The sequence below is a fragment of the Erigeron canadensis genome, chromosome 4 (assembly GCF_010389155.1).
Source record: "Erigeron canadensis isolate Cc75 chromosome 4, C_canadensis_v1, whole genome shotgun sequence".
NCBI lineage: Eukaryota > Viridiplantae > Streptophyta > Magnoliopsida > Asterales > Asteraceae > Erigeron > Erigeron canadensis.
Genome location: NC_057764.1, coordinates 35,730,104 through 35,832,356, shown reverse-complemented (window position 1 = coordinate 35,832,356; position 102,253 = coordinate 35,730,104). Strand labels below are relative to the sequence as shown.

The following is a 102,253-nucleotide window of genomic DNA, read 5'->3' as shown; positions in this document are numbered from 1 at the left end:
TATGTATATGTAAGTTAGTGTTTTTATTACTTTTCTATATGTGTCATGTCTACAACTATTTGGGTCCTTTTAGGATCCTTTGTTTCCAACTATCATACGTGATGCATACTACTCTGTCTTTCCTAGAGAGTGTATTATTAACTACTTTTTGAAGATTTTGCTAACCAACCATAGTTCTACATGTAAAAGTCTTGTTAGCATACGTTTATCATCTTTATGTGTATCATAACTCTATTATTGTTAATTAGCAAATATCTTGTTTTATCTATTAATATTTAGTAATTTAGAGTGATGCGTAAAAATGTTAGTTAAGTATTAGGATTTGTATGATATATTACTGTTGTATAACGAGAAATGCACCTACAATACTACTCTATAAGACTGTATGGTATGAATATGTTAATTATAGATTGTAGAGCGAAAAAGTTCAACCAAGGTAAAAGGTTGTTTGGCCGGTTTCGATAGACATACCGAGGAAGAAAAGAGGGTTACGATGGTAGTTGTAACAGACGAAAGGATAAACTATAAGCAAACTCTAGTAAGTAATAAGCATTAAAAAAAATTGATTTAATGTCAAATAGTTACGTTAGGCGTGTTACCTTTGAGTTAGCCGATGAGTATCATTGATTTACTGAAGCCATTGGGTCTTGGTGAAAAAGTGACGCTAAATTGTGTTGGAAATTAATAAAGTATATAATAGGAAGGGTGTTTTGGAAGGTTTAATGTCAAATAGTTACGTTAGACGTGTTACTTTTGAATTAACCTACAATGAAACTGTCTATTCAAAATTTTCAAAGGATAAATTGTAAGCAAACTCTAATAAGTAATAAGCAAAAAAAAACACCTAGGTTACGTTTGGTAAATCAGAATGGAAACCAGAATGGAATCATGTATTCAATTGGAATGAAGAAAAAGTGTTTGTTTAACATTTTGTAATGGAATGGTCCATTACTTAAGGAATTCCATTCCTTCAAAATATTCAATTTTTGATTCTGCCACTTGACTTGTTTTTTTTCTATTCCATTCCAACTTCAAAATTAATTTACCCACTATGCCCATTTATCCCTAAATAATCTCAACTACTCAGGAAGTTAATTGGCTATAAATTCTCAGATATACATCACGTATTATACTTCTTCTGCATTTTCAACAATCAATTTCAATTACAGATATACTTTATTCTCCATTTATATTTCTATATATCAAACCATCAAGGTTGATGAGCATATATTAATTGTAATATGTTATATACATTTGAGTGGCTATAATTTATTTGTACACATTAGTCATGCTTCGTTATATACGTATTCATGCAAATAGCTATAAGATCTTTATCACTCTATGTAACATATTATATAACACAATTAAAACCCATTCATTATATATATTTGTTTCGATGTGCCAAGACATCCAACAACTACATCTATTTTATTTCAGATGATTTTCAATGTTGTTACAGTTATATACATAATCCTATGTTAAAAAATTACTAATAATTAATAAATTAAAATATGTGTATAGTTATCTATATTGTACATCAGTTACAACCATCTTTTAAAATACTATGTTATGTTATCGGCAATTCTTCTTATTATGAGGGTATTTTTGTTATTGTATACATATTTCATTCCATTGATCCCTCTATCTTTATTATACAAAACAACTTCCATTAATAATTCATTCCATTCCAATATGTCTACCAAATGCGCCAATAGAATAGTAATAACTCATTCAATTACTATGTTCATTTCATTACTTCGTTCATTCCATTCCATCGTTATTTCATTGAGTCCAACCAAACGTACTCTAATAAGCATAGGATTACAAGATGCCACCAGCCCACCATCGGTAAGCCTAAATTTGAATACGCCAAATGTGAGTTTCAACTAATTAGTCTGAAACTAAAAAAACGTAAATAGATACTTAAGATTTCAATTACATAAGAACCAATTTTTGAAGCTTGTTTTAGGCCCTCAACCGCCTAAGAGTTGACACGTCCCTGGAAGAAATATAAGAGTGTGTTTGATGTAGAGAAATGAGTTTGAAGAAATAAAATGAATTCAAATACCTTGCTTAGTAAGTCAGAGAACTCAAGAATTCTTATCTTAGTTGTTTTGATTTTCTCTCAATTAGAGGAGAATTTACATTTATTCGCACAAATGTTTAAGCTATAAAAAGGAGGTTTATATGGGGTTGTCACGTACAAGTCACAAGATAGTAAAAGATGAGATTTGACACACACCACAAATGGCTTCGATCTTTATTTTTAATAAAACCCTATATTTATTTTTGGAAAAAAAATACATTTTTAGTCCTTTGTGTAGCACCAATCGTTAAAAAAAAGCATTTTCAGAAATCTTCGCCTAACGACATTAAACAATGTGGAAGTAAACTTTTAAAAACATTAAACAATCCATAATGAATTGTTGTTTATATTAAAGGTTTTACAAAAGTATATTATGCCAAATAATTGAAATGGAAATTCAAATGGTTATTAAACACTAAACAATCAGAATAACATCATAAATATGTCATAACATCTGCAGAAATAATAAATGTCTAAATAAAGAGGCACCTATTGGGTGAGCTAAAGGCATCTTCATAAATTGTCCCTTAAGTTGGTATGTGTAACACCAATCGTTAAAAAAAGCATTTTCAAAAAGCTTCACCTAACGACATTAAACAATGCGGAAGTAAACTTTTAAAAACATTAAACAATCCATAACGAATTGTTGTTTACATTAAAGGTTTTACAAAAGCATGTTATCCCAAATAATTGAAATGGAAATCCAAATGGTTGTCAAACATTAAACAATCAGAATAACATCATAAATATGTCATAACATTTGCAGAAATAATAAATGTCTAAATAAAGAGGCACCTATGGGGTGAGCTAAAGGCGTCTCCATAAATTGTCTACCCAATGCCTCACATCTCATAACATCTACCTACTCAATCTTGCTCGACCTGATGGTACAACATATTTTAAAAGAGCAAGTGTTAATTAATTAAAGCTAACATAAGTTTCACAACATTTGTGCATTTTAATTATTAATAAAAGGCTTCTTATACATCTTTTAGGCACACATCATCACACAATTACATATTCATATCATCACACATCATAGGATATTTAATCCTAATTGCGCCTAACTACGTCGCACATATCACATCATACACATTACACATCTTGTCCCGCATATCATTCCCATGTTTAGTGCAACGTAAATCATTTATCACATCAAAGGTGAGTGGTTATGTGTAGGCAGTTATAAGAGCTGACAGGGAACCTCATACCCGACATGATTGTTAAAACTTTCAGTGGTCCATCATTATCTTGAGAAAGGTAGAGCCGATCCAGGATTAACCTCTATGTTCATAGGCATTAGTGGGTAGTTAGGCCACCCAATGATATCATAAATTTTTAACATTTGGCCCTTACACGTGCACATGACAAGCCAACTTATAAGTCTAATGAATTAGATGTACAAGTCACATTTTCAATCACATTTCATCAATACATTTATACTCATATATTTGTCTTTTGTTTAATTTACATCAAATAAACATTTTTTACTCTCTCTTTGTATCAAAGACAAACCCTAAATCTCAAAAACCATATCCAATTACAAGAAGCCAACAACACATACATATGTAATCTCGAAGTGGTGGTAGGCGGAGAGGAATGGTAACCGAAAGTGGTATATCGTGGTGTGTAAATATTACCTTTTAGTCGAAAGTGATGGTTGGGTGAGATGGGTGGTGGCGAACGAGAGGGTGTTAGATGGAAGTGGTAGTTGCATGGTGGGTTTGAGATGTGGTGGTGGCTAATGGTGTCTCAGGGTCGGTTTCTTTTCACATAAAGGTTAAAAAAGTTTGTTAAAAGTTCATTTGTTTTGTAGTGATTTCGTCACTAGTTATCTATTAATTTCTATGCGGTGTATATGCAAAACATCCTTTTTTCTTTCATATTAATCATTTACAACCATTAAAAGTTTGTTTCCTTTCATAAATATTAAAAACAATGAGGTTCCGGCTAGTCGACCGGTTCAATTCACTACGTTTTTTTAAGATAACCGCCAAATAAAAAACCATCGGTTTTAATGGTAAAACTGGTTGAACCGGATATTTAAGCCAATGGTTCACTTGAAACTTTTTTAAAAAATTGATTCTTGAAAGTAAGAAATTAAGAACATGGAATGGTAGATTTAGATTTGGGGTTAAATGCAAAATTCGTCCCTGTGGTTTTTTGAAAAATGGCTTTTCATCCCTCCGTTAATTTTTGAGTTTTTTTCATCCCCGTGGTCTTAGTTCTGTTAAAAACCATTCATCCCTGTCGTTAAATTTTACCACGTAGGGGGTATTTTTGTCTTTTTACCACCCGGAGCCTTTGTTCATGTTCAACATATGTTGTTCCTTAAACCCCGTATTCTCAAACAAAACAAACCCAAAAACAAAAAAAAAGACTAACATTTAATCATTTCGTCTTTCATCACAACTCTTTTATCAAATAAAACAAACCCATCACAAAAGAAGATATGCTATACATTATCTCAACTCTTTCATCACATCTCTTTCATAATACTTTTCCAGCCATTTCAACGGATGAATCATCCCATAATTTCCATAAACAAATTTAACCTAAATTTTCCTTAGCAATTCGTAAATACTCATAGATCCATCACAAGATTTAATTACTCACATATCATGTGCTAATAACTATTATTCATGTAGTAATAGATATAACAATAATAATATGTGGTAATAACAATTCATGTTTTGATTTTTGGGTTTGTTAATTAATTTTTATAAAGATAAACGGAGTGATGAAATATTGCAGGGAAAAGAGCTTAAAATTAAATGATATCTATGACAAGTTAGAATTTATGTCAAGCACCAACACAGCCGGATCTTCCCATTGCATCGCATATTTATATCATTGCAGGGAAAAGAGCTTAAAATTAACTGATATAGTGATATCTATCAACTTACATATTTATAATTACCGAATCTCCACATCGCAACCACTTCCAGGCCTGCCACCACTTCCAACTCGATTTCATGGCCGGATCTAGTAATATCTCAGTTTGAATTTAATTAATATGTCGATGAAAAAGATTTGAACTTGATTAATATTTTCTTTGGATGTATATATGGATATGCATGTCTGTTAGGATTTTAAGAAGGAAGAGAAAGGGTTTATTGATTTTGGGTTGCATATCATGGATTGTATGATCTTTTATTTGGATGAATAATGGATGTGTGTTTATTTGGATTTATTTGTAATGAATTAATCTTCAAAGTTTTGTGGATGAAGAACAAAGGGCTAATGGGTTTGGGTCCTAGGAAGCATAAGCATGTCAAAATGACGAAAATGTCCCTCACGTGACTTGCACGTGGGGGCGAGTTAACGGAGACAGGGACGAAGTCCCACCACAGGGATGAAAAAGCCTCAAAAACTAATATAGGGATGAAAGGGTCATTTTTTAAATAACCACAGGGACGAAATTTGCATTTAACGCTTAGATCTGAGACAAAAAAAGACTCTCGGCCACCAATAGCCACAACTATAGCACCACCAACCCACCCCACAACCATCACTTTTGGGCGACGCCCTCTCCTTGACCACCGCTCCTTCTAGCCTAACCACCACTCCTGACTACAAAGGCAATAATTACAGCACCACGATCCTTCATTTCTGACCACCACTTCTCTCTCTTTCTCTCTCTCTGGTCTTCACCACTATCATATATGGATTAATAAGTGTTAGAATCAATTATTGAAAACTATGACACCTTTTTATCAATGAATACATCAACAATAACACTACTAACACTCTCAAAAACAACCCTTTCAATTTAGAAAAATTCTCTATCTACATCTACCACTTGAACCGGTGATGGACATGCCTGATAAAAAGTGGGGATTCACTCAAGTTAAAATAATTTGATGGGAGTTTGAATCTTGACCCTTAATTTACAAAGTTAACTTATATGATAGAAATTATGGTCTTTTAAGAGCAAAATTTGTAATATAGAATTGTCGTCAAAGAAATATATTTACTAATTCCAATTAAACCAATTTTTAAATATTGTACATTGTGCATTGAGAGCTGTAAATAACATTAAATCTTAATACTCCGTAATTTCCAGCTTGACTAGTCAATAAAATGACACCGTTGCAAGAAAAAATTTGACTCAAATTCAATTTTTAAAACATTGGCTCTGATATCAAACACCCACAAACAAATTAAAAATGTTGTAATTTTTTCAAAGATTAATCTATACTGTATTATAAAACAAAAAATCTATAGATTTTCAACAACTTAAATTATTTAATATTGATTTTAAGTATTTCCTCAAAATGTTTCTTCTATTTATTCTATATTTACCTAAAATAACTATAATACGCTTTCACTCTCCTCAAATTTCAACCAATCATTTTTTTTCTCTCCTCTATACATTATTTATTTCTCCAATTCATTCAAAATCTTTTATATCAAAAAACGTATATCGATAAATTATAAAAATTATATGGGTATTCTTAAAATTTAATGTTTTTTCATTAGAGATATCATTTGTATGGCTAAGACATTTGACTGTCATAGTCACATATCAACTCCTACGACTTAGCTATCACTCTCAGCGCAATACGCAGTTACTTACCCCGGTTAAATATTAAGAAAGAAAATTGATAAGCACGGGGTATCGCAACATGTTATTTTTGTAACCAAATATATAAACATCACGTTATTCAGCCTATACGTATAAAAATGAAAGTTAATAAATAAATGTATGTATGTAGCGATTTGTTCGAGGCCTTATTCAAAATCAAGAGATTTGATAGGCACGGAGAATCGCAGGATATTGTTTTGTTTTTGCCAACCTTCAATGCAAGTTTCGTCATTTTTTTTAGCGTCCTTGCTCTGCAAATTGGCTTATTTTTTCTTTTTAATATCAAATCAAATCATATATATACAAATATTATTGTATTAAAAATAGAAAAATAAAATAAAATTAACAATGAATTGAATTTCAAATAATAAAATGTAAACGGAAAGGGGAAGGGGAGGAGCCGAGTGAATTTTGTCGAGGTTGAGAATTGTGAACATATATATAAGGCTAGTGACTTAAACCCTAACCCTAAATTTGAGGCCTAGGCCCAATAGTCTAATGAATCATGGGCCTTGTTGGGTTCGACAGTATACTTTAATCTATACAAAGAAGACACTAGTTTTAGACCCGTGTGGAAACACGGTCAATTGATAGTCATTGATATAAAATTTTGTTGACGTTATATATTTATCTAACGACGTCCAAAGTAAATTTCATTAGTTACATGTATTGGTTATATTCATGATTTGTTATAAAAAAATAAATTTTTAAAATGTTTTACCATTAAGACAAATTAAAAGTTATAAATTATAGAATAATGAACAAAAATAAAATGGAAGAAATGATAAGGTAAGTTATAACTTAAAATGTAACACAAATTGAATATGGAAACGTATAAAACCAATTTTGTCGATTATATGTGAGTTTACGTTAAAGGTTATATTAATCATTAAATTTGATAAACATAGATATATTTTTGTATTTTTTGTAATTCCATTTGATAAGTTTCAATTTTTGCAACAAGCAATGAGTTGTGAAAGAGAATCACCCAAAAGAATTTGTAATATAATATATAGTAATTGTACTAAAGGATATAAGCAGATGAGTTTCTAATCCATACTTTAACACTACTATTTAGTCAGCTTTTCAATCTGAGCTGTATTGTGTTAGATTTCTTTGGAAACACGGATAATACCTAGACCTTATATAAATTTTTTTTGACACTACAAAGTTGTAAACCTTATATAAAGTTTATAAACCCGTGTAAAAACACGGACTATCGATAAACATTTTATAAAATTTAAAACACAAAGTCATGCATGGGTTATCTTTCTGTTTTCGTTACTACTTCACAAGTTATTAAGTTAATGATCGAACACTCTATATAGTTATTTTAATATTAATAAACACTAATAACCGTTAGTTACATAGTTGTTGACCCTTGTGTACACGAATTCTCAATAGGCATTTTAAATGCTATGTTTTATTAACTGATAATTTATTATGATAAATCATTAAAGAAATTTAGTAAATATAGTGTATCAAATGATAAAGTACTATAAGTAATATATTAGTTTGAAGTGGTTTGTGATAAAAAAAAATATTACCAACCGATTGTTATAGATAGAAATAAGTTATTTACAATATTAAGATCCATCGATTTATAAAATCAAACATGCAAAACTCCGGCTATTCCGTCAATATTAAAATCTATTACGAGTATAAATTTTGTAGTAATCACTGACCAAAACCATAATACCACATGCCATTGCCTAAAATCACATTCTGCAACCCATTCAGACGCAATTGACTTAAAAACGCCAAGACTGTAACCTTGCCTATTTTTAAATTTAGACCCATCCCAAACTCTTATGCTAAATACATTCCAGGGGATCCAATTTATCCAATGTTGCCCCAATATAAAAATTTCTCCAATCAAGTGAACACTTTGATTTAGACAACCATCTTTGCATTTACACGTCTCATTATTAACAACCAGGTTTGCATCCACCCACAAAATCTTCAAATCTGTAGAATACAAATACAAAGTTACAAACGTATGCTTCATTTAAGCTTTTCCTTGAGGTTCCTAACATGTATACGTTTAACCAGAAGTTTGAGTATATGTAAAACAATTGACCACAAAACCAAGTAACAACATATGCAAAAGAATTCCAATATCCACTACCAATAAAGTATTATATCATCTCACACCCCATTGTTAGCAAGACATTTTCAAGCATGTTAGACAGCATATATAAACCCCACTGAGTATTACTGAATACATCAATCTCTATTATCAATGCATTTACTCTTTTTTTTTATGTATATGTGAGAGAGATGACCATGACAAAGCTGATTAATGAGATAGTTATCGTGACGGTTCACTAAAAAAACTATGAACGATCTCATATTCCACTAAGATATTTTAACATGCTTGAAGTTGAATCAAGTCTACATCACAGATTCTACAATCTATCAAGGAATCATTTACAAAAATAAAGTCATTCAATAAGACTTCTAATTCCCATAAGCCCGAACCCAACCGGTGAGACATTGAAGCTATGTATAAGTCTTCTTAGCCTCTTAAGAACCACGACTAAAATGTATATGTCAACCATGTGCTTACTAACAATCCTTACATACCTAATATAACGCTAAAAATTCAGCTATGCTGCACTTTTCAAATACCCCAAACAACAACAGAAAGAACAAAAGGCTGTAGATACCTTTGATTTGAGTCTACATGATCATCCGAAGGTAAATTTTCATACTCGCCTTCAGAAAAAGTCATCTTCTTCTTCAAAAACTTGTTCCTTCTCATCATCAAATGAGTCGTGTATCTTCTTTCTTGCTTCTCAGTCCATAGCAATCCCAAATGACCCAAGTTATGGTGCACCCTTTTAACCCAAGTTATAGCTATCAAGACTGATAACTTACTCAGATGCTTTATACGTAAAACCAAGCGTTACTACTGCCTTCCCAATTAGGCCATTCACATAGAATATACAAGCAAACCAAAACCTGATAATGTCCTCCCAATTAGCACTGTACAACAAAAATTCCATAACAACTATAAAAGATATAAACAAATAATTCAAAATGTATACACCAGTCCTTGCAGCTACCTACAAGTGAACTCCCTATTATGCAGCTTCTGTAAATTAAAACAAAAAAATTTACTCTATTAAAATCGTACAATACCACTGGGAGGTACACACTCGGTTCTGGAAAACAAAGGGAAGTCAGGAACCTCCAATAGGTATTGCTGCATAAAAAAACAATTATACAATAGTCGGTTTCCAAGATTGTTCAGTTTGTGCACAAAACGCAGCACCCCATATTCATTTGAAGAAAACAAATACACATCAAAAATCTCTAAAAAAACGCAAATGGATTTTGACACACTTATGTAAAAAAGTGAGGATCGAAAATCGAGGAAAGAAATTTTATCTGGGTCAACCCAACTAAGTCATGTTAGATTGGTCTTGTAATCTATGACAAGTTCGAACATAAAATTATTCCATAGATAGCCAAGACTTAATACACTAAAAACCATCATTATAGTGGCATAATCTAATCAAAACTTAGTAAAAACACCCAACTTGTAATCCAATACTAAACTTGCAGCCACAACCCGACCTTATAAATGAAAATAATCAACCAATTTTGCAAATAAATCCTTCACGCCCATATACTCAAACAACACGACCAACTTTTCAAAATAAAACAATTTAGCTTTATATTTTTATGAAATTTCACAAGAATATAAAATAAGCATAGAACATGTGGATATATCACCTTTGGCGACGCTCAGCACCGAAGTTGAGGTTGATGGTGAAACCCAACTGTTATTGAAGCTTTTTGGTGAAAAATCTCTATCTCCATTTCCTACCCAACATCATCGTCATAAAAAACCTTCTCATATTTCACTTCACCAACATTATTAACACCCGCTATTAAAGTTAAAACAATGTTATTGATGTATATTACATACCTCTCAAACAATTTACTTAAAAAGCTAATGTTATTGATGTAAACTAATTTTTTGTACCTCTCCAATGTTTTATGTAATTTCAATTTAGAAAGTGTAGAAGATTACTTGTATCATAAAACTATTCCATAGATAGCCAAGACCTGACATACTATAAAACCATCATTATAGTGGCTAATCTAATCAAAACTTGGTAAAAACACCCAACTTGTAATCTGATACAAAACTTGCAGCCACAACCCTTATAAATGAAAGTAATCAACCAATTTTGCAAATAAATCCTTAACACCCATATACTCAAACAACACATCCAACTTTTCAATATAAAACGATTTAGTTATATATTTTAATGAAATTTCACAATAATATAATAATAAGTATAGAACATGTGGGCATATCACCTCTGGCAATGCTCAGCACCAAGTATTATACAGGCTAAAAAGAGTATTAAGGCAGATGCAAACAATCTGACAAAATTCGACTATTTGATCGATAATGTAAAAAAGACGCATTTTGAATTATAAGAAAATAAAGAAAGGTCTGTGGCAAGAAATATCTACGAAACAAAAAGAATATACATATCATTTCATACGGCTTAGAACTCTGTCATACCATTTCAAATGTACTTAAAACCATCTTTAACTTTCTTTGCCCTTGATTTTTAAAAACTAAATAGTTTTTGGGCGGCTGATTATTTGAGAAGCTAAAAGCCCTCATTTATTATATGTATGTTCTATGGATTACATTTTACCTTCTTGTTGTTTACATAGGAAGAATGACCCTTGCTTTATCTTGTTTAGTAAGATAAATCTTTAAATCTACATCACTTCAGTGAATTGACCTTTTTGTTGATGTACTTTGAGGTTCACTTTATTAAAATAAAGAGCCATTAATCTTTGAAGTTCTATGACTTTATCTGCACTCAAGAACAAACAACCAACACATATTTGATCTTTTATGAAGCTAAATAGTTGTTCATTTGACATTTAGAAACCAAAATTGGGAAGAATAGTAATAATTTTTGAAAAATTACATATAAACCTTAAATGGAGTAAAAAATAAGGTTGACCCACAAGAAGAGGATAATTGTCGTAAACTCAAATAAGAAAAGTTCGAATAAACATACCCATATTGCATTTTTATGTTGACTATCCGGTAAAAGTAAGTCATCCTAGTTTTAGCCATATTTTTGAAAATAATCCTATTCTTAGAATTTTTTCCTTTCATATATACTCACACTTGCACTGCATATTGAATATCGGTATATCACAAATTTACAATGAGGGAAACAAGATGTGGTTTAACTAGATTCTTGGCCGAGCATTTTTGGGATGATGGACGATATCTCTTGCAGAAAAGGGTATTTCACACGAGTATCATGAAGAGGATATACTTCAGACAAGTTTGGAGCGATAAAGCTCGTTTGTATCCTTCTGGCTCTTATGGCAAAGCTCGTGCCAAGTTTTGGGCTGCCTTTATCAACATCAACTCATCAAGGTACGTTCTTAAGGGCCGTTGATGTACAACTACGTACACAAGGCCATCAAAGTTTATTATATATACTATTATAAGTAAGTAACGCCCAATGTCGTTTTTTACGGGTTTTGGGTCCCAATACCTCGACAGTGTATGGGGTAGGTTAAGATGTAGACAACCTTACCTACCACGACAGTGTAGAGAGGCTGCTTCCAAGTTTTATCTAAAGATAAAAAATGACCTCCAACCTTGCAAAGGATGAGGATAGACCCCATGATCCTGTCTCCAGAGGCAAGGGTGTTAACCACTTTGATCCAACCTTGTTGCTTTTTATTATATATACTACTAAATATATATATATATATATATATATATATATTATTCTTTATATCTCATTTTAATTGTCATAGTTGACTTTTAAAGTCAGTTTTTTTTATTCAGACAGTAAACATTATTGTATGTATATATTTTATAATAGTTGATAAAATTTATATAATTGAAAAGTACATTAAAAATACAATCCGTTCATATATTTTATATCAAATATTATATAACACAATAAAAAAATACTACTGTCAAAGTTTAAAGAAAAATACTTTGAAAGTCAAATTAGATTACTTAAAATGAGGAGGAAATACTCCGTATAAAGGTAATGGCTTGCGAATGTAATAATCTATACACGTATAGTAATATATATGTAACCAATTGTTCGTGTTCACTTTATGTACATAACTTATTATTTTGTCCAACCGATATATCCATGTTTATGTAGTATATGGCCATGTTATCGATATTTAAGTTTTTATTGGCCGGGTATTGACAATGTTAGAAACTTAAAAGGTTAAATTCATATAATGAACACAATTATAGTTGGATAGATACTATGATTAATATAGATATATTTCAATTGTAGTTGGATACATATATACTTTTATGATTATTTGTGTGTATTTAGATACATTTTGAAACATGTCGGTACAAGTGTGTGGTAATAATGACCTAAGAAAGTGTTGACGTGTTGTTGGTCCAGTTTTGATACGCTTAATCGGGATGCTTGTAAATTTGTTATGTTTCTCAATGTTTATTTGTATTTTGTAGCGTATCCTAGGAAGAAAAAAGATGCTAATGGGCGGAAAGTTTAGCATAATAATAGATTAATAGTGACACTTTTGAAAATGTTTTGGAGTTCATCATTTGTACATTTGCTATTCTTTGATTTCATAAATAACATTTTTGATACAAAACAAATGCTAATGGGTCAAAATTATATAATTAATTAAAAGAGCCATAATTATTGGCTATATCGCCTAATCCGCGAGATTCACGATGTGTATATATACACACTTCACACTTGCACAAAATAGTGAATATCACCAAATAATAATGGAGAAAAAAGAACTGGTTCTACTTGATTATTGGGTAAGCATGTTTGGCATGAGAGTCAGGATCGCTCTTGCAGAAAAGGGTATTTCATACGAGTATCGTGAAGAGGATCTGCTCAAAACCAAAAGCCAGCTTCTTTTGGACATGAACCCGATTCACAAAAAGGTCCCGGTTCTCATCCACAACGGCAAACCCATATGTGAGTCTAGCATCATCGTCGAATATATTGATGAAGTTTGGAATGATAAACCTCCGTTGTTTCCTTCTGACTCTTATTGCAAAGCTCGTGCCAAGTTTTGGGCCGACTTTATCAACAACAAGGTAATAATTTTTACATTCCTTTTACTTTTGGTCTATCAATCAATACATAAACATATACATTTTGTTCCGTTTTAAAGGTTTTTTTTTTCAAATTTGACTGTAACTCCAGTTTAAGTCGACATTTAAAATAAGACGAAATATTATTATAAAACCTTTTGTATAAATTTTGGTACGGGAATATTGAAGCTATACCAAGCTGGGAGGAAGCTTTACACTACAAAAGGCGAAGAACATGAAGCGTCAAGGAAAGAGTTCATAGATTGCTATAAATTGTTGGAAGAAGAGCTTGGAGACAAGCCTTACTTTGGAGGTGAAAGTTTCGGGTACCTTGATTTATCTTTAATCCCGTTTTACTCGTGGTTTCAAGCTTATGAAACCTATGGGAAGATCAAAATCGAACAAGAATGCCCGAAACTGATTGTTTGGGCTAAAAGGTGCATTCAAAACAAGGAAAGTGTTTCTAACACTCTTCCTGACCATGAAAAGGTCTTTGCCATTGTTCAACAAATTAGGAAAAGATATGGACTAGATGATTAGAACTTGTGACAATAATAGAGAGATATATATGTGGTGGTATTTTCGCTTTGGGGATAAAAATTAAGTACAAACACTTGGTTGTGTTTTCTAAGTGATTATCTATATATGTTTCACTTATAATCAATAAGATTTAAGCTGTATTTAATTTTAATTGTATCTCTTGTTGTATTTCATATTTGCTTTGTTCAAATCATGAGGAATAGATTTGGAATCCATGACTAGAACTTGCGGCGTATGGTTAGAACTTAGGGTGTTTGGTAGGAGTGAATCAAAGAGAATGGAAATGTAATAAAGAATGAATATAGTGGGAAAAAGAATGAGTATTTGGAAAGACAATCGATTACGTCGTTTGGTACAAGCAGAGAATGAATATATAAAAAATACTAAATTTTAAATAATAATCGAATTTAATACATATAACATCACTAAAACAAAAACAAAAAAATTTAAAAATTTCCATTCCCATCAATTCTCTACATTTCATAGAGAATTGAGAGAATGAAATCGATTCGCTATTCTCGATTTTCTTTCCCATTCTCCATTACAACCAAACATGAGAAATGTTTCTCTTTCCATTTCCACTCTTTCCATTCCATTGTACCAAACACTCATTAGAAGATACGTAGATTTGTCTATCTGGAAATTAATTAAGATTGTTTATTTGCTTTGCTTACGATTTGACAATAATTGTCTATATTTTTCACCATTCTCATGTTTGGTGAGATTCAAAGTCATTTTCCGTCAACAACAACACATTAGTATTCATTTTCTGCCAACACCTATATAGTAGCTATTTTATTGAGTTAATCAATAAGGCTTAATTGGTGGAAATAAATACGAGTTCTCTTTCTTATATTTTACATTATTACTTAGCCTTTCCAATTAATTAACTTAATTAGTGCCGAATAAGTTAATAGTAGCCATTAGAGAAGGGCCTGGGACTCTTTCCTCTCGTACAACTGTACGAGTAGTCCTCGTACCGACAATACCAATCATGAAATTCTTCAATATATGGGAGCGATCTCGGTCTCAATCTCCACTCGTAACCACTTCCTGGAACCATTTCCCAATACTGCAGTCCCAAATCACGCGAACAAATAGAATGAAATGGGTATCAGTTATGGTCCCAAATATTTACCATTCAATACCACTTTTCAAGAAGAGGATCGACATTAAGGATTTTTTGTTCATCCCCTAGTATAGCTATATGGATGGTCTCGAAAATTAGTGTTTTTATATAACAAGTTTATAAATACTTCATGCAATCAGGTTGTTTCAATACTTAAAAAAAAAAAAAAACATATTTGTATTATTTTCTTTGTTTACTAAAAACTATAAAATTGGAGAATAATACTCGTATAAAAATAAGTTGGTCTTAAACCCACTTAACTTGAAAACATATATAGTGTTTGATCCAAACTAACTTATCGATTTATCAACGTGTTAGATGTATGTATTAATCAGGTCATAAGAATCATATATTCAGGTTACGAGATAACAAGTTTGAGTTAAACTTTTTGACGTGTAACTTTGAATAAATCAAGGTTAGAACTGAATACTTCCAGTCCGTTAATACACATTGCTTTTAGATATTTTTTTTTTGGAAATTAACTAAAAGTGCGTGTGGATCACATGATTTTTTTAAAATTAAATTTCATGAAAAAAAACCCAAAACTTTCTTTAAATCCAGAGAAAAGTATATCAAATATTGATGTTTTGTAAATTGGTATTCGATGCTGGATTTACGGCTGTAAACAAGTCGAACAAACTTTTCTTCACGTAGTAACTAACACAAATTGTGTTCAAGTTCATTCATTAAGAAACCATGATTGTTCATTTCTGTTCGTTTGTATTAATGAAGAAAACAAACGCACGCAAACAGACGATCACAAATAAACAATACTATATAATTAATAGTATTATAAATCAAATTTAGTGTTACAAAAGTAAGAGTTAGCAAACTTTAGAAATTAAAGAGTATTTACATTTTATTTATTTTTTCAAAATATAAATATATATTAAATATATTACAAATAAAATAAAATTAAATATACAACTAAACAAACATAAATAAACAAATAAGCATATATAAAAAAATATTCACGAACAAAGATCAAAATGTTAAAAAACAAAGTGAATAAACAAGATTGATATTTATTGATTTAAGTAAATAAATAAACATTTTCCAGAAACTAACTTTACCGGGAAAAAAAAGAGTAGATAAACCTTTTTTTTTCTTTTATTCATCTAACTAAGCAAGAATAAATTTGGGCAACAAACTTTCTAACGAACGAATTCATGAAATCTTTATCGAACATTCTGTTGCAATCCTATCTAATTCCGTCAATCACTGTAATATATTAAAAAGAAAGAAACTCCTCAGGTATATCTTATGCGCGTTTTAAGCTCCTAATACCTTGATGATATATGAAGAAGTTAAAATGTAGACAAATCTTACATCTACTTAAGTAGAGAGTTGTGTTCAAAGTTTACCTAAATAGTAGAAAAGACCCTCTAACCTTTGCATGGGATGACGATCAAACTTATGACTTTTGTCTTCAAAGTGAAGGGGTTTACTACTGATCCAAACCATGTTGCTTTCACTGTAATATATTAAATCCAGAAAAATGATTAATCAACCTAATTGGTCTGCTTAAAGATACACTTAAAACCTTAAGAATTTAACATGTGGATTATACTAATTCTCTTTCCTAATCTTGCCTCCTAATTTTTTGACATGTTATCCTCTTACAATTAGTCATATTTTAGATACAAATTAAGTTGATTTATCATTATTATTTAAAATCTCTTTTTACAAATTTACCAACCTACCCCACATAGTTGTACAAGATGATTCTCGATATATGTAAAACTCATCCCCACAAAAATATCGAAGAATTGCATACATATCTATCTATATAATCTCAAGTTCTAGATTCTAGACACCTCTACCCACACAAAGCACAAACACATAGTCAAATAAAACCAAGAATGGAGAAACAACAAGAAGAAGTGATTCTATTAGATTATTGGGCAAGCATGTTTGGTATGAGGGTCAGGATTGCACTTGCTGAAAAGGGTATTCCTTATGAATACAGTGAACAAGATTTAAGGAACAAAAGTCAGCTTCTTTTGGACATGAACCCTGTTCACAAGAAAATCCCCATTTTAATCCACAAAGGGAAGCCCATTTGTGAGTCTAGCATAATTGTTGAATATATTGATGAAGTTTGGAATGATAAAGCTCCTTTGTTTCCTTCTGATTCTTATGCTAAAGCTTCTGCTAGGTTTTGGGCTAACTTTATTGACACCAAGGTACCTTTGACTTTTCTTGACTTTTATGTATAAAAGTTTATTTTGTTGAATGTTTATTTTACAAATCATTTGAAAGTGTGTGTTGACTAGATTTGACTAAATTTTTAAGTCAGATTTACCAATTTGACTCATACAGTAGTACTATACATTTTGACTAGTTGTATAAATCACATGCCTTTCTCAAGACTAAAGTTACAAAAGAAAAAAATATTTTTTTATTAAATCTTTTAGTTTGGTTAGACTAAATTACAAAGTTGTTGGATCGTCAATTAGTCGGTCATCATAAAGAGTCAACATGAAAGTCTTTTTTATTTTTTTTACAAAAATGCAGGAAAGTAAATGACCATACCGAATTCTAATTGTGAGAATTTATATTATTGCCATAAACAGGGAAATGTTAGGACTTAGGACCTTAGGTTATGTAACTATGTAATTCTTTGCGTATGAAAAATGCAGTTATACCAAATTGGGAGGAATTTGTGCACGTTAAAAGGTGAAGAACACGAAGCATCTAAGAACGAATTCATAGATTGCCTTAAATTGCTTGAAGGAGAGCTTGGCGACAAGCCCTACTTTGGAGGTGACAATTTCGGGTACCTTGATGTGTCTTTAATCCCATTTTATTCATGGTTTCAAGCGTATGAAACCTATGGGAAAATCGACTTTGAACAAGAATGCCCAAAACTGATGAATTGGGCCAAAAGATGCATTAAGAACAAGGAGAGTGTGTCTAACACTCTTCCTGATATGCAGGAGATCTTGGCTTTTGTTCGGAGGATGAGGAAAATATTTGGAATCGATGACTAGAACTCACAGCGATGGAGAAATATTACTCGCATGTTTTTTTCTTAGAATAAAGATTGCTGTACTAACAATAGTAGTGTTATTTTCGTATGTAATTCTAATTTCTATGCTTAGAGTTTGACAATGTGTCTCTATTTCCACATTTTATGGTCGCATACCTGTTAGAATTTATTTTTTAACGGGAAGTTAATCTACTCTCATTCTTATTTTTACACACGTATACCTGCTATGGACTAAGGATGACAACGGGCCGGGTATGGTCCGGATTTTGCTAATCCCGGACCCGATTAAAAATCTCCGTTCCGGACCCGACGGTCCCCGTTTAGTAACTAACCGTGGGCTAACTTGTTTTCCCACGAATAAACGGGGATCCGTTATTATTATTATTTTGTAAATGATAAAATTAAATATAAGTATTTAAACTTAAACTAATACTCATCTAAACAAGGAACATCTATAAAGTAATCCAATAAGTTGATAGCCTCTCTTAAATACCATCTTAGCTGTGAAACGATTTGTATACTTATTTGTAGTGTCATAAAGGCGTACTGAAATTCGCTACTAATTAACATTACTGTATTAGATTATATAATTTAAAACACTACAGCATAAAAAAAGAGCAAAAATCTTCGATAATGAAATCAACTATATTATTTAACCTTAAGCCTTCTATTATTATTATTATTATTATTATTATTATTCGGGTCGGGTATACGGGTTTGGGGCAGGTTTCGGGTATACGGGTTTTCATCTGTCCCCAAACCCGAACCCAAATAAAATTTAAAATTATCTTAATACCCGACCCTAGACCCGCATATCCGGACCCTAACCCGGCTCAAAAAAGTCGGGTTTCGAATTTTTTCATCGAGTACGGGTTTTTTTGTCATCCCTACTTTGGACTTTTGGAAAACACCACAATATTCCTCCCCTACAAATCTAATCTATTGAATGGTATGGAATTTTTTATTTTGGTTTTGTTTTGAGTAAGGTAAAATTTTGTTAACCTTGAAAAAACATAGAAAATACGTATTGCGATTACACCAAGCCTTACATATACATCAAAGAGCTGTTCAAAGTTTCAAACATGAGTAAATGAATATGAGATAAAAAATAGCTAAAAAAAAACTCCTGTGAAACATGACCCACTATCTCTCTGAAAAGGTGGATAAATATCAAACAAATTTAAAATTTGAAAGAAAAAAATATCAAAATGTCAAATTAAGACGTTTTAAATGGAAGTAGTATACATCAAACAAACTTCACATGAACTCCACATATATAAGACACTTAGACTAAATGGTATGAGGGTTTTTTAGGATGGGGTCTTTTGACATGTAGCTCCAACTAAGTAAATGAACATTCCAATAAAAATGGTGGTATGAGGTATTTCAACATAATGGGGCATCTTTTGCCATGTGTCTTTGACCAAATGATTGATTTTTTTTATTTTATATTTTTTTTATAAACTTTTATTTATATACTTCTTACTATACTTTAAATTATATGCTTGTTACTATACTTTTAAAATAACATAAAGTAAATAAAATTCCGTAAAATCCATTACATAAACAACAAAATAACATAAACTAATAGAACACAATATTAAACTAAAGAAGAACATAATTTTAAAAAGACATAAAAACTTAGACAATTTTAAAAAACTACTAGTTGCCGCCGTAATACTTTTCCTTCGTTTCGTCGGGTCCTTTCTTTTTATGATTTCGTTTTTTTTTTGTGATGGACCGACTTGCTCTTCTTGTACTTGGGTCTCTTGTACTATTTCAATATCCCGCGAGTGTGGTGTGGGTGATGGAGTCTCGACCATTCTTTGTCGTTCTAAATGAAGGTGTAAAAAATTATATAAGTATATAAAAGTGTACAAAAAAGTATTTAAGTATATAATAAAATAAATTGTAAAAAAAATATAAGTAAATAAAAGTGTACCAAACATTTGTTGTGGACTATTATAGAATTGTGGAACGGGTTGAGTTTGCCCCAAACCGAACATATCGGGCATCGATTGGATCGGCATTTGTTGCATTTGAGTCACGTACCTTATAACCCCGGGACTATTCAAGACGTTTAGGTCGTTAACATCGGGTGGAGCTTGGGTGTTTGATCTTGGAAATCCATAGTTTAAATTGTTGGGATACATGGTTATTTTTTATAAAAATGATAAGAAAGTATAGAAAAAAGAGAAGATAAAGAAAGTGTTGTAAGAGTTGTGAGGTGAAAATGGGGTTTAAAAAGAGGTGAAAAGTAATTATTTTTAAAATATTATTTTTTTTTATTGGGAATGAGTGGTAAACGGCTAGAAAGCCTTGGGAAGGAAAAAAGGGGCTTTGATGGTCAACGGTTTTGCCTAACCGTGGAAGACATCTTTGGCATCGGAAACACCCATCAAGGCCATGTGGCCCGCGTCCTGGTCGCGTTTTGGGGGGAAAAAGGAAGGGAGGAAGCCTCATACCGTATGGTCTTACAAACTCCATATTATCATGCTGGCTAATTAACCAAAACGTGTTTAATCACCAAGTCAACAAACTCAATCAGGGACGGAACCACATAGTGCTAAAGGGTAGCCCGGACTACGGATCCGTTAAATTTATGTAGTTCAATTTTTTTGAAAAATGATGTTTTTTTTATTGATGTTACGGTTTAAATAAATATGGGATACCGGTCAATGTAACCAACTTTAAACTTTTAAAGCATTTTTCAATTAATCAAACTTATAAAAATGTATCTGTACAAGTAAATGACAAATAAAAACTATTGAAAGTGCCAAAAAAAGTTTAAAATCCATTATAAATAGCCAAAAATCATTTTAAAAAAATACTAAAAGTCGTAACAATTTAGTCGTTATCATTCTTATCGTGACTTTATGCCAACATAAAATTAATGAGAAAAAACTTGTGTTACCGGTCACTTTTTTTTTCTGGTTCAACCACTGAACTCAATAAACGTAGTTTTTTGTGCTCCAGCCAAATCTAGCCCTGTATCAAAAACCATGGCATGTGACTCGGTAACGTGTTAATGCATACCCGTGTGACTCGTTAAGCAAACAGATTTATACCTAACAATAAAGACGAAGAAAACAAAACGCTACAGCAATGTCATAACACTAGCCACGTGTACAATCATATTCAGCCCACTTGCTCATCCATGGCCCATTATCAAACCAATTCCCTCATTATGTTTTTCTTTGGTTCTCTAAGCCATTGATTCCGGTCGAAACCTCTTTTTATTACCCAACTTAATTAATACCCATTCAGAACACTCGACTTTTATGTCTCTAAAAGCTTTTTCCATGCTCTTAGTTTTATGTTGGGTTAATTACTCTAAATAGAAATTAAATATGACCAAATATTTATAATATAAATGTACTAAGGTTTTTGGATATTGTAAGTTGACAACTTAATAAATTGTCTAAATCATGTGATATGACAGTGGCAGAACCAGAATCGAATGTGATATGTAGCACAAATATATTTCATTGTCCTCATATCGACGTAAAGTTATGATAACGTTTAGACTTTTAGGATTTTTTGTGATAACATTTTTCAAAAAAGTAACTACAAAAATATAGCGGACTCATAGCTCGTGCTATTCCTCTTTACTATGTGGTTCCGTCAGTGGTAATATCAAATACGTGGTAACTCATATGAGCTGCCACGTGCAAATTTTTTACTGATCGATTTCATAATTTGAATATTTTTTTACTAAGTTGTCAACACACAACCTTTAAAATCTTAGTTGGTTTTTATTATAGACATTTATTATGATAAGTTACAGTTATCCAAAGTTATCATACGCATAAGACATTTTAAATTGCAGCCACTATACTAATACATGAATAATACATACTGTTGTAATAGTAACAACAACAATAATGCAATACTCAGACTTCGTAACATTGATTACCCCTTTGTTAAACATCTTGATGTAAGTAGATCGAATTTGTGTGCTTTTATTACTTTTAAAGTAACATGTCGCTTTGATTCCCTGTTTTAGATATGGGCTGGGGTGGAACCACATTGAAGTTAGGGGTAGCCGGGGCTACGGGTCCGTTAAATTCATGTAGTACAAATTTTTCAAAAAATGATGTATTTTTTATTGGTGCTACGGGTCAAATAAATATAGGATACCGGTCAATGTGTCCAACTTTAAACTTTTGAAACATTTTTCTATCAATAAAACTTATAAAAATGTATCTGTACAACAAAATGATAATTAAAACTACTAAAAATGCCAAAAAAAACTTAAAAATCCATTATAAATAGCCAAAAATCATTAAAAAACGCTAAAAGTTGTAACAATTTAGTCGTTACCATTATTATCGTTACTTTATGCCGATACAAAACTAGTGGGAAAAAAATTGTGCTACCGGTCATTTTTGTGTCTGGTTACGCCAGTGTATATGGGACCCAATACCGTGTTTATGGAGAAATGAATCGTAAACAACTAAACTTCTATCTTCTAAAGAAGTTGTTTCCAGGAAAACACTTTCGACATGAAAGAAGTAAAGATGAAATTGTAGACCTTTGTTTAGAGTAAAATGCTTAATTTTGCACTTGTTTATTCGCATGCTTTCATTATTTCTTCTATGAAACCAGTTAAACTCGAGTATGATGACCCCCCTTCTTGAACAGCTGATTTCGCCTTCTCTTTGAGCACCCGAGCTCGAATTCTCATATCTTCGCCTCCATCCGCCACCATTACCATCGCCAGAGCTTTCTCGATCGCGTCTCTTGTCACGCCTTCACATCTTGAAGCCGCACTCCACTCCAAATCATCACTAATCGAAACCCCAATTTTCAACACATCTGTCACTAGTTTCGCGTTATAGAATTGCTCCGCCATGACAGGCCATGCCACCATTGCCACCCCAGCACAAACACCTTCTAGCACCGAGTTCCACCCACAATGCGTCACGAACCCTCCTACGGATTCATGGTCAAGAATCAACTTTTGCGGTGCCCAACCTTTTATTACCAACCCCTTTTCTTTGGCTTTCATTCTCGCCTCAAATTCTTCGAGTATCAACGTAATTTGTTGATCCTTCTTATTTATAACCCAAATGAAATCTTGATTGCATGCTTCGAGCCCCGTAGCGATCTCGTGAAGCTGAGAGGTCGAAACTGTCACCATCGTTCCAAAACAAACGTAAACAACCGAATCACGTGTCTTTGACTTCAACCATTTCAAACATTCATGCTCATCAATATCTGCTTTCATCCCTCTTTCAAAACTAGTATAACTATTGCCACATAACGACACCGGGCCAACATGCCATGTACGTCTCTTCATGACTTGACGATAATGACGAACGTAATCGGGTTCTAGCTCGTAAAAGCTGTTCATAATCACTCCATAACTAACCACTTCTGCTTCCATAGCTTGAATCAATACCTTTAAAAATTCTCTAAAATGTTCTCCTTCTAAATGAGGTAGTTGTTTTTTTGATAGCATGATCTCATGTGGAAGGTGAGGGACTAAAAACCGTTGTTCTGAAACGGATTTGGAAGGATCGTAGTGATGATGAAGTCGAATGGAGTCGGTTACACATAACGAAAAGTATCCGCTTCCGTTGAAAACAATTCTAGGGATGTTATATTTGGCTGCGATTTTAGTAGTCCATGGATAGAACATGTCGGAAATGATACAATTTGGTTGGGATTCTTGAATGAAGTTCTCAAATGGTTGTTGAAGCATTGAAATGGATTCAAAGAAAGCTGATATGTTTTCGTTAGACACATCGGGTCCTGCAGGTTGTGAAGCATGTTCTTCCATCATGTCTTTGCAGTAGTCGATGATATGGAGAGTGATTTGGTGACGGCAGTTGATGGTTTTGTGGACAGATTTGGAGAAGCGATGAGCGGTGGATGGGGTGACGATGATGGTGGTTTGTAGGCCACGGGAGGCGAAGAGAACCGCCATGTCCGCCATAGGAATCGTGTGGCCGTAAGCTGTGAAAGGGAATAACACAATATGACAGCTTGCCATTTTAATTGTTGATGATTAGTATTTGTTTTGGGTAATGGACATGAACAAATTAATGAATGGCAAATTGGGTTGCTCTAAATATATATATAGATGATCGAGTAATGGAGTAGTAATGTCCCATCTTGCGCTAAATGTCACCATTATACGGAAAAGTTTTCTGAAGTCATATTTCGATATAAAAAAAAGCAACTCGATCTCAACTCGATGAAAAAGTCAACATACATTTAATTTGGGGGATGCTGTTGTTTAACATATAGCAGGATTACTGTCGGTATGCTACTTTTATTTATTTCTAAAAAGAAAAAATGATCGATGAACGTGATTAAATAGCAGACCCCATCAACGTTACGTGATTAAATTGACTCCATCAAGTTACGTTGGTCCCTATTGACCTCATGGTTGGTCCAGCTTTAACATCAGTTAATTAGACTCCGTCAAGTAATTACCACGTACGTAATTATCCTGGTTTTGGTGGGGTGGGAGGGGACCGAAAACTAGGCCGGAAAGATGAAATCTTAGCCGGAAAGAAAAAACCAAGCCGAAAACATTTCATCGAAAAATAAGGCCAAAACCAAAACCAAAACCAAACCCAAACCCAAACCCAAACCCAAACTTGACTAGAACCCAAAACCAACCGAAACTGTATCATTAACACTAATAATAACGAAAAATTTGTTTGGATGAGAAGATTTTTGAGTCATATGGTACTGTTTATGGGAATTTTTGTTGAAAGTTTGTAAAACTAAGAAAAATGGTATTGACAATGCCGGCTTTTCGATATTATAGAATCTAAAATTTAGCAGTAACAATAACACTAACGATACCAATATCTTAAAAATAATAATACCATAATTAACTTTAATCATCCATATATAGCCAATACTTGGATTTGATATTATAGAATCTAAAATTTAGTCTCATGGGTTTTGCTAAACGCAACCCTTAGGGCTGCATTTAAGGTGCATTAAGTAGTTGTATACTTATCATTCAATTTAGGAGGTGAGCTTTTGATATGAAATGTATACATTTTTTATTCATTCTTAGTCTCATTACCAAATTTAGAAATGATCTACAAAAATTTATCATGATTAGAAATAAAGTCTCACTAACTGTATACATTATTTGTTTACATACATATAGTACTCGTAATAGTTAAATGTAGGTAGTAATAAAAATTAAAAAAGTTAAAAGAAAAAAAAAACCCAGCATATATCAAACTAGTTAAATCACAAAGACAAAATCATAGTAACATGGGGATTTTCATACGTCCACATATGATATATCCACACACCACAACAAACAAACCATCATCAGTCATCCTCCATCAACACCTAAACAAACACACAGTGAATATGGCCAACAACAACAACCCAACAATATTGGCAAAACAAGACCAAGTGCTTCTACTGGATTACTGGACAAGTGTGTATGGTATGAGGGTCAAGATAGCTCTTGCTGAAAAGGGTATTCCTTATCAATACATAGAAGAAGATTTGAGGAACAAGAGCCAACTTCTATTGGATTCAAACCCGGTTCATAAGCAAATCCCAGTTTTAATCCACAATGACAACCCCATATGTGAGTCTAGCAATATTGTTGAATATATTGATGAAGTTTGGAATGATAAAGCTCCTTTGCTTCCTTCTGATCCCTATGCTAAAGCTAATGCTAGATTTTGGGCCGATTTTAGCACCAAAAAGGTAATTTGTCTTTCCATGGTTTTTGGTTGTATTCTTTTCTACTACAAAAAATACAGGCCTTCAGAGACTGAAAAATAACGACTGATTTTCCTATTTTTTATAGGATGGTACTTTATACGACTAAGCTGTAGTAACTGAATCAACAACGACTGATTTTTCAGTCTCTGAAGGCCTGTTTTTTTTTAGTTATATTAACATGTTAGTAATGTGACTAGTTTATATTGAATGAAAACTTTTTTCTATCTTTGTGTATGTGATATATAAGATATACCAAATAGGGAGGAATTTGTGCACGTTAAAAGGGGAAGAACATGAAGCGTCAAGAAAAGAGTTCATAGATTGCCTTAAATTGCTAGAAGGAGAGCTTGGAGAAAAACCTTACTTTGGAGGTGAAAGTTTTGGCTACCTTGATGTATCTTTGATCCCATTTTATTCATGGTTTCAAGCTTTTGAACACTATGGAAAGTTCAACTTTGAACAAGAATGCCCGAAATTTATGGCTTGGGCTAAGAGATGCATTCAGAACAAAGAGAGCGTGTCCAACACTCTTCCCGAACTGTCAAAGATCTTTGGCTTTGTTCAATACATGAGAAAGAAATTTGGAATTGAAGACTAGAACTTACAACAACATATGAACCGAAAATACTTGATTGTAATAAAGACTGTTGCACTAAGAATTCACAATTCTAAGTTGTATTTCCAGATGCATTGTTTGCTGCGCGCTCACATTAAAAAACATGTATTTTTTTTTTTTACATTCATTGGGACAATATATATGGTGTATCTGTATGTCATGAATTTACCATGCATGTTGATAAAATGACTTTTTACTGTTTCATCAATATAATGCTCACAATTCACAAGTCATTTCGATGTTTTAGATGTTCATAATATGACAGAAAACATGACTTGTTATTACAGAGCGAGATTCACAGATCTCTATATTATGAGAGTGAATTTACGTTGGTAACTTTGTTGAGTACAAGAAGCAACACAAAGGTGATCACTATATGAAGTAGCATTAGGCCCAAAGAACAAACGGGCCGGGTGAACAGAGGTGGTTTTCTGAATGTATGCAGCTTAACCCGTGGTTGTTTCCAACCTTTTCTTTAACCAGTGCTTGTTTTCCAACCTTTTCTCAGCCACCTCCACATTGTTTGTATCCACGAGATTTGAACTTGAAATCTCTTGTAAAGATATTACGATGCTATTCACTATACTGCCTTGGAGATGGTTATTAGGCCAAAGGAATATGGGATGTTGATCTCTTTTTATGACATTCATTAAAATAAACACTAAAAAGAATAGAGATAAATTAACATTTATGCATTTGTGATATGAGAAAATAACTTGAATTTTATTACGATTATACCAGATTAGCCAAGTTTATTTTTATTTTCATAAAATAGCCAACAAAATCATAATAAACTGACAAAATCGCCATAAGAACATCAAAATCGCAATAAGATTAATGAAAACGTAATGAAATTATGAAGAAATGTAACGAGATTCTTAGAACCGCAATGCGATTCTTCTGCAAAATCTCTATGAGATTCCTGCAGAATCTCATTGCGATTTTGAAGTTCTCATTGCGATTTTGTAGATCTCATTACGATTTTGTCAGTTTATTGCGATTTTGTTGGTTATTTTATGAAAATTTTATAAAATTTGACTAGTTTGATATAATCCTAATGAAATTTGGGACAAAAGCACTAACCCTATCAAATATAAAATACGGAATACCATGTTACGAAATGATTAAATTTCCCAAAAATATATATAAAAAAAAATCTATTAATATAATTAAAAGAGGGGGTTGAGGGTACATTTGACACTTCTAATCTACCTCTTTGAGTCTAATCCTCCCTTCTTATTAATCTTCTAATTTTTTAATATTAATCTAAATTAATTTACACTTTTTGGTTTTCCATCACCAATTTACACTTTAACCCCTTTAAAACAATTAATTTATACTTTTTGGTTTCCCATCACCAAGTTACACTTTAACCCAATTTAAAATAATTAACTTATACTTTTTGATTTTTCATCACCAATTTACACTTTAACCCAATTTAAAAATAATTAATTATACTTTTATATAGTTTACACTTTTAGAATATAAGAAACTGTAAATTTTTTATTTAACTAAAGTTGAAAAAAATGAGATAAACTAGAATCAATATTTATATGGAGTTAATTTTCATATGTTTCTTCTTTAGGCGGATAAGTTTTGGAGTATTTTGACCGATGAGGTGGCTATTCAGCTAGCAAATTTTCAAGTTGATTTTGGTATATCTATTTAATATATTTGAATTCTAATTTTTTAGCTTTAATTAAAAATTTTGAGACTACCATCTATTGGACGGGTCTGAACAATGGAGAAAATAAACACATTAGTGACTTCCAGCACATAATAGTCAATTCCTCTGACACTCTATATACATACACAAACACATCACCAAAATACCAAAAGAGAGAATGACAGGACAAGAGGTGATCCTACTAGACTTCTGGCCAAGCCTGTATGGTCAGAGGGCCAGGATAGCTCTAGCTGAAAAGGGTGTTCCTTATGAATACAGAGACGAGAATTTACGGAACAAAAGTCAGCTTCTTTTGGACATGAATCCTGTTAACAAGAAAATCCCAGTTTTGATCCACAAAGGCAAGCCCATTTGTGAGTCTAGAATCATTGTTGAATATATTGATGAAGTTTGGAATGATAAAGCTCCTCTGCTTCCTTCTGATCCTTATGCTAGAGCTACTGCAAGATTTTGGGTTGACTTTATTGACAACAAGGTAAACTTTGACTTTTCTTGATCTTTCAAGATTTTGAATTTGAGATATTTGGGATTTGACTGAAAGTGTGTTTTGACTAATTTATGAGTCAGGTAATCGGATCTGTGCCCTAATTTATGTAAACTAGTATGGGAAATCTATATTGATTTTTTTCTATTTTGGCTGAATGATGTTCTCTCGTAATGAATTTCTGTATCAAGTTTCTTTAAATCAAAGAAATTGAAGCCGCAAATGGGTGTCCCTTTAGAGTTTAATTTCTATATCAAGTTTCTTTCTTTTGAGGTTTTCCCCATTCAGGTTAAACGAGAAAGACGAGTAGTTGACTCATATGTACAGGGCCTAAGATGATTACCAAGTGTTTTTTGAACTTGATACCTCTTTGTGAGGACACCTAGCAAGAAGTCTTGTGCTCTGTTGTTGTATTTTCTTCGGGGAAATCGATCATTTGGTTATGATGTATGCAGTTTAATTAGTATCCTAGTGCACTTTTCTAGACTTTTTTACTTGCCATTCCAAGATGTTTACCTAGTGAGGTTCAGACCCGGGTCTCTTTTGAGACCTTCATGATCCCTTACTGCTAGGCCATCTTGGCGACGTTCTGTCAAACAAGTCATGTTTTTACAAATATTGTATTTACAGCTTCTTGAAGTCACATGATCAAGGATGAATATTTTGGATTCTAAATGTGAGATATATCCATTAATCTTTTGTATAACTTTGCGTATGCTAATGCAGCTATACCCAACTGGGAGGAAAGTCTACACCACAAAAGGGGAAGAACAGGAGGCATCCAGGAAAGAGTTCATAGATTTCCTGAAGCTGCTCGAGGGAGAGCTTGGAGACAAACCTTACTTTGGAGGTGACAGTTTCGGCTACGTTGATGTATCTTTCATCCCATTTTATTCATGGTCTCAAGCCTATGAAACCTATGGGAACTTCAGCTTTGAACAAGAGTGCCCAAAGTTGTTTGCTTGGGCTAAAAGATGCATCCAGAATAAAGAGAGTGTGTCTAAGACTCTTCCCGAGTTGCCAAAGGTCGTTGACTTTGTTAAGTACTTGAGACAGAGATTTGGATTTGATGATTAAAACTTAAAGCATACAATAAACACTTAAATGTGTCTTTCTGAGTTGCCTTTAAATAAAGATTGTCGTACTTAGAATCATAATGACTTGTATTTTGTTGTATTTTCAACCATTTCTTGCTATGCTTTACACTTCACAATATGCATCTCTTTTGACACTGAATGGGGTTGATTGCATATTTGCATGTTTCTGAGATCCAATCTATTAAACAGAAAATGATTTTGGGGAGTATCATAAGCTTGGGAGTATCATAAGCTTCTTCACAAGTTTCCTTCTTTAACTTGTAGTTGTTGTATGCAGCTACACCAGCAATGGCTGCATCAATATTGGCATGTTAGTATTCATTGTTTCCAAACCACCTCATTGTAATTGAAAGCTGGCAAAATTGGGTATTATGTCAAAACGGGCTAATAGTGGGTTCAAAAAGAAGTTCTTCTCAATACTTGTAAAAATAGTCCGGATTGGGTTTGGGTCACAGAAATAATTTCTAAAAAAATGATAATGTGAATACTCAATTTAAACGACTTCAAACACGTAACTATATTCTTATCTGACCCGTTTTAGATAGAACAACGTCCAAAACTAACAGCTCATAGTAAATAGTTTCAAATTGCCACCTATATATGTACGTGATGATTACCTTATGGCAAAACCGAAGAGATTGATCCTGGAGAGCTTTGGGTCAGCAAAGAGAACTGCTGACAGCAACATGGCCACCCAATCTTTAACGACCCCAGCAACACGAATGGTTAATGCACTTGTATGTTGTATGACAAGAAAAACTGACAAATTGAGAGCAAAAATACATAAAGAGTTGAGTGTAAGCACAAAAGGTTGAAAGCTCCATGACTCCATCTTTGGCATCTCCAGGAAGATCCATGGAACAAACAAGCATATAGCGCTGCACAGCGAACCAAGATTCTGCTCACATGGACATAAATGAAATTATCTGAAGATAAACATAACATGATGGCAATGAACAAAAAAGAGCAGATTTGGTAGCGTAAAATGATAAGATACATGCCTGCAAGGACTAACGTAATACATCATGGATATCGGGTTTAACTTAACACCCTTTCGTTTGACCAAAATCTCCATGAAAATAAGCCTTGAAGCTTCACCGACGACATTTGGTAAACAACACCAATCCAATTGATGTTAATTTCTCCATATGAAGCAACAAGTACTCCAACGCTTATCACTGACATTATGAGCAGCATGCTACAGCTCATTGCTTCAAGACCAGCAGCCACGCCAAGAATGAACACCACAACTGGCACTATAGATAAAAGGCAAAAGTTTCTAAGTGTATGGTTCATTAATTGGTGCACAAATTTTAGAGGTAGAAAAATTTTGACTAGTTGGGGGACTTGTCAAGTCAGGCCGAGTTGACCAAAATACGTTATGTCCAAATGAATTAGTTGTTCCTGTGAATAGTTACTCTCCTATGTATAGCTACATATTGTGGCATTTTAGTAGCAATATAACTTGCTAAATAATATGTCTCAGAATTTTTTATGCATTGTAAATATGCTTGTAGCTACTTTTGACCAGATCGAGTGATCGACCCATTTACCCATTTATAAGTAAATGAGTCAAGTTTGTCACATACGCACATCCAAGGTATGGTTACATAAGTATGCCCATTGCCCAATAAGAATAAATCTTGTTAAAGAAAGTGACTTAGAAGGTTTTATGCATTAAAAGTATACTTTTGGTGTCTTTCTATGCTTTACACTTCACAACTTGTTCGACCCATTTGCCTGATCATAAGCAAATGGGTCAAACGGGTAATTTTTATCACACTTCCGTGCACTAATCCCATATTTCAACATCCAGAGTCAATGTACATACTGATGGCTTTCAACATTTGGGCAAACGACACTGATATATAGAGGTATGCAGTATTTCCAAGCTATAGTGTCACTGCAAACATCACACCAATTAATAGGGAAAACTAATGCAGTGTATCTGCGTGTAAAGACGTTACCGTGTTAATAAGCATGTTTTTGATAGAATGAATTTACAGTTTTTGTCTTCTGTTGCTCACATTTCCAAAGTCATTCCTTGTTCAACTTCCAAACTCTGGCAGAAAATGCAGATTAGCTTTATGGATACGTTGAAGCAACAAGATGAGTATATGGCTAGACTATTCTTAGAGAGATTTTACCTTGGTGACTTTGGTGAGTACAAAACATAACACACTAACACAGAAGAGAACACCATGTGAAGTAGCTTTAGGCCAAGTGGATCCGGAAAGTTAATCTCTTTTGATGACAAAACCCACTTCATCCCAATTGTTTTCACGTATAACAAAGAGAAAGATTTAGCACACTAAATAAATTACAAACATAACCATGTACATGAAATCAAAATGACATACAAGCATTTGTCATATTTCATGATCAATTCACATGGCCAAATTCCAATCAAGAACATTATGAAGAAACTTTCAATATGTATTCAATTAGTTACTACTACGTTGTGCTCAGATAGAATGAAATACCAAGAAGTTTGTTCAGGAAATTTAAAATTCATGCAGGATTCTGTAACATCTCATATGATCATATAATAAGTTGATACCCCAACAACATTTTCTAAATCAAACACTAAGGGAAAGGGATCATAACATATATTGCATCAAATACATTGCATCCAGCATGTCTCAATACGGTAAAAGTAAATATACAAAAAAAAAAACCTTATTAAAAAAAATTTGCCCGCTAGAGAGTGCAATGTATATGAGAAGATATAAATAAGTTAAAGCTTCTTTCCTAGATGATTTTCGTATATGATTTGCCATTGAAGATGATCATATATATGGTTTTTCTCTTTTCTTTTGAAATGTGTAAAAGACTAAAAAGGTGATATACATGTACAAATTGGAGGACTAATCACATGGAAAAACAAAGGAGGCCTAAAACATTGGGGATGAGGGTAGAGGGGAGTAGAAATGGAAGGTAATTTGGTTAGTTAAGTTATACCTAACAATGAGCTACATGTACATTGGATCTATTTGCACGAGATCTACCAATAAACTAAAACAGGATTAAGATATTTTTTAAACGACACGTGGCGTAATCCTTGAGCGACACGTGTCTTTTTAATTAATTTATTTTATTAAGTTAGCTCTTTTAATTGTATATGGATTCAATTTGCTTATTAGACTTAGAATTAAACTCTAACTCTTGGCTTATAAATACAAAAAACATTATAACCTTATTTGATTGACTGTTTTTTCACTAATAAAATTGTTTTTTTTTCCTTTTCAATTCTTCAATTCCTATTACTTATATTACATATAATAAGTTATTAACATGAAGACTCTAAAAATTTGAGTTTTATTATAATTTAGCTTCGATCATTGGTTTACTTTAACCACAATATATTTCATACTCATGAATCATGTACGCGGCATATTCGAATTTCTTTATGATACAATCTATATATCTACCGTACATTGTACAGGTATTATGACTAGTATATATATATTTGGTGCTAGATACCGGCTAAAACACATTGTAATCAGAATTTAACACAATGTGTATTAATTATATTTTTTGAAAACACAATGTGTTTTTATTGTGTTATCTAAAAACACATTGTGTTAAGTTTTAAATATCGCGTGAAAATAAAAAAAATGTTCAAACACAATATGATATGAATATAATACAATGTTTTTTTCTAAAAAGAAAAATTCAAAACACATTGTGTTAAATTCAAATCACAGTACGAATTTTTTAGTTTTCAAATGATTACACAAAACTCCCTCTTCATTATATATCAACGTAACACATCAATCTAAAACATTTATCACATGACAAGTGTAATTCACTTATTCTTTTTCGATTTCTTCCTTTGATTATGTCAAGTGTCATCATCATGTGCTTAGGTTGATCATTAGGTTATTTTTTTAGGTTAATCATTTTCCAAAACTCAATATACCGAAGAAACCAATTCACCAATTAATGGCATCAGTTTTGAAGGGCACCGAGCCACCGAAGAAGCAAACGATTCACTTCAGTCGCACCACTCTAACTAGTGTTTTAAAATTTGTAAGTTTATCATTTCTTTATGTAGTAGGGGTAAGCAAAATAATACAGTACAATATTTAATCCCAAAATAAGGGACTTTTATAGTAATACTTAAATTAAATTCTATAATAATTAAAAAAAACTCCAGATTCTTAAATTCTTTCAAAAAATTCAAAGTAGAAAATTTTAAATGGATTTTTTTTTTAAAGGCAAGGCGGATAAACGACTAACACCCCTAACTTTGATTCGTCCACGCTGGATTCGAATCTTGACAATGCTTTAAAGGGTTTGCTTTTCATGTATAGATGGGTATAATAACAAGATTCAAACCCATGCCCCTCACCAAAAATGTGGCAAAATTTTAAATCGATGATAATGAAGAAAAAAACTAGGAAACACACAATATATCATGTGGATAAAACACACCCAAATGGTTTTTTTTGAATGGATTTGATACCTATTCTTTACCTCCAATTATACATCCCCTGTTTCTTTTGTCTTCATCCATTTTTATCATGAATTTTTTTTCCTTAAATTATTTTGGTACACACCCTTTTCTAATCTATATCTATATTATCTTAAAAGCTACTTTTGTCCTTTTATTGCATTATTTTTTGTTTATTATACTTGGTTTTTTGCTTATCTACACTTGATTTCCACTAGTGTTTTGCTCACTCTTTTCAAAAAAGGTTTGCTTCTTGTTCTAATTTCAATCTTCAAATCCATGCTTTTTTCCTACTAAAGTTATGTAAATGATTGAATTTTGATGTGGGCCAGAACTCATTTGCATATATATATATATATATATAGATTAAAGTTTCAAACTTTATTAACAATAATACAGTGGGCATGTTTAGTCTCAAATTTTTAGTATGTTTGGCTGAGAGTGTTGTTAATTTTTACGTTATCCAATATGATAATTATCTGTATGCATCTACTTATATTTTCTTACTTAGGAGATATGATGTTAATTTAGAATTATGAGTGATTAAACTTGCTATACTTGAGTGAACACAAGAATTGATTGATGATTACCATGTGAGGTTTGAACCAGGGTCTTTTTATAATTTTTTAATTTTCTATATGCATCTAGTTATATTTCTTAGATAGGAGTTATGATGTTAATGTAGTGTTTTGAATCGAGGGACTTGAGATACTTAGAAAGTTAAAAGAATGAAAGAAATGAACACTTAAGGTCATGGTTGATCATGAAGTTACAAACTTTATGAAAGGAAGATGGAAGATTTGTAGTGGTTTATGATATCTAACTCGTATTTTTCGTGTGCTAAATCAAGATTTCTTGAAGGGATCATTTAGATAGATTGACAAGAAAGATGGAAGTAACCAATGTTACTGAGTATCAAGCAATTGCTAAAGAGAAGTTGCCTAAAATGATCTATGATTACTATGCTTCTGGTGCTGAGGATCAGTGGACTCTAGAAGAGAACCGAAATGCTTTTTCAAGAATCTTGTAAGTTCTGTTTATGCTGACTATGTCTATGTTTAAAGGGCGCATATGTTTTATTTTTATTCTAATAATTTTTTAGAACGGTATATCATCCTACTCTTACTCCTAAGTTACACGAATGTCTGAGATGGAATCCAGGACTCTTGAAAAACCCCCTATTAATCCACCCCACAAATGTGGGAAGTGGAACTCGAAACCAGGTAGATCATCCCAAGGTCAAACACCTTACCAATGGGTCACCAACCCCATTGGCTTATAGGGAGTATATTATTATTATTTTTTCAAATGGTTATTTGGATCTGTACTGTTTACATTCTTGAATGTATTTTGTTTGTTGAGTTATGCAGGTTTAGGCCTCGAATTCTTATTGATGTGAGCAAAATCGACATGACCACCACAATTTTGGGATTCAAGATATCGATGCCTATTATGATTGCACCCACAGCCATGCAGAAAATGGCTCATCCTGAAGGGGAGTATGCAACTGCAAGGGCTGCATCTTCGGCTAATACTATCATGGTTTGCATTTCCAGATCTTTGACATTTTCGGTCGAATTTAAACTTGGGACATTCTGTTTTCTGAATATTGTTTCGTATTGTAGACGTTGTCTTCATGGGCAACTTCTAGTGTTGAGGAAGTTGCTTCAACAGGACCTGGAATCCGCTTCTTCCAGCTATATGTAAGTGTCCATATTCAACTTTTATATGTTAAAATGCAAGTATCTAGGTTAGAAATAATCTAAAACATGAGAGTTTTCTCCGTGATATCAGGTGTACAAGGATAGGAATGTTGTTGCTCAGCTAGTGAGAAGAGCCGAAAGAGCTGGTTTCAAGGCTATTGCTCTTACAGTTGATACACCAAGGCTTGGACGTAGAGAGGCCGACATCAAAAACAGATTTACTTTACCCCCATTTTTGACATTGAAGAACTTTGAGGGTTTGGACCTCGGGAAAATGGATGAAGTGAGTCAAACAGAACTTTTTAGTGAAGCCTCAGGAGGCGTTTTGATTTGCGTTTTGAAACTGATTATCTGATTCTTGCAACTTGAATTCACCATAATAATCTGGTTTTTTAGGGGTTAAATGATCCGATTATTTAAGGGTAAACAAAAATTTCTTTAACACATTACAAAATGTCTGTCTTATTTCTCAAGAATGTCCTTTTAATCATTTTTATCTACTAATTTCTTAGAAGATCAGAAATTCGCTAACACTCAACTGTCTAAAAGTCTTAATATTACAACTACAGCAGCAAAAGCACGCCCAGCTAGTATCTTTTAGACTTTCATGTCCTGTTTTATTACAGTTAATTATCTTATTATGATTATTCTAACCAGATTATTCTAACCAGATAATGTAAATGCAGGCTAATGACTCTGGCTTAGCTTCTTATGTTGCTGGTCAGATTGACCGCACCTTGAGCTGGAAGGATGTGAAGTGGCTCCAAACCATCACCACTATGCCGATCCTGGTGAAGGGTGTGATCACTGCTGAGGACAGTAAGAACCACAAAAACCTTTTTAAAGTATCACGATCCGTCGCTCTTTAGTTCATGATGTGTAACATGTTCTTTTGTCAATCGTGCAGCAAGATTAGCGATTCAAGCTGGTGCAGCTGGTATTATTGTCTCCAATCATGGAGCTCGCCAGCTAGACTATGTGCCTGCCACCATCATGGCTTTGGAAGAGGTATTTAAGATGTCCATGCCTAACTCACTAACTGTAATATAATGGTGCCGCTACTTTAATAACTCGGCTATCTTTTACCTCAGGTTGTAAAAGCAGCCCAAGGTCGTGTTCCCGTGTTCTTGGATGGTGGGGTCCGCCGTGGAACAGATGTTTTTAAGGCACTGGCTCTGGGAGCTTCAGGCATATTTGTAAGTAGACATGAAATGAACAAATACTTGAATAACTTTCTCCAAATGAAATTAAATGTCTTAGTTTTATGAAGTGTTGGACGACTGAATACTACTAAGAAAAATGCAAAAAAAAAAAAAAAAATTCAATAGAACTAATAGTTTTAGGCAAAAGGTATCAAACAGAATGGCCCCTTTTGCTAATTATTCATACCTCAATAATTTTTAATCTTACTGTAGTCTTTCTGATATCTTAGCAATAACGACTACTACACACACGAAAAAAAAAGTACAAAGGTTAAAAAAGTCGATTGCTCTTCTATTATACAACACATTTCGCTTTTAGAAAGCAAAAAAAACTAATCTTATCATATATCAGATTGGGCGACCTGTGGTGTTTTCTTTAGCTGCTGAAGGAGAAGCAGGAGTGAAAAAGGTACTTCAAATGTTACGTGATGAGTTTGAGCTGACGATGGCGTTAAGTGGCTGCACATCACTCAAGCAGATCACACGAAACCACATTGTGACTGAGTGGGATGCACCTCTTTCTCGCCCTGCACCAAGATTATAGATGCTCTGAATCCGATACAACTGTATTTCCAATGCCAAAGTAAAAGGTATAGCACTTCTTAAAGTTGCAACATTGTCCCATCTGCCTTTGGGGAATTCGTATCGTTTCAAATTTGTTTCTTCTTCTATTTGAAATTTCTAGTTCTTGAATAATAAGTAATATGATATGAATATACACATTACCCGAATGTCCATATGCTTTTTATTGTCATTGTATATTCATTCCGGGTCTTTTTATGGAGATACGCTTATAAACATGATGTTAAGATGTAAGTTTGGTTAAAAGATTCAACAGGAACCTCCATGAATTTTAGCAGAAACATAAATGGCATCATTCAATTATTCAATTTATGTTTGTATCTGGTTTGATAGTAGGTCAGGCTAGAGGTACTTAGAAATGTATATCTGTAGAAGTCAATGTGTGAATCTGCATGAAATGTACATCCATAGAAGTCAATGTGTGACTCAGCCTAAATATAGTGGGTTATGAGACTTCCATTGGACAACATCATAGAAATCATCTTATCAAAATACCTTGCATCGTTTAAGTCCTTTGATGGTAATGTTGGTCGTTTCTAATACCGATTTTTACCAAGATAATATATAAGTTTAATTGGTACATATTGCCTGTGTTTTTATAGCCAAAGTATTTATGCAATCTAAGTCTCATTAATAGGATTAACATATCCGTTCCAAAAAAACATATGCGGTACTAAGACTATATCTTTCTTCTCATTCTACAATGCAAACATACATGTCATTACTTGATGTTTGATAAGGAACAAAATTTGAATCTTAGTAGCAATTAAGAAAATCGGGCTTACAAAATGAAACGACTACTGGAGAACGGTAAACAAAATTATCTTGGGACAGAAGGGGTTGAGATACTATATATGGATTTTGCGATTACCATCCTTTGCTAAACAAGGAAAGTAACATTGACATGTGTCTTCAGCTGTGCAATTTCCGGTAGCAGTAGGTATTTTTGTACACAGAAGTAAGCATTCTTCATCTTTACACGCACGGAGGAAATTATCAACAGTACAATTTTTCTTGGTCAAAATCAACTCTAAATCTGCACATTCAAATACATATAATTAGAACTACAGAAGATATTAAGTTATAATAATTTGTAACTCACAAACCTGTTAATCAAGATTAAGGGCACTAGAAAGTTACCTGCAACTCTGAGAGTCATAAGAAATGTGATGACGATCAATGACCTTATCATATTGATGCTTGTTACAGACTTACAGTATTATTTTTCTTTTGGGAACTGGTCATAAGTTATGAAATAATCATGGATGCTTATATGGGGATGAAAGTTAAAGTTATTGATTTGTGGTTGTAATTGCATATATTATAAAATTAATTACAGATGTGCAGTTACTAGTTGCACATATCGTGGAATTAAATACAAGTTATTTGATTGAATACGATTTTTAATTTATTTTGCCTAAGAATATATATGTTAACATACTCAGCCAAAGGGTAAGATATGTGAATGGATTACCTGAACGTACATATATATGCTCATTATTGTCATCGTATATTCATTTCGGGTCTTTTATGGAGATACGATTATATGTATATGGTAGAAATGCGCCTTTTGTTATAGAGATTCAATCGGAATCTCCAGAATTTTAGCAGTACTTGGTGTAATAGTGGGGCGTAACTACTTCATACGTGCTAGAAGTACGTATGAAACCTTAAATAGGGATGGCAACAAAATATGAACCCGGTCAATGGGAAAACCCGATATTTGAAAATTTTGGGTCAGGCCGGATTGAGAGAAACTTATCGGGTCACGGGTCGGGTTTGGAGTAATTCTTGAAGTTTTTTACTAATAACGGGGAAAGTCTATCCTAACTCAACCCAGACCTAATAAAATGTGTTTGACATAGTTTCTTAATGAATGGATTAATTGCCATTTGACAACATCTACACAATTTTCTTTCCTTTTACTCAAGAATACAAATGCCCTTTCAAATATCATTCCCTCTTCATCACTTACTTCAATCCACTACAAAGGAAACACATGAAATGAGGAATATGATTATTGTCAAAAAATTATTAATGAGACTAATTTGTATGTCTAAAAATGGACCTAAAAAAAAAGAAGATCAAGCCATGTGGCAAAATCAAAGATAGATATAACGAAAGAGAATTAGTGGAAAAAAATGTATGAAGTAATGCATGAAATATCTTTAAGCATATAAATTAGGTATATGTATCATTATCCTTAATTTCCTATTAAACTTTTAGACATACTATTAAAGTTACTAAATTAGGGCGTCATTCCTCTATGGACATTTTACATGTTAAAAATTTTAATAATTTAATTTGTCAAAGAATTAAAACATTGATGATGTGATTGTAAGATTGTTACTACTTACTATAGTATCAAACAACATAATTAAATTCAAACACCACATTCTAACAATACATAATTTTTATGTTTTACACAAAGAAATCAATAAAATTTATATAAGCATTTTTCCGCATTTCTTGCTATATCTCGATCGAGTCCGTTTGGAATAAATGATCATATCAGTTGTATGCATGTGTACGTAGTTATGGATCACATGATTAATTTGCGGTTTTCAACGAAACAATAGCTAGCTTGAATGAGACTTCCATCGAGACATCTAACAAAAAACATCATAGAAATCTACACAAGTACATATCAAAATATACCTTGTATCGGTTAAAGTCATTAATTTGTTGGTAATATTATATTATTGGTCCTTCCCAAAACACAGATGTTTGATAAGGGCACAAATGAAGTTTGGAACCTTATCGAGCTTACAAAGTGAAACGACTACTATACTAATAATTAATGGATGAACGATAAGCGGATTTAATTATTCTGGGATGGAAGTGAAGGGGGTGACATGTTATGGATTTGGTCCTTTGCTAAATTACAAAGAAAGTAACAATGGCAATTGTCGGCACCTGTGCATTTTCCTTCGGCACTAGCTACACTTTTTCTACACAGAATTAAACATGCATCATCTTCACATGCACGTAGGAAGACATCATTGGTACAAATTTTTTGGGCCAAATTCAACTCTAAATCTGCAAATTCAAATACATACATATATAAAACTTTCATAAATATATATATATATATATATATATATATATAGTTCTCATAATTACTAATGGATTTTAATTAAGTTCATATTTTGGACTACATGGTCTTTAATCAAAACTTCATATGATATAAATTTATCCGTACTATATCATCAATAATCAAATATTATTTCCTAACTTTCAATATTTAACTTTCAACCTTTAACGTTAAATAGTTCATCAATATCACATTATATCAATAACTTACACTACTGGTCGTCACCGCCACCAATCATCACCGCCACTGCCGCTACTGTCATCTGCCGCTGCCGCCGCCACTACCATTTTTCACCTCCACCATCACGCCGCATTACATCGCCACCACCGTCACCACCTACACCACCGCACGCCACCACCACCCATCAAGATACACACTTATTCTTTTCTATACCAAAAAGAGTCTTCCGGTATTTTTGGAAAAAGATTGTGTTGAAGAAAGAAGTTACTCGTGATGCTACAAGGAAAACGATGACGGGCGACTTCCGACTCTGAAATTTTTGAGCTGTACATTTTTGGTTTTTAATAAGTTATTTGGTTCATATAATCGGGACCGTTTGGTTCATGATATAAACAGATATGATGATATCGTCCACTCGTCGTTCTTTGTTATCACTTTAAATGGTTGAAGTTGGTTGTTTTGAATAAGTAATAAATATATATGCTCGGCATGTTGCGTACAAAAAATTGAAGTTCGATATCTATATAACCGGACTTTCTTTATTTTTTATGCACGTATCTTTTATTTTTTATACAATGAAGACAAACAAGCTTGGATAATCGTCAAAGTGGGCAAGTTCGGTGGTGTAGAAACCGCATTTCAGTATACGTGGTCAAGTCCGGTGTTTAAGATACTGGACTTTCTACTTTTGCAAATATATTAGGTAAAGTTCCTAGTTACACCAATGGATGAAATTATAGTCCCATCCGTAAAAACAATTCGTACTATCGCCCAAGTATATGCATAAATAAATAAATATAGATATAATTAGTGTTATACCCAGCCGTTGGCTGGGGATAACAAAATGGTTAAAAAATATATACTAAAACTAAAAAAATGAAAAGTGAATACGAAATCAAAATTAAAAAATTTAATAAAAAAACAAATGTCACATGTGAAAAAGATATAAACCAAATGTTTAAAAAATTAAAACGAATATATAATGTAAAAAAAGAAAAGAAAAAACAAATAGCTTAAAAAAACAAAATATATAACATTTGAATAAAATATATATATAACATTTTATAATGTTATAAAAAGATATAATGTGAAGTGTTAAAAAAAGCTATAAAAACAAAGATTAAAAAAAAAAGTTATATAACGTTAAGGGGTAAAAATAACAAAAAGAAAATAAGAAAGGGGGCAAAAAAGGAAACATAAGGGACAGTGTAAAAATTAAAAAAGTAAAAGTAAAAAAAAAAAATGGAGGGGATTTTGAAATGATAACCTCTAACCCTTCAAAAGCCAGAAACCAACTCTTCATTTTATTTAAATTAACCCGGAAGATAAAGACAAAGAGGGTACTGTTCACGCAAAATCTATTTATAAACTTATAATTATATCCCATCCCATGCATCTTAGATGCCATGTGTCATAAATAAGTCTCTTCATACTCATATTAAACATTGATTGTACTACTAAAAAAAGTTCAATGAATAAAAGACTATCATAATGGTAACAAAAGGGATCATTTTAATTATACCAATTAAAACATATATATCGAACTCAGATATAAGGCTTAAAGAGGACTAACTATATCTTAAGTATGAAAATCTGAAGTCATTAAAAATATTAATTCAAAACACTTACGCAAAGAAAATTTATCAACAATAATGATAAGGGAACAGAAATCCTAAATAATACATGTGAGGCGTACGTGAGAGCATAAGTCCGATCTATTCCACATATAAACATTATCAATAAAGGCCCAAAACATGAAAATTTCCATTACTTACAAGATATAAACTATGTAATCTTAAATATGATTGTTACTCCCAGTCCCAGTCCCAGTCCCAGTCCCAGTCCCATTTACATTTTTTACTTTGTTTTAAATATAATCCAAGAAATGAGACATACACATTTGGAGCCCTGTTCAATTGAGCATAAAAAAAATTGCAAAATAAACCCACAAGCCGATTAGGCTTTCTAGGTCGCAGCCTGGCAGGATCCATTTCCTTCCCACTTTTTACCCATTATTTTTGCATAAGAAATTATTAATCAACTGGTGTGCCTAAAGATATGCCTAAAACCTTAAGAATTTGACATGTGGATTCAACTAATTCTCTTTATCAATCTTGCCCCCTAATTTTTTCACATGTCATCATCTTACAATTAGGCACAACTTTAAGCACACCAATTAGGTTGATTTATCATTTTCTAGATGGATCAATAATTGCATTGCGGGTATCCATTTTTCTTTTTCGAGAGCAATACAACAAGAACAACATCATATTTATTTTAACTTTCAAAAATCATAAAAGAATAAAACATTTTAAAAAAACCCCGAAAACAAACGAAAAAAAAAATTCACGGAAAAGTATAAAAAATATTAAAAAAGACATATGAAAAAACAGATGTTAAAAAGAGAAATATTACAAAAGTTATAATAACCCAATAAGTTACTGAATATATGTTAGAAAAAAACAAAATGGTAAACAAAAACTAAAAATAGTAAAATACAAGTAACAAAAGAATAGGGAAATGAAATACTTTCAAATAATCATATCTAAAAATGAAAGATAAAAAGAAAGAGGGGTTGGCGGAAAATAAACAAAATTAGAATGGACAAAATGCAATTCTACAAATATAAAATAAAAAAGATGATAGAGGTCGAACATTAGACCTCTCACCTTCAAAGCGAAGGGCCTACCATTCTTTCCATTCTTTTTTTGTTTATTTTGTTCATAATTCATAAATTTTCTATACCGTAAACTTTTTTTTTTTTTGGTTACTTATTACTTTCATGTTTTTTATTAAAGTAAATATAATTTTCAAATAGATTCCAAATTAAACTCACCCGGTCCAAGAATGAACGGTTGAACCCGGTTTTCTAAGATACTGTTATAACTAATTTTCCCGCCGAGTTGTAACGAACTCCTCTACTCTCTTACTCGTTATAAATATATCTCTCGACTACAGTTCATTCAGTTCCATCTTTATAATCACCCTGGTAGTTACAGTTTTTCATCTATATGTATATATATAGCTTATATATATATAATATACATATAGTGTACTTTTTCAAAGATATATATCATAAAATTTCTGATCAATATTCTTCGTCTTCCAAATTTAGGTTCTGATCAAGATTCTTCGTCTTCCAAATTTAGATTCTTCGTCATAAAATTTCTGATCGGGAAGGAAATAACTGGTAATACATTTTCTATATATATATATATATATATATAATTATATATACATATTGTACTTTTTTAATTAGATAATATCGATCTCATTAAACTTTGGATAAAGATTCGTCATCATTTTCTACATTTAGGTTCTGTACGTGTGAATTACTGGTAACTTCTGTGATCAAGAATTGGGAGTTCTTGAAGAAAATAACTGGTAATATATATTTTGAAAGATATACTATCTGCAGTTAATAAAATTTCTGATAAAGATTCATTATTATCTACATATATATAGGTTCTGTACTTGGCTTCCGTTACTGTGATAAAGCATCAGTCTTTCTTCAACAAAAAAAAACTGGTAATACGCATCTCTAGCTCGCAATGTAAATACATATAGTTTCCAATCAAATTATGATAAAGATTAGTTGTCTGATTAATTTTTATAAGTTTTCTTTATAGCTAGTGTGTTAGAGATTAATATTCTCTCTTATTGTATCGTTCCTAGTTAATCTGGATTTGAATGTGCTTAGGGCCTGTTAATCATATGACTGGTTATATATTATATATTTCTTAATATACAATCAAACACAGAGTGTGTGTACGTATCGTTTCATTTTGTAATTTGAAGTTTAGCGGGAATCATACGAAGATAGTTCTTTTTGGTTTATTAGAGTTAATTAATCGATCTGGGTTTGAGTGTGTTGTCACTCTGAGTAAATTTGATATTTACATGAGTAAATTACTATATGTTTGATTCCATTGGTTTGGGTTTCTTAATTAATTACCCTTTTTAAAAAAAATAAAATCATCTGACTCTGTTTTGTAATAATGATTAGATGGATGCAGAAGATCTTCCTCATTTCGGTATCACCCTCTTCATTGGCGGGCTATCGCCGCAGATAAGGTCTGCCCAACTTGTAGCATATTTCTCCAGGTATGAATCGCTGCTTAGCGGGGAAGTGAAAGTTCGACCAGATGGTACATCTAAAGGGTATGGGTTCGTAGTCTATGGGACTACGCAGGCTGTGAATCAGGTGCTGGGTGTGGCACACGTAATCAAGGGCAGGCAGGTACGTGACATTACTCGATCTGAATTGAACGTACTCTAATTTAATGGAGTAGCTAGATTTATTTGGCTTTATATGTAATTATCTATATATTGGTACGTTGGAGACTCATTTTACATTTTTGAAAAGATGGGATTTGACACCATGCCAGCTTGATCAAAGTTAATTGAGTACTTATTAGATATGTACGTACGTAGTAATATGTTAATATTGCAATTTGCAAGCGCTTCATATTGCAGTACGTACGTTGAGCAAATTAGAACTAAATATATAGGATTATATATGAGAAAATGAATATAATCTCTCTTGCAATCTAATTAAATTTTCATCATTATGCGCGCAATTGTACTCCACCAGTAAGTGTTATGCGACCTTAACATTATGCACAAATTTGAAAGGGGGAGATCGATATATATATATATATATATATGTTTGGTCCCCGGGATGTTTTAATTAATGGATTTTTTAGGGGTAAAATGGTGTTTTCATAACGTACGTGGAATTCTTTTTATTATATATTGGATCTTCTACGTACTAATCAAAAGGGTATTTAATTATGAGAATCTTAATACTTAGATTGCTTTTATTATATATTTTAGTTTATTTAATTAGGTAGATTTGTGATTTAAAAGCTACTAGGTAATTAATAAACAGTTTTGGGAATTTACTACATACTATTATTACATGCATTGATCAGAAAGAAAATGGGAATTAATTTAATTATTTTCATATAATTATACATGTATTTAATTAATTGAAATACTTTTCTAACTGATGGATGTTGGAGCAGGTCGATGTAAGCTTAGCTGAAAAGGTACACAGGACTCTGGTGGTCAAAGGCGTTGAGTGCCAAATACACCCAATGGTCATACAGACATACTTTGAAAATAAGTTTGGAGACATCGTCGGATATAATCACCCGTTTGACCCCGTGACCAGGGCTTGGGCAAATGTTTGCCAGATTGAGTTTAATCACCCAGCTATTGTGACACGCATTGGTGGATATCCGTTTACGGATTATAAGATACGTACTGGAGTGCAGATCCGAGCTTACATGCTGTATGATCCAAGGACAACTGGAATATTAGCTGAACCCAATGCCGATGCTGTTAATCACCTCCCTGGTGATGAAGACATATTTTACCAACAGTGAGCATCCTGCACCATGAGCATTGTTGACTTTTGGATCATGACTTTGTTAGTTAGACGTTTTATTGATTTGATAATGTGTCAACTTGCTTGTACGTGATGCATGTATCTCTGTGATACAAGCAGAATATGTGACTTGTAAACTGTGATGTTGTGACCTTTGTTCGACCATTGTACGTTACTGCTTCATTGATTTTAAAAATACTCGTAGTAATCAATAAAATAAAATTTCTTTTGAGGTATCTATCGAATTGATAGCCCACTTTCCTTATCCTTCAATTCAACTTTAGTTTCTCTATATATATGCTGTAGTAGTTAATTTGCTATTTTTTCATGCAACGAGTTTGAACCTCAGTTTTTAGTGCACAATTTTTGGTTTAATAGAAATATAGATAACATGCGGACATCTATTAATTGTGCATGTGCTTAGCATACAAACAAATGATTTTATGTGATGTGATGATCGAAAGCTTAAAATAGTTTTTTACTAAAATGATGCTCCTTTTTGTTACTATAATAAAACGAATTAATTAATGCTTCTATCTTTGCATCATCAATGTAGTTTACTCAATATTGTGAAGTTCAACGATCAAACTTCCGGCCTATTAGTAAATGGGGTTTGCTAAATAAGCGCTGTATTTAAGTTACATAAATTATTTGTATATTTATCATGAAAATCAGAAGGAGAGCTTTTAATATGAAAAGTACAAATATTTTTATACACGTTATTTCTCTTAGTAAATATGTATTGCCAACTACTAAAAGAATCCAGATAAATATTTGTTGGGATCGATATCAACACAACAATTACCATCATAATTCATAAATATGACTTAATGAGCTTAATTAATTCACCAGCTATCAAATTAATATTGTATATCACTATATATAAATTGCGGATTACAATGTATAGTGAAGACTCTCAACTATCTAATTTCCCATCGATTTTCACTCTTTACTATCGACTTTCGTGAATTACTGATCATAAGAGTGGATTTATTTATATATCAACTAATGACTTTTATTTACATAGACAATCCATCAAGATACTTCTCTATTAGTCAATGTTTTAAAAACCGGTATTTTAGTTATACTGGCGTGGAAAAATTTTCCGGTATTACCGGTATTATCGGTAATACTGGAAATACCGGCCGGTACGACGTTTTTTAATTTTTTATATTTTTTTGTGTAAAAATCCTACAAAACTTGTTACAATTTAACAAAAATAGTCAAAATGCAATTATAATTTACTTAAAAATAATACCAAATATGTATTTCATAACAAAATATAGGTTTTAAAGTTCACAAATAACAAAAAATAACATTAAAGTATCATAAAATTAATATTTTTTAAAAATCAAAATTTATTTTTTGAAAATACGGAAATATCGGTATGGTAATACCGAAAAATACCGGGAATACCGGCCGGTATTGAATAGTGAAAATACCGGAAAAATATCGGACTTAAAATACCGGCGTGGTCTCCGGTACCGGTAATACCGATAATATCGGCCGGTATTTACCGGTATTTAAAACATTGCTATTAGTAACAAAAAATCTTTGAATGATAGAAATAGGGATGAGCCCGGTCCCGAACGCGGACCGAACCGGACCAGACCGGCAAAACCCGAAAAATGCACAAACTCGGAACCGAAGACCGACCCGATTAGTGCTCGATTCGGTTCGGTCTAACCCGAAAATTATCGGTCCGGTCTCGGTTCTACCCGATTAGGCCCGTTTTTTGACATGAACTTTGTTGGGCTATAAAAGTTGGGCTTCATCCCACCTATATGTATTTGACATACATCAACATAAGCAAGAAACAGAATACGCATCAACAAAATGCAAAATTACAAAGCAGAATGTAAGTTACATTATGTAACCAAAAGAAACAGAAGAACGAGAACAATAAAATTACATTTCCAAATTTCCATTTCATTCCATGACATTATGATTTTCGAAAGAAAAAAAAATGAAGGAAGATTGTGGTAGGTTTTTTATTTTTTTTTGTTAAGTTGAATATTAAGTGGTATTTAAATATTCAGTTCGTGTGTATGATCAGATCGAGAGGTAGAGGGAAACGTCTAGTTTTCCAAAACTAAAACTTATTAGTTTAATTTTTATAGATAAGATTTGTCGAATCCTTAATACATATCAGTATAAAAACGAGAAAAGCCTAACCCAATACCCACAACATACATATTAGTGTTATTTCCGGGGTTTTTTCGGTCTCCGGGTTTGGACCGAACCGACCCGAGAACCGAATTTACCTTAAACTAGGACCCGGACGGTTTGGCATCCGGTCCGGGTCGGGTAAGTCCGGTTTCGGTCGGTCTTAGGCAGGTTTTCGGGTTTCCGCACTTATACTTATCCCTAGATAGAAAGCAACAAACGCTTTTTCAATATTGAACACATTCATTTATTTATCATACTAAACTTCATGCCGCTAAACAGGAAAAGTATTAATAATGAAAATTTGTAATTATAAAAGTTGGAAACACTTTTTAAAATTAAAACATATCATTATCATAAAGCCTACAAAATATCAAAGTTGAATACTAAAGATTTATTCTGAAAATAAAGCTAAAATGTTTTTTTTGTTTCTCTTTTCCGAATACATTTTCTAACAATATGATATACGAGTATATTTCTTGTAGTGAGTGATATTATATATATATATATATATATATACATTTACTTTGTCATGTATCAAGCTATATACTATTGTATTAAAACTCTATAAACTTTAATCTATAAATACAGACATCTAACATAACTAAAACTTTTATTATAAAAATCTTATTATATTTAATATCACCAAAAATATAGATTTTCACCTCCAATCATATTTATATGAAAATTAAATTTATTTAATTTAAAGTATAAGATATCTTAAAGGGATAAGTATCCTGGAATGTAACAAACTTTGGACGAATGTCTATAGTAGGATAATAATTAAAGTTTTGCATATTGTATGTAAATAACTTTAAAAAATGTTTATTGTATGTAAGAAACATACGTGACAACCATATAGAGGTGTCACTTGTCTGATTTTAATTGGTTAAATACATTTTCTTACATACAATAAATATTATTTTCGAGTTGTTTACATACAATACACACAACTTTAATAATTTTCTACTATAGACATTCGTTCAAAGTTTGTTACATTACAAGATATTTATCTTTATCTTAAATCAATTGGTCACTAATATAATAAGGGTAATAATTTTTATTTCTAAATTATAAATTAATATTACTTCATACTATTCATTATTTAATTGTTTATCTATCTAACAGTATAACGAAACCTAATATAAACCATGTTTTACAATTATGACTTAAATTAGATGATACAATTATCGATATCAAAAGAAACGTACATTAGATCTGAATAAATATATATAAAGAATATATCTATACACTATATATTTCTCTCAATATAGATAGACTAGATGATACATGTTCAAATATTCATTTTTTATAAAAATAAATATTCGAACAATATATATAATCAATACTTATAAGGTACGGTATTAATATTAGTATTTATATAAGTATAGGCGCCTACAAATAGTGAGCCTGGTCCGGTTGCACCCTTTGCAACCCCGTTACCATGCCATATAGGTAGGGATGAGCATATGACTCAAAAATCCGGGACCTGGCCCAAATCTGCCCGACCTGAACCGACCAGCCAAAATGGTTAACAGACTGGGTCATGGGTTTGATTTTATTGTTCCGCCTGGTTTCCGGCTGTGTCACCTTGGTTTTGACATGTGGAGAACAAAAAGCTCTTTACGTGAGAACCGAACCCGCCCAACCGGTACATGGGTTTGATTTTGTCGCTTTGTCGAGTCACGGGTTTGCACACGTCAGGCCGGGTTTTGACACGTGCACATGCCTACGTATAAGCATATACCATTCAAAATGAAAACAAATAAATAAAAGAATACTACAGCCTTAGCTAATTACCATCCGGATAATTCAACAATTAAAGATTCAAACTCAAAAGTCACATACTAACACCAACGAGCCAAACCCAGCTTTGCGTGCATAAGTTTGTAAGTAATTCGTAGACTTATTGTTCTTCTTCAGCTTCTTCGTTTTGTTCTTTTTCTTTCTTTCTGTTAGAGGTAATTGTCGGCTACCTAGCAAGGAAATCCTATGTCTAACAACGCGAGGCTGTCAACATATGTATCAATGGACACTGTTTTAGGACCATACGTTGGTTCAGGCGGCAGTGTGTAGACAACCCGTCTCGAAGCAATATTGTAGACTTTAAAGTTCTTCCTGTAGATAGTCTTGAACAACAAATCACCATTTGTTAGTTGGAAAATAATATGTAAGCCTCCCTCATACTTACAAATACTGTTAAAACTAGCAGCCATACGCCAACAAGAAGCTGATGATGCAACATTATTATTATTATTGTTATCATTGTCTACTTCTTTCTTCATCATTGTCCAAACGCGATGATATTCAGTGATTACGGCTAGAGTAGAACCTTTTAAAATTTTCAGGCATCCTGCATATCGCCTGGGTTCCCACGGCAAAGCAATTGTGCTGATAACATGTGTACTCAAATCAAATCTCATGATGCAACGATCATGTAGAGAGTTGTTGGCAAAAGCAAGCCAGTGCAACGCTCCGTTGACACAACAACCGTGTGGTGAAGACAAAGTATAAGAAAATGGAATAGTAGGTAAAGCAATCTTACACCAAGTACCCGTGTTGGTTGTGTAAACAAATGAATCTACTATAGCCGTATGACTGCAAGATAGCCTCACAATCTTGTAATCATTCGTGATTGGGTCAAAACCAAAACCGAATACTGATGCAAGTGGTGCGTATAAAGACATGTGAGGAGGTATGCTGAATATGCGCCTGATTGAAGGGTTCCATAAACTAATAACATCATAATTGTGATTAAGTAGACATATGATTCCATTACTTGAACCGGCTCTTGAATAATCACCGAGCTTGAATGTTGGTCGTGTGCCCGTGTATCCATACAATAACAATGGCAATGGATCTTCTGAATCTAACATGGAGAGCATTTGATGTAATTTTTTGTTTTGATAAATTTCGTGTCCCAATATAACTTTTTGCACTGATGGGCGAAGAGTACTATGCCTACGGATGAATTCAGGGCTAGATATTCGACAACACCATGACTTGGAGAGACATCGAAATCTGATAAGCGATTTCACTGGTAGTCTTTCAAATATATCAGCAATTAAATCTTCACATACGTAATCTGGCATTGTACGTGCACGTAATCTACAATGCATATTATTGTTCGTTAATTAATTAGTTCAAAAAATAAATAAATGATAAAAATAGCTAGACATCCGATAAATTCTATCGGAGAAGATTAGCATGAGTACCGGGCCCTTCGTAATTAAAGATAGGGTAGCAAAGAAAAGCTCACGAATTAATTATCTTAAATTTCCAACACAAAGAGTCTAGAGATATATACGAGTATACGCGCGGAGTATAATATATTAAATGAAATCACTAACCAAAACTATATATTTTTCGGTTACAAGCAGATAGATGTAAAAAATGATACATGAAACGCAAATATTATAGTTTTATATGACGATGATTATTAAGATCTTAATCTGATAAAATTGATGCACAAATTTTATTTTATGTAGATTAAATTCTTTTTAAAGTTAACAACTTTGTGTTATATTAAGACGAAAATATCTCCATATGGAATCATCAAACCAACAATTTTCCTACTTAATAACATCTTAGCCATATAAATGTCTAAGTGACACTTCATAATTTATTTTATCAAAATGTGTTGTTATCTATTAAGCTTTCTAGGATTCAAATCTATAGGTATTATTATTTTGATATATGTAAAGTTTACTGAACCTAACAACATTCAACAATCACATTTTTTAAACTATCAGCATAATATTATTTATATAAATAATTATGCATATACATATACAACAAACACACACAGATATATATATATATACAAGTATAGAAATACAGAAGAAGAGAGAAAGCAAAAGAAAAGGAGAACTAACAGCTTTTGGTCGTCATCAATTTCGAGCTTTTTCTGGCATCCAGTTGTTGGATTTGCAATGTTGAACTACAATAAAAAAAAAAAAACATTTTAAGCATATTATTATTATTATTATTATGCATTTTATGTGTTTTATGAAAATTAGAGTTTGTAAAAAGAGAGGAAATAAATTACCTTCATCTTACTCTTCTTCTTCTTGTTTCTTCAGATACAGAGAATGCGGCCGCCAAGAAGGTTCGATAAGATATATAGATACAGGAAGGATGATATGATATAGATATTATTAGGGCTTTTATGGTAGACTCATTTTATATCTAGGTATTGGTAACTTTGGGCTGTTGGGCTTTCTTCGTATTCTTGATGGGCTTTTATATCTTTTCCTCACAGGCTTCCTCCCATATGGTTTTTAACTCAATTTTTTTTTTTTTTAAAGTTGAAATTAGATCTTTAATGATTTTGATTCGATGTTGATGTATAATTTGGCCATTCAAAAAAATTGTATAGCTATGCTTATAAGTAATGGTTTCTGATTAAATATTAGATTGTAAATACCAAGTGTTAGTATTTTAATGTGAAAATGTGCTTAAGAAATTCTATCCAAATTTAATCCAATCTTCCATTAAGCTATTAATATTAAAACAAAATATAGGAGAGAATCGTGGAAATCACTAGTTTTCTTTTCCCTTTCTCTTTTTTGGTGAGGTTTTTTAATTATTATATTTTGAATGTTTTTTTACTTTTTTATTTTCTTTTAGCAAAAACCTATTAAAAAAATTGTAAAAAAACTATACATTATCAATGCATGATAATCCTATTTCTCATGTTAACACGAAATTTTCAGTTATAATGATAACAATTTTCGTGTTTTATCATTTTGTATTAAATAAAATGAGTATCATGGGTCGTGATACTCATGTATAGATATCTTATAACAAATATGGTCACTTCTCATACGTTATTGCTAATTATTAAGAACACGCGGTTAAAATATGTAGATTAAATTCTTTTTAAAGTGCTTTTCATGGATTAATTTTTTACGAGTAATATGAAAAATGAAACTTGACCATATAAAAATTAATAAAAAGAAATTAATTATAAATGATTACATTAAACATAGGGGCATATCATACGTACAGTCGTTGTATCAAGGGGTATAATCGAGCCGACACAGTGTCAAGCTCGAGCTCAACTCGATTGTAAAACTCGAAGCTCGACTCGAGCTCGACCAAGCCTTTATTTTCAAGCTCGAGCTCAAGCTCGCTCTACGAATCGACACTTTCGAGCTCGACTCGGCTCGACTCGATTAAGAACTAAAAATAAGTTTTAAATCAAATTAGTATTATAGGCTCGATAATTTAATGCTCGACTCAGTATAATATAAATTATGTAAAGATATATAATATTCAAGGGTAATATTGTAAATAAGTACAAGTTCGATTAAGCTTGCGAGCTTTTCGAGTAGGCTATAATGAGGCTCGAGCTCGACTCGAAAGTCAACTCGAGTAGCTCAAGCTCGAGATCGAGCTCGACTCGACTAAGACCGAGTTGATTTCGAATAAATTGTGAGTCAAATTCGGGTAACTCGCGAACTGTATCATCTCGTTTACATCCCTAGCGTGTATGTATTCTCGGTACAACACTCATGGAAAATTAGGGGACATTTATGATATATAAATAAGTTTAAGGGTCAAAATGTAAAATGTTTAAATTTTTTGTGTATGAAGTGTACCCATCATTTTCCCTATGTATATAGTATCAAATAAACAAACAGTTGTAACAGGGAAGTGATATTCGTAACACAGAATTTGATAAATTTACCATTATCATGCATTACATACTTATACATGCAGTATGCTATAAAACATGTAGAATGTGGTAAATGTATTCAAACTTGTGGTACTATTATAGTTCCCTTTGTAATATGTCTTTCAAAGAAACCTTGGATTCTGTTTTCAAAAGTCAAACATCCCCTGTGAATTAAACACCCCTAGTATCCCAACCAACCAAAAAGTGTGGGCCCCATTTTATAATGGTATATATGATAGAGTAAAAAGCGGGGCCCCTGTCATTAATAATCTGGTCGGGTTACCAAAATAATGGTCGGGATACCAGGCGCCGAATTAAAAGATAAAGAAGAAAAGAGAGGCAGGCCCAATACTTTATTATTACGGACCAGTTCAATCTAATGAACCCCTAAATATCTATAATATCGATCGACTTGTCGAGTTACAACTAAATTTGACAAGTTGTAGCCAGACTGGGCCAATGTTACTTATCAAAATACAAACATACCTGATGAGCAGGATCAGCCCATCTTAATTAACACCTGTTCATTTCTTTACATATAGAAGATGCGAGATAATTTACATGCTCAAATACATGTACATGCACACCAAAAAAAAAATAATATGTACATGGCTAGTTAGTAATAAAAAGTACAAACCATTTATGGGTTAGCATAATTATTTTGCTTACCCAGTTAGTCAGTTTCCCTTTGTTGTATTTTCGCATGTTGTGCACGCTTAAGTGAAATAAGTTGGAAAACTGCGTTTTTTCTATCATTTACTTTTGTTATACATTCACAATATAATTTTTAACTAATAAAAACTGTTTTATGTAATATAGTGATGATTGTACTTTTTCTATTATTACAAAGTTCATAGAGATTTTGAACTTGAAAGTCAACACCAATTGTTAGGTGTAGGTTCTGTTGTACTTGCATCACCCCATTCACGAAAACAAGTTAAACTTTTAACAAGTAAAATTACCAAGTGAAAACCATAAAACTTTATTACTCCTAATAAATAAATTTCCACGATTTAGTGGGAAACATGTTGGGTATATAGACAATTAACTGAGGTGTGTGTTTGTCTCAACCATATACATGAAACGCAAATATTATAGTTTTATATGACGATGATTATTAAGATCTTAATCTGATAAAATTGATGCATAAAATTTTATTTTATTTAACACAAGTATAGAATTTTTATTATATATGCATTAACGATATTCAATTAGTTAAAAAAGATTGTTTTATTTGTTATATACCAATAGTTTAATATCAAATCTTATTAAAACTTGAACCTGTGTTATACTATAAACATATAGGTATAGGTATTAATGTATTATTATATATATAAATTTAATTAAGCAAACAAAAACTAGATATATAATCTTAACAAAGCATGCATCAACAGTTAATAAGGTCACTGATCACTCACCAAAATATAATCACAAACGTATGAATGAATAGAAGCTCATGGGTCATGGCAAAATATCAAACTTAATTAATTAACCCACCCACCCTGTTATACGTATCTTATATATATTGTGCCAGTCTGGCAAAATATGAAGTTGTGTTTGTGTCAAATTGTTGGTTACGCCTTACGATATTCAACTTTTGTCATTATCATGTAAATTTGAATTATCTTGTCTCTCTTAAAGATAATAATGAATTAATACTTTCTAACAAATATTATTACGAAAAATAGATTTTATTCTCACCTACCCAATAGAACAGGCGGTTGAAATATGTAGATTAAATTCTTTTTAAAGTGCTTTTCATGGAGAGTAATATGAAAAATGAAACTTGACCATAATAAAAATTAATAAAAAGAAATTAATTATAAATGATTACATTAAATATAGGGGCATATCATACGTACAGCCGTTGTATCAAGGGGTATAATCGAGCCAACACAGTGTCAAGCTCGAGCTCAACTCGATTGTAAAACTCGAAGCTCGACTCGAGCTCGACCAAGCCTTTATTTTCAAGCTCGAGCTCAATCTCGCTCTACGAATCGACACTTTCGAGCTCGACTCGATTAAGAACTAAAAATAAGTTTTAAATCAAATTAGTATTATAGGCTCGATAATTTCATGCTCGACTCGATAAGATCGACTCAGTAGAATATAAATTATGTAAAGATATATAATATTCAAGGGTAATATTGTAAATAAGTACAAGTTCGATTAAGCTTGTGAGCTTTTCGAGTAGGCTATATTGAGGCTCGAGCTCGACTCGAAAGTCTACTCGAGTTCGACTCGACTAAGACCGAGTCGATTTCGAATAAATTGTGAGTCGAATTCGGGTAGCTCGCGAACTGTATCATCCCGTATACACCCCTAGCGTGTATGTATTCTCGGTACAACACTCATGGAAAATTAGGGGACATTTATGATATGTAAATAAGTTTAAGGGTCAAAATGTAAAATGTTTAAATTTTTTGTGTGTGAAGTGTACCCATCATTTTCCCTATGTATATAGTATCAAATAAACAGATAGTTGTAATAGGGAAGTAATATTCGTAACACAGAATTTGATAAATTTATCACTATCATGCATTACATACTTATACATGCAATATGCTATAAAACATGTAGAATGTGGTAAATGTATTCAAACTTGTGGTACTATTATAGTTCCCTTTGTAATATGTCTTTCAAAGAAACCTTGGATTCTGTTTTCAAAAGTCAAACATCCCCTGGGAATTAAAAGATAAAGAAGAAAAGAGAGGCAGACCCAATACTTTATTATTACGGACCAGTTCAATCTAATGAACCCCTAAATATCTATAACTAGTGTTCAGGCCTGTCCAGTGGACGAGTAGTCTCAAAAAATATTAATCAAAGTTAAAAAATTAGAATTAAATATATTAAATAGATATACCGAAATCAACTTGGAAATTTGCCAGCTGAATAGCCACTCTATCGGTCAAAATACTCCTAAAATTTTCCGCCCATTTACCATTGACCGAGCCATGTCTAATAGTGCCTTGCAAATAGCGAAAAAAATGGAAAAAACTGGTAAGTTCTCTTAGTGTGTTTTTATGTATTTATCCATTGTGTCATTTTTATAAATTTTTATAATAATTATCTTATTTAAACATATTTAATAAATTCTAAAAATTCTATATATGGCAAAGATATTTTAATAAATTTTCATCAAATATAAATAATAATAAACTATTTTGGGTTTATGAAATTTGTTATGGTCATCGTTTGATTTTGACAAAAAAAAAAAAAAATTATTTAGATCACACGAAACCACATTGTGACTGAGTGGGATGCACCTCTTTCTCGCCCTGCACCAAGATTATAGATGCTCTGAATCCGATACAACTGTATTTCCAATGCCAAAGTAAAAGGTATAGCACTTCTTAAAGTTGCAACATTGTCCCATCTGCCTTTGGGGAATTCGTATCGTTTCAAATTTGTTTCTTCTTCTATTTGAAATTTCTGGTTCTTGAATAATAAGTAATATGATATGAATATACACATTACCCGAATGTCCATATGCTTTTTATTGTCATTGTATATTCATTCCGGGTCTTTTTATGGAGATACGCTTATAAACATGATGTTAAGATGTAAGTTTGGTTAAAAGATTCAACAGGAACCTCCATGAATTTTAGCAGAAACATAAATGGCATCATTCAATTATTCAATTTATGTTTGTATCTGGTTTGATAGTAGGTCAGGCTAGAGGTACTTAGAAATGTATATCTGTAGAAGTCAATGTGTGAATCTGCATGAAATGTACATCCATAGAAGTCAATGTGTGACTCAGCCTAAATATAGTGGGTTATGAGACTTCCATTGGACAACATCATAGAAATCATCTTATCAAAATACCTTGCATCGTTTAAGTCCTTTGATGGTAATGTTGGTCGTTTCTAATACCGATTTTTACCAAGATAATATATAAGTTTAATTGGTACATATTGCCTGTGTTTTTATAGCCAAAGTATTTATGCAATCTAAGTCTCATTAATAGGATTAACATATCCGTTCCAAAAAAACATATGCGGTACTAAGACTATATCTTTCTTCTCATTCTACAATGCAAACATACATGTCATTACTTGATGTTTGATAAGGAACAAAATTTGAATCTTAGTAGCAATTAAGAAAATCGGGCTTACAAAATGAAACGACTACTGGAGAACGGTAAACAAATTATCTTGGGACAGAAGGGGTTGAGATACTATATATGGATTTTGCGATTACCATCCTTTGCTAAACAAGGAAAGTAACATTGACATGTGTCTTCAGCTGTGCAATTTCCGGTAGCAGTAGGTATTTTTGTACACAGAAGTAAGCATTCTTCATCTTTACACGCACGGAGGAAATTATCAACAGTACAATTTTTCTTGGTCAAAATCAACTCTAAATCTGCACATTCAAATACATATAATTAGAACTACAGAAGATATTAAGTTATAATAATTTGTAACTCACAAACCTGTTAATCAAGATTAAGGGCACTAGAAAGTTACCTGCAACTGTGAGAGTCATAAGAAATGTGATGACGATCAATGACCTTATCATATTGATGCTTGTTACAGACTTACAGTATTATTTTTCTTTTGGGAACTGGTCATAAGTTATGAAATAATCATGGATGCTTATATGGGGATGAAAGTTAAAGTTATTGATTTGTGGTTGTAATTGCATATATTATAAAATTAATTACAGATGTGCAGTTACTAGTTGCACATATCGTGGAATTAAATACAAGTTATTTGATTGAATACGATTTTTAATTTATTTTGCCTAAGAATATATATGTTAACATACTCAGCCAAAGGGTAAGATATGTGAATGGATTACCTGAACGTACATATATATGCTCATTATTGTCATCGTATATTCATTTCGGGTCTTTTATGGAGATACGATTATATGTATATGGTAGAAATGTGCCTTTTGTTATAGAGATTCAATCGGAATCTCCAGAATTTTAGCAGTACTTGGTGTAATAGTGGGGCGTAACTACTTCATACGTGCTAGAAGTACGTATGAAACCTTAAATAGGGATGGCAACAAAATATGAACCCGGTCAATGGGAAAACCCGATATTTGAAAATTTTGGGTCAGGCCGGATTGAGAGAAACTTATCGGGTCACGGGTCGGGTTTGGAGTAATTCTTGAAGTTTTTTACTAATAACGGGGAAAGTCTATCCTAACTCAACCCAGACCTAATAAAATGTGTTTGACATAGTTTCTTAATGAATGGATTAATTGCCATTTGACAACATCTACACAATTTTCTTTCCTTTTACTCAAGAATACAAATGCCCTTTCAAATATCATTCCCTCTTCATCACTTACTTCAATCCACTACAAAGGAAACACATGAAATGAGGAATATGATTATTGTCAAAAAATTATTAATGAGACTAATTTGTATGTCTAAAAATGGACCTAAAAAAAAAGAAGATCAAGCCATGTGGCAAAATCAAAGATAGATATAACGAAAGAGAATTAGTGGAAAAAAATGTATGAAGTAATGCATGAAATATCTTTAAGCATATAAATTAGGTATATGTATCATTATCCTTAATTTCCTATTAAACTTTTAGACATACTATTAAAGTTACTAAATTAGGGCGTCATTCCTCTATGGACATTTTACATGTTAAAAATTTTAATAATTTAATTTGTCAAAGAATTAAAACATTGATGATGTGATTGTAAGATTGTTACTACTTACTATAGTATCAAACAACATAATTAAATTCAAACACCACATTCTAACAATACATAATTTTTATGTTTTACACAAAGAAATCAATAAAATTTATATAAGCATTTTTCCGCATTTCTTGCTATATCTCGATCGAGTCCGTTTGGAATAAATGATCATATCAGTTGTATGCATGTGTACGTAGTTATGGATCACATGATTAATTTGCGGTTTTCAACGAAACAATAGCTAGCTTGAATGAGACTTCCATCGAGACATCTAACAAAAAACATCATAGAAATCTACACAAGTACATATCAAAATATACCTTGTATCGGTTAAAGTCATTAATTTGTTGGTAATATTATATTATTGGTCCTTCCCAAAACACAGATGTTTGATAAGGGCACAAATGAAGTTTGGAACCTTATCGAGCTTACAAAGTGAAACGACTACTATACTAATAATTAATGGATGAACGATAAGCGGATTTAATTATTCTGGGATGGAAGTGAAGGGGGTGACATGTTATGGATTTGGTCCTTTGCTAAATTACAAAGAAAGTAACAATGGCAATTGTCGGCACCTGTGCATTTTCCTTCGGCACTAGCTACACTTTTTCTACACAGAATTAAACATGCATCATCTTCACATGCACGTAGGAAGACATCATTGGTACAAATTTTTTGGGCCAAATTCAACTCTAAATCTGCAAATTCAAATACATACATATATAAAACTTTCATAAATATATATATATATATATATATATATATATATAGTTCTCATAATTACTAATGGATTTTAATTAAGTTCATATTTTGGACTACATGGTCTTTAATCAAAACTTCATATGATATAATTTATCCGTACTATATCATCAATAATCAAATATTATTTCCTAACTTTCAATATTTAACTTTCAACCTTTAACGTTAAATAGTTCATCAATATCACATTATATCAATAACTTACACTACTGGTCGTCACCGCCACCAATCATCACCGCCACTGCCGCTACTGTCATCTGCCGCTGCCGCCGCCACTACCATTTTTCACCTCCACCATCACGCCGCATTACATCGCCACCACCGTCACCACCTATACCACCGCACGCCACCGTCACTGCCATTACACCGTTGCATCGTTTGGATACCGTTCTAGTACTAAAAAATCGTAACTCACAAATCTGTTAATCGATTAAGGGCGTTTAGATAATTACCTACGGCTGTGAGAGTCATAAGAAATGTGATGGACGATCAAATGCCTTATCATTTTGATACTAATTTGTTATTCTTTTCTTATTTGTAGAACTCATCGATATATAGGCAATAAATAAAGCATGCATATATAGTTATATGGGAATCGAATGATATGTCAAAGGTATAATTGCATACAAGACAAAGTATTCGTGCGTTGCGGCGGTGAGATGGTGGGGTGATAGGTCATAGGGTGTGATAGCCAATGTCTTGGTTGTACAGGCTCCGCCCTCGGATTTAAAAATTCGTCGAAAGTATATCAAATGACATCTCCAATGAAAAAGCATGAAATTTTAATACCCATATAAATTTTTATAATTTATCTATGTATGGTTTTTGAGATAAAAGATTTTAAATAAATTGGATGAACAAAATGATTTTTAGAAGAGAGGAGAAAATAAATGACTGGTTGAGATTTAAAGAGGGAGATGAAAATAAGTGGTTGAAAAAATTTGGAGAGAACAAATGATTTATGATGTAATAGAGATAGAGATAGTAGAGATAGAGATATTGTAGAATTAATTACACATATACAACTAGTGGCATATATATAATTATATATCTTGTAATTAGATACAACATTTTATTTCTTTTGAGTGCTAAAAATACTTAGGATTATTGGAAGGTCTAACGTACGAAAATTACCATCCATAGTTTTGTATTTGAATCGCTAAAAGATATATGGATGAATTGAAGTAGATAAGATGTTGTGCTTTGACAATTATAAAATCATTTATTTCATCCAATACTGAGTGTTATTTTGAACGGTGTAATTTTATTTTTATTTTTGAACATTTTGAACGGTACGTGTAATTGATTTCATTCACACAAACATTAATAGTAATAATCTCACCTGTCTATAAAATCATTTATTTCATCCGATAAAATAAGTCACGACCACCACCATTTATCACTATCTACAAAGTGTTCGATCTTTTAAATTTGTAATCATCTTGTAAAGGCAATAACTTTACTAAACTCACAAATCATGATACATAATAATATGGAACATGTAAGCCTTTGATCTGTTCTAATTAAACTATACTAGTAAACTGTTGGGGGAGATCTTAGAAATATCATCATTTATTATACTAGTAAATTGTTATTCTTTGGCGGAGGCGGAGGAGGAGAAGGACATTGATAATAACATTGGCATTCAAATAGACTTTTGCATATGCCAGGCTCATTGTGTCTCTTTTGGCATTCTACTAGACAATTAGTATTATTAATACAAACCATCCAAATGTTTTCGAAACAAGTTTCGGCCGTAAGTAAATCGATACCTGCATGCACATATCATAGACATGTTTAAAAAGTTTAAGTGATACATAAAATAAAGTTATTATAAAATAGTTTATGTAAAATCGTACATCGCATGGAAATAGTAAGACTATATACCATTGAATGGCAAATAACAAATCTACAAGAAACAATAACTTTTTACTATTGGAAGCTTGAAATACTTTTCTCAATCTTAGTAGTAATACTAATAGATATGCTAATTAGTTGATAACTTGGATATAAAATCACAGAAAATATGGCTTTATATAAGTCACAACGGTTTTTTTCTTTGAATGAAAACTATAAGCCACGAAACTTGTTATAAAATATAGATGAATGACATTACCTATAGTCATGAAAGACAAAAGAAATGTAATAACAATCAATGATCGCATCATGTTGATCTTTGTTATCTTTTACGTCTGATAAATCTAGCTACGTGATAAGCCTATCTATATATAGCATGATATGAAAGCTACAGATTATTAGTTATAAATGCATCTATATTTGAATTGAGCAGTGAACTCGATATTCTCTAATAAAAATACTTAATTCTATTTATAGAAGAATCGGATCTTGGTTATTTAAATTGCAGGCCTTTAATAATATCAAAGGCGGAAAGCCTGCTCAATTAAAAAAAAATCACTACATTACGCCCCATATGAGCAGAAGTGGCTCAACAGTACTTTGAGACTAGATGATCATTTTAGGCCTCCAAAATTCTAAGGCCTCAATATTCTGTATATTAGTTTAATGTTTGGATTTTGGACTAAGTACAAATTTGCATTGCAGTAACATCTTTTTGGTTTTTGCATCAACATCTGCATCTTTTTTATTATCAGTTTTTGAATAACAAAAGTCAAGCTACTTTTTGTTTTACTTTAATTTATATGGTAATGAACTAGGCCCCCAAAATTGATTTCGTTTGAGGCATCCAAAATCTTTGAGCCGTCACTGCATATATATGAGGGAGGGGATGTTTGGCATAACTTATCAATTATAACTATAAAAGCAATTTATTGTTTACTAGCATTGTACCCGCGCGATGCGACGGTGGTCGTGACGGCGACGGTGTGGTGGTGGAGGCGAGTGTTGGTGGTGGATGCGACGTCGAGTGCCGTAGATAATTCATATAAAAGTAATTGATTTAAAAGGTTAATGGAGATATTTTAGAAAAATAAAGGATTGATAGTGTAATTTAATTATTAATGTTAAGAGAATAGTGTATATGAAAATATTTTAAAGGGTTGTAGCCTTGTAGGTATAAATATTACATAGAAGGGCATTTTAGACATTTCCCCCCATGTAACTTTCAACATGGGGTTATATGGGGGGTATTTTCTTTAATATAGAGTATAGATATTACATAATCTCATAAACTATTTTTGTATGTTTGGATTGGCTTATGTTGCTTATGAAGATTTTGAAGAAAATCCTTGCATATTACAATAAAAGCTAAAAAAGCTTTTGAAAGTTAGTTTCTCAAAAAGAGTTTATTAAGCTTATAAACATATACGTTAAACAAATGAACATTTAAATTAGCTTATTTTAAACAAAATAAGCCAAAAAAGCTACAAGTCACCTAAAAAAACTGATACAAACACCATCTTAATGTAACAAAAAGAAATGTCGTGATAGACAAGTAATGAAAGTTGGTGACATGCTTATATCGTCAATATGTGGTCTTTTGTGACAAAGAACGCAACACTGTATAGTTTGCTTGTATTAATTGTAGAAAATATTATTACATGATGGTCATATAATTCAATGAAGATAAAGTTAAAACATCAAACCACCAAGAAACCAATTGTTTCGATTAGCTTGTGACCCGATGATGTTTCCAATAAACACAATGTGTATCCTAATTACATGTATTTTAACTTTTTAGATGATCGACTAATTATAGGGCTAAACATTCCGGCTGTTGACTACAGAGAAGTTGGTTGCAGTTCATATATATAAAAATCAGGAGGGGCTTCGTATCATGAATAAACTAAAAGAATTAAAGTGTAATTGTTTTAAATATTTGTTCTTGCTTGGTTGAAGTTTGACATCATTATCCCTTAATTATATTTTAAGTATATTTTGAAACTACCCATCGACCTGAACACTAATATATAATATATACTTTATCAAAACTTAATTTTTGAAAAAATATCATTATTACAATTTACAAGAATAACATATGTTTATATTAACAATAATATTTTATGAGAAAAAATTTTTTCACACAAAATCATGTGTGTAAATACAAAATCTAATCTCCTTAAAAATCATGGAAGTATACCATATTCATTATATACATTTAAATTCCGTGCGTGAACTTACGAGCCTCTTCACAACTTCATTTCTTTTATTATTTGTGTGGGATCCACATTCATTTAAGCAATTTTTTCCCTTACTTTTTAAACTGCTTTCTTCCATTTCGTGGTTTCACACTTTCACGTAGGAACTTTAGACACAGTTTTTCAGCATTATTAGTCCATATCGTTTAATATCTTACGACAATAGTCTTCTTTTTTAACGGTCATTAACTTCTCTTTCGGTCTTTAATGAGTTTTTCAGCATTATTAGTCCCTGTTGCTTAATATCTTACACTATAAGTCCTCTCTTTTTTTTTTACAGCAGTTAACAACAAAAACATATGGAAATCAGGTCTTTTTTCTAACTGAGAGTTAAGTCATTTTCTCAAATGGGTGTTGTTGCTTAATATCTTACAGTATAAGTCCTCCTTTTTTACAGCAGTTAACTTCTGTCTGAGTGTCTTGCATGTAACAATAACGGATGGAAATCAGGTCTTTTTTCTAACTGAGAGTTAAGTCATTTTCTCAAATGGGTGTTTACTATCGTTAGATGCTATTTTAGTGTAAAACGAGAGTTAAAAAAGTTAGTGCAAATCATGTCCATTTTTCTCAATGAGTTTGTTTTTTATTTTGCGTTTTTACAATTGCTTTATACTTTTAACTAAAGTTGTCGTTCTTTAAGTTATTTTTGACTTTTTATAATATATTGTACAAAGTTAATATGGTATTCGCGTTCATTTGTCTTTCTATTTTGTACAATTTTTACAATGATTTATGATATTTTTTCATTTTTTTTTCATATTTCACAAAAAATAGTATAGTTTTAATGCGTTTTTATTTTTTTTTTACGTTTTTGCCACATTTATTTTTCCAATTATACATATATAGTTAGTTACAAGATTAACATTTGTCTTTTATATTCCTTCAATTTTTAACAGAATAGATCATGTAAATGATTAGTATATTTTACGTTTGCACATGATAATACATTTTCGGACACACATTTAAAAAAAAACAAACGAGTGTAACATCCGCGTATATAAGGTTTTCGAAAACAACGTTATGTCTCCCGAGGCGAAGCCCGGGTAAACTAACTAATTTTATTAAAGAAAATACGAGTAATAATTATCAGTATTGGTTTTTCAAGAGCTATAGGTGCAGCTGCATACCCACTTGAGGAACGAGCCAGACTGTTTGAAGAGATATATTCATGGTGACTAAGATTTCAGGTATTATTGCGTGACTTTTTGACTTCTGCTGACTAATAATCTCTTTCTCGTCCACTCATTAGGTCAATATAAGATTATTTTTCCCTTTCTTCTTGCAAGAAATTGGCGGATTCAAATATATTTTAATTAGAATTTAAGTTTTTATAAAAAATTTATATCTCTGCTTCATATTAGTTAGCAGAAAAGAGTGTTAGGAAGAGATCTTAAGTATTAGAAGATAGATTATCAGCCTTTACGTTATGATGATGAATTAGATACTTGGCATCCGATTTTATTTTAACGCAGCACCTATTTTTTATTAATATATGTTAGATAGCATATATTAACCACCATATGTGGTGAATATGCCCATCAACAACAGTAATAAATTTCTTGCAGAAGATGCACCAACATGCTCAAGTGATATAAACACATACTCAAGAATGGGTGTTAAATGTCAAAATTTTAACTTTGAGAACCATGAAAACACCTCCCAACATATTTCTCAAAGTTATCAAAGAACAATGCCCCAATGCATAGTAGTTTCATAGCTACAGTGGAAGAGAACTCTTGAGAAAAATTTACGGTCTCACCATGGAAGCACAACTAGGTGTTGCGTTAAAATTGTGGTTGGAAAAAAAATAGGTGGTTTGTTACCTCGGATCTTCGACAGGGATAGTGAAATCTGTGATTCACTGATTCTTGTTGGCCAAGTTGTTTGGTCTGTTTGCTTCTTTTCAATATGTTCTTACTCTTTCTCTTTAGGTATGTTTGACCCATCTAAAGAGTTTTTCGTAATTAATGAACTCACTTGTACTTCCCCATGTTACATCTGCACAGTGTGATCCTTGATATTTGTTCTTTAGCCGAAAATCTCTTTGTGTCGTCTTTTGGCATATGCTTCACTAAGGTCAGAGCCTGAGATTCAACATAACTTTGTGAAACCTCCCGTTTTCATCTATTTAATATACTGTAAGCTAAAAACACTTGAGCCAAATACATATGTTTTGATGGGGAAATTTGTTTTCTTCTTTGATTCTGCTTTCTCCACTCCTAACAGTTTCGCTATAGTGACTGCGTTTCTAGAATGAAAGTTACACATACCCTTTGGAGACCATTACCTTTTTTTCTAATACCCGGACTTCCTCTTCTGATGGACCTTACTCGTGACCCTTTGTTCACCGACGATACTTCAGTTTATCTTATCTTATACCATTCTAATTTAAGTTCAAACATCTGTAATGCGCTAGTAGGCATAGGGCTGCCAACGAGCCGAGCTTTTATCGAGCAACTCGAGCTCGACTCGATCGAGTCGAACTATTATCAAGTTCGAGCTCGAGCCCTAGATTAAGGCTCGAATAATTATCGAGTCGAGCTCGAGCTTTACATAGCTCGGCTCGAATACTTATCGAGCTTTTCGAGCTTTCCATATATTATGTATATATTTATATATATAATTCTTAAATAGTAAATTTCTAATTCTACAAGGGTTATTTGTATAAATTTTGTTATAAGTAAGAGTTAATTGCATAAATCATCCCCGTGGTTTACACATTTTCATGGTTTTCATCCCTATAAGTTATTTTTAGTGGATTTCGTCCTTCAATTTTGCCTTTTTAGTAGATTACACCCTTTTGAGGGATGTAAGATGCTAAAAAAGTTTGAACACTTTTCGTGTTTTTCATTCCTCATAAGGATGTAATCCACTAAAAAGGTAAAGTTGAAGGACGAAATTCACTAAAAATGTAAAGTTGAAGGATGAAATCCACTAAAAATAACTTGAAGGGATGAAAACCACGAAAATACGTAAACCACGAGGATGATTTGTGCAATTAACTCTATAAGTAATATATATTTTCGAGCCGAGCTCAAGTCATGATTATGGACACAAGCCAAAATCAAGCATTTTTCAAGCTTTTCGAGCCGTATTGTAGGTACAACGAGTCGAGCTCGAGCCTACACACTGAAAACTCGTTGAGCTCGAGCCGAGCAAATATTGTTCGAGCCATGCTAAGCTCGAGCTCGGCTCGACTCGATAACACCCCTACTGTAGGCATGGGCTCTTATTGCTTCAAGCCTTCCGAGAAGGCCTAGAGTAAAGGTGGACATTGATTATCTGGTTTTTGTTATAGTAGAAGTCTAGAACAAGTGGGACGCAATGCAGGGCCTTGTAACAAGCTTTTGAAACTTAAGTGTTACGAGTCCTTGAACCCCACAATTGTTGAACTAGGTCTTAAAGAGATTTATTTCTCTACCTCAAACTTACTTGAAAATCATTATGCTTTTAACCTTATATTAATCTATCCCTGTAGTGCAGATATCACAGTTAAAATGTGTACCTATACCTGGATATGTCATAGGTACTAGGTCATCCTATCCTGACACTTCTCAGTTTTGTGGCTTATTCTGGTAAGCAACAAAAATCTATTCGTTATATATATATATATATATGACATAGGGTGACAATCAAATGAGAACCAACTTAAAATGAGAACAAATGAGAACACTTAAAAACTACATTTTGATGCATTAAAAGTCCATAAAATTGACATAGTGCATAACTAATTATCATTATTTAAGTGTTTAACAACACATTGATCCGTCAAAATCGAAAAATCATGTTTTTTGGTGGATGCATCATTTTGAAGAATATGCATCCAAGATGGATGCACAAAACAAAAAACATGATTTTCTTGATTTTGACAGGCCAATGTGTTGTTATACACTTAAATAATGATAATTAGTTATGCACTATGTTAGTTTTATGGACTTTTAATGCATCAAAATGATGTTTTTTAAGATGGATGAATTTCATTCAAAGTCATAAACATGTAATCATTCATTCAAATCCAAACAACATTAGATGCAAAACACAATTAAGAATTAAACATCTAATCCAACATGAATATGAGAAAGATTGAACATAAAAGTCTTACATAATTGTTCACATGAGAATGATCAAAGAAAACTTAGCCTATTATCTTCATCATTGATTCTTCGATTAAGGCTTTGATCTTCATGAAAATATGAATTTATGATGAAATTGGGGTGTTGTATGTGTTAGGAAACTGCCCAGAGATGAGAAATTATGAAGTGTAACCTCCCAAAGTCGTGTATGAATGTGTTATAAACTGAAAAGTAATTAAATCCCTAATTTTCGGATTTTTAGTGCAGCTCTGGCCGTTCCAGACTGCCTCCTGGCCGTCCCAGACTGCCCTCCAGAAATGGCAGTTTTCCAGATTTTTGCCTTGACACTTCTTGACTTGATTTTTTGACTTTGCTTGACTTCTTAATGATCCATTTAACTTCAATTTGTCACCAAAAACCTGAAACACTTAAACAAACATAAACACGCCCTAATCGTCTATTAACATTCACAAAACATGTTCGTTTTCATATTTTAAGATTAGACAAATTAGGCGTTTATCAACATCTGTCTTTTTTTGGATCAAGCTGTTTTGTGACAGAATCTAGTCAGTTTTTGTTTTCAATCTAATTATAGTGTAATGTTATAGCATGTCGAAACGGTATGCTGCCCATGGAGAAGTTGAAAGGGCATTTTTGCAATCACTCTATTGATAATTTAATCAGGAATAGGTCACAATTCCAGGCTATATAATTGCACAAATTAAGGTTGTTCACAAATAAAAAGCATCTGGTTCTTTTTATAATCCAATTTGCTTATGCATGGTTCTAACTTACGTCGCTTGCATGTTCTGTAGCTATCTACTTGAGTCTGTTTCCTCACTAATATTCTAAACATGTCTATATATATACCCACAGGAATTCTTGTAGGTCCTCTTGGAGGTGATGGTAATTGTGATAAATGTATCATTATTATTTGCATTGCAGACAATGTGGGACCGAACTCGTTTCGTCTGCAGTGCAAATATCTTCAGGGGTTCTGGAACTGCTACTGACAATTAACCGTTCCTCGTACTAGCTTAGGACACCTTTTGCTATGTTGGTGTAAATGATGTTAGTTTGCCTGGCAGGATCTCTTATTCCAACATTAAGGAATATTCAATAATGTTAAATTCGTTTTAGGGAGTCAGTCATTTATTTTGATTTAATGATTATTGGTTATCCTAGCTGCATTTGTGTAGTTATAGTGTTTCTCTTGACTTAAAGTAGAGTCATTGTTGAAAACTTGAATATTGACCCAGACAACCTTCAAAGATTCGTGGATACTTCTCGATGTACCCTTTTCACTCATAATAGTCTTGCTCATCTATCAGATATCACAGATATTGTTACATTCTCGATGTACCATAGTGTGTAAAGCATTGTCAGGCATGAGCTCTTGCATGTTTAAAGTCATGAGATAAATCCAGAAGAGAAGCTAGTCAGGTGAAGGCCAATACAGCCATTATATCTTATATGAACCTCATGGTTATTAAGTTACGTGTAAATATGGTCGTTTGTATCCTTAAGGGCTAGACTGTTATTGTGGAACCATAAAGCCCAATAGGAAACAGTAAGTGTCATTACACACTAAAAATGTCATCTATGTTTCCCATAATGTTGGATGATTAAATCTTTAGATGTTTATCTGAATACAGTATATAGTGCTTTTTATATACATATTACAACCCTAATAACCTTGCCCATTACAGAAAAGTAAAAAGTAAGTAAACACCCAATGCCGCTGTCCACGGGTTTTTGGTTCCAATACCTCGATGGTGTATTAGGAAGGTTGAGATGTAGACAGCCTTACCTCTACCAAGGTAGAGAGGCTGCTCCAGGTTCTAAATTATAGAAAAGGACCTCCGTCCTTTGCATGGGGTGAGAATTTAACCCTTGACCTCTGTTTTCAGAGGCAAGGGTGTTACACTTGATCCAACCTTGCTACTTAACCTTGCCCATTACACCAAGACTAAATTTTGGCCAATATAGAATATCTCAATATCTTCTTTTGATTCTAATAAATGGGAATCTGATGTAAACAGTATGATCTTGTTACTTGCAAATAGTAAGTAACTAACACCAATAAAGTCTTCCACGGGTTATGGGTCCCAATACCGTCTACAAGGGTGTATGGGGGATGTTGAGATGTAGACAACCTTACCACTACTTAAGGTAGAGAGGCTGCTTCCAGGTCCTAAGTAGAAAGGCCACAAAGGTGTTAACCACTTGATCCAAACCTTGCTTCTTGATTTTGTTACTGTATCTTTGCGATTGTTTTTGCTTAATATAATTTTGTAACGAACACATTAAGCTTTTGATCAGCCCCACTCTGACCTATATATTGATAGTATGCTTGCTCTTAGGTAGGTAAGCTATTTAAGGTTAAGTGTTTGGCAATGTCAACAAACATGTTATGATCTGATTGGCCGGTGGGAACTGGCAGTAGATAGTAGTATTGTACTAGCCTTGGTGAGGTAGGGTTGACTCATGTTTCTGGTGTAAGAAGCAGATACCAAGAATACATGCTTATACCTGTTTCAGACATGCCACTGATACTGGGTCATCCTACGTGAACATTTCTCTGTGTGATGTATCAAGGTCAGCAGTATGTTCTTTATTTATTCAATGAATTTTTTCTTTTTGCCATCTGGGTGAGGCATATGATATAGTGATGTTTGCATTATGAATAGCAGCTGAAGTGGTTGTAATATAACCTGTAGAAATGGCCAACTGAATTCCAAGTAAATTTCACTTCCCATGTCACACAATAAACTGTGGACCCATTTTGTCTTTCGTTTTTTGATGTGTAACCTCTGCTTTTGTTTTGGTTTTGGGCACCTGAATCAATACTTTCATGACAAAACCAAGTCAATTTTGTTTGTTTCTTGTATCTCATATATAATATGAAATTTTTTTTTGGGGATGTTGAATGGGTGTACTGTGGCCTTGCAGAAGGCGAAAGGGCACCTGTTTTCATTGTATACTTTATTTAATTGCAGAGAGGGTATCTCTTCTAGTTATACTGCTCAAGATGGTTTATTAATAATACAAACAAAACCTTGTCGGTTCGTTACAACTAGGTTGTTTATCTACGTATGCACAAGTGGCTTGTTGAATGTTGCTCCTTTTTTATATGTTTGCATTCTGCAGATGCTTTGATTGGCTTCTTACACATCTAGTTATCAAATGCCCATTTTTTTACACGTCATGATTATTTAATGAGTAAATACATAGTCCCGTTGTAAAATATCACCTATTGACAAGTCATCTTGGCATAATTGTCAGTACAATGGACAGGTGATGCATAACGGTGTCTTTGGATGTACATCAGAATTACTGGCTTCTCTTAGTGATCATTATGGTAATCATCTTGAACTCAAACAAACTCACTCTCTTATACAAAGTATTACTTATATATTTATATGAAAGTAAGTTACACATGTTATCAGTAACCAAGTAATATGGCTTTTACAAAAAAGAAATAACCGTATCAATAACATGAACCTAAAAAAGGCAGAAGACATCTTAGTTATGTGATCACTTGTATTAGATCTTGTTGGATTTAAAATGTCATGTTATCATTTATATCTTATAATCGCTAGCATTAATATATCAGTCTAAAGTAAACCTTAAGTTTAAATTATGAAAGAGCAAATGTTACCTTATTTAGTTTGTGGTGCAACCTTAAAAAAGACAAACTTTTAACACTAGCTTAATACTCACATCATCATTATGTAAGTACCTAAACTAATATTATAGATGAAAGAACTTAAACTACTGGATAGATGTTAATCTTTAGGCATCATTGGGGACCTGGTAACTTTATAGATAGGCATACTATTATATGTTTCCTCTAATAAATGATATTACATAATTCTGTTTTATATATAATTATTAAAGAAATGGATGATGAATGATGATATTGTTTATTTCCAGTTTTGATGACCGTGTGTTCTGCAAAATCCTGGGATGTAACTGACTTAAACTTCTGTAGACTTATACTTCCTATTTATAGAAAGGATCTGATTTTGTGCTATTGCCTTAGAGTATTTCACATGGGGTACACATGGCAACACACTTACTAGATATTTGATTCGTTTTTAGATATCAATTTTTTGTAAGCTAATTGTGTCTTTGACTATTTTTTATTAGCATTTTGTATATTACTGTTTAAAGTTAAATAGTTTCTTAACAGTTATAATACTCAGCTTTAAGATTATTTCGAATTTTATCATTTCATAGAGTTTTCTGATTGTTATGTGTGAGAAATTGTTGAATAAATGTCTTTTTATATTCTTTATGTAGTTTTGACATCATTAATTGATACTGGTCTGAAGTCTGAACAAGTTTGACCCATCTGACTACTAACCTTCCAGTATTGGTTTGTGTTCTGGATTATGAAGAAGGATGATGATAGAATTGAGTTATACATATTTGAAACTGTATAACTCAGTTAAATACCAAACGCTAATATTCACCAACAAAAGCAATATTGTATATAAACCGGGTGTAAAAGCCTTTTACCTAAAAAAGAGGCGATATTGTCACATGGATAACTAAATGGAGATTCAAATTGTTTGCATTAAATACCTAGAAAGATTGATTCTAGACCCAATGCTAGTATTGTTTTAATATAAGATCTTATCTAAGTGGCTACTTTAGTTATGTGATATGACTACTAGAAAGGATTGGCTTTCCTTAAAATTTGTGAAAATTATACTGATGCACACAAGATTCTCAGTTAATCTCCCAGTTTATTTGAAATGCTTAATTGAATAGGTAGTTGCTAAATGTAGTGGTTGAACACGTAGCTTCAAGGCAGCTGGTTATCTGGCTTTATCTAATTGAAATAGTGTAAGATGCTTCACATTCATTAGCTGCTTAAATAGCACTAGAATAAACAGGCATTTCATGCTGCCTTGTTGATCTTTCAACTTTATGAATATTTTATCTATTTACATTGTTAACCCTGTCTGTTCATATTTAGTTTGTTGACTGTAGCTGCTACTTTTGCAGAGGCTTTCATTTGAGTTTTCTAATGCCCTTGCCATTTCAGAACGAGGAATCAAAATTGCACTATATTTCTCATAGTACATATTACAATATTAAAACATATACTCGTATGTATGTGATCCTGTACATGCCACAGGTGCAAGATCGTCCTGCCTTGATATTTCTCAGTTTGTGGCTTTGTATGGTTACCTTATAATTTGAAAGGGTCATATATTCATATCACTAGAATGATAGCTATATGGATAGGGCAATCAACATCTGGATAATCTTTCTGTACATGTCAACATGACTTATGAGACCAAGACATCTGTTATAATGATGTGAAGGTCGCCTGAACACCTGTTTTTGTAATGGTTCATGACACCTCAATCAAACTGTTGTTCCACAATATTAGTTTTTGTAGTTTTTCATCACGTTGGCACCTTAGTAAGCCAAATAGGTAATCAGCATGATACTTTGTACAAAAATGAACATTATGATAGTTCTCATAATGAGCATCGGGCCCTTGTTACGATGATAGTACATGTTAACTATTAGTTGACTTCATATATTAGGGGAAAATGGAATTGATTAGGTGCATTAACGAAATATCAAATATGAGAAGGCTTTATAATTCATGCCTACTAGGACTTTCCCAGTATTAAAATCAATCTTGATTGGATATGTTGGCAGGTTGGCAGTAGATAGATTCCGATTTGTTGATAACGGATTATTATTATTCTTTCTTCTCTGGTGTAGCAGCAGCTGGGTATGCATTATTGAACTCCTACCGTCCTATGCTGTTACACCACATATTTTTTGAATTAAAACAATAAAACATATACTAATACCTGGTCCTAGACAAGCCACAGGTACAAGGTCTTCCTACCTTAAATTGTCAGTTTATGCCTCATTATTTGTCAGCAACTCTCTGTCTCAGTTATTTTTTAATCTTATCTAATGATTTGGAGATATGCGATTTCAGTGTTGTGGGTGACACATATAATGACGGGTGCATCAAAGCATATAGCTGATGTGGCAATGGGTTGATAATTTGGAAGACCACAGATGAAAAAGGAGAACTCGTGTCCAGGTTATTTCTCTTTCCATGTCATCAAGAACTTTGGCCCACAATATCTCTCATTCAGATGTTGCCTCCATATATGTTTTCATTTCTGCACAATATCATGACAAAATCAGACGAAATCTATCATTTTTCTTTGATTATAGTTTAAGAGATCTTTGGGATATTAAATGTTTATGCTATGTACTCTAGAGAAGCCGAAAGGGCAACACTAGACTGTTGTCATTCTATACATGATTTGATCATGATTACGTTTTCTTTCATGTTATACTTCACATTTTGAGGTGTTCACAAATAAATAAATAGAGAAAAACCTCCCTGATTCATAGAACTAGTATGCTTATATGCGTATGCAGAAAACCGTTAAGTTTTTGAATGCTTTCATGTTCGATCCATAGACAGTTCAAATGAAGCTGTTATCTTGCCTAGTCATATGTAAATTATAGCATTAGAGGAATATTCCCTTGTAATAATTTTTGTAGGCCCGCCTATTAGTTTATACATGTCAACCTGTGGGAATGGCGAGGTAGATACATTGAACACCAGATACATCGTGTTGTTTGAGACAAACCTCCATGCACAAAGGATTCCGGTCGTCACCTTCCCTCGAATAGGATATGGCCGGGGCCCAACCCATAGGTCCATGACACACTACATAAGATCCTATTGCTTGCGTGTTAAAGTTCCTCGTACTAGCAAGGAACATGTGGCATGTTCTGCTACGTCACGATCAAACGTAACATAACTCTTTAATATAAAAAACACATATGGGTTAAACTTAAATTTAAAAAAAGCAAATATTGGAACGTGTCGAAAAATAATCTGTGTAATAGTAAAAGATCAATCATAAACTCTAGTAATAGCTAGATTAATTCATTGACAATCAAAATAATGACGAGTCAATGTGTATTGTATGCATCATGAGACACGCAGTTGCTATATAAATATAGAGTATTAAAATATATATGTGACCAGATATATATATATATATGTATAATAATAATATAATAAAATAATAAATAACTCATATACTAGTAATAATGTAGGGTGGCTATTAAATTTGGTCGTATGTTGCTTGTGTTTCCTCTTACCATGATCCTGTGCTCTGCCAGATCCTGGGAATTCATTGACTTTTGACTTCTGTAGACTCTTTTCTATTTCTGGAAAGGATCAGATTTTAAGGCTATTATATTATAGAAAGCTTCACGTGGGACATGGCCCGCATCTCCCTGCTTTAATTCTACCACTGGACTTGACACCGCTAGCCGCAAAGTATTGTCTCATGTTTGACTCTTGAATAGTTAAATTATACATGCTCCTACTGCCTTAATTTAATGGGTTAACTTTTTTTTTGCCTACTATCTTTTTCCACGTTGATGAGAAGGTTTAACCGCCTCTGGACAATGAGTTTTGGACTATTTAGCCAACTTAAGTTCTTTTAGATAAGATGGAGCCAAACCAGCTATTATATAAATAGCAGAGAGTTGTTGAATAAATAGTAGACTCGTTTACAAAACATAAAATCTTTTCTATTTTCGATACCCTTGCTTGCTTCTTTTAATTTTAGTAATCAAGAAGCTGGTTTTACACAATTCTTGCTTCTCTTATAGCATCTTTTTTATGTTCATAAGTCGGAAACGTCTAGAGCAAGGTGGCTAGCTGGTATCAGCACTTTCCATTTATAACTAACCACATACTTGATTGCATTTCGCCGGCTGGCTTGATACTATCCAGATTTTCCAGACAAGGGTTTGATTCTTGTTTTTTCTAGTGGGTTTTGAAATTTCCATTACTCATCTAATGCCGTTATTAGAGACAACGTGTCATATAAATTCAACAATATACTTATAACGTCTGGTCCTGGATATGCCACAAGATACAAGGTATGTACACGCTTCATTTTTTTAATGCAGATTTCCTCTCTTATTTTATCATATGATTTTAATACGAAGATGTCAGTCAATATGGGTGAGGCATAGAGTGATGTTTGCATTATGGCAATAGCTGAGGTGGACAATGTTGGACCAATTGCAAGACTGCACGTATGCAAAAGAGATCTTGGAATCTGAATAATTTCTGTTTCCACGTCATCAAGTATTGTGGGACCATGATGTTTTCCATCTAAGACACATGCGTAGGTGAATTTTTGTGTACATCTTAAGTATTGTTTGGGAATGTTGAATGGGTATATTACGTACCTTTGGTAAGGTTGAAAGGGTATCATCATGGAGTAATTTTTTTTTTATGTAGTTTTAATCCTTTTTCTTTCTTTATTTCTTTCATGTCATCACACATATATATACATATCATTTGGATCCATTTTTCCTACATTTCTATGTTTTACCAAATAATTGACAATTATAAATACTGTCACGAGTAAGAAGGAAAAAAAAATAATGATCATAATCTCTGCAGATATCAAACGTATAAATATATGCAGACATAATTTTTGTCTACATTTTTATGATAAGAACTTCATTTTATTTCAGGGTTTTTTTTCTTTCCAAAACTCATGTGTTTTTATTATTGTTCTTCTCATGCTATATATCATATTTTTTTAATATTGGTCACAGGTTTAAAACTTATGAAATACATATTGGAAATTCCTTGCCAATGAGGTGGAGCATGAGAATTTTCTCTAGCATTTAGCTGGTTTCTTTCAGAACGGTAGTGATACTTCTACTGTCAGTCATGTCCTTGGATTGACTGTGTTGGTGATGTGGTTAATCTCTACTGGACAATGAAGAGACAATACTTCTGAGTCCAATTATCAGTGTTTAAAAAAGACATTCATTTTTCATACCCGTGGCTTTGCTTATGTAAAATTTAACAATACACGTGGGTTTGTAAAAAAAAACTTAAATAAAACCCAATGAGGGTCATTTGTATTCTTCTTCACAGCTATTAAAATCCACAACCACTAATTTAGGGCTAATTTACTTCGTCTCATAGATTAAGAAGCGAATGATCGTGGTGATTCCAAAGGTCGAAGTGGCTTTCGTCAATTAAGATGCGGATGATAGTTACAATTCAAAAGGTGAAAGTGGCTTTCGTTAATTTCAAATCTCATTTACTCATTTGCTAGGTATGTTGATTCTTACTCCTTTTATGAGTATAAATTCAATGTCTTAGTTGGATTAATTTCAAGTTTTAGTTTAAATTTCTATATGATTTATGCAAAATGGCTACCAGATATGATGGTTTATTGGAAGCTATGGTTAACTATAGTGGTATATTTTGTCCAAAACCATCAATGTATGCAGATGGACTAAGGTCTACGATACTGATTTTGGGGAGAATTGGAATTTACTAATCTGGTAAGTTTGTAAGAATCTAATCTAACCAATAAGAAAGGTGTACTATTATTGTATGCCTCCACATTATATAGTCAATGGCTTGAAGTTGATTAATGGTGATACAAACTTGGGAGCATTTGTGAATAGGTTACTTGTGATGATAGTGAATTCGCAAAAGGGAGATGAGATTGAATTGTCACCTCCTGATCATCTTGATGTTGATGATGATTTCGATAATGCTGTGAGTTGTGTAACAAGAAGACATGCATAAGGGTAAAGAGAATGCTGTGATTGTAGAATCTCATGCTGACTATACGACGAGAATTCAAATCGAAGTGATAACAATGTTGATCATTAATTTAATATATACGACGAGAATTCGTCTAATGTGGATGTATTCTTAGCCATTTCCATTAAGTTGTCCTTGTGAACCAGAGTAGTTTAACTATTAAGCGATCGTACTCTATTTTAGAATCATGTTTGTTAAAGGAAATGCAATTCACATAAGTACGGTAAAAGTGTTTTGAGAAATCAAGGTCAAGGTCGTGTATCAGTTATGTAATGATTCGTATACCATTTTTCTAGCCATATACTATTAAAAGTGCTTAGTGTTGTATAGTATAATATAATGAAACACACTTGTTGATGTCTGGCTAAAAAAAGTTGATGTATGGATGACTTCTTGTCGGAGATAATATGTAAAAATGTAAGACAAGTTAACAATTAAAATAAAAAATTGTTATCGTAATGACCATGTATTGTTGTTTTGTTAAAAGTGTGGTGTTTAATTGTAAACTTGTATTACGGTAAGGGGTGTAGACGTATAGTAATAATAGATATTGCTATTTTATATCAAAGGTATTTTACTCGCTCGATACGCGAGTTTATATAATTATAAAAAAACGATAGATTGATGGGAACCGCTTGATTTCATGTATCAAATTGGTTCCCACATAAACCTTAACAAGGATAGTGTTAAGGTAAATCAACCACTTAAATTCAATTCTGCTTCTGGCAAGATTCGAATCCAAATTGATCCCGAAAAGTGGCAATTAAAAATATTTGTAAGTAAAAGTTTAGATATATGACTATTGAAAATTAGTTCATGATGTTTTGTTATTTTTATTGTTATATGACTATCTTACACACAACCATTTGATAGATATTTCTGAGTTATACAAAATTTATAAGATTAAAAAAAAGCAAACATTAACGACAATCACTTGTATTATGATTATTTTTTTGTTTCCATCCTAGGAGTTGTAAACAATTATCACTTGCAAATTACAAATAGTGATAAAGTCAGTCAAAAAAAGTTTCAAATCATTTGCATTCTTTACTCATATAAAATGTAAAAAATCGATAACATTTTAAACAAAAGGGAACAGACTCAATAAACTTATGGTTATGCAATTATATTTATAATGTATAATAAAACAACGTCAAAAAAGAATTTCATATCATTGGTTTGGATTAATCTTAAACATTTATGCTACAAAGAAATAAATGAGTAACAAAATCATTTATTCACTTGTACCTTGTATCATTTAAAACATATAACAGTTCAATAAATATCATGGTTGGTCTAGTGGTCATAGTATTTTCTTCTAAGAGGTTTCATCCTAAGGGGTCATGGGTTCAAACCATATCAAAGACACTTGGGCAGAGAGCCTTTGTAATGCTATACAAATCCAATACATAGGCGAACAAACCCTTTATAGCAATAAAGATTTGATAAACAAATGTATAGTTTCTATAATTTAATACAAGGCAATTTTTAACATATTTTTCATTTGAGGTGGATAGTTTTTAAAAAGTTAGGATAACTACTCTTTTATTAGATAGATAGATATAAATATGGGCAGTGATAATCGTACCACAACATTATTTGATACATCTACAATACTGTACATATATTATAGCAAACCGTACAAGTAAGTAATGCATAAAAATAATAGATTAATCAAATTTTGTGGTACGAATATCAGTTCTCTATAGATATAGATAGATCATTTATTTTAATTTACTTTTATTTCACTTTACAAGTTTGACTTTTATTATTTTTAACATTTAGCCTTTGAGATTTTGTTATTTTTAAGCCGCAAAAAAATATTGAGTGTTACTTTCTTACTTATTTATCGTCACACGATCGATCAAATTCGGTTCTAGTATATGCTAGGCAGAGGGTAATACCATCAGGCAAAAGTCAACCCGACCAAGATATTAACGGAGATATCGCCGCTAATACTCTGACACTGACAGGGGGCGCTAATTTCTCGTTTAGATTTATCATTATAGACATGGGAGCCCGCAGTATTAACGACGTCGCCGCTAATACCCTCCGTAGTGGGGTTACACATTTTTCCCCGATGGGGTTACACATCCCCATATGCTAACACCTAACTCCCAAAAAACAGGCTTGCTCAATAATTAAGTAGTTAAATCCAATATTGCCAAATCTTTTTAGGTAACGAATTTCGCGCCGTTATGCGCAAAATACGAGTAAAGAAAAATACTACTCTAATGTCAACATCATGATCATAGATTAATATAAAAGTATGTTTTCTATTATTCTATTTGCAAAAGACATATTATTGAAAGAAAAAAAAAATTGTTAGTCTTGAACAATATAAAATCTTGTTAGTCTTGGATAATCTGGTTTTTATTTCATATTTAAATGAAAGTTTAATTACATTTTATATATAAAGTCTGCACGAAATTTAAAATTTTAAAAATACCAACTTTATTTAATGTCTATTAATAATATGAAACATACATAAAAAAATTTTAATGACCACCTTGTCAGTAAATTAATTTTATGCATTAAAATTTGTATTCTAAGCAATGAGTTTTGATATATAATGTATAAATTTTTAAACATGTAATAAGTTGTTAATGACGTTAGAACTTTCGACATCATTTTTCTAAAGAAAATAATTTAATATGTACAGTAAAATCATAAAAGTTGTCTGCCAATAATCTGTGATTGTTGCACGTTTTATTCTACCCACAAGTAAACTATATTATTCTCAAGTTGGATAATCATTTTCATTTTAACGACTCAATGTAACCATTAACGTCCCAAACTCATCCTCCAACCTCCACAAAATCCACCGCGCTTCGGGAATGCCACTCAACATCGAGGAACATGTACTAGGGTGTATGTGCGACTCGTGTGCAGATTACATGACGCCGACCCATCAACACGCCTACCAAAAACACCTAAAACACATATGACTAAAACCAAAATAGAATATTTTTGATTTCACCAAATTGATTCTGACTTGAAGATCCTTGCGTTCTGCATGTTGTGGTAGGTTTCATTTCACCAGAACCAGATGGCTAAATTCAACTTTTTGTTCTATTATATATTTTTATGGTTTTATATCTATGTTAATTTGTTATTCTTTCTTTTAATCTCTCTTCAAGTCTTCATACTATTAGTCAATTACAAGATGAAAATCCTTCAATATTTTTTAATTTTTCTTAATTCTTATGGACCTATTTTGCTTTAAACTCGTAGCATTTCAAATGCTAGTTCTTTTATTTATAAATTATATTTTGTTATGACTTCTTGTAGTTCTAGTATAAAGAAGACATTAGGAAAAAAAAAAAGAGAGAGAGAGATTCATTTGTATTTGTAACTATGACAAAATATATTTGCTTCTATGACCAATGATAATATAATCTTTAATACAAACAGACTGTGCTAAAAAAAGTATGTACTCAAATACTATTTAACATTTTAACTTTCCGGACTAGATTTCCCGGGGACGTATATGCAACCATCCCTCTGGCAAAATCTCTGCTATAACCGGAGTAGTGTAGCTATATATGTACGGATCACCGCTTCTTGAACCTGTACTGAACACGAACTTGAACCAAAAATGACACATTTTGACACTCTTTCAACTTTCTTCAAGCTTGTGTAGCCAAATCTTTGGCACTTACAAATGTCCCATGGAAACCATATGGAACTCTTGAGGGTAGCTTCACTGTTGCCTCTAATTCTAATGTGATGGCGTTAACGATTTGGAGTTCCGATTTCCATGTCTTTTCGTCGTGTACAAATGTCAAGATGTGTCCGTCGTCTTCTCTTTCAGAGTTTGGGCCTCGGGAGAGAAACAAAGGTTCACCCCCGTATTTTTGGTCCCCATAGATGAATTTCTTTGTTTCGCCCGTCGAGAGGTCCACTTTAGCAAAACCCGAAACCTTAGGCCATGGCTCGGCTATTGCCAAGTAAGCATATTGCGATTTTCGCCCTAGAAGGTGTTTATTTACCATCCCGGCTTCGAGGTTAACGTCGCTTTCGGGCGAAATTATCGCTCGACGAGTCGATTTTCCGGTTTTTAAATTTAATCTAATTTCAGACAAAACACTTTTTAACTCCTCGTGACTCTCATTAAATATCGAGTCAGCAGGAGTCATACAGGACCCGATCACGACAACCTCGTCGTGTTCGGGTTCTTCCCATGCATTCCAAAGATGGAAACAAAAACAATCCGGCACTTCAACCCATTTAATCCCCGAATCATTTTCGGCATACTTATCAAGTACACCAAACCTTGACACCTTTTTTTTATCATAAACGACCGGAGACCCACCGGTGATCATCTCCGACATCTTAAAAACCACCTGGTGATCCGGGACCACCACGAAATTCTCGGTGATTGCGAAATCATGTACCATTGTAGGTTTCCCCAAATCAATTGAAACATCTTTCGACTTCTTCCCATCAGCCGAAAACCGAAAATACTTCAAGTACGGCTTTTTAATGACATCATAACTAAGTGCAAACAACTCCCCTGAAACCGGGTCAAGTTTCGGGTGTGCAATCATAGTTGACTTCAACTGGTCATCAAAATTATACCTTCCGACCGTTTTCAAATCCCCATTAGACATAACCTTAACCTGGTACGGCAAATCGTCTTCCGACATAGCCAAAAGCCGGTTATTAAAATAAACCAAACCCGCATTCGCCACCCCAATGCCTTGACTATGGTCAACAAGCCCACATAACCCACGTGCATAAAACAATAACAATTTCGCTATACCCGAATGCCCATGGAGCTCCCCGATTGCTTTCGGGAAAACCGGTTTACCAAGTGCACGTTCTTGAACAAGTCTTTGTGTTTCGGTAAACCGGCAAGCGTAACTCGCTGACCCGTTATCGAATTTTACAGAGTAAACCATACCATCACCATCAAATAAATGATGGCCCGAAGTTGGTTCGAATAACGGGTTAGCCCCATTTCGTAAGTAGACTCCGTTTATATAATCCGGGATTTTGCCTATAACCGGTAAGTTACTTTGAACCGGTTGTTCCGGTACAGGAGAAAAGTTCCCGGATATTTGGATATTCGGATCAGCTGTTTTGGGTAATGGGTGTTTTTTTTCGTGTTGAATTAGCCCGTTTTCGACGGCGTCTAGAGCCATAGCGGATAGTTTTTGTAACAAGTTCCATGAGTCTGGTGTTTTTGACAATGGTAACTCGAAATGAGATTGAGATTTTGATTTTTTTGGTAAAGTAACAAGTGCACTATTGATTTTTGCAACTTTTTTACTAGGGAAATTTGTGAAAGATGGTGAGAATTTATGAGATGAGGATGGTAATGTAGATTTTGGACTAGCCCAAATGCTACTAAAAGAAGTTGAAGTTGATGTCATTTTTGAATATTGTGTGAGGGAGCTATTTTTTAACAAAATAACAACAATGTAGTAGTATAAAATAGTTAGAAAGGAATATAATTACACTTGCTAAAAGAGAGTATGAATGAATGAGAGTTTGGGGGAACAGAAGGAGGAGGCTGATGATGTGGGTTTTGAATTTGAAGGAATACAAGGGATATAAATAGTGGGGGAGGGGTGGTGGGAGAGGTCCACTTTGAGGGTCACCACGTGTTGGATGGTCAAGCAAAGTAGTGGCAAATGTAAATTATATTGCTCGTTACCATACAAATTTTGATTATTATACGTTTGTTTTATCAGCCCCCAATCAAAGTGTATCAACAGAAACATCATCTTTTTATTTGGTTGGTTTGTTCTACAAACATTATTATAATAGTAGTAATTGTACGAGTAATAGATTGATGTGGAGTTTTTAAGGGCTGTTTGTCTTAGCTTAGTTTAGCTTATTATTTAGAGACAGTTTATTAGCTTATTTTAGTTTATAAAAGTGCTTTATGAGCAATTTGTTATCCAACAAGCATATCAATTTATTGACTTATAAAGTTATAAGCATTACTAAACTGATTTTATAAAACCATGTATGTGTTATATTAAAACTGCATTTCGATCAGATGGTACTAATATTCAATATTATAAAAGGAAACTCAGTTCCCACTAATTTCAAATAAGAAATTAAACTACTTAAAATAGTTTTTTTTATTTATTTAAACATATTCATCTAATAAATCTATAAAACCTTTAATAAATAATGTACAACATAAATCCTTCAATTCTTAAAATAACTACATTATCTCAATTGTTAAAAAAAAATTACACTATCTTCTTTAACATCAATTACTTTTATATTCATCACCATTACCGCCATGGACGACACAACCACCACACGCCACTACCATACCATCATCGTTCGTATTCAATACAACAAATGTATGAGATTGAAAAGAAAATTTGTGTAAGTAATGATGGAGATTTGAAAGGCTGTATAGCCAATTAGCCATGTCCATTCTTAGGCCATCTCCGAAGAAAATATATGCTTGGATCAAACATTTCGAAGTCTCACTTTGTTAGCATTGGGGTTTGAGTTTGCTTCTGAGTTTGTTCTCATAAAACATTGAGAATGTGGGCCAAGGTTTATTTTATTATTTTTAAATTTTTTGTCTTTATATATATATATATATATATATATATATAGAATAGTGTATTATTTAATTTAATATAGATGATGATGTGGCATAAGCAAGCTAAGTTTCAGTTTGTTGGGTTTGAGGCAAAATGAGGTCAATATATTTGTTCAGTTTACTTGAACAGTTTGTTAATATATTGCTGGGATAAACAGTGGACAAACTGATGTAACCATGGAGATGATCTTCTTTATCTTTTGGGATTTATGAAAGATACGTATACAAAAAATAAAACGAGTAACTAATAATGATGAATCAAAGAATTCACTTTTTTAATATCAAAATAAGTTAGATCTTTAAGAAAAAATTTGATTTCTCTCCTCAATCAATTTTATTCGAACTTCATCACTCGACAAGAAAGAATAGCACGTTAAGTTGGTGCTTGGAATATACAATTGGGACTTGCATATACTTTATGTTGATATACAATGAGAAATACCATCTTAGTAGGGACTATTCCACTGGACATATCTTTACACAATCACATTTTATGTTTTCATGGAATAAATCTTGTTGACAATACAATATCCGTTTTTTCCTTGAACATATATGTTTACTTTTTCATAATTATTAGAAGTTTCGGTCACATATGTCTTATTGTCTTATATGTTAAACCCTAAATTAAGGTCACGAGGCTTAGCCTTATAAATTATATCATTACACTAGTGTTAATACTTTAGAGATACATACGTATAGTTGAGGAGTTTGTTCGAAAAAAATAGGATGTAATCTGTTTATACTCCACAATTCACATAATGATATGATCTAAAGACAAAGTTTAATATTGTTCAAAGACTAGTTCTTAAAACCAAGTGAGTTAAAAAGATCAGAATTCCAATCATTTTCTCTATCATTATGTTCTCTAGCTACCATTCTAAAGCTTATGCAAAGTACTAGTATCAGTTCAAGTTTGTACATATACAACGTTTTTTTACATATCTGTAATAAAAAAATATTTATAGGAGTGTTTAAACCCTTCAACTTTGTTGTAGAAATTAAAATATAAAAATAAAATCTGGATTTAATTTTGGCAGTTTATAAAGGAGTTAGATGTTCATAACTCATTAATTATAATAAACTATATATATTTTAGATGATTATTATTTTGAGTTACAAGAATTTACTACACGTTATTCATATATTGTTTGGCTATTTATGACAATATTCCATAAATAAATTAGGGACGATATAAACCGTTAAACTACGTAATGGACGTGATATATATGTCACCATTTCAAGGTGTGCTTTTACCGAACATTGACAAATCAATCGCTTTAGCCATTAGGTTTAAAGTCTTTATTCTTATTCCACGTCTTTACTAAAACACTATATACATCAACGTTAAACTACCAATTACGTTTTTCTTAAATTACACGACTTGTTAGATTTTACAATGTCGTGAATCTAATCTTTATCAAATGGCAATTATGATTTCTTTCTCGATATAGTCCCTTGGAAATAGAAATTTTATCAAATACGAGTAACAATTATGATTTACCATGTGGAGAATGTATTAATAGATGATTGAGTTAGAGCTAAAACACAACTACCTTATCTATGATTGTATTATTACATTATAAAGCGTTTGTTCATTTTCATTTTTTTACAACTAAGAAGTTGATAACCCAACATGTTTATTTTTTTTTAATTCACTATTTTAAACATTTTCACTCACTTAAAATACATATAATATTTACTTGAAACTAATCTACAAAACTCTTAACTCCTCAAATAACTACATTAATTATCATTTTTACATCAATACATACACTACTTATCGTCGTTGCCGCCGCCACCAACCGTTGTTGTCACATCGCACGTGTACTCTCTAGTCCTCTTAAAGGAATAACAAAGCTTTTGACATCTCAACAAACGGATGTTAGGTTTCCAACTCGAGTTCCCTAATCTTTGCAAGTCTCTTTCAGTTTCAGTTTAATATGTTATTGATATTAGAGGGTACATGCGAAATACAACGACAATGGGGTAATGGTAGTATGGTGGTTGCAGCGCGCGACTGGCGGTGATGGCGGCTACGATTGGTAGTAGTGTAGCGGCGTCTATTGTTGATAACTGATGGAAAAGTGATTGATGTATATTTGATAGGAGTGATATTTTAGAAGATAAAAAAACTAACTGGTGATGTAAATTGTATATTTAGGTGAGACTTATTTACCGCAAAATATTTATTTATTATTATTATTTCATTTATAATCCTTCTAATTGTAAAACTTACTACTTTTTTTAGTATAGTATATATAACTTCCTTGAAAACATGAATAGATGTTTTTGTATTCTATGGGTCATGAATAAATGTAGGTAGCTTATAATCATATATATTACCATATATTAACTAACCAATAACTAAATTTAAATACATAAAAAAGAGCTTGGAAGTATGACTCAAAGGAGACTAGAGATTTCTAAAACAGGAGACGTGGAAATAGAAAAATACTAAACGAATTGCTAATGGTGGCGGAAGGTTAGGTAGTTAATTACGCCTCAAAAACACTTTAAGTGGTAGTTTAACAACTGCCATATTTGTTTTATTCTATTCATTTAAATAATAAAAAATGATATAGAGACATAAAAACATAGGCCTAAAAATTTTGCTAATACTTAAAACACAATATTTAAAATTCTCGATGAGACAATTTAAGTTTTTTTTGGGTAAAAGGATTCACCATGATTAGATTTTATATAATAATAAAATTCAGGCGGATTAGACAATTTAAGTTTATTAAAACGTCATGTTATTATGATATTATTTTGATTTTACCTTTCAATTACACGAGTATTTGAAATGGATCTCTTAAGACTTTCACAAAAACGGCCCCTAAAATAATCTACCCACAAGTACAAAGGGTGCGACTCAAATCCAATTATAATATTTCGAAGTCAAAGACCTTAACAATAGCTCACCAATCATATTGGTAATTTAAGTTTAGTTTAATTATACCAAATGAACTTATTTTTACTCAAGTTATTTTTGAAATGAAAGAGTCTGTCACTTATGTTTTCTATAAATGAAATCACAATATATATATATATATATAACTTAATGGGATATTAATGTGTTTATTTAGAGGTTTTTTATCTGAGTTTCTTCAACATACAATTACTTAGAAATTTTAAATACAATTCATACCCCTTACCATTAGGGTGAAAGGAGTGGTCCATGATTTGGTTAATATACCCAACCCTTCATCCAATCAAAACCTTTCAACTCACAACTATCCAATTCAACCCAATTTTTACCCAAATTACTGGAAATACATACTCAATTAATTAAACTTACTTAAATTCATTTTCTTTTTTCTTTTTTTATTACATCAATAATTTAACTATATAAAAATAAATACTAACTTATATAAGAAAGATATTTAAACAATACTAAAACAAAACTAATAATACTTTATTTTATCTTTAAATTTTCAAAACTTTAAAATTATGTTATATAATAGAAAATTGATATATGTAAGGACTAAACATGGATAATTGAAAAAAAAATATATATATATATATATAATGCAAGGACCAAACATGTATAAATGAAAGTGGTTCTCTTCTCCATTAGATCTACTGCAAAAAGAATATCATATATATATCATATATATATATATATATATATATATATATGTTGATGCAGGCATAGGGGGATAAAAAAGAACAAAATATAGTTGGAATGAAGGGATACAGCTTTTCAACGGTCACTTTTCCAACCCAACCCTCGGCTTCCCAACTCAATTTCATATCCGATTTCTCCTACTCGAATGATACCCGACGGCCGGAAATGGTGTAGCCGATCGGCTTCACAGAACCCAAGTCCTAACTGAGGGATACTCCCTCCACCCTTATAACCACCGAAAAGTATCTTTTACTCCATATATATGTCAACTTTCACAAGTTTTGTAAAACAAAGATTAAGTCTTGTGACAACATCATAATGTTTGATCAATACGTCCCTTTGTTGGTGATTAATTAATTAGTTAGGAATGTTATATACCAAGTGTTTTTATTTTAAGCTTTAATTGGATATAAGATCAAACGAAAAAATGTTCAATTACACAAACCAAAACAGAAAATCATTGAGATATTTTTGACGATACGCGTCAAAAACCTAAAATCCGCGTTTAATCCTCTAAAAAATGAGTTACGAATTTTCTAATTCAAAATGGGTCATCTACATCTTAATGTCACATCACACACCATAAACCCAACACGTTTCTGTATGTTGTTTGCTTCCATCATCCTTCAAATTCAACGAATATAATTTGTTGATAATTAGAACCAATCACATCCAAGTAAATGATTTTGTTTATAGTTTTCTAATATAAAGTATCAAAAAACAGTTCTTTAATTATGTCAGGAACATTGTTTAATTACTGTATTATGTACACGTATATGTATGATGATGTGTATAGATGAAACATCATCTGATGTCCCAGCCGTATTATTTTGTGGAAAGTGACAACGATTTATATAAGAGAAATGATATATCTTTTTATAATAAAAGCCTTAGATTATAATATGTGTATACATCAATAGATAAAACTAAAAGGGAATAAGTGGATAACATATGACATATTTTAAGATTATTAAGAGAATTATTAAGTTATTTTTTATAAAAATATATCATTTTCCTATATGTAAAGTATGAGAAATGATAAAAACCATTCTAAAAATCCTTCTAACTATAGGATCAGAACACATTGATAGAATTGAAGAATGAGATTGGGAAAAATATTTTACACTTGTCATGTTTTAGGTTTTCAAAGAATTATCAAACTATTTATTTGGAGGATATATAATTTTCCATATAATAATGATAAATCAACTTTACTTTTATGTTTGAAAAATCAACCTTATTGATGAAATTTGTAAAAATCAGGGGATAACATTAAAAAAAAAAAATTAAGTGGAATCCACATATATAAATTCTTTAAATTTATAATTGATTTTTAGATACATGAATTCATTAGTTGGTTTATCATTTTGCTATTTCTGATAATAAGGATATTTTTAAGTGTCTTTTAACTGTCATATTATATTATTACAAATTTTTAAAACTTTTAAAAATTGTTACTACCCTTAAATTATACATTTAATCATACAAACATCTTTATACTATATTGAAGATAGCCTTATAATCTAGATTAAATTACAAAAACTACCTCACGGTTTATTCATTTTATCAGTGTTTATTTTTCATCGTAAGTTTTTTCATTATCTATCCCTAAAGTGGTAAACTTGTTACGAAAATCGTCCCTCCTCAAACTAAAATGTTAAATATGCCCTTTTAAATAAACTTTTTCCAATTAAGTTTAAGAACGAAATGCATTTTTGGTTCCTGTATTATCACACCGTTTGCAATATTGGTCCAAACATTTGCAAAGTGGCGATTCTGGTGCCACAAATGGAAAAGTTTCGCAATTTTGGTCCATTTTAAACTTTTTGTCCATTTGCCTCCGTTATTGACCCCATGTGCGTATCACGTGTGGGGTAGATTCGTCAATTTAACACCCATAGGACTATATTTGCAAAAAACACAACTGATTCTCCCACATATCCCTTTATCCTTTTTCCCAAAATAAAATCATCAATATCAACAACAATAACACAAATTCTTAAAGATCTCCAACTTCATTTCCCAACTTATAAATTTAAAGATCTTCAAATGAATAAAGACATTTGTTTAATAATAAAATCCAAAAAAACAACAAACAGCAAAAGTCATTCATCATAATAAATCAAAATTATATACTATATATATACTTTTAGATCTGTTCCATTACATTTAATAAAGTAAATCAGGAACAAAATTTTTGATATAATAAACAAATTAAAAACGATTATTCGCACCACCCCCTTCATTTGATTTAATTCCTATCCTATCACATACTCACACGCACTAACCCATTTTTTACTTCACACCTTGTTTGGTTGGATTTTGTGTAGTTGATGGTGGGTTGGTGGTGATTGATGATGGTAAATTTTGATGAAGATGTATAAATATGATGAAAATGATCTTTTTGAATTGAAGAATTTGCCTTTGAACACCATAGATTTTTATGGTGGATTTTGAGGAATTTTTTTATGAAGAACTTTTTACATCACCACTGTAGCTGTCGTTCTTCAAGTTCACCACTGCCGTCACCCTTTAGATTCACCGTCGCCATCACCTTCAAATCTTGCATCACCCGTTCTTGTTTAGTATAATAGACAAGGAGGAAGATACCCACGTGGGGTATTAAATCTTTTTCTGTTTATATGATTTTCAAAGTATATAGATCATTTAGGGAGGAGCTATAGTTTCAATCTTTTTTTGTAACATCACATCTTTCTTTCCATGTTTGTATTCTAGGCTGAAATGGATATATTTCATATAAAGATAAAAATGTCAATCTGGTTTTTTGGTTAATTGTGAATGAAGAAAATTGAGATGATGTTGATAACATGTTTATGATTTCTGCAAAAATCAAATAATTTAATGGCTTATTGAAATAACAGGTGGGATAATTTATTTTTATTTTTTTTGCAAAAATGGTCCATTAGAATTAAATGGACGAATCTACCCCGCACGTGACACGCACATGGGGTCAATAACGGAGGCAAATGGACGGAAAGTTAAAAATGGACCAAAATTGCGAAACTTTTCCATTTGTGGCACCAGAATCGCCACTTTGCAAATGTTTGGACCAAAATTGCAAACGGTGTGATAACACAGGGACCAAAAATGCATTTTGTTCTAAATTTAATATACTATTTATTATTTTAATCATCAAATTTTAATCTAAAACTCAAAAAAAAAAACTACAATCATCGCCATCTTTCCATTAATAGTCTATTTTATTTTTCATGTTATTCTTTTTAATAGCAAATAGTATCACCTATAAAAAAAAACCAACTATACAATTACTAATCAACATCACATTCGCAAATCTATAAAAACCTGATTTTTTTGGAATGAGATTCCCTCAAGTTTCCCCAACTTAACTAGTCAAGTTGGAGAAATTTGAGGGAATCTTCCTCCGTCTTTTTTACACTTTTTACACTCTAATTGTATAGTGAAATGCGTGAGTAAGGTTAAAAGGAATTAAATTAATCGATATAAATACGTGACTAAGAGATATATTGCATTTGTTTATTTTTTTAAATATAAAATTGTCCGAAATCGTTTTTTTTTTATCACATACAATTTCTTATAACTTGTAAACCGACAAAATGGTCGTATATCTGATGACATGTAAAATAACACGACAATTTAAGTGGTTCCACGTTAATATGTATATCTACTTCTGATTTAATGAAAAGGTCGATGAAATAAAGTTACAACAACAATCAATGTAATGTTCGATAATTCTAATAGAAAACTCAGAATTTGAATATATGACAAAGTGAGAAAACAAATACTATAGAATATTTTTAATACATTTAGGGACCGTTTGATTCGCGGAATTCTTAAAAATTCATATGAATCGGAATCTGAATTCCATCCCATGTTTGATTGAGAAAAAAGATGGAATTAAAACTACAAACTTTTTCTCAAATTTTTAAATCATGGAATTCAAATTTCCATCACAATATTCTTGTGATTTTTCATAGTTTAGATTCAAATTTTTTTAATTGAATTCTATGGAATTATGTCAACTAAATACATAACAAGTTTTGAAACTTTTCAATTTCAATTTTTTTTACAGATTTTAATTCTCTAAAAAACTTTTTGAGAATGAAATAACTCCTTATTTATCAATTGATTTTCTTACTTTAAATAATACTCGTGTTAAATAACAACAAAGAAATTGAAGGGTCACGTCACCCCACATCTACCCTAGATTTTTAGTTTCTCAACAAATAAAAAAAATATGTAATTAATAATCCTTAATTAGTTGCCAAATAATTAAAAATTCAAGAATCTAAATTCTCCAATCATGTGGTAACAACCATATCTTACATATCCAATTTATTAGTAATCATACACTAAGCAAAGGGTAATGTCATGGATGACTTCAGAAATATCATATAAATGGAACTTAAATAAGTTGTAAGAAATTATTTTCTTATGAAGATTATAAAGACTGATAAGGTGACACGCGTTAGCTCAAGTTGGTAACTTAATTATGATTATTCTTCATTATCATTACTTATAGGTAGTTATTATTAACTGCATGTAATTTTTATTCATTTTATAAGTACAAATAAATATATGATAAATACAATTTATATGAAATGATCATACATCATCGTATTTCTCTTTAAGTTGCACTTTTTCTACTCGTCATTATTGAAGGGTTATAACTTATAAGAGTTTCTTAAGAGAAAGTGATATTGTTTTAGTTGTAGATTTCATGTAAAAGTGCCCAACTCTCGTAAAATTTATAAAGATAAAGAAAAAAAAATTGCTCAAAAAGTATTGTTGTGTGGATGAAGATTAAGTATTTGACAGGAAGCGAATGGGTTGGTGGCCCAGGGTTCGAATATTACCTCACATATTTGTAGGAATTGATTAATTGGGGGGGGGGGGGGGGGGGGGGGAATAATAAAAAAACCCAACCATAAACCTTTCTACTTAAGTTATAACTCCTGTTAAATTAGTTTGTCAAATACTTAATCTTCATTTGCACAAAACAAATGATGATTTTCTTTTCTTAATTTTAAACACACATCTAGTAAATCTAAATCGATATTCGTATAAAGTTAAGTTAGAAATCAAACATATGTATATCCCGAATCTTGGAATGACTTGGCAAAGATAACTATATATTTCATCTCGTGAAGAGTTTATGGTTTGGTCGGCTACGAGTTTGTTAAAAATGGTCATGTCAGATAAAAAGTAGCTAGCTAGGTATATATGTCTAAGATGATTCTATATCATTATCGGTTATGTTAAGGATAAACCTTAGTCGATCTAATTATGTACACATGTTTGTTTCGCCTTCTTTTGAAAAGACTAGCGACAAGTTTAGAGAATGAAGAAGGCAAGACATAGAGGGACTCGCTTCAAAATGGCCACATGGAAAGCATTAAATTGTTGGAGCTCTTTTGTAAGATGTTTTGGCTCATTTGAACAATTGAACCTATGCCTGCGTGGGAGTGCAGGTGGGGACCCCCTTCATGTATAATTTGCCTTTTCTTTTCCAAAATATGAACAACAAATTTTGATTCAGTAGTACTACTTTTGTATATTTATATTCTCAATCCCAATCTCAACGAAACTCTTTTTATTTTGAAAAAACAAAAACCCTGACTCCATTGACGGAATCAGAGACGGGATCAGAATATTTGTCTTGTGAGGGCAAATAGAACGATTATCTTCCGTTTTGTATGTATTTACTATATCTACTTTTTTTTTTTTTTTTAGAGGTAAACTCCAAATATATAACTTTAAAATAATTATTTTTTTTACATTGTACCAAAGTAGGGATGAAGGTAACTTGCATACACTGCCTCAAACTAGCTTCATCCCTGGATGGAAGTGTTATTACTCACATTATGAGTTAAACCCAAAATCCTTAAAATTTCAAGTCTTCACAAAAAAACTCAAACATTAATCCCTCTATTAATGTTTGCTCCTTCATACATCACATTAGCTAATAGTAGCAAACACTAATATCAGCCTTTGGTGGATGGATTTAAAAGATGGGTATCTATCTCCAATTTTCCATCTTTTTCTTTCATATGTATACTTTTCACATCGTGTAATAAAAAATGTATATATTATACTTAATTTATTATATATTGAGGATTGTATTTGAAGAAAAAGATGAGAAAAGAAAAGAAGAAGAAGGTTTAAAATGATTTTGTACTCGTATATATAGTGGTATGAAACTTAATTATAGTCAAGACAACTTATTAGTTATTGTACATTTCAAATAAAGTATACATTGAAAAAAAGTTTAAACTTCCAACTACGAAACGTGATACTGTCCTTTTTAACTTTTTATTCTATTATTGTGTTTCTTTTTTTTTTTTTTGGAATTAAAATAGGAATGGGAAATATAAGGCTCTATATTGAGTGGTTAAAAACCTCACTACTTTTTAGGGATTAGTTTCTTGGAATGTAACTATCTTTGACCGAATGTCTATAGTAGAAAAAAACTAAAGCTATATGTATTGTATGTAAGCAACTTGAAAAAATGTTTATTGTATGTAAGAAAACATACGTGGCAACCATATACAGGTGTCACTTGTTAGATTATAATTGGTTGAAACGAAATTCATACATACAATAAACATTATTTCAAAGTTGTTTACATACAATACACACAACTTTAGTTATTTCCTACTATAGACATTCGTTCAAAGTTTCTTACATTTGAGGGAACTAATCCCTACTTTTTATGTAAGCTCATTTTTGTCTCTGTTTGTTATATTTTAATAGATTTTTCTATATTTAAAATTGGTTTAAAAAAAAACTCTTTGATCCTCGATATGTAACCCGTTTGTTTCACTTGTAACGAATAAAAACTTGTACATCACTTAATCACGCATCCCGACATGTCGGAGAACGAATTCAAACTGTATACATGCAGTCTAAGATCGAACATATGGGTCCCCGACTGTAGCATCATCGATCATGTCGAGTCACATTATATATATGCTCTACCATGTGAAACTACAAATACCATTAATTTGGAGTCCACAATTGGACCAAGTGGCACCATAGACGATTGGAGGAAGATGCCACATGTACAATAATGGTACAATGAAGAAGAAAATATCGTATTCACTTTTCGAACTTTTTAAAGACGCTGAAAATTTACGAACTAATCATTTGCAAAAACAAAAACAAACTGCGCATAATGAAGTGGACCATGCCTTGTGATCCATTATGTTTTGACACAGAATATATATCGACGTTCAAATAAGTTTCAAGTGTCAATATCTCAAATCACCAGATGGACATTTTTTTTTAGCATTTTGCGACCCTCCACTATGATACATATTTGAGTCTCAATACACATGTCGAGCTCAAAAATTGAGTGAATAGCAACCTATACACTTGTTGATTTCATACTAATAATTGTAACTTTGGCCGATTGCCCAATTGGGATTCACATAACGTATAAGTGTTCAGACGAAAAAAATTGCTTACTTCTAAAAGGCTAAACATAATCAAGCTTCTATTCTCTTATCTGTATGTATATCGAATCTTCTCATATTAAGTATTTTTAAATTTTATTGAGTTTAACGATTAATTATAAAACTGGTGAATATAAGGTTGTCTCTTACATAATTAGCTTAGAAACACCTCATGCAACTATTTAAATTATTAAATTCATAATTAGACTCGTGTCATTTAATTATCATACAACAAACATTAAAAAATTTAATATATAAAGGGTTCCATATCTAAACTTATGTATGAAAACGTTATATTCATTTTTCTATTAATAATATTGAAAGCCTTATGAATTTCTCATGTATTGACATGGGTTTAAATTTAACTTTAACTTAAAACAACCTTATGATCAGTTTATATACTTGTTTCATAGTTGTCATTATCGTATAATATCAGTATCTATAAATATAAAAAAAAGTATATGATAAGTCAAAAGCAATGTAATGGTTGTAATAAAAGTATCAGGTTTAAGGCGGTTAAAATGTTAGTGTATGTATTTTCGGTTTGTAAACAATTATGTTATTTTTTTCAGATTGAGATCATTCAAAATTGAAATGAACTTTATACGCTAAAGTTAAGAGATTTTCACAATTGGACTAAAATAAATAGTCAAGATTAAAAAATCATTTTTGAATCTTAATCATTAATTTCAATCCAAAATAAAATTATTTTCAACTTTTAAGTGATTTGTTTTTTTAATGATATACCCATTATACTTTCAAAATCCGTACAATAAGTTGGTACTGTTAATCAAATTTCGACGAATTTGAGCCATTATTTTGTTTCCCCCAACAATTTTTATATTTTCAATGACTTATGTAGTAATCACTTTTATTCTTTTTCTTTTCCATCTGAATACCCCTTCTCTAAAATTTTTCTCTTTTTTTTTTTTTTGTTTAAGATTAATCAATCTTGACGTTAAAGATGGTGGGAAAAAAGGTTGTATCACAAAACAAGTATAAGTATGATTACTTGTGTGGAAAAAAGGTATGTGAAAGTATAGAAAAAAGGTATGTGAAAGTATAGAAAAAAGTTTGAGAAACATAATGAAGAATCATGGCCTGAAGGTCGAAATATCATCACAATCAAGTGAAAAGCTAATTATAAGGCTATGTGGAGTGAGGCAACCCCAGCCCTGACGCCTCCCCTTTGCCGCCGGCTACACCGTCCCGGCGGGCGGCAATTGCCCAAAAACTTGCCTGCCGATCAATTTTTGTCGCCCCCTTTGGTTATGTTTTCAAATTTTGTGCCGTTAAAACGGCTAGTTTTGGTTTAAATTTTTTTTTTTTTACTTTAACCATTTTCCATTATAAATACCCTTCTTCACTTCTTATTTTATATATACTTCTCTTCTTCTTTCACTTTTCTTTCTACAATATATAAAAATCATTCAAATGGCAACAGTTTGGACCCGGTCCGAAGAAATAAGTTTGGCACGAGCTTGGGTTGAGGTGTCAAACGACCCGTTGTCGGATAACTTTCAAAGGAACAAAACGTTCTGGATGAAAGTAATCACTCTTTTTCTCGAATATGAAAACCAACCATCGACATGTCAAGATTCCGATGCGGTGTCCGCTAAATGGCGCTGCATGCGCACAAGCATTAAAGTATTCAATATGATGTTCAACCGTGTGAATGAAGGTCACAACGATGGACACGATGCAATGGTTGCAAGGGCTTTGACCGAGTACAATACGGTATCTCGACACAACGGTTTTCAATACTTGGAGGAGTGGGAATTGATCCGAAACAATCCGAGACTTAGAGATAATTAGTCGTTTAGTTGTCTTGTGTGATGTTTGGAATAAGTTTTAGTTGTATTGTTTGTTTTTTTATTTGAAATAAAGTGTTGAAAAGTGTTTTTTATATTTTAGTATATGTTTTTTATTACATACAAATTTATAAAACAAAAAACAAAAATAATAATAATAATAAAATAAGGGGGAGGGCTTCCTTTGAAGGGAACCTCACTCCCACAAAAAGAAGGGCTCCCTTCAAAGAGAGCCTCTGCCACATGTCAAAAGACGCCCCTATGTGGGAAGCCCCCTTTGCCCCCCCCCCCCCCCCCCCCCACTCCCCATAGTCTAAGTATCATATTTGCCTATTTAGACACATTCAAAAAGCTCAATGAGTATTTCAGTGAAAAAAGTAACTTGTATCGTATATCTGTATACGAATAAAAAATTAAATATATTGGTATGCCGCTAAAAAAAGGAATTTTTTAGATCCAAAACACAAGATTTTAGAGTTACTTGGTGTTTTTCAATCTCTTATAAAAATCTTCTTTATTGTTGCTAATTAAGTTGGTTACTGTTAAAGGATATTTTTGTGAAAACTAGAAAACTAACCAAAATACACTGTGATATGAATTTAACACAATGTGTTTTTAATTCTTTTTTAAAAACACATTTTGTTAAGTTTATATCACAGTGTGTTTGAACAATTTTTTGATTTTCACGCGCTATAAAAAACACACTGTGATTTAAAACTTAACACGATGTGTTTTTAGATTACACAAGAAAAAGACGTTGTGTTTTTATATAATACTATTAAAGCACATTGTGTTATATTTAAATTACAGTGTGCTTTGGTTAATTTTCTAGTTTTCATACAAAATTTTAGTTTTCAAATAAACATTTCACTAAAAAACCAAATAAATAATACTCGCATATAAATTGGAAAAACAAAATTGATTCCATCGAAAATAATTTTGTTGGATAGCATTGTATGTCTGGGGTGGGGGTTCACGTACTTGAATTGGACCCAAAGATGTTGGGTCGGAACACTTGAACGTGATCCAAGAATGTTGGGTCGGAAATTCGGAATTGATTGATAAAGTCATAAAAGTATAAAACAATAGTATCATACTATTATGTGAATATGGGATTTCTTAACAAGTTGTTATTTTTGGTTGTCGTTTAAGGAATACAACATACTAGGGATAAGCACGGGTTGAAACCCGGCCCGACCTGCGAAAACATGAAAACGTGAATTGTGACCCGACCCGTGAAAACACGGGTCAGTTCAGTTCGGGTTCGGGCGGGTCATGGCTTTTTTTCACACTTTTTCGGTTTTTGCCTTCACCCGACCCGGCCTGACCCAACCCGTCCAACCCGTGACCCGACCCGTTAGGGCTTCGGGTCGGTCGGTTCCGGGGCGGGCACGGGTCAACGGTTTTTTTGCTCATCCCTACAACATACTACATGTCACCTTCTAAGATTATTCTGTAACATGTTTTAGTTATATGAGTTTTCCACTGTTTAAGTTACATAGGAAAAATGATTATGTGACTCAAATAATCCACAATGAATTTACTAATGAATACAATACAACCCAAGACTCATTTAAATCATATTATGTACACAATCTGACATTGTTAAACCCTTGTTAATATTCTACATAACACTATCCACTTAACTATTTTGTTGTTGATTGGTAGTGGTGATGGACATAAAGATGAAGGTAAGACGTACCCAATAAATAAAGGAGCATCCATACTTTGTGTGTAGCTCAAATATGATTTCAGTTTGTGTTGAGAAAACAACAAGGAAGGGAAACAAAAGACTTAATTTTCACTTTTTCTTTTCTTTTCTCTATTCACTATTCAAAAACTCCAATCAGAATTATTTTTGACTTTTTCAAGGAAGGTATTTTGTTACCCATAATTATCCATGATGAGTATCCTTTTGGATTCTAATAAGCGCTGGCCCAGTATCAATTCTATTAGTATTGGGCCTTTTGTTCAACTTTGGGATACCAAACTGGGCTGCTAAGATTTTTTAGTGATGTGAGTGTATGATTGTATGAGTATGCCTTTGTCTAATAAGACTTCAAAACGATCGTTATAATGCAAGATTTATTGAACTAACAGAGTCAATGTATCACCGGGATTAGTACTTATCCAGCATTTTCACATGAATAGTTATCACTTAAAAAGGTTCACACTTTTAAGTGGCATACATATATGTGCATAATAACTCAAACAAATAGGTTGGTTGGGATTGAGTTTTTCTTTGGATTTCTCTAGTCACAATCAAAAATCAGAACAAAACAGATAATAATCTGAAGTAAGACATTTCTCTAATTTTAGTTAAATCACGTAACGAAAAAATATTATAGCAATTGGATGTTACAATTTAATTCGCCATATTGTTTTTTTATTCTAGTTTTAACTTTTAAGCTGGCCAACTATGTTATAGCTAATATAGTTAAATTGGGACAAAAGGTACTCCAAATCAATAACAGAACGTATCTATGATCGAGTGTTTTGTAACTTGTATAATTTTCGTATAAATATTTTGTATGAGTGACATAGCTTATGAATTTTGTTTGAAAGTTTATTTTATATGCAATAACTTATTATACGTTAATTAATAGATACAATCACATGTTAAAAGGATATATTCTGATGTTAAATACAACCATCATGTCTATACTAATTTATTGAGTAAACTACGCGAATCTTCATATCATAACATCATATCATAAAAAGACCCCCATTTCACTAACCAATCACTAATCATATATAAGACCTTCAATACATCAGTAGTCTTCTTTCAGAAAATGGAAAATGATTATGCATTTATGCTACCAAATGTAGCAATTATCTTATTACTAGTATACAGTAAGCATTGTCATACAACTTTTCTATTTCTTCGTAAGTTACATTTTATGCAAAAATTAATAAATTTTGTGCCTTTCTATTTCTTTATTGTAAGTAACTATTATTCTCATAATAAGTAATTTTTTATTTTATTTAAAAGAAGTTAATAACTCACGTAGCTCAAACTTAGAACTTATGATAAACAGACTTTAGATCATTAAAAAAAACAGTATGATATGATCAGTGGTAAACACCCTGACCTTTGCAGACAGATGTCATGAGTTCAATCTTCATCCTATGCAAAGATTAGAGGACATTTTTCTATCATTTAGGTAGAAAATCACGGAAGACGACCCTCAACAATTTCTTTCTTTCTTTAGACTTTAAATCATCAAATTTTAATCAACCATGCTTTTTTTTTGGATGAAAATCATTACTAGTTCCCTACATTGTAGCTTGTAACCAAACCCTAGAGGTTGGCATCAAAAGATATGACCACCACAAAAATGAAGCTATCATGATCAACCTCCACCAAACTCGACATCTCTCAAAGCTCAAAACAATCGAAAGGTGAATCCTTTTTACTTTCCCATGTGGTACCTTTTTCCCCAAAATGTTCTTCCATTTCTTTCTTAATGCTTTCAATGCTCAAGGACCACTAACACACCATTAATTGATGGCTGTAATTGGACCAAACCAAGAAAAATTGTTTATACTTTAATTTTTTCTATCAAATAAAAATAACACCTAAGTACCCAACTATATGTATTCAATAGAATATCACTCTGCTACTACCAATATACCAACATGTACTAAAAATATACAAAAATAACAAGAAGCCATTAAAAAAGTTTCAAGAATTCAAACCTTATGTCACCTTTTGTTCCTATACCCAAATTAAACTCCCTCACTTTAATGTTATGGAGTAAGATATAAAATGCTATATAATATATGTAATAATATAAATTAAAATATTATTATTAATAAAATATTAATTTTTATCAATGTTATTGATGTTTAATACTTATTATATTTCCAATTTATTTTTCACACATACTTTTATTTCATTTATATGTCTACAAAATAGACAATATTAGTCAAAAATTTGATGGATGATAGTTTAGATAGTCTATACATTATGCATGTAAAAGGCATATTATTCGTAT

At 32.1% G+C, this 102,253-nt stretch overlaps 8 protein-coding genes, 2 long non-coding RNA genes, 1 other non-coding gene and 1 pseudogene across 16 annotated transcripts; 6 read left to right on the top strand and 6 right to left on the bottom strand.

Annotated features, from left to right (window-relative positions):
• Positions 1-6,797: 6,797 nt before the first annotated feature.
• On the bottom strand, positions 6,798-6,926 carry LOC122598724. Its single transcript, XR_006323713.1, has one exon. It is a non-coding gene; the product is annotated as a small nucleolar RNA snoR86 (small nucleolar RNA).
• A 2,166-nt stretch (positions 6,927-9,092) lies between these two features.
• LOC122598656 lies at positions 9,093-11,519 on the bottom strand. Of its 3 annotated transcripts, none has more exons than XR_006323679.1 (3): positions 11,360-11,519; positions 10,416-10,505; positions 9,093-9,771 (listed from the first exon to the last, which is right to left on the bottom strand). It is a non-coding gene; the product is annotated as an uncharacterized LOC122598656 (long non-coding RNA). The 3 variants fall into 3 exon arrangements; XR_006323678.1 differs by having other exon boundaries at positions 9,093-9,662; XR_006323680.1 differs by having other exon boundaries at positions 9,093-9,638.
• Positions 11,520-13,416: 1,897 nt separating this feature from the next.
• On the top strand, positions 13,417-14,476 carry LOC122595579 (probable glutathione S-transferase). The gene is made up of 2 exons (XM_043767963.1): positions 13,417-13,788; positions 13,975-14,476. Exons 1-2 carry the CDS (start codon positions 13,468-13,470, stop codon positions 14,323-14,325), a joined length of 672 nt encoding a protein of 223 aa, XP_043623898.1. The 5' UTR covers positions 13,417-13,467; the 3' UTR covers positions 14,326-14,476.
• A 2,756-nt stretch (positions 14,477-17,232) lies between these two features.
• LOC122596035 (probable glutathione S-transferase) lies at positions 17,233-18,557 on the top strand. Of its 2 annotated transcripts, XM_043768535.1 has the most exons (3): positions 17,233-17,640; positions 18,097-18,220; positions 18,394-18,557. In XM_043768535.1, exons 1-3 carry the CDS (start codon positions 17,317-17,319, stop codon positions 18,441-18,443), a joined length of 498 nt encoding a protein of 165 aa, XP_043624470.1. In that variant the 5' UTR covers positions 17,233-17,316; the 3' UTR covers positions 18,444-18,557. The 2 variants fall into 2 exon arrangements, with proteins under 2 accessions (XP_043624470.1, XP_043624469.1); XM_043768534.1 differs by having other exon boundaries at positions 18,097-18,557.
• Positions 18,558-22,687: 4,130 nt separating this feature from the next.
• On the bottom strand, positions 22,688-24,640 carry LOC122596578 (scopoletin glucosyltransferase-like). The gene has a single exon (XM_043769187.1). It carries the CDS (start codon positions 24,442-24,444, stop codon positions 23,017-23,019), a length of 1,428 nt encoding a protein of 475 aa, XP_043625122.1. The 5' UTR covers positions 24,445-24,640; the 3' UTR covers positions 22,688-23,016.
• A 1,035-nt stretch (positions 24,641-25,675) lies between these two features.
• Positions 25,676-26,964, top strand: LOC122595300 (probable glutathione S-transferase). Its single transcript, XM_043767642.1, has 2 exons — positions 25,676-26,144; positions 26,410-26,964. Exons 1-2 carry the CDS (start codon positions 25,695-25,697, stop codon positions 26,758-26,760), a joined length of 801 nt encoding a protein of 266 aa, XP_043623577.1. The 5' UTR covers positions 25,676-25,694; the 3' UTR covers positions 26,761-26,964.
• A 1,603-nt stretch (positions 26,965-28,567) lies between these two features.
• On the top strand, positions 28,568-30,103 carry LOC122596155 (probable glutathione S-transferase). Its single transcript, XM_043768685.1, has 2 exons — positions 28,568-28,940; positions 29,676-30,103. The coding sequence occupies exons 1-2, from the start codon at positions 28,623-28,625 to the stop codon at positions 30,024-30,026; spliced, it is 669 nt and encodes a 222-aa protein (XP_043624620.1). The 5' UTR covers positions 28,568-28,622; the 3' UTR covers positions 30,027-30,103.
• A 53-nt stretch (positions 30,104-30,156) lies between these two features.
• LOC122597493 lies at positions 30,157-32,826 on the bottom strand (annotated as a pseudogene).
• A 1,823-nt stretch (positions 32,827-34,649) lies between these two features.
• On the top strand, positions 34,650-57,986 carry LOC122596600 ((S)-2-hydroxy-acid oxidase GLO1-like). 3 transcript variants are annotated; one of them, XM_043769211.1, is made up of 10 exons: positions 34,650-34,746; positions 35,353-35,528; positions 35,873-36,044; positions 36,128-36,205; positions 36,297-36,488; positions 36,892-37,024; positions 37,113-37,213; positions 37,297-37,401; positions 37,760-37,885; positions 57,734-57,986. In XM_043769211.1, exons 2-10 carry the CDS (start codon positions 35,392-35,394, stop codon positions 57,797-57,799), a joined length of 1,110 nt encoding a protein of 369 aa, XP_043625146.1. In that variant the 5' UTR covers positions 34,650-34,746; positions 35,353-35,391; the 3' UTR covers positions 57,800-57,986. The 3 variants fall into 3 exon arrangements, with proteins under 3 accessions (XP_043625146.1, XP_043625147.1, XP_043625145.1); XM_043769212.1 differs by having other exon boundaries at positions 37,760-37,900; positions 57,749-57,986; XM_043769210.1 differs by lacking the exon at positions 57,734-57,986 and having other exon boundaries at positions 34,651-34,746; positions 37,760-38,138.
• LOC122596599 (putative F-box protein At3g16210) lies at positions 50,566-52,961 on the bottom strand. The gene is made up of 3 exons (XM_043769209.1): positions 52,870-52,961; positions 52,697-52,761; positions 50,566-51,929 (listed from the first exon to the last, which is right to left on the bottom strand). The coding sequence occupies exons 1-3, from the start codon at positions 52,873-52,875 to the stop codon at positions 50,798-50,800; spliced, it is 1,203 nt and encodes a 400-aa protein (XP_043625144.1). The 5' UTR covers positions 52,876-52,961; the 3' UTR covers positions 50,566-50,797.
• An 8,169-nt stretch (positions 57,987-66,155) lies between the features above and the next one.
• LOC122597749 lies at positions 66,156-79,027 on the top strand. Its single transcript, XR_006323454.1, has 9 exons — positions 66,156-66,238; positions 72,410-72,485; positions 74,141-74,988; positions 75,102-75,209; positions 76,313-77,083; positions 77,160-77,338; positions 77,774-78,285; positions 78,393-78,517; positions 78,644-79,027. It is a non-coding gene; the product is annotated as an uncharacterized LOC122597749 (long non-coding RNA).
• A 3,100-nt stretch (positions 79,028-82,127) lies between these two features.
• Positions 82,128-84,285, bottom strand: LOC122595814 (9-cis-epoxycarotenoid dioxygenase NCED1, chloroplastic-like). Its single transcript, XM_043768263.1, has one exon. The coding sequence runs from the start codon at positions 84,161-84,163 to the stop codon at positions 82,415-82,417; it is 1,749 nt and encodes a 582-aa protein (XP_043624198.1). The 5' UTR covers positions 84,164-84,285; the 3' UTR covers positions 82,128-82,414.
• Between the last annotated feature and the right edge of the window lie 17,968 nt (positions 84,286-102,253).

Coding starts and splice junctions, on each gene's coding strand:
- LOC122595579 (XM_043767963.1), top strand. CDS start 13,468: ATGGAGAAAAAAGAACTGGTTCTACTTGATTATTGGGTAAGCATGTTT. Junction 13,789..13,974: donor CCGACTTTATCAACAACAAG/GTAATAATTTTT, acceptor GGAATATTGAAG/CTATACCAAGCTGGGAGGAA.
- LOC122596035 (XM_043768534.1), top strand. CDS start 17,317: ATGGAGAAACAACAAGAAGAAGTGATTCTATTAGATTATTGGGCAAGC. Junction 17,641..18,096: donor CTAACTTTATTGACACCAAG/GTACCTTTGACT, acceptor TGAAAAATGCAG/TTATACCAAATTGGGAGGAA.
- LOC122596578 (XM_043769187.1), bottom strand. CDS start 24,444: ATGGCAAGCTGTCATATTGTGTTATTCCCTTTCACAGCTTACGGCCAC.
- LOC122595300 (XM_043767642.1), top strand. CDS start 25,695: ATGGGGATTTTCATACGTCCACATATGATATATCCACACACCACAACA. Junction 26,145..26,409: donor CCGATTTTAGCACCAAAAAG/GTAATTTGTCTT, acceptor GTGATATATAAG/ATATACCAAATAGGGAGGAA.
- LOC122596155 (XM_043768685.1), top strand. CDS start 28,623: ATGACAGGACAAGAGGTGATCCTACTAGACTTCTGGCCAAGCCTGTAT. Junction 28,941..29,675: donor TTGACTTTATTGACAACAAG/GTAAACTTTGAC, acceptor ATGCTAATGCAG/CTATACCCAACTGGGAGGAA.
- LOC122596600 (XM_043769211.1), top strand. CDS start 35,392: ATGGAAGTAACCAATGTTACTGAGTATCAAGCAATTGCTAAAGAGAAG. Junction 36,206..36,296: donor TCCGCTTCTTCCAGCTATAT/GTAAGTGTCCAT, acceptor CCGTGATATCAG/GTGTACAAGGATAGGAATGT. Junction 37,214..37,296: donor CCATCATGGCTTTGGAAGAG/GTATTTAAGATG, acceptor CTTTTACCTCAG/GTTGTAAAAGCAGCCCAAGG.
- LOC122596599 (XM_043769209.1), bottom strand. Junction 51,930..52,696: donor ATTGATGACGACCAAAAGCT/GTTAGTTCTCCT, acceptor TATGCATTGTAG/ATTACGTGCACGTACAATGC.
- LOC122595814 (XM_043768263.1), bottom strand. CDS start 84,163: ATGACATCAACTTCAACTTCTTTTAGTAGCATTTGGGCTAGTCCAAAA.